At 42.7% G+C, this 137,180-nt stretch overlaps 5 protein-coding genes across 6 annotated transcripts; 1 reads left to right on the top strand and 4 right to left on the bottom strand.

Annotated features, from left to right (window-relative positions):
- Window positions 1-5,684: 5,684 nt before the first annotated feature.
- atp2a3 (ATPase sarcoplasmic/endoplasmic reticulum Ca2+ transporting 3) lies at window positions 5,685-48,997 on the bottom strand. 2 transcript variants are annotated; one of them, XM_076751452.1, is made up of 22 exons: window positions 48,607-48,997; window positions 35,972-35,989; window positions 35,559-35,641; window positions 31,073-31,177; window positions 29,587-29,725; window positions 24,648-24,728; window positions 24,291-24,376; window positions 23,518-23,982; window positions 17,065-17,153; window positions 15,896-15,998; window positions 14,794-14,925; window positions 13,379-13,495; window positions 13,048-13,266; window positions 12,118-12,453; window positions 11,070-11,290; window positions 10,767-10,969; window positions 10,247-10,332; window positions 9,745-9,878; window positions 8,887-9,004; window positions 8,037-8,154; window positions 7,852-7,885; window positions 5,685-7,737 (listed from the first exon to the last, which is right to left on the bottom strand). In XM_076751452.1, exons 1-21 carry the CDS (start codon window positions 48,722-48,724, stop codon window positions 7,881-7,883), a joined length of 2,976 nt encoding a protein of 991 aa, XP_076607567.1. In that variant the 5' UTR covers window positions 48,725-48,997; the 3' UTR covers window positions 5,685-7,737; window positions 7,852-7,880. The 2 variants fall into 2 exon arrangements, with proteins under 2 accessions (XP_076607567.1, XP_076607566.1); XM_076751451.1 differs by lacking the exon at window positions 7,852-7,885 and having other exon boundaries at window positions 48,607-48,989.
- A 29,328-nt stretch (window positions 48,998-78,325) lies between these two features.
- Window positions 78,326-111,693, bottom strand: zzef1 (zinc finger, ZZ-type with EF hand domain 1). The gene is made up of 54 exons (XM_076749768.1): window positions 111,160-111,693; window positions 110,322-110,466; window positions 110,024-110,218; window positions 109,651-109,834; window positions 109,308-109,507; window positions 104,612-104,822; window positions 104,388-104,504; window positions 103,111-103,289; window positions 102,834-102,932; window positions 102,612-102,703; window positions 102,371-102,516; window positions 101,988-102,093; window positions 101,563-101,784; window positions 100,807-100,898; window positions 100,418-100,638; window positions 100,133-100,266; window positions 99,988-100,058; window positions 99,786-99,900; window positions 99,468-99,633; window positions 99,186-99,307; window positions 98,962-99,084; window positions 98,639-98,808; window positions 98,472-98,553; window positions 98,177-98,378; window positions 97,767-97,900; window positions 97,406-97,646; window positions 97,186-97,265; window positions 96,988-97,078; window positions 96,400-96,886; window positions 96,150-96,314; window positions 95,759-95,878; window positions 95,424-95,585; window positions 95,043-95,175; window positions 94,498-94,636; window positions 94,203-94,368; window positions 93,850-94,112; window positions 93,247-93,419; window positions 92,814-93,009; window positions 92,554-92,717; window positions 91,120-91,400; window positions 90,781-90,955; window positions 90,561-90,693; window positions 90,251-90,477; window positions 89,792-90,100; window positions 89,602-89,702; window positions 89,363-89,498; window positions 88,833-89,192; window positions 88,562-88,705; window positions 88,206-88,374; window positions 87,976-88,074; window positions 87,647-87,812; window positions 86,167-86,317; window positions 83,576-83,647; window positions 78,326-80,838 (listed from the first exon to the last, which is right to left on the bottom strand). The coding sequence occupies exons 1-54, from the start codon at window positions 111,565-111,567 to the stop codon at window positions 80,758-80,760; spliced, it is 9,120 nt and encodes a 3,039-aa protein (XP_076605883.1). The 5' UTR covers window positions 111,568-111,693; the 3' UTR covers window positions 78,326-80,757.
- Window positions 111,694-111,749: 56 nt separating this feature from the next.
- On the top strand, window positions 111,750-114,015 carry cyb5d2 (cytochrome b5 domain containing 2). The gene is made up of 4 exons (XM_076749770.1): window positions 111,750-112,108; window positions 112,335-112,475; window positions 113,405-113,591; window positions 113,755-114,015. The coding sequence occupies exons 1-4, from the start codon at window positions 111,859-111,861 to the stop codon at window positions 113,927-113,929; spliced, it is 753 nt and encodes a 250-aa protein (XP_076605885.1). The 5' UTR covers window positions 111,750-111,858; the 3' UTR covers window positions 113,930-114,015.
- A 54-nt stretch (window positions 114,016-114,069) lies between these two features.
- ankfy1 (ankyrin repeat and FYVE domain containing 1) lies at window positions 114,070-127,063 on the bottom strand. Its single transcript, XM_076749769.1, has 25 exons — window positions 127,018-127,063; window positions 124,980-125,187; window positions 124,667-124,785; window positions 124,124-124,259; window positions 123,857-123,980; window positions 123,152-123,301; window positions 122,885-123,050; window positions 122,258-122,462; window positions 122,084-122,152; window positions 121,521-121,723; window positions 121,319-121,416; window positions 120,672-120,873; window positions 120,427-120,525; window positions 120,125-120,278; window positions 119,699-119,867; window positions 118,764-118,882; window positions 118,360-118,516; window positions 118,045-118,245; window positions 117,761-117,937; window positions 117,511-117,658; window positions 116,776-116,866; window positions 116,436-116,560; window positions 116,182-116,328; window positions 115,939-116,029; window positions 114,070-115,815 (listed from the first exon to the last, which is right to left on the bottom strand). The coding sequence occupies exons 1-25, from the start codon at window positions 127,025-127,027 to the stop codon at window positions 115,683-115,685; spliced, it is 3,501 nt and encodes a 1,166-aa protein (XP_076605884.1). The 5' UTR covers window positions 127,028-127,063; the 3' UTR covers window positions 114,070-115,682.
- Window positions 127,064-128,463: 1,400 nt separating this feature from the next.
- ube2g1a (ubiquitin-conjugating enzyme E2G 1a (UBC7 homolog, yeast)) lies at window positions 128,464-135,128 on the bottom strand. The gene is made up of 6 exons (XM_076751157.1): window positions 134,925-135,128; window positions 132,949-133,051; window positions 131,870-131,967; window positions 130,632-130,810; window positions 130,202-130,321; window positions 128,464-129,769 (listed from the first exon to the last, which is right to left on the bottom strand). Exons 1-5 carry the CDS (start codon window positions 134,968-134,970, stop codon window positions 130,235-130,237), a joined length of 513 nt encoding a protein of 170 aa, XP_076607272.1. The 5' UTR covers window positions 134,971-135,128; the 3' UTR covers window positions 128,464-129,769; window positions 130,202-130,234.
- Window positions 135,129-137,180: the final 2,052 nt, after the last annotated feature.

The following is a 137,180-nucleotide window of genomic DNA, read 5'->3' as shown; positions in this document are numbered from 1 at the left end:
TCTCCACATGTTGTACTTAAATACAGCTCTAGAGTCAATACACACGTTAGATTTCACTGCACAGTATCTAATCTGTTTATCATCAGCTATCAGACAGTGGTTGTAGCGGGCGCTGCAGCCTTTGAGAGCACTCGACCTACCCGGTCGCAGCCGAGGGGGAAGTTCATTGCAAGTTCATTTAGCTCCTTGGCAACAGCTTCAGGCTCATGGCACAGCATTGGATGACACCACGGGATCAGGGGCAGAATGTCCTCCCTCACGGCACAATTGCCCCCCCAAATTTAAAGTATTTTCCAGCCTTTTCTGTCTGAGGGGAGTTTTCTAGATATGTGTCCTCAGAGAGCTCTCAGCTGTGGGGCTGTTTATTCTAATATGAGTCACAGCGGAAATCAGCCACCACACAGCCTTGTATGTGCATAGTACGAGCAGACCAGTTTAATGTTGGCACGGTGCACAACCAGATCATTATCAAAGATCTGTGACTCCCGCTTGCGTTTGGACCGTGTCCTGGTTTCTCAGTTGTGACATTTAATGATACAGTGTGTGGGAGTCTGTAATGAAACCAACAAAGTTTTTTCGTATCGTCTGCTACAAAGTCAAACAATTCAGAATCAATGGGAGCACAAGTCGCTTTCAGAGAAGTAAAGTCAACCCTAGAGAGAGACAGACAAACAGAACAGTCCTGTAGTTTCAGTCTTCTGTCTGCAGAGGTTTTGTCATCCAACTCAGTTTCCACTTTGTTTGTGCTTGTTGTTTTAAAAGTAAGCTCCCAGGGGTCTTATTATTTAATCTGCACAAGGTCCAGGGCGTCAAGGTTTTTTCCTCTGTTTTATCAGTGTTTCATCATTCATTTTTTTGTGTTTTATGTCGGCAGAAATATAGAAAATAACTGAAGAATCCTTTTCCAGGTGCATTTCATGCTGTGTGCTTTTGGAACACCACTGTCCTGATATGTCACTGCGTCTTTAGCAGAGCACCCATTTCAATCACAGGGAGTTTTGAACCCTGTTAAGACAGGATGTGTTCATGCAGCATGGCATTTGCAACACAAAAGGACATTTCAGCTAACATTTAGACAAAAACAACCTATTCTAATCCAACACCTTCGTCCCCGTGTGTGACCCTTGCATTAGTTCATCATTTCACAGAGCATTTTTCTCAGCTGCTGTCCTTGGCCTGTGTGTTTGTGTGCGTTTCACTGGGACGTTGCCCCTGCTGACTGCCTCTATTCTGCATCCCTCTGAGGCTCTGGGTGGAAATATGGCCTGGTACTAATGAGATCCTCTTCTATTTTCCCTGCAGCCTTTGGGATCCCAGCTTCCCCAGCTTCCCCTGGAGAGGATGTGTGTGTGTCATTCTCACATGTGAGATCTGAGGAAACATGACAAAGAACTCATGGCTGTGTGGTATTTGGTAGTCAGACAGGTACAGATGTGTTCAGGCAGCCAGTTTAGAAATCTGAAGGCTGTCTGTTTGATGGAGAAGTCGAGGATCTGACTGTGTTGGATTTGTGATGTATGAAACCAGTTTTTACTCCTTCTACTTGAGAAAGAGGGGCACATACAAAACAACCTGACATGACCTTAAAGCGTCATACATACAGGCAAGGTGGTGTAACACTGCCCCCTGCTGGTCCCAAAGGCTCAATACACACATGGTGTTAAAGTTTTTCTACGGATTTAAATCACCTTTGCAACTCAGGTTGGTTACCTGGATTAGCATTTAGTAGGAAGGTGTTGAAGCTTGTGAGCTGGTGAGCTGGTCATAAGCTTCATATTAACATGAGAAAAACTTTAGAGATGATGACAGACTTCAGGAGGAACTGCATCCTGAAGTTTCCAGGAAATGAGTTGAGCCTGTGAATGGGGAAGTTGGCTCATCAGAGATAATGTTTTCTGCGGAAGCACGAGACATTTGGTGTTTGAAGGACAGCAGCTCTGGAGCAGTTCCACATCAGCTGTGCTAACTCTGAGAGCAGAAAAGAGGTGTCACACACCGCTCAACATGCATTTCTTTTATTCAGGTGACGTCTGGGCCCTCAGGCTTTCTTTAGGATCTGAGGGCAGACTCTGATCATCCCTTACTTCTAAAAAACAGTCTTCCTTTCAGTCAGTTTTGTAGATTAAATTGTATTTGCCAGAAAACTGATGATTTTGACAGGAACATGAGTGAAATGATACACTATTCTCAACAAAGAGGAAAGAAATCTGCCAAAAATGACGCTATTAAAGTAAAATATAGACCTGGATCTGATCTCTTAAGAATAAAACTACAGTGAAATCAAATGATGGTGGAATATTTACAGCAGAGAATTCTAAAAGTGCAGAACAGATAAAGGGAGTGATAACAAACATTGGCACATACACTTGAGTCTGACTGCCAACTCAATGATGTGTTCAAAGAACGACCTATTTAAAATGTATGCATGTTTAACATTTGGCAAGATACAAAAAATATATATATATATATTTATGATTTAAATCTCTACATGATGTATGAGACATGCTATTTTTGTCACTTTGTTTGAAGTTATGTGATTGGCTGCTGCTCCTGTCACTGTGTTGGCTCTTCCTTTTTACCCTCCAGTTTTACTTCCAGTGATCAGCCCGACACAACTACCCTTGGCATGTGTTACTTCTGTTATAAAGTCTGCTGACTTTGTCCCAGTTTGGTTTGATAGGCTGACAACTGCTAAAGTTGCATTAGAGAAAACAGTCAAGACTGCATCTAAAGTGACTGGCCACTCCCTACTGTCTCTGTGTGCATTTTAGAAAGGCTCAGTGAGGACTCTCACCCAGCAGCTCCTCTCTTTGAAGAAATATCCTCTGGGAGGAAACAGACAGCTCTGTTTTAAATCTGAGAGCTTTAGAAGAAGTACATTCCCTGAGGCTGTTCGCCTCTTGAAGGGTAAACCTCGAACACTGTGAGGTACAGTTTGTTTTTACTTTATGGCTGTCTTTGTGATTATTTATTCTATTTTGCATATTCTGACATGTTTAGGTTATTTGGCTTTTGATGTGTGAATCTCTTCCACTTAAAGGTATATTGTCTTCAGCTTATGTTCTATAGTACTTTGTATGTATGTGGTGGCTTTCTTATCAGTACAAGGTGCTGAATGTTATCCTGTCCAGACAAATTCTTTTATTGTAATGGCAATAAAATTAGCTCAAATCAAACCCAATTCAACTTGGAGGTAGCAGGTAGAATATGGCAGCTGGTGTGCAAAGCTGTGGAGCAGTTAGCAGACTGACTCTGCTATTTCAATTTGATTTTCAGTTCTGTTCATCACCATTAAATATTTGCAAGTCAGAAGTTTAATTGATCATGCCGTCTGGGAAATCAAATTAAGTTTTTCTTTTAAACACCACTATGTGATTGTGTTGATTGCATGCATAATTTTGTATTAGCACAAATGTTAGCTCATTGCTAGTTTACAGTTTTTCATTTAAATTCTTTTGGACAAGTAATCTATTATTTTTTTGTGTGTGATTTTTTCTTATGTGTAGTCTCTGTCATTTGTTTCCTTTTTGCATGGCTCTGAGTCTTTCATGTATTGGATTGAATATGTCCTCATACAGTTCTTTCTTATATGTGAGTATCCCACAGAGTCACTCAGCTTTTCTCTGACTGGCTCAGACTAAGCGTACATGCAGATGACGTCCACCTGACTGATGATGATGTGTTTGCGTTTATACATTGTTTGTACTGCTTTGTGATGTTTATTTGACATCAAGTCATGTGGTTGTCTCTCTTTTGGAGCATACACTTGTTTTGCAAATGGGAATGATTTTAGTGACTGTGTCACCTATTCTGAAAACTAGGCCTGTTTCTAACATTGGATCAAAAATAATAGAGAAAAACTGTACGAAATGACAGAGACTGTGTTTCCGGTCTCTTTTATGCTCTTTCAACTGCTGTGTTCACCCTGAAAAAAGGCTCAGTTTAACATGTTTCCCTTTGTGGTAGCCAGCCATGCAGGTAGTTTTATCTTGTGCCCAGGTTTTGAGATGTCTATAATTTTGTTTGCTTTGTTTAAAATAAAACCTCCCTGTCAACAGTTGTCATTGGGATTATTTCTTTGGTAGAAAGTAGTTCAAAAGAAAACTGTTCATAGATAATCTTGTGTTAAAAATGAAATATGAAAAAGAACACAGCCTCTGAATAAATAACAAGATAAATTATCTTTATTTCCACGTCTTTGTCATTTATAAAATTATGTGACCACAATTAATATTAACAAGGCAATACAGAGAATCCTTTTAATTTCTCAGAGGTGGAACCCGGGCTCTAGAGACTGTTTACTTGCCTGTACAGACAAAGAAAAGGGGGAACCGTTGGTCAGATGTTACTGATATGAACCTGATCACTCCCTCACCGTTAGTAAAGGTGGATATTTTTACAGATGGTAGAGGACTTTGAATTCCATGCTGGAAGAGTTGTCAGACCCAAAAGGATTGTCACGGGTCTCTAGAGCCTGCATCCACACCAAGCCCTTCAATGTACAGTCAGAAACTTCATAACCCAGGATTCATCACTGCTTATCGCTCAGTGTAAACCAGACACAGTTCATTCACAAATTCTTGAACATTCTCACACCGGATAACTATCGCTGAAGTGATCAGCATCATCATCACTAATTAGCGTAAGCATGATTCTTGTCTATCTTAAACGTGATAACATCGTATTCTTTTCCCTACAGTAAAAGACACAAAACCCCAGCAACTGTAAAAACCAAACGGGAACAACGAAGAAACAACCTTTCTATTCTACAAAACACAAAACAAGATCCTTAGATATCATGTGCTCAAAGAAAAATAAAAAAACTGGTTTCTCGCAAGTCTGTCTGTTGTTGGTAAGTAAGTTTCAATGATGTAAGTTATCAAAAAATTAAATATTATATACTGTATAGGTTATTATTACAGTAACAAGGTTCCATGCGATCGTATTCTCATCTTCTGTACAGAGTTGAGGATTCAGTAGTAAATAACAAGGCTATACAGACCTATAGTGCCTGGTGGCCAGAGTGCCAGCATGTTACAGAGCCATGGAGCCGTGGGACAGGGACAGGTGGTCTGGACAGAGGTGCCACATTCTCAGGGTGGTGGAGAAAAAAACTTAATAAAGAACTGATGAAATCAGACAACATAACGGCTGATTTCTGTCTCTGGTGATGTGTTTTAATCAACTTCTTAGTCTACTTTCCCTTGATTTTCTTCCTCAACTGAGTGATTGTCTACTGTACATTTCCAATAGTCACCCCAGAGAGCCTGTAGAGCTGCAAATATCTGGAATCAATGATGTCATGCCATCCGAGTTTGGCTAGTTATCCCCTGGAGTGAGAAAAGAATATCACTAAGCAACAAAATAGACTTTCCGTTAGATTCTGAACTGTGATCTATTGTATGTCACACTGTGGGAATCAGTCCGGCTGTTGAGATCAGGTCTGGAAAAAAAGAAAAGGGGGGAAAGAAGAAAGATCTGCACAGTTTGTCAACAACTCCCAGTTCATTTAATTCAAAGAAAATTGGACAAATATCTTCACCAGGCAACAGTTGCCTTGAAGATCTCGGCAATCAAAACATTGCTTTTAAATTCATTTGAATTCAATAGAAGCAGCTGACAGAGCAGATTCATGTTTCTGATCCAGCATCTTTACTAAGTTTTTTTTTTTTTTTTTTTTTTTTGGTGCACGCTCTCCTCTATCCTATGTGGAAGAAACAAGAGACCAAACACACTGCTGACCCAGTCCACAGAGCACCAGGGCCCAACACAAAACCCATAATTAAGACTTAAAGACACAATCCAAACCCTGTGGGTTCATTCAGTCAAATACATTACTATTTAGTCATTATAAAACAATACCCAAGTGAGTCGCTAAAGCACTGAGAGAGCAGGAGGAGCTGAGGGAGCAGCGCACAAAGCAAAACAGGTTTCCTATCAAACATGCCTCAGTCCAGGTGGACATTCAGAGTCTTCAAGACCTCAGTTTATCAGTATGAATATCACTGATTGGGCACGTCTGAGTGAGAGTGATGGCGGTGGGTAAAAGGCTAATTAAAGGTTAGCAGAAACACATTCATTTCGACCACATATCCAATGTGGAGGTGCAGTGGGCTGTGTAAGGCATGGATGTTCAATGTGCTTAATATATAAATGATTCACGAGCTAGTGAGACTGAGACAATCAAGCAGTTTAGTTGCCATTCCTTAACTTACTTTAACTACATCATCTGTGCGATTCAACGCCTGAAAAGCCTATGGAGACAAATTAGACAAATTAATTCAAGTAAGGCTATACTGTATGCACACACACACACCTTAGCGCTGGTGCAGGGTTAGGAATAACTGAATAAATTAAAGGGAGAGCAACAACATGATGCTCCAAGACAATTATTCTGCACAAAATGTCATGGAGCTTCATCCTGCTGTTCAGATCTGCATTTCATTTAGATATCTAGACAGCTAAAACTCCAATGGCAGCACAGCAGATGGACATTACAGTGAGGCTTAACAGGACCAGCTGGGTGGACTGGCTGGCAACTACTCTACTGATATGCTGGTTCGGTTGATGTTTGACATTTTTATTTATTTTATTTTTTAGTTCTATTTTTATCAAGTCTGTGAGCTGACCTCAGCTCCTCGATTTAAGAGCCGAAGGAAGCGGCCAAGCAGCGTAAAGCTATTCACACCTTTAGGTGGAGTGACATCTCCACAGCCTAACCAGAGAGCCCGATAACATCCCGACCCCCGGGCCCACAGCTGCCTCCTCAACAGAGAGCGAGAAAGAGAGACAGAGAGATGGAGAAAGGAGTCATTCTGCACAGCTGACAGGAGTTACACTTTGTATGTGGTGAGAGACAAAAGGGATGAAGGAGCAGCGCTGTGACAAACTGGCCAGAGATACAATTGTGCTGTGCTGACAAGACCATGTTCTTGCAGAGCTGGCTGGAATTCAGTGCCAGTAGTGTGGGTGGCAGAGGACAGGGCAGTACCTCCAGGTAACGTTTTTGTGGATGCACACAGGTACGATGGCTCTCTACACTGGTCAGGAGCTGTTTTCACCTTCCACATTCTTGCTGATGCTCTTCTTGTACCAGTGTGAACACCAGTCTCTTCTCCATGGCAGACCTCTCAATCTCTCTTTCGGGCTCTGTGCTAATTTCAACCCCCCTCCCCTCCCCTCCCCTCCCCTCCCCTCCCCTTCCACCCAGTATCATCATCCTCCGTTCCCCTGTCCTCCCTCTCCTTCCCTCCCCAAAGTCCAGTTACTGCACCACTATGTTTGTACTGTACAGTCAAAAAACCAATGAGCAGAAATCTTTGAAAAGCGGAGCCCTGGGCAGGTGTATCTTTTTCTGCGGGTGTTTCTCGCTCTCGCATCTATAAAGACAGGCCTGTATGTGCCTGTTGACACACACAAACACACACACACACACACACACACACACACACACACACACGCGCACACCCACTGCTCATTTACTCACACACTCGTACAAAGCCATGCTCGCAGGAACACGCATGCTCAATTTCTTGTACACTCGTTCTCATGCAAGCCACTGCTCATTTCTAGTGGTGGTTTGTTGGACATGCAGGAGTGGGGAATGAGGACAGGGGAGAGAAAAGGTTCCTAGCTCGTACAGGGAAGAGGATAGGCGTGTGTCTAAGTGTGTGAGTGTGTCGAGGGAGAGGTCTTAGTTGAGCTGCCATCTCCTCCGGTATTTCTTCTCTTCATCACCTGCAGGGCATTAAAAAAAAACACATTTAGTAAACATTACTAGTGCCATTAGTCTATAGCTGTGAGTTTCTACTGGAGAGAGGAGAAGGCATGAAGAGGTTGGAAATAGAGTACCTTTTGACAGAAGGTGAGATAATAAGAATTTAGGCTGAATTAGAAATGCAGGAGAGAAAAAAGAGCAGAAGAGACTTGTCAGTAAAATCTGGTTTTCAGCATGAAAAACATTCATTCACACTCATAACTCCTCAATTGTTGAGGGCTGATTCATTGGAAAAGTGGACCTACAGGGCTCAACATACCTTCTAGATGGTTCCTGGATATATATTTCAGTGCCTCATCCAGGAGGATGACTGGGATGGAAATCTTCAGGACCACGATCCACTGGGACCAGTGCAGGGGGGTCACCTGGAAGATCAGCTGCGGGACAGAGGAAACCCAAAAAGTCAGAAACTCTATAATAATGCAGTGGATGGTAGACGGAGATACAGTAGACATTGTGTACTGAAACCTCGTCTACCGCGGCCCTGACAGCTCAATGCACTGCAACTTAAGAAAACAAACATCAGCAGAAACAAGACAAAACATGAGCAATTAAAGGAGACACCTCCACCGACTTGACAGCACATGCACAGCATTCAGACAAAAAGCTGCAAAGTAAGAAAACACAACCAAATACACACAATCAAACCAAATACAGAAAGATGCTGCAGATACAGAAAACACAACTAAATATAGGAATGCTGCAGCTGCACAGAACACAACAAAACAAGTTAACAACACTAAAAAGTGCTGAACATGCCCACCACAGTCAGTGACCTCTGGAAACTTCTGTTTGTAACTCACAGTCTGTGCGACTTGTAGGGGTGTTTCTGTATATTGTGTTTCTGTATGATGCTACATGTGTTGTCAATTGGGTTGAGGTGTTTTGGTCATTTACCTGTGTTTTCAGCTCTCAACGCCACTGTATTTTTCACTCGGGGTATTTCTTTGGCGTTAGAATCAACTCTCATGTTAACATTGTCAATTATGGTCATGAATTTGAACCACGTTACAGTATGTATGAGTATTATCAGTATCAGTTTTTTCTCATAGCTGGCCCAATAGACAGAGTCTACTAAGTGTCTAAGTGTCCTGTAAGTGAGTGCTCACCGGCAGAGGCTCAACGTAGAGGATTAGGAAGTGCAGGGACAGAGAGAGGATGATGGCTCCCAGGAGCCAGATATTGACCCAGGGAGGCATCCTGACCAGGGACTGGTTCTCAGACAAACTGGTGAGGAAAGAATAGATAAATACAGGCTGACAGTGGGGACTTAGATGGAAGTTATCCTATCTTGCTGCAAAGATCGAATGATTCTGGCAAGCTGACAGAAGATTTTATTAGTTTCTTGTATGAAAATTGCATTACAATGAATGAAATAAGCTGATATTTAGTTAGGATGACTTTGCAATTAATCAAATGTAACTCTGAATGCATCATAACAACAAGTCTCCCTCCTTATATGGGTAGTAGCAACCATGTAAACATGTGTCCCCTCTGTCAGTTTCACTGACTGTCTTGGCTCTTTATTTGAACGTTCCCTTCCTCAGATTCTTTCCTAAATGAGACATTAGCATTTGCTTCTATAGGGAGCTACTGACAGGCTTGCTCCATGAGCAATCCTGGCAAAAACACGAGGAATTTTCCCTTCATACCACTGCTCCTTTTATTTTCTGCCTCCTCAAATAAGCATTATTCCATTTGTTATGATGTGCGGCTCAGCTCGATTCCTTTGCCACATTAACCAAATGCAGAATCAAAAGACATTATATTTCTAAACAGGAACTTTGACTCGTTCAGCCGTAAAAAGACTTGATGTTTGTGATGGATGTGTTACCATGCCGTTATCCCTGCCATGCCTGTGTGAGGGAGTGCTTTCTTGTTGGATGACAGTGTCTTCTTTTTAAATATCTGTCAGCGGTGACATTAAAGGAGTGTTTACCCCACCATCACAACAGAAGATGACTGACCTGTTGAGTGCGTTGAACATTTCAATAGTGACCAGCACAGACAGGGCCATGGTGGTGGGGTAGCGGGATTCAAACACCTCACAGTCTATGTTCTGGAACATGGGGTTGTCCTCAGTACACTGCATGAAGTGTCTCTGTAGGGAGAGACAGACAGGAGTTAGTGTGTGAGTACGTGTGACTGCATGTGTGGCAGCAGGATGTCACCAGGACCTCTGCGACCTGTTTTGATGGAGCTCAGATCTGATGGGGGAACAGCTGCGAAACCTTGGCCTCATTCCCACCCTGTGTGCAATCAAACCACATGGGTCTTACTTCCTTGTCTATTTCTGTACTCTGCTGGGATCACCCAACATAACTGTGTCTGACAGCGGGGAATGTAAAGAAGGCTGTAAGGGGGAACGTAATATATAGATAAAATATAATGGAAAAAACATATTCTGAGGATGGGACTGTGCTGCAGGAAATACAAGAAGATTGACTAGAACAATGTTTTGCGACTTACCAGCTGATAGAAAGACACTTGTGGGCCATCTTCATCAAACAGGTACCACCATGTGGCAGCACCGACTGTTCCAAGACCCACATATCCTACAGGAACAACAGGGAGAAACACGCTTACACCAGATCCCATCTGATGCCATTTGTCAGGCATAAAAGAAAGAAGTCTTCAGTAACTATATGGATGGATGGTGTTTAGTTACAGATTTGGTTTCTAAACCACATCATTTTGAAATGCACATGCACATGGGCTAAATAATAGCCACATTATTAGCTATTTGAACATAGCAACCTGGTCAAGGTGGTACATGGTTGGTGCACAGAAACTGTTGAGGAAGAAATGGCTGTTTTAAGGTAAGACAGCTCATATTGTTACTTCAGTGCAAGACTTTATTAGTCTCTGGACAATGCTTGGGTGATTAGATTACCATGTGTTCCGTTTGGGTTCAACCCCATAAGCACGTCTACAATATGACATTGCACACTGATTGTGAGTAGTTTATTCAGGTCAGAGCTAATACTACCTCCAATGGCCAGGTATCTGAAGAAGAGCCAGCCGGAGATGAGAGGCTCCTTGGGGTTGCGGGGAGGTTTGTCCATGATGTCCAGGTCTGGAGGGTTAAAGCCCAGAGCGGTGGCAGGCAGACCATCAGTCACCAGATTTACCCACAGCAGCTGGACTGGGATCAAAGCCTCAGGGAGACCCAGGATGGCTGTCAGGAAGATGCTGGAGACAGACAGTGAGTAGACACACAAATGTCAGCTGAGGACATCAGACTGAAGGTGAATAGTCCCACATGGAGGATGTATCCGTTTCTGTTCCTCACCAGACAACTTCTCCCACGTTAGAGGAGATGAGGTATCTGATGAACTGCTTCATGTTGTTGTAGATGGCTCTGCCCTCCTCCACAGCAGCCACTATGGTGGAGAAGTTATCATCAGACAGCACCATCTCAGATGCTGACTTGGCCACCGCTGTGCCGGAGCCCATGGCAATGCCAATCTCTGCTTTCTTCAGGGCCGGGGCATCATTCACACCATCTCCTGTCTGTGACAACATTATTAAAAAAAAAAATAACAAAGGAATATTTTCAGGAAAGCTGAAAAAACCTCTTTGAACAATAAAAGTTTAAATAACTTCTTTGGCACAAACCAGTGCTAGAGTGTATTAAATGTGACAGAAAACTGTTACTCCTCTTGCTTGGTGTGTTTACTCTTAAAATACGGCGCCCACATTACATTATTAAGGAAGATTATTCTTTAAACTGATGTCTCTAACAAACTAACGCTGATTGAAAATGAACCTCATTATGTAAAGTCTCATTATCGTTTCAGATCCAGACAGGATTAAGCTAAAGCTGAGCAAGTGAGATGCATTAATCTGTCATGGCAGGGCCTAAAGCAGCTTTAGACTGTGGTGAATGGTGGGGTTAGTCTGACAGGCAAATGGTGATATTGTTGTCTCCCTCCCTCCCTCCCATCTTCTACCTCGGATCAACCCCTCTTCTGAGACGCGTGTCAGATAGGAAGCAGCAGAGCGGGCTAGAGATGACAGCTTTTGATAGCAGTGTCTGAGAGAGCAGACTCAGAGAGACCTGAAACATGTCATGCCTCACTGGCCTCTTCTCAAGCAATCTCCACAAGTCATTGGAAAAATGCACAGTTGAAGGAAGGAGAAAAGGCATTTTTTTTGCCATGCAACAGGTCTAAAGAAATATATGACAAAGGAAACATGCAGTGTGTGGATTTGTAAGAAGCAGAGAAGAGTGTAAGGGGTTGTAAGGGTTGAAGGGGGTGGGTGGGTGCCGTAAGAGTACACTAGTAAGACTCATTAGAGCTCTGAGTTGAGCAAGTTGCATCATCACTTCTCCTCACCATGGCAGTGATCTCATCGAATGATTGTAGGTATCCCACGATCTTAGACTTGTGCGCTGGCTCGACGCGGGCGAAGCATCGTGCCCGTTTGACGGCTTCTCTCTGGGCGTCCTGCGGCAGATCATCAAACTCACGGCCTGTGTAGGCCTTTCCTGTCACATCCTCATCCTCACCAAAGATGCCAATTCGTCTGCAGATGGCCACAGCAGTGCCCTTGTTGTCTCCCGTGATCATGATAACACGTATACCTGCCTCGTTACACAGCTTCACTGACCCGATCACTTCCTTCCTGGGCGGGTCAAGCATGCCCACACAGCCAACAAACGTGAGACCCAACTGAATGGAAACAGGAAAAAAAGAGGGGGATTAGATTGCACAGGACTTCACCTTTTTTTATTTGTATTGCTGCTGAATACAACAATAATAATAATAATAGAACTTTATTTCTATCGCACTTCAAAATCAAAGTTACAAAGTGCTTTACAAGACAAAATAAAAATGCCAGTCAAATGATGATGAAACAATTTAAAAGTAATACAACACTGAGCAATAGGAGCTACATATGAGAAAGAATGAAATAGGTTTCAGCTGTGACTTCACAGGTAAAGGTGAATTCAGACCACAGAGCACACTTGGAAAAATATGTTTTTAAGAGAGATTTAAAGGAGGATGAGGAGCCTGCCAGTCTGATCTCCTGAGGGCCCTAACAGACAAGGCCCAGACATCCTTGGTCCTCAGACTAGATAAGTGGCTCCAGGTTGATATTTAGGGGACAGACACTTGGCAAGAAAGCAAAAGAATGTTTCCCAAAATGTCAAACTATCTCTTTAAATTCTAAAAAAGTGAGTCATTATTTTAAAAAGGAAGACTGAAATATGAGCTTGTTTGAACTGCATGGATTTATAAGCTAAACACAATCCTCTGCTGTACCTCATACTGTACAAACTTGCTGGAATTCTCCAAGTCCATGTCTTCTCTGCGCGGCGGGGTGTCATGAGTGGCCAGCGCTAGGCAGCGCAAGGTGTCCCTGCCTGTCCCCCAGTCCCTGATCTTAGACATGAGCTGGTCACGCAGGCCTGGTGTCAGCGTCACCTTGCCTGTACCCACTCGCAGGTACTGACACCGCTCGATCACACTCTCTGGAGCACCCTGTGAGGACGAATGTAGTTGACACGAGAGAAGAATATCAATCAACGGTGACAATGATTAGAAGTGATGAAAAGTCTGTCTGTGCATTTGTGATTGTATTATTCATTCATGCCTTGACGAACATCTTGCTCTGGGAGCCCGGCTTGACGGGGGTGCAGTAGACTGACATGGACTTGCGATCACGAGAGAACTCCAGGGTGAACTCCTTCTTCATCAGCTGTCTGATCACCTGATGGGTGAAAAAGAGGGAAGAAGAAGAAAATGACAAAGAGCCAGAGAGTGAGCTAAGTAGCTGTATTTGTGGGCAGCTGTCATGCTGGCAGCTGGTGGATGACTGAGAGGTTTGGCTGAACTGCTGACAGCTGAAGGATGACACTTTCAACCAAGCACTCAAGCACCTTGTCTGGGTGTCTGGCTGCTGCCTCAGTGATAATGTGGAACTGGCTGAGGACAGTTAGCAATAACAACTGGAAGAATATGGAAAACAACAGCAAAATGCTGACAAGGAGGTAGACCAATTACAAAACTCAGTCTAAAAACAGCCCTGTTCCTTACATACTCCATTACCTGCATTTAGTGTCAAGCCTTGTCCTACCAGTAGGTGTCCCTCTAGTTCAGAGTCTTTGCTAATGCTGATACACATGACAGGCTGTGGATGTCCTGCAATCTGTCAACATGACAAACTTCTCCTCTCTATCAAACAGGGAGAGCGATGGTTTGTCTTGACATGGCATGCTGGGAATTTATCCTCCTCCTCTGTTCTGTTTTCTAGCTGTGTCATCTCATCTAAATTCACTCGTCTAAAGTCGTGGTCGGTCAGACATACCCTCATGCACAGGTCAGGCTCAACACTTTCCATGTTGACATGACATCTTCTCAGTGGAGATCAAGCAGTTAACCTGTGATAAGCTGAAGACACTTAACTCATAACTAAACAATCAGAGGTTCACACCCTGAAGCAAAACACATGTTTCTGCAAACAACCCTGTGCTTTATTAAATAGTCTTTCAGTGAGATACTAAACCCTGGCCTGTTGATTCATTATAAGTCGCCGTGAACAATACTTAAATGTCAGATATTACCTGACATAAATATGGGGCACACAAGGTAATTACATCATCCCCACAGCCAGCCAATGAGCGGAATACTTTACAGTCTCATTGGCAAATTCATGCTGAGTAGCGCAAAGCCCGCAGCAGACATGCCAGTTGTTGAGGCAAACAATATGCTCACCGTCAAGGAACGAATAAATAAAGGTGGGTACTGCAACCCCGAATTCTAAAAACCTGTTATGCTGTGTAAAACATGAATTAAAACACAACGCAATCAGATGCCGAGGGTTGGATGAGAGATTCAGGTGTGTTATGCGAGTAGCAGCTAATGCAGCCTTGAGCAGAGATGAGGACCATCCTCTGCAGGGCTGGCAAGTTCACTTCTGTCTAACTTTGATGTGTAAAATCTGTGGAGCAATGCAGACAAACATCCCACAGCAGGGTCACACGCTGCTCCACATGTACAGTAGCTTACCGAGTTGCAGCAGCCGGCACGTTCCACCTTGCTGAGTCCAGACAGGTCAGTCTTGAAGACGTTCATCTTCTCCACCAAGGTGGTGAGAGCTGTCTCTGTGGCTTCACCCACCTTCTCATAAACCCCTTTGGCCTGGGAGAGAACAGAAATACATCAAAACATGTTGCTGAATAAAACTGAATTCAGAAAATATTTTATAGTATATATATTTGACTTATAAGTTGACTTATAAGTTGACTTATACAGAAAGCATTTCAGAGGTGACTGAGTCATTAATGTCAGATTCCTTTCTAATCTTTTAATTAAAGTCTGCGGAGAAACACGCTTACACTCATACACTGTTTCCACCATTAAATGTGAACGACCCTCTTCAAGATGACAGAAGAATGACTCCTGAGCAAATGTGTAGGTCATTCACCTCTGCCTCCGCAAATGTTGAATCACACGTTGAAAGGTGTTTTCAAGAGTGTGCCCTTGCCAGCTGATATGTGGAGTAGGTGAGATGGCGCAGTAATGGCGTACCACACATCATTTACTTGTGTGTGACCAGGCATAGACAGCAATATAATACCTCTCTCCCCCTCGCACTCGGCTGCTCTGCCCCCTCTCTCTCTTTCCCTTTAGCGGGCTTTGATCTCACACTTGGGCTCTTTATTCAAAAACGCAGAAAACTGGTGGCTAAACAACCATTTACGAGAACAGAGACAGTTAGTCTGGGAGGAAACATGGGAGTTGAGAAGTGCCTTATCCCTCTCTCCTCAGCGTGGTTACTATGATACCATGGTGCTGACAAAGAGGTGAGAAAAGCAATCCAAACCAGAGAAAAAGATAATACATCAGAGTAAAATTAGATCAGCTGAAGAAGAAAAGAAGGCGTATGTGTGCATGTGTGTGTGTGCGAGTGTGTGGGTGTGTGTTGCAGTTCTATCTTTTATGGAATCAATGCAGTGTGTACATACTGTAATTGCAAAAAACACCCAAACCTACACAATACTGTATGTGTTGCAGATGGTTATTCGCATAGAAGCTTATAAAGGATGTCAGGTGTAGAAGCGGGAACAAATTCTAACTGTAAAATGATCAGCATGTGTGTGTTAATGACCTCATTGTAGTCCAGTGAAGAGTCATTGCACATTGAGCATACAGTGGCCAACTCCAAAAGTCCATCATAGTCTCCACACTGGACGGCCCTGTCTCCTTTCAGTCTACAAGGAAAATACACACACATACACACACACACACACACACACAAAATGTCACTCACAACAGCAAAGCACAAGGGAAAAACACTTCACAGTTGACTACTCCTCAGACACAGTAACCTCATCAATATGCATGAGTGGGGAAGACATTCAGTTGTTTAGCATTCCAAAGTTGACTGAAGAAACAGTGGTTGTACAGTAGTAAGCAGTGTGTGCGTGTGCGTGTGTGTGTGTGTGTGTGTGTGTTCGTGACAAGGGGTGCTGATTGCATGACAACCATGGATCCCTTCCCAGTAGAGACTGCAACCGTTGCTAGCGAAGCTCCCACACAATAACCCACACTCTGCTGTTATGAAATGGACAGGTTCATGCAGAGTCACAATGCTGTACTCACCAAACAGCAAAACAAACAACATGCATACACAATGACCCGTGGAAGCTTTCTCATACCTAATGACGAGTCACCCACCTACATTCCTCCACAAACACATATTTACAAAGATTAAAAACAAAAAAAAACAAAAAACATTCTGAATCCAAACGAACACACAACTGATCATCTTTTTTACTTGGTTCATTTGAAGTTATCGCTCCACCTCAACACTATTATAACCAAGAGGGGGTGTCATGCAATAGGAATGAAGCGTAGTGGAGGAGTAAAGGTGTTCTTATTTTAACATGATTGCTACTATGAATGTATTTATCTTCCAGTAATAACAGCACACAGCAATATGCAACAGAAGTGTCCCGGATTACTATTTCCCTGGTTATCGCAGAAATTGCCATAGCAACACATAAAGGACAGCTAGAGACAGATTTTGGGATTCATTAGCAGTGATGTAACAAATCTTGGACCACAGGCTACTTCACAGTTTGCTCAACTTCATCTATTTATATTATATCTTGTTTTGAAATAAAGCAGAATTTCAGGACAAGACATAGAATTGAATAATAAATAATAAGCATTTTAAAATGCTTTGGTAGAACAGACATTGTTTATATAATGAGGTTTTCAGGCCGACAGATTTTCCCCAATAAAAGCAACGCATCTTTAAACTGTGACACTCACATTTGTCCCTCAGGGGCATATGTAGACCCAGTTATTGAGAACTCATGGAGGGCGCAGCTTGAATCTTCCACCTTGTCTGCAATGAACATCTGGAGAGGAGAAGAGGCAAACACAGTCCAAGGCCGTACAGTTAGCCAGCTGGTCAAAGCTGCAGTGACTACAGTGCACAATTATCTTGAAGTAAACTATTCCTTTATTTTCCACAACCCTAACAGACCCTTTTTTTGGATTCACAATTGAAGCATGTTGCTTGAGCACTGAATATTGTTCAGAGTCTAAGTCTGTAATCTGTAATTTACATGGTCTGATAACACTGTAAGTTCAATCAAATTCAGAACAAACACATACATGATTTATATGTATTTCATATTTTGTGATATTTCAAACTGTTGTCTACATAAATTGCCCCTTAAAGTGACTTAGAGTGAGACTATGTCAGACTTTTCCACAGTGGTCACAGAGGCCACAAGTACTTTAACAATTATGGAACAACAGTAAATGCTAAAACACAGTCCAACAGTAGCAAAAGTAGAGGAGATTCATTATGTCAGTATGGCAACACAGTGATGTCAGTGACAAGCATTAGCCACTGCAAGCTGCAGCAGAAAAACTTAGTGTGTCAAACTGAGCAAAAGTGCATATGATTGCTTATGAATCCAGCTTATCATCTGTAAAAGAAAGAATGTGTTATTTGTTCTTTCAAAAGCTAGACATCCACACATTACGCTGAAAATCACGGTTCAAGAAGTTAATCTTCTAATGTTTCACCTTCTGAAAACTGGGCAGCTCTGAGGTGTGGGCGTGTCCTCGAGGTGAACGTGCTCACAGAGGTAATATAGCACCTTTGTTGTCAAAGAATGCCAACATGGAATGTAGTGGTGATGCTAGTATATCTTGAGGACTCAAATTTCCAAAAGTGATTTACTGCCACGGTGGCACCAGCTTGCAATTCACACATCAGCCCATGGTTCAAAACACACTTCAGATAAAGAGTGAAGGCTGTTTTTTTGTGTAAATTCTCTGAGGCAGGATGCTTCTAATTAATTATTCTATTCTTGCCTTGCTCTGGATAAATAAAAGGTTGTAAAGCATCAGGAAAATCGAATAAGGCTGGACAGGAAGTACTCTGCTGGATGGAAAAATGTTCACTGGAGAGGAGTTCAAACTGCGAGCAAGAGTCAAGAACCCAACCCACCAGTTTGAGCAGCAGACGCTGTGCTGCTGCCTCGTTCCCTCATTCTTTACTGTTTCTAAACACACTGGCAAGCTGGGAGCCGCACTGCTCTTATGTCTTAGTGTAAAGCCTCATCAGTCACTCACACCGCCATACATGCTCCAGTCAACTGCTGGGAAACAAAGCGTAAGTCAGGGAAAGTAGTGAAAGAGCTGGAGTCCCAGAGCTGTCCAAAGATTTGCTTTGTTGGCTGCTTTGTTGGCAAATCTTCCTCCTGAAATTCCCCCAGGAAGGGTGGTCCACGATGCACTGGTAATACTAATGCATGGATAAAAATACGGAGGGAGTGTTGTGGCTGGAGGTTTATAAGAATGAGCTACACCACCATTCACAGTCCAAGGCCTCTCTGTGAATCTTAACACCTTTTCTGAGTGACAAACAAATTTACAGTCAGTTAAAATATTACTCTTGACCTCCATTGCTTTATTAACATTCAGCTTTGTTAAATAATTTGGCACTTAAGTTAACCAAACAGTAAACACACACACACACACACACACACACACACACACACACACACACACAGGGGAAAACTCCTCTACGACCTAGCTTAACTCTGTTTGAGGCTTCATCAAATCTGACTGATTGAAGAATTAATGAAGCAGCTATTTGGCTAAACTCAATTCATCAGTGTTTGTGTGTGTGTGTGTGTGTGTGTGTGTGTGTGTGTGTGTGTGTGTCTCACTTACCAGTGCCCATTATTTTAAAACGGAACAAAAAAATCGATGGCAGAAGCCAGATGAGAGGCAGCTGATGTCCCTCTGACACATGAGCCTAAAAGGTACGTTTTAGCGCTTTAATGGAGTAATTATTCCTTCACAACTCTGCGGCAACAGGATGACTACATTTAGTCTATTGATGTAGTCTAGTTTGGACGAGATCAAAGTGAGTCATAAATAATTGTCATACTGAATCATGATTATAGCCTCTGTGAGATTATAGCTTTTGTGAAAACATGCAATTTTGCATTTGTAATTTCTGACATCAGCAGTGTTGACATTTTACCATCTTTTACTCCAATAAACAGCGGCACTATTGGGAGGGAGATTTGAAGCTGCAGCTTTCTAAGTTTCATTCGATTGTAAGACCTTTCAAGAATTGTGTTTTTTATCAAAAATATACAATTTTGAGAAAAAATTGCGAGCATGAAAGGTCATTATTTATTTTCATCATTTCAGAGGCAAGTCTGTTTAAAGGGACAGTCCATTCAGATTCAAACTGCCTTCCTATGAACACAGAACTCACAGAAAACGGTGCTCGCATGTGAGCCCGTCCTAATGTTCATGTCATTTAGATGAGTCTCTCTGTTTTGCGTTGGCTCTCTTAACATAGTATAACAGCTGTATGAAGTTACTTAACTGGACCTGGTGAGGCATTTCCTGCATTTGTACCTACAGGAATCTTACGAACCTCTGTCAAAACAAAGTTTTCTTAAATTTGCGCTTAATCAACTTCTAACTGAACTAAATGCACTGACTGCAATTGTTAGTCAAAAATGCACCTACAGAACAGGACATTGTCAGTTTGGGAATTTTTTGACAACAGATCAGTTTTAAATATTGCAGGAGGTAGTGCAACAGTCAGCAGCAGCTACAGAGAGCTGTTCGTTGACAGGCTGCACGCCTCCATCTTCTCAGCAAAGTAATCGACTTTACTGTAACCAGCTGTTGTGTAGAAAATGTCTCACACTCATGACATGATGGAAAAATGCCAATTACTGTCTGACTTCTTTATTGGAACAGTGTGCGATTGTTTGGCTGCACTATAAACAGATACACTAGTTCCCCCTGTTGTTTTTCTCATAAGGCAGTTGCTCAAAGAGTGTTTGCAGTGGTATCAAAGCGCAATTACTGTTACCAGCAGTAAACCCAGGGTGTCACCAAATCAACCAGGACTGAACATGAGCAACTTTAAATTTAAAACAGCACAGTAGATACAATAGTTTAGCTATGACGAAGATTATGATTAGATTAGATTAGACAGATTCCAAAGCAGGTTTTTGACTGCTTTACTCTGTCTTTGCCTTCTCATTAGTGAAGGAAGCCTGGGCACAAGATATCCTGAAATTACCATCAAATTTCTCACTGAAATATGGGCTCCAACAGCACAGGTATAATCCATTATTTCCTCTATTTTGTTAACTGATTTTTCATTGTATTTTGGGCCCATGCCAACAGGCTTAGTACTCTACAAAAGCACACACAGTACACAAAAACCAGGGCCGAAGGAATGAAATAAGGTTGTTCTTTCATCTGTGATCAGTTTTCCCTCACTATCTAATCTGCTGTGGTCTCCAAGGAAACAAGGCCCAGTGTGATCCATGTGACTCAGTGGTAGTGGCACAAATTTGTGTTCTTCTACTTACTTCCTCTGAGCTTGTTTGGGGATGAATGATGAGTAACCCTTTAGATGTGTGCGTGTGTCCGCGTGTGTGTGACGGCAAAAGGGAAGTGCGTTGTCAGGATACAAAGGGGAATCCCTGGAAATCCTGCGGAAATGGGGATACCCCCACTGGAAGGGAGACACATGGAGCTATCAGAGCCACTGGCTGGAGACCAGGCCAAGAAAAAGCACAAATGGATAAGCCTGGGCAAACATTCATGTGGGCATTCAAACGCTGACGCACAAAAAACTATAAAAACAGAGCTGTTGGAGCGCACAGCGAACATGACGAGTTAAGCAACCATGAAAATGAATATCTCCAGGAAACACCGTGGTGAAAAAAACTGTAAAGCGGAAGTTTGACTTGTCTTTGTGAGAGTGTTTATGTGCTCCCTTATCTCCCACCAGAGAGCAGAGCGCAGCAGGCTAGGGAGCATAGGCGGAGGCAGAGGGTCAATATTTACCAGCCTGCCTCGCTCTTTTTCTGTGCGGGAGGGTTTCAGGGTTGTGGTGAGATCACTCCTCCGTGTCCTTCCTGCTAGAGGGAACTCCCTGCTGCTACACATTAATCACGCAGACGCTCCACGTCATCTCGGGAGGCAGCGCGAGGGAGGGGCACAAATACGGCAAGAGCACGAGCTCCTGTTGTACTGGAGATGCACAGTCCTCTGATGCCAACTCCAGTTTGAACCAGCGAGAAAATGCTAAAATATATTATGTATTTTTCCCTGCTTCTCCTGACGGCAGTGAGTCACGCCTAACAGCCGACGGACTGCATGCAGTCTGCAGGAGAATCAACTTCGACAGTCATTACCGTTAGTGTATCCCGCAGTCCCTTGTGGCCACATTGGACACTGTTCAGCAGAAGTTGCATGCTGCAGGCCTGCTTTAAATATTGGTATGGTTGGGGGTGTGCCTTTCAATTGACTGACAGGTGTCTCTGGCTATCACCTTCAGCCATGCCACTCAGCCCACTGAAGCTCCACCCAGGCTCCATCCCACTGCTTAAATGTGCTTTTCATCCAGCTTCAGGTGAAATCAACTCGACTAGAGGTATTTACAGATTCTGAGGAACCGAATTCCGACCTGGAAAATTAAATTATACTCAGTCTACCGTTCAGGTTTGGTTCAGGTTGGGTCTCAGGTTTGTGTGTTAATGTCTAATCCCTGCATGGATGCAAATGGATCCACGTGTTCACAGCATCAGCCCTGATGTGTGTCACCACAGAGGAAAAGACTTAAGGAAATCAGTAGCCTGTGTAAAAGATTTATGCTTATGAATGATATTTCTGCTTTGGACTTTTATTCACAGATGTTAAATTGGTTAGAAAACTTCTTCTTCTGTCATTTCCAGAGTTTAAGAGAATGTTTTCATTGTTGGTGCAGGAGGAGAAAACTGGACTTTCTTTCAATAATTTCTAGAAATGAGTCTTTGAAGCAAATAAACAAATTATTTTGGGAATTCATTTTCCATGACTTCACATTCATTGTTTACATTATGACTGTATTGCTGCTCTTTTCAACCACTTGTTGCTGCTTGTTAACTGATAACACATCAGGAAGCTGCCAGCGGTGGTGTTCTCTCCCTGATGGGGGCTGTTCAGTTCAACTGTAACTTTGGATCCGGTTTCATCACCATCAGATCTGTTTGGATCCCAATTTTTGGAATACTAATATAAGGACGTCAGGTTCGGGAAGGTTTTCCTGCAGGACAGTTTCTGATGGGGTCCAAGATTTTAGACCCATTAAGATCTTGAACTGTAGACTTCAAAATGTTTTTAAGAAATCTATTTATGATGTGACACACTATCAATTCTTATCTTTCTTACAAACTATATAAAAGTCTAACACCTTCTACATTAATAGAAATAATAAGGATTGTCCAGATTCTAACAGCAATACTGTAACTGTACTTTTGTAATCACTAGACTAATGCATGACATTCAGCTTGCCAACACTGTCTGGTGGTATCAGCTTTGCCTGAAGATAAGTTTCGTGCTGCCCCACTCATACTGGCCTTTACCTATGAGGTCATTAGCTGAGGTGAGAGGTGAGGTGGTAGATGGGAGGACAAGAGGTGTTAAGAGATTATATGTGTGCGTGTGCGTGCGTGCGTGCGTGTGTGTGTGTGTGTGTGTGTGTGTGTGTGTGTGTGTGTGTGTGTGTGTGTGTGTATTTTTATAGAGCTAGAATAGCCCTTAACAGGAGCCAAGACAAACAGCAGTGCTGGCATTTACTCAGTGCTTGGAGCAAAGACGGCAAGCAAGCAACACGCACGCACATACAAAACAGACAAAGGGAAGGGTGAGGCTATGTGCCTAAGAACTACTTGTGAATAGTTGTGGATAAGATCTTTTTGTACTTGTTGTCTAATGTAATTTATATATAGACCATTTATATGCGGACACCTACAGAATAGTTCAGGATATGGATCACTGTATTGTGTTTACTCAGGCGATGTGACATTTTGGAACCCTTCAGTGTACGTTTGAGCTGATCTGGTGATATACTGGGTGCTGCTGGGTCATGCCAGCCTGTGATATTCCACCAGCAGCTATCTCAAACCTGCCAAACTGAGGTAAACATTTCAACACCACAAGGATTTTCCATCCCTCTTAAAGCCCCATGAAAAGAAAAAAAGATTCATCTTTGTCGAATTCGACTCCATAACACCTCTTCAAAGGAAATTCCCAGAGGCTTTTTATGAAGTGTAATCAATCAGCAAGATGTGGAAATTAAATACTTAGGACTTAGGAATACAGTAATGTGCTGCTCCATGGGCTAAACTGTATGCCCAGCAGTCAAAAGCATTTTTTAGTTCCCTGAATGCCACTTACTCTGCAGACGGACATCTGGTTGGTGGTGAGGGTGCCGGTCTTGTCAGAGCAGATGACAGAGGTACACCCCAAGGTTTCTACTGAGGGCAGACTGCGGACGATGGCATTCTTCTTGGCCATGCGACGTGTGCCGAGGGCCAAGCAGGTGGTGATGACAGCAGGCAGGCCTTCGGGGATGGCAGCCACAGCCAGGGCCACAGCGATCTTGAAGTAATAGATAGCCCCTCTGACCCAAGAGCCACCGTGGACGGGGTCCCCGAAGTGGCCAATGTTGATGACCCACACAGCGACACAGATCAGGGAGATGACCTTTGAGAGCTGCTGGCCAAATTCATCCAACTTCTGCTGCAGCGGCGTCTTCTCTTGTTCTGTAGATGCCATCTGATTACGGATCTTACCTATCTCTGTGGCAACGCCGGTAGCAACAACAACACCTATGGCACGGCCTGCTGCAATGTTTGTGCCCTGAGGACAAAAGAGAGACGGAAATGAGTGCGGGGAAGTGAAGCAAAAAAAATCTGTCAAATTGAATACCGGTGAAACCTGATTTTCATCTCTCTGACCAAATGGGTCATGAAATCATTTTAAGACATGAGAGAAGAGTTTCTATCAAATCGAACAACGAATCATAAACAGCGATAACCCCTCTGAGGATTGCAGTGACTACGTGACTTAAAGTAAGGGTTGCATAGTTTTATCTATAATTACGTCAAATCCTGATATGGAGGTAGAAGATAAATATGAGTCAGAGAGCTCCAGGGGGATGTGCTTACAGAAAACAGCATGTTCTTTTTGTCTTGGTTGACGGCTCTGGGGTCAGGGACAGGGTCAGTGTGTTTGATGACGGACACAGACTCCCCTAAAGAAAAGATTGTACCAGACAATTGTACAGGATTAGATCATAAATGCAACAGTTGACTATTAGACCAACCATGAGGTGTTTGAGCAGTGATGGAGCCAAACAAAGTTACACTGAGAGCCTAAAGGGGAAATGAAAGTACACAGACAACATCACAGAGCCCAAAATTGCACAATGCTTATAACTGAATGTCTTCTTCACGCAATAAAGGTCCACAGGAGCATAGCCTTGAATCAGGATTGTTTGGTGTCTGATGAGAGATGACAAATACCTGTGAGGATGGACTGGTCCACTCGCAGCGTGGTGGACTTGATAGAGGTCAGTCTGATGTCAGCAGGTACCTTGTCACCAACTAACAAAACAAAACAAAAACAGACACAAAGACTCAACAAGACTGGAATTACCTACAAAGAATGTTAATATGCTAAAAGAAAGCAAGCTCATGACTATGAGCCTATAGCTATGCTAACGGCTCTGTGAGACTGTCCCGAGGGACAGTGATGCTTTGAGCTAACATTAGTACTGTATGCCAACATGCTCACAATGACAGTGCTAACATGCTGACGTTTAGCAGATATCATGTTTACCATGTTCACCATGCTGATTTAACCTGTTTGCAAGCTTTACTAATAAGCTCAAAGTACAGTTGAGGATGTGGGAATGTCAATAGTTTGCAGGTTTTTGGTCATAAACCAAGGTACAAGACAAACTGAAAATATGACCTGATGATAATGGATGATGAGCAAGTTATTACAATTCCTCTGGGGATCTTAAATACATGTAGCAAATTTTACAGCAATCCATCCAGTAGTTTCACTCAAAGGCTCATAAAAACCATTGTTATGCATCCTCTGGGAACCATGAATGTCTCTAATATTTTGTGCCAATCCATCAAGTAGATATATGCGAAGCTAGTACAAGCTACAAATGTCAACCTGCTTGCAGGTAGGGAGCATAAGTCAGGGGATCACAAAAGTAAACCTAATTAAATTGGGGACCATGAATTTCTACACAGAATTTCACAGCAATCCATCCAATAGGTGTTGAGTTTCAGTCTGGACCAAAGTGGTGGGCTGACCGACCAGCTGATAGATCAACACTGTAAGTCCGAGAGCCATGCTCAAAAATGACCACAAGACCAACCTAGAGGAGCCAACAGTAACATGGAGGAAACAGAGCAGAGATGTCCTTCTGATCAGTTGGCCCTCTGAAGGTTTGGTTTGAGTTGAAACCTTCAGGAAAGCCTACTTGGGTTTGTAAGTGTAGCTGCAGGTGAACACTCAGTTACGCCCCATCGAGCGTCCATGTTCAAAAAATAAATCCTAGAGCAAAGAAGCAAGCAGGTTTAGTCCAAGCTTAGGCTGCAGCCGCAGGTAAACAACAGCTCGATGTAACCTTGATGGAGTCACCGTTTTCAAATCATTGATTCTTCCCTTCCCTTTTGTTCTCTCCTCACTCTCTGCAGCGCTCTCTGTGCCTCGGGTACACCACTTCCTTACATATGTCTGACATAAACTACAAATGAAGCTGCATTGAATCTACAAAATGCATTTCATCTTATCCGCTAGTCTTACAGTCTGCTTATTAAGCCTGCATATTAAACTCATATTTCAAAGCCACAGCATTCTAAGTATCTAATGCCCCAAAACAAAATGGTTATTGCTTCCTCTTTGTCAGAGCCTGACAATGAACATTTAATGGAAATATTTTCATAATAGTAGGACAGAGCAAGCTAGTGAAAAATGGATCGTTTGATGTAGTCAAAGACGATGATCTCAGAGCAGAGGAGTGGGAAATTGCTCCAAATGCTCCAGACAGATGTAATATTCTTCACGTGTTTCTTTCCAGCATGACGGACGAGGAAAAAGACCTGATCATTACTTTGTGTGTAATAAGCTTCTCATTAATGCCAACTCAGAGTCATCAGTCATCAGTGCTTCTCAAAGTTAATCACAACAAAAACAAGGGCTCCCAGTGAATCGATCATGGCTTTGGTTTGGACGTCCTGTTGAATTTCTGCTTTTCCTCACTCATGTGCTGAAAGACTCTCAACAGGCAGTATGTCTGCTGTAGCGCACTTCACAGAGAAAACTTTTCAAAGTGGTTTCATGATAAGTTTCTCAGTGTTCATTTCTTGATCTTCCTTCATTTCTCTCAGAGCTCCATCATCTCCTCTTGACATTTGCTCAATGCTCTGAGACTCGAGGGGAATTTTTTACAGTTTCTTACCTGATGGGACAGAGACGGTGCGAGAGAGACGGATGAAGAGGCCGCACTGTGTGTAGCTGAATAGCCTGTACTTCCATGTCCATATTTCTCTACATTTTTCTGTCTGACACCCATGGGTTGTGAGAGAACAGGAGTGGGAGAGGCGGAGGGGGAGAGAAGTGTGTGATGTGTTTGTGTGGGAGATGGCTGGGGGCTCCAGGTTCACGGTAGCAGGACTGGCCGAGGGCAGAAAAGAGAGGCTTTTCAAACGCCTACCCACAGACTCCTGCTCCCCTATCGAACCTCCACTTTCTGCCACGGCCTCCCACAGACACTCTCCATCTGCTATAAGAGAAATTTAAATCCTAGCACAGCCACGTAGAGTTCAGAGAGGCCGTCTTTTAAATATCTGAAAGAACAGAAATTTGTCTGACTATTATCCGTAGTGCTTTGCGCATCAAAAAGCAATAAAAAGTTACTAAAAAAAAAAAGCATCAGCCTGAGAATTCTGGTGATCAAAACAAATGAGGTCAGCTGGTTTGGCCAGCCGGAGTGCTCCTTCCATTTGGTAAAACTGGACTCCTGACAAAATCCGAATGTCTTGCATAATATACTGGCAAAGAGGTCTTCATTCACGTGCAGGATAATCGTGACTCGTTAATGGGAATGGCTCAGTGCAGGTTTCCATCTCTTCAGGTCCTGTGTAAACCCTTGAGGAGTTCCTGACAACCTGACCGCTGCAGTCACTCCATTTAAAAAACCCAGGAAAGTTCCAGTGGAGGCGAAAATCACAACTGTGTCGTAACCGTGGCTGGCATCACGGGCACTGTACCTACAAGAAGGCAGGCGGGCAGCGGTGGTGGAAACTTGAGTAAATATATTTATGTTCTTTTCTCTCCTCAAAAGCACTTGTGGTCAACAGTCTCCTTTTCCGATACCTCCATACAGTTTATTTTACCCCCTAGCATCAAGTTCTCATAGTACAGCCACCGGTTAATCAGAAGTACAGGAAAGCCTGGGAAATCAATGGAGGAAAGGAAAACATTTATTTGTTTTCTTTGTCACCATACCCCTACATGTTTTAGTCAGAAGTGTGTGCTTGAAGATTCCTGACACACATTTTCTAAGTGAGAAGAGTGTGTGGTGCAGCACCTACCTCAGCTGTTTACCCCTGTTTAAAACTGCTTAGCAACAAGATTATGTCAGGCAGACAGGAGTGCTTAATATATGATGGTGTATATTTTACAAAAATGCAGCAGGGTGCACACCACTTTTAGACCTCTTCTGAAAGTAATCCAGTTAATGCATTCTGTGCTTAAAACAAGCTGGACTTCCAGCTTTGACTTGTGCATTGTCTTCAACAGAGTTTCCCATTTACATCTAGATCAAGCTGTAAAGGACAATGTCCGCATCTTCTAAGCACAATACCAACAACAAAGACAACCATTAAAAAATTCCCCAGAAACTTTATATAAATGCAGTAATTCCTACTATAAAGGAGACCATTTATCAACAGTGAACGAGTTGGCCTTGTAATCTAATTTTCATCTATTGTCCATGTCCAGTTGTTTAAAAGGCATCATAAAAAAGGAGTTGTTGCCTCATCTCCTTTCCCCACAATGGGACAACCACCATGGACCCACCAGCAGCTGCTGACAGCCACCAATAACATCATATCACTTATTCAAACAGCAGATGGTTCATTTTAAGCCCTATCGGTCTCTGCTCCACACTGTCATCACAGGTGTCGATAAAACCTCAACTCCCTATGAACTTCAGCGTCACAGAGATGAGCCTAATGGAGCACGGAGCGTCGTCATGGTGACCCTGTTGGTGTTGACAGTGATGAGGATGGTAGTGGTGGCAGGTGGGGGTTGAAGAAGAGAAGAGTCATTTTAGTGCATGCAACCTGTGTGGGCTTGCCTGCGTCTGGCTGTGTGTGCGCATACATGTGTGATCGAGGACACCCGCTGTAACAAGCTCGAATTCCAAGGAACTGCTAGCTAGTTCCTAGTCACATGAGCATGCGCGCACGTACACACACACACACACACACACAAAGTGTATTTCATATTTTTCCACGCAAGTGATGCAATTAGACTCTCTGTAAAAGAGATGGGAAACAATTTAGTGAATCTAAGGGGGGCCGGTCTTTGCAGCCCTCAGAGATAGTTCCTTGGATGGATGATTTCATTTTCATTTTTGAAACCTTGCTGAAATTGAATAGCACCAAAGCTTCACTGTAACCAGCGCAGCATGTAGCTCTGCTTGCCTTTCCGTGCTGTGATTATGAATGAACGCTGTGATCTCTCATACACATCCTGAGCTCTCCCTCCTTTCCCACAAATCACTCCTGGCCGTCCGAGATGAATCACTAGCCAAAGCCGAGGATTACACCCTCAAAACCGGTCATGTTGATGGTGAAGTCGCTGCCGCATGTGTGCGCTCTCACACATTAACTCTGGCATACACAGATGTTCTGGAACCAGAGTGACAACAAGACTATTTTTAGACGAGACTGCCCACACATGGGCGAGTTTACAGCAGGGGAACTGTGTGTATGTGCATGTAACGTGGGGGAGTGTGAGTGAGGAGCTGACAAACATCCAGCAGTGTCCAGGTGGTGAGTCTGAGAGCATGGAAAGCAAAGGGAAAAGGGGGGAAAGCTGTGGAAAATTAAACTGGGCCTTAAATACAAGGGGTGACCACAGCCACTTACACAGAACCTCACATACACACATACAGACACAACTGGGTAGCAGCCCTGGCACCTGCATATCCAGAGAAAAGACTGTTATGTAATCAAGATATTCCAATAGTGTTTCCAGACTCATGAATGGGTGGCGAAGGCCGTGTGAGTTTGTGTTTCTGTGCATGTCGGTGGCAGCAGTAGCATACAGGCAGCTAGGTAACAGCTGCGAGATTCCTCAGGAGGAAGACAAAGCATAAATTAGTGTTGGTGAGTGGCAGTAAGAGTTACGCTGGGTGCAGCCGCAGCTTACCTGCCACCTCCACTATGTCTCCTGGGACGATGTCTCTGGCTTTGATCCTCTGGACAGCCTTGCGGTTCATGCGGTACACCTTTCCCATCTCTGGTTCATACTCTTTCAGAGCCTCAATGGCATTCTCAGCATTCCGCTCCTGTGCAAAGAGATGTGCAATATTATGTATGTACCTATATATCTATATATCTATATCTATATATATATATGTGTGTGTGTGTGTGTATATATACACACTCATATACATATACACATACACATACACAGACACACACACACACGCGCGTGTGTGTGTGTGTGTGTGTGTGTGTGACGCCTCTGCTGCAGGGGAATACAAACATGTTAACTTGAGTTTACTTGATGTAAATATGGCAGAGGATGAGGATGAAGAGGAACTGATGCAGAGAGAATTGGGATCTTTATTCTTTTGTTTCTGTGGTTTTACTTGAGCTATTACATTTTTAGGTAACTCACTGTTTGTCCTGCAGTTGTGAGCATCTAAATTGAGCATACCAAAGCAAGCACATGTTTCCATCACTTTTACATAGACTTGCATTCATTTCCTGGAGACTTACCCCAACCATAACACTACATGCCTACACCCTTACCCCAACTTAAACCTAAACCTGACCTTATCCTAACATTAACCCAAGTCTTCACCCTAAAATGTAATGACTTACATTATGGGGAGTTGTCCCCATAAGGGAGGCAAGTCCCCACAATATGACTGTCTAAACAGATTTATGTTCCCACAATGTGATACACATCCACACAGACACGAACATAGATATAGATGAACATACACACATGCTCGACACCTACTTATTACTACGTGAACACTTTTTTTTTCTTTCATTTTGCCTCTTTTTTTCTGCCTGTCTATCTGTTTCATAGCATCAACTTGGACTGAAGTTGGTACAGTGTGAAAAAAAAAAGTTTGGATCCAAATTATTACTTTTCCCATGCTGCTGTAGCTTAGCCTGCTACATTTCTTCAGTGTAATGAAACTTCATTTAATGTAGAGTAATTGGTAGTTTAGCTCACTACATTTTCCAAGTAGCTTGCCCACTGGAAGACTTATCCACTTGTTACACTGTGTCCTAACAGAGTATTACAACATGCAGTCTTTCCCAAAGTGCTGATGGTCATCCCGTCTCTATTTTTGACGCTTGCATCAAAAATTCCTGCTTCCTCTTCAACACAAATGAACCAAAAGGGCATTTTGCATGAGCTCCATGGTTTGGTTATGTTTTGATCTGAAGCACAGAGTCAAGTTCTCCAGTGCTGACAGCCTCACCCAATTACTATTGGGTGAGGCTGTCAGCACACTGTGCTATTTGGACATACAGATGTTTTGACAGCACTGTCTTCTTAGGCATCCTTAGTCTTTGTAATCATGTCAACATTTTATGGAAAGACACAACATTACTCATGTCATGTGTATATACACTTTACACAGAGACGCGGGACGAAGAGTGTATCTCACCTGCCAGACCCCGATAACAGCATTGGCGATGAGGATAAGAAGAATGACAAGAGGCTCGACGAAGGCGGTGGTTGTCTCCTCTCCCTCCTCAAACAAAGCCAACACCTATATGAACATACAGGACACATAATCTTAGCAAAGACATTTTATAGCACAGCTCCTTGAAGTTGTAGCTCAAGTATATACATATACTACAGAGTAGCTTGCTTTGAAATGTGTGGGAGGAAAAACGCTTGAATGTTGTTGCAGGAAATGTGGAGAAAGAAAACCAAACTCGAATGGTAACTATTTTAACTTGTTATTCATTACATTTAGTTTGTTATTTCAACCGTTTATCCATTAGCTTCCCTGATGAGAGAAAGGTATAAACAGAAAATCCTAACATACGTTGGATGTGACCGTTACGTTATGAGCTGAAAACTGTTAACGCTAATTTAACAAGTGTTTGTCGTAGTGCTTGTAGCTATTACTTTAAATCTATTACCATAGATTTAAAACAACAGCTAATGTTACACCATTTCCTCCATTAGCCGACTCGGCTCCTCCTGACCACAGGCAGGCCATTTTTTCCAGCTATTTTGGTAAATTTCTTCCATTTTTCATCCTTGTGAAAAACAACATTTGGTACTCAATAAAAGCTCCTTGTGGTTTCTCGGTTTGATTGATCTGAGCAACTGTAAATGACGCAATACATAGGCATTTTGAGTGTGTGTTATAGTGCTTCATATGCAGAAAATCACTTCTGGCCCTCTTAATTGCAACACCAAGTGTTAAGGTGTTTAAGATGACTCAATATGTAGGTACATTTAAAAAAAAAAAAAATCAAATTATAATTTCTATTTTCATTAGTTAAGCTGCTCTATAATCTTTCCATGTACTCTGTGGAAACTGCAGAAGTACTGCACTCCCTTGAATACAAGTACCTCTGTGTATGAATGGCTGGTCTGTAGACTGCAGTAAACCTCTGACCTCCGCAGTCAACAGCAGGTGATAAAGTGTGGCTGAAATCAAGAGAGATCCACACCTGACCTGCTTTTTCAGGTCTGGGAAATGGCCAGAGGGTCCAGACCCATCCCTCTGCAATAAGTACAGTCAGAGGCTCAAACATTTTAAGGTGGAATTGACTGCAAGAGCAAGATACTTTGCTTTTTAAGTGGCTATGACATTCAAAACAAATATAATTAAATGATGGAGTTCTAATTAGTCTAATATGCCTTTCTCTGTCACTCAGTGGACTCTCATTCATTTTTGTTAATAAGTTACATTTTTTGAAGGTTCATAATCTAATAAAAATGATGAGACTAAATTAAAGTAAATGAAAGGTGTGATTTAAAGAAATCAGTATAGATTAATAAATTTAATAGAATAGAGTCTATACACAGAAAAAAAGTAATGACAAAACTCATATTTTGGGTAGCCTGGAGTTAAGATGATGCCTAAAATGACAAGAGCAATAAAAATAAATTAAATCCTGCAGGAAATTAGATCATTGGGGAAATAAAATCATTGGGATTACACTGGATGAACCGGGCTAATTTTAAACACTGTCTTTCCTGTGAAGCCCAATTTTGCAGGGGTGTATTTTGTAGCACGCTTTAGATCCAGCACACCAAAGCTCTTGGATTGCAGGAAAATCACACACAAATGAACATTTACACAAGGATTTTGTGTGATCTACTTCTTTCTACGGTGCGGTGTCATTTCAAAAGGACTGTGTACCGGAACATGAGGCTTGAGTGGGTTGAATGACAAGACAGTCAGCAGCTAAAGTGAGACTGTGCATTTAAAAAAATATATATATATAATAATAATAATGTGCCCATTTACCTGCATCTTAAAAGACAGAGAGAAGAATGTCGGATGTTTCACAATCACCGAATTAATTTCTTGCTTTAAAATGGCACGGCAATTATCCCTTTCTAGTACCAGTGTGATGTTAGCAACTTTTTTTTTCTGAAAATAGCTGCTTACTGTGGCCAAAGTGTTGCTACCAGTGACCCTTTCTGTCCTGTAGTCATGTGATCCATTGTTAATATAAAAATATGATTATAGCTTTAAAGTCAGGCTAGGAATTCCCAAAGCCCCTCAGAGTTAGCTGTCAGGTCAAAATATCATACAGAATACAAATACTTCTACTTTATTAAATTAATAGGACCGGCTCCAATAACATCTTCATTGAGACGGTAAATATACTATACACTTAATCTCATGTTACTCTGCTTTTGCCCCTTCTCTATAGCCAGATTTAGTATGATGACAGCTGAATACTAATGATTCTGCAAGTGTCAGAGATGTCACTTAGTCACTGCGAGCTGTTATAATAAGCATTGAAGTCTGAAGATCATAACAGAAGAAGCTCCACAGTGCAACGCTGAAATGACTTGATATTTATGTTTCCATTATTCTATCAACGGCAGGTATAGAAACTAAAATTACTGCACAACAAAAGCAGCAGAGACAGAGAAGGTGAGATAAAGTGGATGTGCTTTTCCATGATCTGATAGGGCTTATCAAATGATAAAAGAGTATAGTCTCCGCAGAGTATTGAGCAGCAGAGCGTACGTCACAGCAGCCTGAGCCTGGTCGATAGCTCATCATTCCACATCATTTGGGACGGTAAATCTCCCTCCTGACCGAGCTGAGATTGGAGGGCAACAATGGCAGTCCTCTCAGTGAGGACGATTCAAAAGACACTTCACACAATCAGCACGCATTCAGAGAGGGGTTTGAATAACTAACTCCCACTTTCACGCTGAATGGGAGTTCAAATGGAGAGAATGTGGGGGAAATTGCCTTCGGCAATTTGAGACAAAATTAAGCTCAGCTTCAACATTGGGTTTTGAAATCAAAGCTTCATCACCAAAACAAACCTCTCCTTACAGCATTAAACATTGCACTCCTCACACCCCACATGCATAACTGAACGCTGAGACACATGCCGACAGATGGCCCATTATATCTGAATGTCTCCAGAGTTTTGGAACGTCACACAGTGTTCGGCCAAAATGGAAAAACACATTTTATTCATATCAAATTTATCCGAAAAAACACTCAGGTCAGCTACTGAAAAATGTGCTGTAAACAAAGGAGGCTTGAAATCCAAGTCATCTGTCACTTGGCTTCTTTAAGTCCCTTTATGTACTCTCTTGACCTCCTCAACATTAGCACAACTTCATGTAGTGATGTCGAAAGCCAAATTAAAGATCAGCCATCTCTCTTCCTGCAACTCAAAGGGAAGAAGTGCACTGACTGCTTCAGGTGGTGAGACTGGCTTTCTGTGCCTGTGGCTCTGCTGCATTAAACACCTACCAGAGAGTTGGCTGACTATCAGCTTGTAGCTTCAGCAGAACAGATAAACTGTATAAAGAAATAATAAAGCGGTGTGACACACTGGGGTACAGCTCAGGCTTTTATGAATTAAATTCCCCACTTCTTGCTGTAAATGTGTTGTCATATACTGTAAATATAAAATATGTGTTTGGTCTGATAATAAGCATCACTTTTTTGTCAAAGAAGGCAGGAGAGTCTAATCATCTGAGTTTGAATATATTCAAAATAACAGCCAAATGAGTTCCAGGCTAAGGCTTAACTTTCACTGCAGCCACTCCCTGATGATAGCGGTGACATATAAGACAGTGAGCAAACACAAAAGGAACATAATTCATCAAAAAATATATGTGAATAAGTTGCTCTGAAGTGTAATATATTGGTCATTTTGAGTCTGATCAGCTCACAAGGAACCTCACTTCAGTGACTGAGCAGAAACCACTCCAGGCAACGATGACATTGTGAAGCAATAGGGTCTGTGCGGCAGTGGAACGGGGGCTGCGTTCCACTATAAACAACCTTTTAAAAGTAAGGAAAGGCTGATTTGCAGGAAAAGTGAGCCCACACTCCAGAGTCCTGCAGTTCCAGCCCACGCCTGCTTCAAGAGCCTCTCTCTAACACGACAACAGCCAGAGAAGATATATTGTGTCACATACGTTTTTAGAGCATTTTCCTACTTTCAGAAATAGCAACAGCAATTCCATCCCGAGACACTGGGGATGTGCTGTAATAGATGGAAAAACATTATTATGCAGTCAGGTTTCCCCCACTCCACCCCTCTCTGACCTTCACCACCCTTGAACTGCAACCAGGGTCACAGTTTGAGGTGCCGCAGCAGAGGGAGATTTGATTGATAGTTTTGTTTCCAGTTGGGCAGAAGTGCTCTGCCTGTTCCCCTCTCTGAAACCATATCAACAGTGGGTGGAAAAGCCCATAATACAAATGTTTCCACATGAAAAGAGACCACTAACTAGGCTGAGCAGTGTTCCAACAGGGGAATAAAGCTGCATAAAGCTAATGGAGCAGTCTGTTAGGTGGCAATTTCCTGGCCAGTTCCCAATTTGGGTCTCAGATACCCAGAGGGGTACAGTTGAGAATCAAGATCAAGAACAAATAAGATGAAGGCCACTGGCATTTTAATTAGCTGGGTCGTACTTACAAAGGAGACACAGGCAGCTAGCAGCAGGATCCTGACCAGGAGGTCTTCAAACTGCTCCACCACCAGCTCCCACAGGGACTTCCCTGAAATAGACAAATACACATCAGACACCTTTACACATCCCACTAAATTTAATGTCTGAGCTTCCACAGTGAGGACTCAAAGTCTACCATTATACTTAAGAGTAGAAAGGATCTGTAAGATGTATTGACATTAGCTTCATAAGCTGCTGGGAGGAAAGACAACCCCTGTATTTACAGAGTATGGTTGTGTGTCCATGGGTGGAAAGCTGCAGCAGTGTACTCCCAAAGTCTAGCCTTCATACTACAGAGACAAAAAGATCCTGGCTCAAGACACTTAATCAGGTAGTAAAGGGAGGAGGATCGCAGCTCGCTGGAAAAATCAATATTTACCTTCTTCAGCTGGGAGCTCTGTGGATGTCACACCACGGCGGTTGTAAAGGAATCGAATTGGCAGGGCCAGAGAGAGTGGAGAGGGTGGAGGGTGGAGGAGAAAGACAAACAGCAGTTAACACATTTGATTAACTCAGCCTGACTTTGAGATGCATGGACAAGTACAAATTGCTCTGCAGAATCGTTTTGCTTGGTTGATTATGGATTCATATATTGTCTAAACCGGGAACAGAAGCACAGTATCCCTGGAACCCCTGCAGCTGCGCTTGTTTTTAAGGTAGAACTTCAGCTACAGTCAAAACACACTGGTCATAATCCAAACAGCCCTGAATGCAACAAGGAGAAATATGCATGAACCTATACACTCCCAATCTGACTGCTTTCGTGGATTATTTGGTGGTTTTGGTGGTATTAAGGCAAAAGAACAAAAGTAGAGTGAAGATAACAGAAACTTTACTTTAGAAGCTTGAACTTTGCTTCAGCTGCAAAGAATATGAAAAGAAATTGATCTGTGCTGAGAACAGCCTCATGGAAGCAATATTTGACAAGCCTTCATTGTATAAACAAAATTTGTTAAAGCAAGTAATTTGGTGTTTTCAAAGTCATTCTATTAAGGGGAGACGAGACAGGCTCATATTCTGTTAGTGTTCAGAGCTTCTTCTGTAATGGCCAAGCAACGTTAGATATACTGTATAAAAGGCAATGATCAGTCACAACTAAAAGGCAAAGCTCTCAAAAAGCTCTGACTCACTTGCCGTGAGATTTCAGATTGATTCTTTGGGAGATTATGGCCTTCTTTCTTTCGTCAGTGCTGCTGTGAGAGAAGCGCTGCCGTTGCACATGTCTACGCAAACAGCAGGTTTACTTATTTTCTAAATATATTCCAATATGTTCTCAGTGTTTGGGTTTTTTTTTATTCCACCAGAAACAGGGGATGGTTTGGGTGGGTATTTGGGAATTGCATTTCCTGGGGTTAAACCCCAGTTATGATGATATAATGGTCAATGCAGGAAGGTTTTAAAGTTTACTTTTATCTGCTGTTGAATTATTATTGACTGGAATAACAACCAATGCTAGAAAGTGATGTTGAGACAAATGATCTTTTAAGGACCATCAGCTCTGGATGTTTTAAATTCCACCTTCAGCGCCTTTTGTGTAGCTTCAAGCCAACAGTATCAATTTAACTGCATAACTGACTCTCAAACATTGTCAACACCAATTCTAAAACAACAAACAGCTTCATAAGACCAGACCAAGGCCTTTGATACCAGTACGATTGCTCATCTTCTGCTCTTGGAAAGGTGAGCTGAAATCACTGATGGTCTGTTAGCCCACAAATGGATTCAGATCATCTGTAAGATGGGACTCGATATGTCTTTGATATAGTGGATCAAGTGTGTCCTCTCGTGATGACTATCTGAATATCTCAGTTGTGTGAGATCTTCGCAATAAAACTTCTATTTTCTATGCATGTTCAGCCTTAATCTTATAGGCTTTTGTAAATCTTCTGGGCTGCAACCGATCATTTTCATTATTGTTTTGTCTGTCCATTTTTTCACGATTAAATTGTTTGCTTCATAAAATGTCAGAAAATCAATTAAAAAATGCCCGTCATATATTCCAAAAGGCCATGCTGGCATACTCAAATTGCTTGTTTTGACTGTCCAAACAACAAAGATATTTTCTTTATTAGAACAGAAGATTAAGAGACGGATAATATTCATATTTGATATACTGGAAGCAACTAGTTTTTGGCCTTTTTTACATGACTGAAACACAAACTGATTATTGATTAATAGTTAATGACTTTTTTTGTTGAACGTCTAAGTGACTAATTGACTAATTATTTAGCTCTAAATCTTCTAGGGTCCCATGTTATACAGTTCAGCTTTTTACAGAAATCATTATTATTGTAGCCACAGATACTGTTTTAAAATGCCTACAAACAAACCATGAAGTAACCCTGGAATGACTGATCAGCCAATAAGTTGCTAATTATCCAAAGCAGTATCAGCAACAACTTTTGAGCAATTTGTGAAGCAAAAAAAATGCTGACTATTCACTGGTTCCAGCTTCTCATGTGAGGATCTGATGGTTTTTTTTAGTTTTATATCAGTTTAAAATGAATGTTAGTTTGACAAAACAAGCTGTTTTAGGGTGTGACTTGAGGCTATGGGATGGTCGCTTCATTTGTAAAGAACTGTATAATTACTGAAAGAAAGAGCTGTGTTGATGTCATTGACATTCATCCTGCAGCTTCAGTCTCAAACTTTATTTCCCAGTCTGAGCAGTCGGTGCACTAAACCCCCCCCCCTTTTTGTGCATCAGTATGTGGGTAAGCTCCCGCAAAACCAAAGCCAAAAATCAACACGTTGCTCATTTCTTCTGCATCATCTTGTCATTTTGCATCTGTCATTTCAATAAAAAAGCTGGATCTTTTGGCATTTTGAGACAAGCTGAGCATCTTATCCACTCTGATTTGATTACCAGAACACAACACCCACCACATATATGAGTCACTGGTGTGAATAGAAAACACATCAGTCATATTCTAAAAAAAAGCCAATTGACAAGTACTGTTGATTAGTGTCACCACAATGAGACGCGCATGCTTAGTCACTGCATTTGTCAGGTCCTCATCAAGTCCAACGCAAAGCCGCAGCCAAGCAGGTCCAATGTAACGAAACACATGCATCACATCTGAAGAGCTTGATGAGAAATGATAATGTACATCTGATTGGCAAATAATCTGCTCGATTTGGTGCAGTAGCCTGCCATCAAAGTCTTCAGCGTGCTACATGAGTATGAAATCCTGTGGAGAGAGGAGCTGAATAGAGGAAGGGCCATGACGTGAGCCTGCAGCCTCCGTCCAAAAACAAAAACCTTGCAGCCACTCACTTTACACGTGCCACTGGTGGAAATAGAAATTATTTCACATTAGGACTTCTGGAATTGTTCCATGGCTTCACAATGAGCTTCTATCAGGATCAAAGACAGATAACTTTGCCTAAGGAGATAAAGCTGCTTGATGACTTCAGGTTAATTTGGTTTGTAATAAAACCAGGAGAAGAGAAACGGATTGCTGCGGTACAAACAAGCTATTAAAGAACACTCTTAGTTCTTAAATAGGCATTAAAGCCCAGCACTTTGACTTGATAACACGTCCAGTCCAACCTGCACATGATCTGCCATGTATAGTTTTTGCATAGTCTATTAGAAAACAGCCTTCTTGGGAAGACTGACCCTTGTGCATGGATCGTCTCTCAGCTCAACAAATGACCATCCTCAGCCTGTGTTATAATAGCTGATGAGTCATTGTGAATAGCTTTTCAAACTTGCTGTCTGGAGGGTTTTCAGAGTTCAGGTTGGACACGGTTGAACTCACGGGGGACTTCTGGCTGCACTCTGCCAGCAGCAGCAGAAATGTGGAGAAGTGGGTTCTACTGTTTTCCATGCTCCACCAGTCTGACATAAGCCCGTTTCCCCATTACTGTGCCTCCTGGTTGTATAATGTTTTTATGGCAGACAGACTGGCTGCGAGTCCAGTGCTGGAGACAAAGATGGACTGACTGAGAGGACAAGGCACACAAAAGGGGAAATGGAGAGGGCGGAGGGAGGAAAAAAGAGAGAGAGAGAGAGAGAGAGAGAGAGAGAGAGAGAGAGAGAGGGCTGGAGGTGCTGAGCGGGTTTCCCCGGCTTCCCTCTGCCAAGGATTCCCTCGCAGTCATCTGGGCTGTGTCAACCCGAGGCTTGCCCAGGCACATTCCTGAATACTGACTTCACCTCTCTCTCCGTGTCCCCACAGCACCTCCTCCCCGCCTCCTCCCTCCTGGCCCAGACAATGAATAAAAGAGCTTGTTTACACGCAGCAGAAAAGCAGGCAGCGCGGAGCAGAGGGGAGACACTTCCTGGAGACCGTTGCCAACAACAGCGGGGAGCTACTTTCTGTGTCCAAAGAGTCAGGAAGAAAAGCAGGAAACTGGCCATCTATCTATCTGCACTGCAGACGCTCTGCTGATAAAGGACCTTTTGCTGCAAGCTCCTCTCACGCTTCTCTTTCTAGTCTGACTGAGTCCATTACCAAATTACAGCACAGGTTATTGGGATCCCCATTAAACATCCCATCTGAACGTGTTTAAGCAGTATTAATAAGCCAGAGTTCAGGCCCTCCTGAGTAAACTACAAACATGAGAAAGTTTTCAGTAGTTACCATAGCAACTTGGCTCTTGAAAGCTCCTTGAAAACAAGCATTTCACAACATAATGTGCCAGTGTCTGTCAAAAATTACCAAGAATAACTGTTATGCAATCAGCAGGGCCTTGACACAGCATGCTCTGACTGCAGGCATCAAAAACCCCACACATTCTGATATGAACAGTCCCATTTCTAGCCTCTGCAGGACGCTAATACACAGTTAGCATGCAGGTAAGCAGACACACCTCCAAATAAACAGCTAGCAGCCGGCTAGCAGAGGTAGAGTCGGTGCACGGAGGTACAGTAGTAAGACTTGTGCTGCCTCAGTAAGTGGCTCCAGCTCCAGGATCCCACTTCATCCACTCGCCATGAGAATGTGAAAGAGGCCTATAAATACCATGATGAGGTAACCCCTAATGACATGGTCTACTATAGCTTCCTATATCCACTCACTCTCCTAATGTATTCTCCCACCGGAAAAGGTCTGAAAGCATTAACCATATCAAATGTGAATTATAAATGTTCCCCATTCTTCTCCCTAACCTTGTTATCTCTGCTACACAGAAGGCATTGGAGGTAGCTGCAGAGGAGACGTCTGACAAAGTCAATGTTTCATTAATTTACATAAATGTCAGTGGAGGGCTTCCCTTCTCTGAGGAAGTCATACGCAGCCGTGTCAAGTGAGTGTCAGCAGCTATCTTTGGGAGCCCCGCCGACCTCTGAACAGCCACCCTGAGAGTCAGAGCGGGAGCAGAGGAGGAAGTGGTACCAAGTCACTCATCGCTCCTTGGCAGCATAATGAAACAAGGACATATAGGCCTGACACGCAACTCCTCTTCAGTCACTGCAGGCCTGGAAACCTCTCGTACTGGATTAAATCTGTTGTGCTCCAACACAAGGATCAAACAAAACAAGACAAACAGTTAAACAGCATGCAAGTGGCTCTGTGAGGCTGACAGTGGTGTTTGATGACAATGCTAACATGCTGCTGTTTAGCAGATATACTGTTTAGCTGGTTCATTAAAATGCTAATGAGTATTGGGCAGATGGGAAGTCAGTCATTAGTTTTACAGTTATTTGGTCACAAACCAAAGCATAGAACAAACATAATCGTCTGAACCAAATTTCATGGCACTGCAACCTCATGCTGGCAACTAGAGGAAAACTCAGGGGATCGTCACAGTCAGCAGGATATATCCTCTGGGGACCATGAATGTCTGTGCAAAACTTGTCCAAGAGCTGCTGCTGTTACTTTAAGCTATTGTACTGTTTTGACAGCACTTCTGCTGATAGCTTTGAAAATGGCTGAAAGTAGTTTACATGTTTTTAGCACCAGTTTTTATGTTTGGGTTGTATTAATCATCACATTTAAATGCTCTACGTATATTTATTTGGGAAATGTTCCTACAATGTCATGAAAGGTTTGAGGTTTTATTGTCACTGTTGAAGTTTTTTTTTTAAAGCATTCCACTAGAAAGTGTCAAATGGGATTTCACTGGTTAATAAATTGTTTTTAACCACAGTAGATTTTCTCAATTCAATACAACAGGATAAGCCTAAAGCTTTAGTAACATTTTCCCAACTAACACTAAGCAAACGCTTAAAAACCTGCTGACACATCCAGACTCCCAAGCTGTAATGAGTTTGACTTCAGTGCTGTATACTCGAGACAATGAAAAGAAGTAATGGCTTAATTTCAGCGAGAGATGAGAGACGACACTGGTGGAGAGGCATGATGAGATTTCCTGCTCGTTACAATTCCGATTATTTTAGCTGCTCTGTTTGATTAACTGATCAACCTGTGATTCTCTCCATGCTGGGGGCACAGAGAGGAAGCGCCATCAACTGTCAAAGCTGCACTGAGATAAAGTTCTTTTGTGAGGTTGTCGTGTCAGAAAGGGAGAATTAGTTTCAATGTGGAGATTTTATCTTTTCAAACCAGCCAAGTCAGAAAATGACATGAGATTCAGCTCAATGGCTGCTGCGGCTGCTCATTGGCTGGACTGTTTGCGACGTCATCAAGCTGTGGTCAGGGAAAAAGAGACAGGATTTTTCCTCAGGGTGTATCACAGGGTAGTGCATGCTGAAATTAGACTGCAGCATCACTCTCATATTCATCCTTCAAGAATATTTAAGACATCTCTAACTACCAAACAGCACCAAACCGTATCTTACTGAACAGCCTGTTCTTAACTACTTAATCTTGAACACATTTAGGTCGGTCTAATTACAAAATTTCATTTGCTAAACATTTGCACAGCGTAGATTATCTGAGCCGCAACAGAAAGGAACTGCTGGTGATGCATTTACCTTGAATAGCTGGTCTCAAACTGCACACATATACTGCTTGATGCACATTAGATTCATTCTCAAACAGCTCTGAAACACCAAATAAGAGCCTTGCTCTACATTTTACCACTCGCAGTATAATGCGTCCTATCGGCGACTTACAGAGGAAAAGGAAAAGGGCCTGTCAGCTGGGCAGGACGTGCACAAGGTGATTAGCACTGAGTCGATATCTTGTAAGGGCTTGCTTCCTCTTTAAGGTCACATCTGTGCGAAGAACCATTTTTTGAACATCCCGACAGGCTAGCGCGGAGGATGGCGCCTGGCCACCCAGTAGCCAATTGGAGGAGCTGAATGCTGTGAAAAATAGTCAGCAATCCCCCTAACGGCAGACAGAAATATCTGTGTTACTGCCATGCTATTTATAGGGTGTATTCTAGGTTTAGAAACCAGAGCGACACTTCTATCCAATCAAATGTTTGGTACAGTACAACTTCACTGATCTGAGCCCTGCAGTAATGGAGGCCGTTCAAACTAGTGAAAATTTCAAACGGTCGACTCCTTTTTGAAATGGTTAAAAGAAACTACAGATACGCCCACTAACACTAGACATACGTGTCACTGTGAAATATGGTGTCTTTCATTTGCAGCATGCACAGACAGGATTGAATTCCTCTTGATGTGCCAAAATGATATTAATGGATATAATATTCTATATCCTCTCATCAAAAGACCAAAACCAACAATGAACTGATCCTACTAACAAGTGCTGTCTGTGTATCAGGATGCCTGATGTACTGTATCCTCTGTGCTAGAGCTCCATTGCTGTCCTGAAGCTATTAAAAACACATCAGCGAGCTGCACTGTTGCACTGGGTGACATGTTCCATTATTACGACAAGCCTGAACTGTAGATGTTTTTCTTTTCTTTTTAAGCCAGCACATACTGCATACACTGTCCTGCAACTGTTAATGCTCACTAGAGTGTTGCTGAAAATAGTCCCCAATAAATGCACCATTTACTCCAGTCTGTGTAACATTTGCTAAAATCCACAGTGCCCAGCTGTTAAATTAATTAATTTAATGAAATGATTCAACTTTTTTAGAAAGTTTATTTTATTACCTGTTTCTGTAGGAACAAATGGGCTTGGGGCGACAGACTGTCAGGAAAGTTGGAAAGCAGTAAGAGACAGACTAACGCAGTTTTCCTTTTGGTCTTTTCCTAGGGTTTGTTGACAATAATAATAATAATAAAAAAAAGGACAGAGTATCTCCTGCCTTGTCTTTTAAATCCTCAGAAGCTTGAACTTTTCCACCTTATCTTAAAATGTGAAATTCTAAATTAATCTACATGGTTACCAGACATTAATTATTTAAAAGTTAAAGTCACAACTTCATTTTCTCTTTATTCAACATTTTAATTGTGTTTTTGTGAAGAACAATGGGGGACTGGTCAAACATTATCTCGAGGTGTCACAAATATTTTTATGATGATTAAAATGCACCATGAGGGGTCTGGAAAGGTGGAAACAGTTCAAAAATGTGAGATTGGTTTGAAAAACATCATGAGGTACACATTCAAATTAGAAAAGTAAAAGAATTTGGGTATAAAACTACAATGAAAAAAACAATATTTTTAGTTGAAGTCATTATGAAAGATAGTTAAAAAGGAAATAAAAATAATTTTCACATGTCATTCTCTGTTTTGACAGGGTGGTGTCTTCACCGTTGCTTGTTTTTGAACAGGTTTACCCATCAGATCCACACATGACTTTTCTAGTGTTTACTTCCAAACACTGAGCTTCACAAGTTACTTGTAACATATGATACTACACACACAGCTTATCTCTCTCTGAATGCTTTTAGATGACCTCATGTTCATTTTACACCCTTAAGGCAGACATACAGTGTACAGGATACGCTCTGTACACACACACAGGCCCCTCTAAGAAACACTTTGAGCACACATCTCCTCGGTGGACCAGTCCACGTTGTAGCAGAGCACCCGGACAGCAGGCGGCAGAGAGAGTTAGAGCCCGGTGACTCAACAGCATCTTACCATAAGGGCATGATGGTGAGTGACAGATGCAGAGGTGGGAGGGAAGAAGGCAACACAAGTGACAAGCTAGAACAGGATCACAGCTCCTTTGAAGGCAGCTGGGCAGGCACACACAGAGCCCACTAGAAGAGGGAAGTGACTCAACACCCCAAGGACTTCAAATTACTTTTCTACAACTTAACTCTCCTTTTTCAGCCCACACAACGCCAACACTGTTACCACAATTTAACTCTCAACTGGACAATTCTCAGAACAAGTGACAGTACAGTGGAAGCTGGCGACCACTGATTGAGGAGTGCACTGCAATGAGCAGTCTTGAGTGTGTCGGTGTAAAGGAAGAGGAGGAGGAAACAGCACAACGTCTCTCGTATTTCAAACACAAGAGCGAGTAAGTCAGGCTGCTTTTATGTCAAGTTGCAGAACAGGAAGAGAAACAACACTGAGTGAGGTTCCACTAGAGGAAGTTGTAATCATTATCTGCGGCAGAAACCAGACTGAGGAGAGTTCGCTAACCCTGCATATATACCAGGAATGGTATCACCAAATAATCACAAGCAGCAATGTCGCACACTCTCAGGACTGCACCACCGACTGCAAAGAAAACACCTTGTGGGTGCCAGAGAGTTACTGCTTTTCCACTTTTGGAAAACAAGCCCACATCTCAAATTCTGAAATCAATAAAATAATTAAACTGACTCAAAGTCAATAAGATCAACAGAAGCTCAGAGGAGCTTGTGTGCAGAGTGCTGATAGGTTTGTCTTTATTGCCAACAGTCCATGCTGGGCAGATCGTCTCTGGCACTGCTGAGACCTTCTGTATCATATTGTGGCTGAAAGTCAACATAAGCATCTAACATTAGACACTGTATCACAATGCTGCAATGAAATGCATTGCTAGGTTGTTTAACCTGAATATGTTGCGCAATTGTACTCTCGCAGAGGGAGTGCCAAGAGACACAACAGAGACTCATTTCGAAGGCTCTCAAGCCCAAACAGTAATTTATTTAGCATTCTAACTTTGATTAATAATGCCCATTACATAAAACTAGACTTTAAAATCCAAACATCCGAAACTTTGACAGAGTCATTTGAGAGATTATGAAGCACAAATTTCACTTAAATGTTAAAAAAAAGAAGAGGAATCAATAAATTCTCAACTCCTGTGACAGCCCTTCACCTGTGCGTCAGCTCTTTTGGAAAAATTGCTGTCTAGGTCGCGCCCACCAACAAAAATAGTTGATTGCTCATGAGAACAATATGGCCTTTTCCTGACACTTTCTAAAACTGAACAGACTGCGTCTTTGAAATTGGGGTTGTGAGTGCATAGGACACAATCATCAAGCACCGCAAGCTGTAACAGCACAAACATTCTTGGTGCACCCACACACACAGAGAGCGTGTGTGTGTGTGTGTGTGTGTGTGTGTGTGTGTGTGTGAGAGAGAGAGAGAGGGAGAGACAGAGAGAGAGAGAGAGAGAGAGAGAGAGGCCTGTGACTTCCTCTACTATATCAGAACCAGCTATTTCACAATGAGAGTGATAAACTGTCTTTTCAATTGAGGTGCTTGTCGTTCTCAACCATAACTCAGCCATATTTCTTTACTGTGTGAGTGAACGTTTCAAATAAAGGAGCTGCTGCTGGACCATGAATGAAAGGTGTGAATAAAAGGTCAGCCGCCTCTGGTTTGCAGCTCTGTAGAAAAGACTCTCCAGATGTGGCGGCTAAGCTCATTTTCCAGCATCTCAGAAAGAAACTCTGACGCTGCTCGCCAGGGTTTTACTGTTACAGCACATGAAAGTGCCGACATAAAGCCAGGAAAGCCTAGACACGGCTTACCTGCTTTACTTACAGTGTAGCATTGAAAAACAGCATTTCACGTGCTCGGCTGCAACTATAAGCACAGAAAAAAAGCAAGAATCTATACTCTACAGAACAAGGTCAAATCAACAAGTTGAATCTGTGTTCCAAAGTGCAAAAACTATTAAAGACTAATTCATGAAACAGCTCAGTTTTAAGTTTGATTGGACACTACCAGTAAAAGCCCATAACCAGGCCATAACATGTGACCTCAAAGTGGCTTCATCACATCTTCAACTTCCAGGTTATCTATAGCAGTAATGTGGCAAGACTGTCATCATGTTTTAATTGTGGGGTTCTTGATCAGCTAGCAGCTAACAAACAGCTCTTGGATGTTTCTAGAAACCAGCAGTGATTAAACTCCAGAGGCCGATCAAGTGTGCAAAAGCTCCCCGGTCCCGCTGAGGAGTGCGATGTCTGACTCAAACATGTCACATCACCCCCCCCACCCCCGGCATGTCAGCACCTCCTCCTGCGGACACTTGGAGCAGTGCGTTGGCGGTGAACTGACAGCGGATCAAGTCAGTTTCGCCTCCTTTTTGCCTTCTCTTGTCCAAACTCAGACATACACCGACTGTGCGAGCGCAGTCGCACAGTGGAGATCTTGTTTGTGGCTATGTTGATTTAGGTTAATGATCCTGCTGATAATGAGATCCTGCTAACTATGCCTCAGAGTGAAACACTGTGCATGCAAGTCAGTGGGAGTGGGGTGAGCAGAGCACCCGCAAACAGCTTTGAACGGACGCTCCCTGGAACAAAACACTAAGGCTCACACAGAGTCCCTGCAGTCAAGTACAGAGTCTGCGGTTTGTGAGCAGAGGGGAAGGAGCCGTTTAGCAGCCGTACATCACTCTGCAATGACACGTACTAAAATAGTAAACAAACCCAAGCCAATTTCATGCTGTTTTTTCCCCTTTTTTGGTTTGTGGAGGCTCGGGTGGACGACCCCTATACATTCAGCCCCAAAAGGGAAAAAGGGTATTCCCTCCCTCCAGCGCTGATCTGTAATGCACTCGCACAAGGCAGGAAGTTCACAGCTAAGAGCGAAAGAGATGTTATCTGTGGCAAGACGTTGCTTTTTTTCCATGAAGTCATCACAAGCCCCTGGGTAAAGTGGCTGGCTGCAACAAAAGGGCCACTGTTTGTCTGGCACAATATGCTGCTCTCCTCCACAGCTTGGCCACACATGCAAATGACGGGCCAGGAGGGAAAGGTGTGGTGATGTCAGGTCCGAGCTCAACACGGAAACACTCATCGAACACCAGCTGGGTGTAAGAGAGTTCAGGGGGCGCCTCGTGTGTGAGAGCTGCTGCGTGGGCCACATTGCTCAAGAGAAGTTAGATGTTCACCTGAGAGACACCTGATGAACAGCAACTCGCACTGATCCTGTTCTGACAGGAGAGGTTAGCACTTTGTGAACTTCGTGGTGGTAAACTGATCTATTTCGAATGACTTTGCGTAAAGACTTCCCTCTGTTATCTTGTAATTTGAACAGAAAAGTATAAGCCACGTGGAGAACAACTGTTGAAAGTGAAAACAGGTTGTTCAAGATTTTCTCTTTCATTATCTTCACCAGCTCATCTTCTTCCACTCCAGTAGCCTGAGCCTGCCCGCTCTGCACTTCCTGATCCCTGCATGTTAGCCAGGGATGTCTGTCTTCACTCACACACACACACACACGCACGCGCGCACACACACACACACACACACACACACACACACACACACACACACACACACAGCAGCAGCAGCAGCACATTGCTGTGTCAATACTAAGTGAGGGCAGGCTGCAGGTTTGTTTTCCATGAGAATAAAGCATTCTTTAGTTAACTTGACATACCAGACGTGACATGAGGCGTTCTCAGGGGCTGAATTAAGACAATATTAATAAGAATAAAAAAATAGAAAAAGGTCGCTCTGGATGAATTATTCCAACCGACCCAGGGTTGAATTAATTGAGTTTATTTGCACTGATCTCTCGTGTGTCAACTTTAACGAGAGTGATATGCAATGGATGATTCCAAAAGACGCATGTGCATCATGAATGTGCCATTCACATTTCCACTGACTGTGCGCCAGAGGGAATATGATTGTTTTTTTACGCGCACGATTTGTAACAGCCTGACATATAACGGCAGCAGTTGGATTTCCTGGCGAATGAATCGATGCAGGATGTAATACGTACCAGCTCTGAACTGAAATGAGGATGCAAATACATACATGTTGTATATAACTACTCACCGTTCGGTCCATATCTCTCAAAATGGACTTTGACTTGTTCCAGAGTCAGCCCAGTGTTCTCGTTCACCCCGAAGTTGTCTAAAACTTCAGTCGCAGGTTTAGTGTGCGCATTTTCCATCTTGCTGGACTGGGCTTAGATGATCAGATCGAAATGCATGTAGTTGAGAAACATCTATTGTGGCAAATCGGGAGGGTGCGCGGGGGGGGAGGGGGGTGAACCAGCAGTAATTTCCACCGATGGACGTTGAGGCGGGTGAGTGTCGCTCGCGCTGCTCTGTCACCTGTCCCCCCTGAAGAAAAACCTCCGGATCCGCGGTACAGACGCTGCTGTTGCTCTGTTGATCTGCTGCCGCTGTTACTTCATCTCCATCTGAAGGTGTGCTGTGTCTGTGCCGGGGCGGACCGCCTCTTCGCTGTTGAGCACTCCCTCCTGCGCTCCCATTGGCTGCGCGTACCTGAGCGCAGGGTTCAGCCGCCCCGTGCAACCACTTCAAACATCTTCCTTTGAAACAGGATACACAAAAGTCCGTCACTCCTCATGTTTCGCATAGTGCGGCTTGTTCATTTCACGTTATTAATGCTGTCACGTGACGTCATTACATTGCTCCTCATGGGGAAGCTGTCTTCTCGCTTCAAGACGTCGACACAGTCAGCTGCACGTCAGCGCCCCTGCAGCTGAAGGAGGAGGTGTGCCTTGCTCAAGGACATCATCACAGCAGTGGTTTGAAGCCCATCAGCACCCAGACAACTTCTGCTTATCTGAGATCAGTGTAGAGCTACACTAATAGTTGCATGTACTGCACAAAAGTGTGAGCTGAGTAAACAGAGCAGCACTGGGGCCAGTTGAACAAGATCAAGTTAATCTAGTCATTTGAGCCAGTCTTAGTTTTGATCTGGATGTAAATCAGACAGAAGTAAGACTGATTAATTTCTGAAGATAGCAACTCCAAGATGTTTTTTCAGTGTGAAGTTGTCCTCACAAGTGAAAAAAGGAGGAAAACATGACTTGTAGAGTCTAGTGTGTAGTATGTTTTTAGTTTGAAAATCATTTACACACACTGAAGCATGCCGAAAGTCAGGAATTAGTAAGGAACTTGACTGAAGAAGGGGATACAGAGAGGACACAACAGATACACTGTGTTCTAATTTCAAATAACTGGTGTATTTGTGCACTGACTGAAAAGAAAGGGAAGCCATGAGCAGCTGACAGTAAATGCTGAATTTCTGCATATTTTCTACATGTTTGAGGTAATTGAAGGGAGGGCTTAACAATTAGTGAAGGCTTGTAGCCAGTGGTAGCTGTGATGCTCACTGTTCAGTATAACAAGAGTAACACAAGGACTGTTTCTGTTCTGTTTTATAGTCAGGATTTGTCTGATTTCTTCCAGAGCAGTGGCATAAAACATTTACAATTAACAATTAAGAAGTCACATTTTAACTATGGTTTGACTATATTCATTTAAGGAAAATGCCAATAAAACAATGAAATCAGCAGACTCTGCAATGTAAAACTACAGAAAGAAATGTAATACAAACACAATCAATCATGATGATGGTGCCGTCCGGTCGCTGGTGAAATGAGCTGAGAATTCAGAGCTGCACAATAGCAACAAAACAGAATGTCTCAAATTTTAACAGCTGTGTTCTCCATCCTTGTAATGTTGACAGACTGTTCTCTCAAGGAGACTTGGCAAGAACATCCTCTTCAAGTCCACTCTTGGCTGCCCTGGTATCGAAAAATCGCCTCTGAGTCCTTAGGACCAAGGTTGAATACCACTGCTTCAAAGGGTGTTTGCCAGTTGCAGGGTCTGAACCCAGCAACTTCATTTTCAGACAAAATGGAAAATAACACGACTTTCCACACTGTATAATATAAACACCAAGTCTCAGGAAGTAATGCTTATCTATAGGAATTACAGGTACGCTCACATATGTACAGAATATGTCCCTGTGACTGATATAATATCATACATTGCGCCATTTGATTATCAATATTAATACATCCGTGCATAAATAGCATTGAGCTGTTGTAGGTGCTCGAGGTGGTGTGAGTTTGAACTACTTTATGCTACTACTTTATCTCCTCTCAGTTAGTCCATAAAAAATTCACAACTTTCAAAGTGACAATATAGTGCCCAGAGCAATCTGACAACCAATTTTAACCCCCAAATAAATGTTCCCTTTCCTGAGACGTTATGATTACATCCAGGTGACTGAAATTATTCATTTTTATGAATCCAATGTTTGACAGCTCATTTATGCACTTTCCTTGTTTATTGTGGTCCAACAGTCTCACTTTGGTCCATTCTAAAAACCTGCTTCAGCCAAAAATACATGAAAGTACAGCAGCAACACAACAAAATGCTCTTTCCTTGTGACTTTCAGCATCCTGCTTGTTCATGTCCTGGTTAAACTGGTGCCTCAGAGCATCAGAAACAAGTGCAGGTCTATACTCAGTGTACAGAAAAATGCTATTTTACATATCATTTACTCAAGACCCCACTGAGACTTCAACTTCCTGGATAACTGTCACTTCCTGGAAATCAGTAAAGGTGACTTCATGCGACATGTGCAGTAGGCGTTACCTAAACTGTCAACCAATGAAACATAGATTTGTGAACAATCCCACCCTTCTGAGCCTATGATCCAATGAAACTCCTTTTCTCCCTCAATGTAATGTCTTACTGGTTCAAACGTTTGAATGATACCTCTCTGTTTTGTGTGCCTTGGCTGCTTGTGTGAGTGCACCTTCACCTTGTGGTTACATGATGTAGCATTGTTTATTAAAGAAACATCATCATTTAAAATGCTTTACATCTTATGACTGTAGAGCCCCATGTAGGGTTGGCCTTTGGGGGAGGGGGAATCAGCAGTTTTTTCACATTGTGGTAAATGTTTAGTGAATTCACCCATTCATCACTGACTTTGCCAACTAAATGCAAGTAGGGAAACAAGTGTTCCAGATTTCCCTTCCATCACTTTATCCTCAGTGTAAGGTTACTGCAGCACGATCTCCCCACAGTATGCAGACACTGAAATGGGTCCACTGTTGGAGATCATAGGCACTGGACTGGGACCTCGTTGGGCACAAAGTATAAAAGGAACAAGGTGCTCCAATTCTGTCCTCACTCACAGCTGGCCTCTTCTCTCACAGCGAAAAAAGTGTATTTATATCTGGAGCTTACGTAACTTCCAGAACTGCTGTCTGGAGGATGGTAGCAGGCTACATGAAGTTCTTGGATGCTAAGTGCCTACAAGTGCTCTCTCACTGGCTTTGGAGGTACTGTCTTTGCCTCTGTGTCAATATTCAGATCCAAAGATTTCTATTTTCAAAACCAGACCTCACTACAGCTCTGCACAGATCCCCAGAAGACACTCTGGCTACAACCACAGGCTCCATACTCTGCTCGCTGCCCACTCACACGCAGTCAGTGAGATTACTGTTAGTCATCATCAGTATTGACATCTGGTTTGAAGTTTTAACGTGTGTGTTTCTATGTACCTTTATATCAGCCCTCAAGGTGACATAAATTTGGAGAGAACCCCTTCAATGCCAAAGCTCTCATGAAAAGGAAATCCCCACCCCGGACCCCCTCTATGGCTCACTCCCTCTTTCCCTTCAGTGGCACACACTGGGGGACTGTGCTAGCCTCAGCACCAGTCACACAACATTTTCCACACAGCACTGTCAGCCTTCCAATAGCATTTGCCTTCCCCTGTTGCTTGCTGCTTTCATTTGCATGAGGGAAATGAGCTGTGGCCTCCCGAGCATATAAAAAAAAGGATATTTCCCTCCACCTTGCACGTGATGCATCACAAACCTACTGTGCCTCCATCTAATACAAGGCATGACATTCTCTGTGAACCTCTGGTTTTTGGATTTAATATGACAATAAGATCATTTTCAATTTGACTCTGAAACAGTTTTCCTTAGAGCTCAGAGCATTTGAAACCTCTCCACAGCCTGCACAAAAGGCCGGAGTGTTGGGGACAAACAGCTGCTCCTGCCATTGACTTTGAATCAAGGAGATGTGATTCGAGTAAAAAAAAAAAAAAAAAAACAGTCTGGAGCAGCTGTACCTGACAAGCAGCCCAAGTGGCAAGTCAACCCCACACAGCCCCCTCGCCATTAATAACCCTCTCCCTTCTTTTCTCCTCTCTCCCTCCCCTCTTCACCATTCAGGGGCTCTGCACATCTGTGAGAAAGTCATCATTTCACAGTCTGGCGCAGCAGGATGCCACGCAGCCTGTCAGCCCCAGGAAGAGAGGGGAAATGTTTAATGTCAGGGGAGATCTGTCTGCTTTTATGCTGCCTTAATACCAACTCAATATTTTAAATACAGCTCTTGAGTGATGTTTGAAACAGCACTACAAACCATCAATATTCAACATTTAAGAGGCCGTTGGGTACCTTTTTAAGCATCAGAAATAATTTGTGATATCCGATATAGCTGTGTAATTTTCCCATTCGAGATAGATGGATCAGACTAACCTGTTATTCATTCTTCGTACCATCTGCCCTTGCAGGAAACTGGAGAAATAGCACCCATTCCCTGTTTTGTGTTGTAAAGAAATCAAACACGTCTCCCAGAATCTGACCTTGTGACCATCAGTGTGCTGTAGAGGCCGACAAAGGGAGTTTGAGCAGCCGGGGAGTTGCTTTAATCCTCTTAATGTCACAGAGAGGCAATGGTTTCGATGTGAAGGATTTTGATGCAATTTAACACCTTTAATTAGATGTAATTTAAAGAGACAACTTTTCTCATTACTTCCAGTGGCGTCATTTTTGAAAAGAAATGTCAATAGCAGACAGAGGCTTTGGTCTTTTAGAAGTTCTAAAATACAGAGTTACAGTTCCTAACTTTTCCATTTTCTTTTGTGGGTGTCAGTTTTCCACCGTTATGAGTGCCAGTCAATAATTTTAAGGCTCCATTTTGAGGTTGGTTTCCTATAAGGGTGGGTGCTCCCTATTTGCAATTTGTGTTGAAGATACTACAGCCTTGCTGGTCCAGTCTTGACTTTGTGGTCTCCTACAACAAGAGTGGCAGGTAATGATTTTTGTATCTGGCTGGAACTAAAGTTGGTTGAAAGGGCAACTTCACTGATTTTCCACCTCAAATCTGTTTACAGGTCTTACAGAGTACTTCTGCATCTGTAAAAAGAAAGTTGCATAAAGCCTCTGTGGCTTTTAAGCACTCCTAGCATAGCAAGCTGTCCCAACTGTTGGTGGTCGAGATGTATTGTGGGTAATTTAGGCACCACATTAAACAAAGAAGAAGAATGAAATGAATGAATGAAAATCTCTTGCTCTGCTGCAACAATTTTGATCTGTCCATCGTGAGTCTGAAGTGTTACAGGGCTGCAGTACATTGTACCATTTTCACTTTGCTCTTTAAATGTGATTGATTGATGACCCATTGAAGTTTTCCTAAGCCATTATGTGAGTCAATATTTTCATTTGAATTTCCACGTCCAGAGTATATAAAAGATCTTTTCTTCACTGAGGCCAGATTTTAGAAAATATTTTGATTTGATATGATTTCATCAGTCTATAAACACACTGATTTGCTGAAACACTGTCACCTCATTCTGCTGTTAATAACAAGACAAGAAATGCACTGAAGATATATTTCACTCTGAAAATGATTGTATAAGATTGTTTTCTACAAAGTCTCCCAGTATGTGATGGAAGATCTAAACAGGCTTATTTTGCAAGTCAAACCAAAAGAAATCCAAAATTAAGATGCTAAAGTAGTTAGTAAGTAAAGTAGTTTTTTGATTGCTGAACAGTGGCCACTGTGGCTACAAGGGTAATGACTAACACAAAGTATCACAGCATCACACAATATGCATCTAAAGTTTGCTAGCATTAGCCAAGATTAGCCACCACTAATAGTCCTACCAGACCAAGTGAGGCTGTAACAGCACAACCCCTGATTGTGTGAATATGCAGTATCACAGGTGTGTTTTATTCTTTATGACTTAAAGCATTTCTTTTCGATGGATGTGTTATTTCTTATCTTTAAAAGGTAAACTATTCTCCCTGTAACTGCCCCAGCAAGGGTAATGTGGACAACATCCCTCTTACAAACAAAGTTATATTATATCTTATATACAGTATATTCCATTTTTTGGTGTTGGAAAACCAATGCAGTAACAGAGCATTCAAGTCAAAGTGTATGTTAACATCAGGGATTTAAATAGAGCTGTTTAGACTGTTTAAGTGAACCTTTGATTAGTGCGTCTGTCATTCCTGCTCCCTCCAACACTGCTCAAAGAAACCATTTGAATTAATCAGAGCTATTCTATTGGTCTTGATTCATGTTGATATTTGTGTGTGATGTGATTAAACTGCACAACTTTTGACAGCCCACTTTTTACACTTGTCACTGTTAATTGTCCATTATCCCCAAAGCCAACGCTTTCATTCTGAACACACATACGTACACACACAGTCATCTTTCCATCACTTGTGGGGACATTGCATAGACTTAAATTCATTTCCTGGAAACTTAGATTAAAAAAAAACAAAAACTAAAATTAATCATTTTGTCCCTATTAGGAAGATGAGACCCCACAATGTGACCCCCCCACACACACACACATTGTCATCATCACCACATCCAGGCACTCTGGTTGCCACTCAATCATTTTGGGCAGGATGAGTCAGTGTGTGATGACGCGGCTCACTCTGTCAATCAGTCTGTAATGGAATCAAATGCTGCATATGAAGCAATTACCCAAGTAACTGATGATGTGTGTTTAATAGGCAGCCCAGTGCAGGCCTGTGCTGAACAAAACACACACACACACACACACACACACACACACACACACACACACACACACACACATAACCAGATCACATCCTGGAGGGAAAGGACAAGATGAAAACTATGCTCATGACTTCTTAGCAGTATCAATAGAACAGATTACATGTTTGTCCCACCTGGTGCCAGAGGACATTGTTGATTATCAAACAGCAAATCAACAGCAAATGATGACATGACAATGTTGATAATTACTGTAATTAAGTAATTTCTCGCAAAAAACAGCAAACATAGGTTACTCAGGTATTAGCTTCTCAAAAAGGTGTTGTCGTTTGCGTTTGATATCACTGTTCACAGAAAATTTCTCAGTCCACTGACCACTTTCTTCATGAGTGGATCTTTATTTACTATGAATCAGGCACCGGGCAGCACAAAAGTGTGTTGAGTATTTATATATTTACAGAACATCTCAATGTCTAGCAAGAGAATAGACTAAAAAGAAAGTGGAATTTGTTGAGAAACTTAAAAAAAAAAAAATCAAACGAAATAGTTATTAAATGAAAGGGCAACAGACTGCAGGTTGTTATATTGGATTTTATCCTCACAGACACAATAACAACAATTCTCCTAATAGTTTTGTGCTGGGCGCCGATGGCCACAACAGTTGACTGGGGTCCAACCACAGCAGGAGAAAGGGGCAGAAAAAAAGGGCAAACTTTAGCAAACACAGAAATACAGCTTCATCCCAGTACTGCATCAGCCTGCTGAACAGATAATTATGACAGTTAGCATCATTTAAATTCGCAGAGGGTGGCGTGTGTTGGTGTTAGTGAAATGTTATGTGAGTGATAATTTGATCATTCGTAGGTTAATGCATCATTATTTTGAAAACATACAGCATGCACGTGTTCACAGTCTTCTTTTATACCTGATAAAGCACGCTTTGCCTTTGCAGGCATTTCAAAAATGCTTTAATGCCTTGGCAGTATTTTCATGTCTTATACCACTGCAAGTGGTGGGACAGACATCTATATCATATTGTCATAATTCCTGTTTCTGTGCCTCAGATTTCAACCTACAGTCCAGTGAGCCCACAATCAATTCAGTGGTCTCTGAAGCAGCCATGCTAAATCACTGGCAACATATTCTCACCTTGTCGAAACTCTCACTGAGTACTGAAGACATTACAGAAATGATTAACTTGGACCAAACAGTTCAATCAATAACTATAAATCCAAGAAGTTTTTGCCCTTAGTAAGAAGCCCAAATCCACAAAAATCAAATTTTCATATGTCACAAAGACATAAAGCTTTGTACTGATCCTGATAGTGACAGTGATAAATGGGAGAATGACTTTGAGCATGCAAAGTACATTAACATTGAAATGCACTTGATTTTTATGGCAATAATTACCAGTCTGAAAGTGAAAGATATGTACCCATACTGTATCACTGCAAAATCTCCAAGTCACCCTTTCAGGCAGTTTTAATTCCTTGTCAGAATTATAGAGAGAGCTGTAAATCAGCATTAGATGAAGAAGCAGGACAAACGGACTGCTGGAGACACGGTTCACAAATACAAAATGCTGCACTGTCCGAGGGCAAAGGAAAGACAACGCTGAATAATAAATGCTGGTGTTATTCCCCTGTCCAGGTGACGGATTGAATTTTGCTTTCAGAATTTGCTCTTCTAGCTTGTCTTAGGCTCCAGCCCGCTAATGCTATTAATAGCAGTGATGATCAACCTCTGAAGGCTCCTTCTATCTGCTCCTGTGCTCCTCAGTGCTGGTTTGACAGGTCATCCACACCAATTAACTCCAGCATGAAATGTACAAGAGCAGAGGTTTCAGAACTTTGGGCTCTGACATGACATTACAGCTGCTGGTATAGATACTCCGACAGGGCAGCGATGAATACATTCACAAGTTGGCCTTTGTGCTTTAAAGGGTGTCATCATTTCTGTATCGATAATATTCAAAGACAAAAATGGAGAGGATTCCCGCCTCTGATTTTGGCCATAAAAAGAGAGAAAGATTGTACTACAAATTGAAGAGGGGGCGGTCTAAAGTATTACACCTCTCTTCATGCAATAATAATTGTTTCTCAAATCACTCTCAATCTCAATCTCAGTCATTTCCGCTCTGGTGTGTGTGTCCCCTGCCCTTCCTAATCATGTCTCCGTACTGATCATCACCAAGGACAGACTGGGCCATTAAAGAGGATCAAGTGCCGGGTCGCCCATTCCCCAAGGGCTTTTATGTAAATTACCAATGAACACGCTTCTCCACATCACAACAGACAGAGCACAACAACAACGGAGGCTGTCACTTTCTGTCAGACAGCTCCAATTACCAATCAGTGACCTGGGAAATAGACAGTGTGGCTGAGGGCGGGGGGAGACAGAGAGGAGCAGGTGATGCACAAAGCAATAAAGTTAGATCCAAATGAAGGAGAGCGCTGGGAGCTGCAGACAATATTTTCACATCAGATCCTTTGAAGGTGGATAAGAGGAGTTTGGGTTGGTTTTGCTGTCCCCTTTGTCCCTGCACGTGACACCCTGCACTCGACTTAACCTTCTCCCTCTGGTTAACTGTCATTCATAATATTAGCTTCGACTGGCATTCACATTCAAGGTAATTGTGGCTAAAGCCTCCACCAGCTGGTTGCTAGCATTTGTTGATTGGTGCTGAACAGGTGGCATGCAATGAGTTTCTTGAGCTTTCTTGCTGAAAATGATGCTACGAGAGCAGAGAGTGAATCAAAACGGTAGAGTTGGAGGCCGAAAAACGAGTAAAAAAGTAATGTGCCTCTGCAGTCACATTAGACATAGTCTTTTGATCTATTTTTATTATAAAAAATGTCAATAGGTGCTTTAAATACAGAAAAAAATGTGCTTGTTTTACTGTATCTGGCTGAGTTACTTTTAGCCCCAGAATGTACAATAAAAGCAACTGGCATTCACAAGTCTGTCCTTTGAATAAAAACCTGCAGATTCACCGTACAGGCTCAGACAAAGCCTATAGCCAATGCAGAATACAAATCACACGCACACACAATCTTGCACTCCTGTAAGACAGAACCCAGGGCCCCCCACACACAGCCTGACATGCACTATTCAAGCTCCTAACAAGGAGGCATCTCTTATTAGTCTTTGCGATCTCAAAGTTGCCATGGCAGACAGGGAGACATCCTTGAGCCGGCATCCCAGGGGAGATCTGTCTCTCGCACCGTGTGTGTATGTGTGTGTGTGTGTGTGTGTGTGTGTGTGTGTGTGTGTGTGTGTGTGTTTGTGCGTGCGTGCGCGCATGCCTGCATGTATGCCTGTCTGAATTAGGACTGCTGTGTCCAGCGGTGGCTCGGCTCTCCCTCCCTCCGATTGTTTTTAATGAGGGACAGATGGCTCCTCACTGTCAGCACGTCTGCTGCTCATCATCCCCTCATCAGTCTACAGTATAACAATGCAAAGTGGAGCCATGACGAAAGCTGCAAAGTGCATGGCCATCCGTATAGGGTCCCCAGTGAAAGTCCAGGGGTGTTGTTTAGTTTGTTGTCAGAGATGAGTCAGGTTTGCAACATGACAAACACTGGACCAGATGGGCGAGGATAGTAACTGTTCAGTTTGAATATCAACACTTCCCCTTTTAGAATAAATGTGTGACCTTATTCAAACGAGCTGAGAGAGACACACTTCCTCTCTGTCAACAGAGTGGGGCTGCCGAAGCAGTACCACTGCAGGACAGGTTTCATTCCAGTCGAACACCAGCAACACCACATTTCATGACTGAGTTCCCCTGGTCTGATTACATTTGTAACAGTGAGTTTCTCCTGTCAGTTTACCCCACTGACCTCCATGAAATGCCACACAGAGGATGTGCTGTGCACACACGGAGGAGGGAAAGTGAGCATTTAGTTATTTCTTTAAACCCTTAGAAATGTGACTAATGACGTTAACTAAGAGAGAAGTGAAGAGTATTCATTTGTTAGCAAAAAAGGAATAATCATTGCATGGTTCAAAATTCTGAAGAAAAATCATGATGCACTATTGATAAGAGATCATTTGATTAGAGTGATGTAAAGATAAAAAATGGACAAAGACATAAATCTTTAACCAACAGTTTTTCTATTTCAGCGCCACACCTTTCAGCATGTCCTTTCCATCCTTCATTGTAAATAATAATTTATCTCACCCATTGAAAAATTCTTAAAATGACATTTATTCCTTTTCCCTCATTGAAAAATCCTAGAGTCTATAAATGTGCAAATATTGTTCATTTCAAAGGTTTTAACTCTGACTCCAGTCAGTCCCCTCTCAGTGTATAACTAGTTGTGATGTCACAAACTGATGCTCGCACTTGATTGTGTTAATTTTAGGGTGAGCACAGGGAAACTTTGCTCCTCCAACAGAGGAACATGGCCTTTTACAGTCAGACTCTGCACATGCATCAATCTGCTGAATGTGGAACATCCAAGTCCAGTAACAATAAGCAAAAACATTTTTGAGTGAAGGGGGACTTGAAACCTGCAATAACTCGTCAGTGGAAAAAAACTGAGAGCAACACTGACACAACCTTTTACGTTGATAAGGCAAACCTGTTCACAAAACCAACAGGCTCGGAGCAACATTAGAATTCATCTGACGTCATGTGTCTGGCTTCCTGATGACTCGAAATCTTTTTTAGTTCTGTTTGTGCTCTCTACCAACTTCTGAGGGAGTCTGTCCATTTGGCGTGGAGCAGGTAGTGTTCAGAGTTTTAGAGCTTTTTTTGTTGAAAAGAGCTGCCTGCTGAGCAATTAGAGTGAACCAAAACATTGAAGTTGAGGTCTGCAAAACTAAAACACTTCATAGAGGTGAGAGGAAGTGCAGATTCAGGTTATAATTCTCTGTGGGTTCATCACCACAAGCTTCCCCTGTCACATTACAGTGTTATGCACAACAAAGACTGGAGGTCCTCACTAACAATTAAGTAAACATGTAATCTATTCAGTTAATCTATTAGCTCAACATAGCAAACGATGATGTGTGAGGTCAGCAGAATGTGTCTCCACATGCATCTTGAGTGACCGCTTGTGACTGGATCTCATTTCCCTGCTTCATATGCAAATAATCACGTACATCATTTCAGCTTGCAAAGACACTGTACTGACTCTTGACCCAAATGGAAATCAGACCATGTGCTCCATGTGTGCTCCATCCATGAGAATCCATTTTGCCTGTTGTTCCTCTTGTTGTTTTCACACTTTGTGTGGTCAGAGCAATTGCATGACAAGGCACCATCAATGTGTCTTGGGTGCATTCACACTTGTACTCAGAGCCGTTCACTTGTGATCTGCGAGGTGTAAACAGGGCCTAAGACTACCTATGGCATCAGCAGAGGGTAAACTTAACACAGTCAACCCTCACAAAACCAAGCTGGGTGCCAGCCAATGTTTGCTAGTAAAAATATTGATTATGGGCGCTTTAAATACAGACAAGGATACTCATGTTAGTGTAAACTGCCGAGTTACCATTCAGCCAAGAATGTATGTAATGTATGTAATGACGAATCTGATATATACAGCAAACACGAGTGAATGTCCAAACTTCTCTAGTGGACTGCTAGCAAATACAGCTATGCCAAGACATTGTTTCAGCCACTGCATTCACAACAGTTGTGAGTTTGAACCACACTTGTGAGGTTCGTGTGCTGCCAGTCATGGCTGGAGAGTTTTACAGTAAAGGAAAGAATAACAGGAAGGGGAGGAGCGAGACTCGAAGGCAGGAGGGTCCACGATGCTGTAAAAACCTGTTGGTGTTCCTCTCACACAATGCAGATGAAAATAGCTCCACTGTGGACAGTACAGAGCAGTGTACTGTGCACAGGCACAGTACACTGCTCTGTGGAGAAATGCTGTGAAGTGAGGGTCCCCCTCAGAACAGTCAGAAAAAAAAAAACAAATTATGATATATTCAAAATACAGTTTAGGCAACCAATACCAAGCTTAAATGGTGCCACATGTAAATGCAGCGTGCCTTTAATGCACATAAAACAACCACATAAACCAAAATAAGCCTTCCAATATGAATACAGGGCAACCATGCAAATCAGACAGGCAACAGGCAGCGCAACAACAACAACAACAACAACAACAACAACAACAACAACAACAACAACAACAGTGCACAAGTGAGATGAAATGATTTTTAACAAAACATTAATATGAAAAGAGAAGTGAAGAAAAGAGACGTCTGAATGTGTATATATGAGAGAACATTTTAATTAAATGTGATAGAGCTGAACCATAAGGGACATTGCAACCTTGAGACTACTTATGAATGAATGTAAATTAACAGACTACAGGACAATATAATGGATTGCTGAAAAAAATACTCCTTAATACTGAAAGTGTTCCTAAAAGTGTCATATTTTATCTAAGAACCCCAGTTTCCACTTGCCTGGGGGTGGAAAATGTTTTTTCTGCTTGTCATAGATACAACCACTTACGAAAATCACTATGAGGATATTGATGGTGAAGCTCCACTGAATGATTGACAGACAGGAAACCTTTTTACTTAAGGCAAGTGTAAGCCGTGAGCCATTCACGCTGAAAATGATAGAATAAGGAAAATGGATTTTAGGAGACATTCGTGTTTCAGTTATTATCCAGAGTGAATCACTTTGAGAATCGGCTGCTTCATGAAACTACGTGCTCCTTGCATTGTTGACACAAATTAAGTTTTGTCTCATTTCTTAAGCAGCATCTTGAATGCATTGTTCCTGCTTGCCTCAAACTTGTTTGGATGCTATTTTGCTCTCATTCGGATCATTTGTGCTCTTGTCCGTCTATCTAATATAAATAAACGGCTTCCTCTGCAGATGTTTTTCTTTCCTATTAAGCTGCTTCTCTCATTGTTTCTTCTCTGAAACTGCAGTTTACTTCATCTGCAACATTCACAGTCCAAGCTCTTCTGTGGAAAGAAAGTTTTCATCACACTGATATGTCCCTTTGTTGCTGTTGTATATTACACACTGGTGTAGCACACTCTGGAGCTGCTCCATTCACAATGACAAAGTCATTAGCTTTATAAACACTTTGCCAGAATAATTCAGCTGTAAATCAAAAAGTCATTATCTTACAGCTAAGTGAAATCACAGCTCAGTGGTGGAAAAAGCCTCCCTCTCTTGCCTTGCTTTGGCTATAGAGCCACCAGTGCATGCTCAGTCTTGAATGTGCGTTTGTACCTGCTCCACTTCTTGATCGTGCGTGTCTGGTCATGCTCGGCTCATCATGGCAGGGATGTTTCCCCTCATCAGAGGCCTCGCTACACAGTCTGAATTTCAACAGAGAAAAGGGGGACAGTGCAGATTATGCACCCTTGTAGTGCTTTAATGAGCTGTCATGCCGTCAGACTCAGACAGATAATTAACCTTGATCATTTGTCATGTCATGATATCATTGGGAGGTTCTTTTGTGGGCCTCGCTGTGGGCTGTGGGGTAGTTGAGGTGCTCATGCGCCTCTCTCCAGCTGACATCCTCATGTAACCTGCATGTCTCCTGGCTGCAGGTACGAGGAGATGGAGGAGAGGAAAGAGAGGAACAGAGGAGTGATTGTGATCGAGGTCAGAGATTAGGCCGGCGGATGTTGATTCCTCAGGGAGTAGTGCTGGTCCTCTGGGAAGTCTCATTCTTTTTATAGTCTCAGCGGTCAGGCTGGAGGAGCCGCTGGGATCCCATGCAATCCAGCTGACACCTCATTTCTCTTTTCATTTCATTTCTCTTCATCTGTCTTTCTCCATCTAAACAAAGGCCATAATTCATAATGTTTGTGTTTGAAGGACTACGCTTTCCCCATGACTTTGCCTTCTAGCGGCAGGACGGTTGCTCAAATAAACACTACACATGTACTGGCTCTCACTCACTGTTTGACTCCCTGGAGGAGGCAGCTTGGGAGAGTCACTGTTTATTTTACTGTTATCAGACATAAATGGCATTCATGACGCACCACTTGAGATTCATGCGGCAGAATATATCAAGAGAAAGTCTACAAGGGGAGGAAGACGCAGTCACCGGTTATGTAAAGAAATTCACAAAAGGAATGTGAGAAAAAGCAGCGAGCACACACAGAAGCACCCATGTGAACTGTGTGTGTGTGTGTGTGTGTGTGCATACTGTACAAACACACACAAGCATAGCACCGCACAAGCTACGAGAACAGTGAGAGGCTGCATCTTGTCTGTGGGTGGGACAAGATGAGCAGACAGTCCAGCTTAACAAGCTGTGAGCTGAGCTGGAGCTTCTAAACTCCGGACGGGCTCTGAGGAGGAGGAGGAGGAGGAGGAGGAGGAGGAAGACAGCACAGAGACACACACACAGCTCACCTCGTGCCTCTCTATCTATCTCATTCTCTGTCACACACAAACATATCTATAAACACTGTAGTTTTCCACCAAATCCAATGACATCTTCCACTTATTTGTCCCAACACTTTGCTTAGCTACACCTCCCGAATTCACAGTCCCAAGAGGCATGTACAGTATGAACTGCACAGACTGTTGGCGGCCTGTCATTCTTCTTTAGTTTCATGTCCTCCATTCTATGAGCTCCTCTAGTCTGCTCCTCCTTATCAGTGGTGGAAAGTAACTGATTACATTTCTACTACGTTTATCTGACAGCTATGGTAAAAGCTGATTTTGCAGAAAAACCTTTCCCCCCTGGGTTCCAAGATAGCTTGGATATCATTTGATTAAATGCTAAATGATTTAAGATGCAGCATGTATGCATAGTATCAGCTGAAATATGATTAAAACTAAAATTAGACTCCTCAAGGTGGCCCTCGGTATTAAGCAATATACCGGAGCCACTTTAAAGCCCTCATTTTAGTTTCGATTGTACATTCATGGTGTAACGAAATGTAGAGCTGGTAGTCAGAACTACCTGCCTTAGGGGCTCAATGTGTAATATAATATATAAGACTTACATTGTGATCTTGCTACTCTTAGTAATTAAAGGGTCCGAATACATCTTCCACCAGTTCTCCCTATTAAAGCCTTATTGACTAGTGTAAATGTCCACTGTGACCGCAGTCTGGTTGGCCACCACAGGTCACTCACCATCATCTGGTCATAAAATTGGTGGGTAATGTTGACAAAATGGGTTGAGCAGCAGAATTTCAAAAAGATTCAATAAACACGTCCTGCTTTCTGTGTGTTAACAGTGCTGACAGACAAAGGTCAGGAGGAGGAACCGAAGAGTTCACAAAGCTGGCTTTGAGAGTATTGTTCCTGTCAAATGTAAATTCTTTGTTTGTTAGTTTCCCAAAGATCCTCTTCAGACGCTTTAATACAAAATAAGACTCATATAGCTTGTCCACAAAAAATTCCTTAAAATTACATTGACTCCCTCTGCCTCACTGGCATTTCTTGAATCTACGAATTTTCAAAAGTTCATGTTGTGTCCAGCTCTATTAGTCTAGTCCATTCTTAGTGAATGTGCACTGGAGGTTTCAAATTTCCACATCACGCTTGTTTACATTACATACTGGACTGCTCATATGTCCAGGTGTTAAACTCAGATTTAAAGAGAACACAGAGAAACTTTACTCCTTCAGTAGGAAAATGTGAAAACAGCCGTCTAATGTCAAACTGCACAGAGAAGCTCAAACATCCAAGTGAAGTAAGAATAAGCAAAACACTTTTTGGACTGGAGGGGCGACTTAAAGTGGGACACAACGTTTCCGGTCATCTTTACTGGAGGAACTGAAGTTCTTGAGGCTCTGATACCAAGATAAAGCTACTTGAAACTTGGTACACACACACACACACACACACACACACACACACACACACACTCACACATACAGATATACACACTTGGAAAAGGTCTCCTGTGAGAAAAATGTCAGCCCTGTATTTTTGTTGATCTCCACTGGAACAATCCGACTGGACAGACAGAAAGAAATTAAGGAAATTGTCCAGATCAGCTTTCCTTAACGTGGCGCCTCCTTGCTTCAGTCAGTGATTTACCCGAGCACCCGGGAGTTTTGCATTTGTTTTTGTACCTTTTCTCTCTGAAGCAAGGTTTAAAGCAAAATGACTGCAGTAGAGAGGGGAATGTGCAGAACAAGGAAAGTTCAAGGAAGGTTCAGTTTACCAAACGTGAAAAGAAATGGCACTGAGGACGTCATGGAAAGAAATAAAGGCTTAATAGGCATGCTAATGATAAACTAACTAAAACCATGTCCAGCAGCACAAACAGGCAATCAAAATGGGAAGTGCACATTTCCTTCTATTGCTTTGTGGTGCACAGATGCATCAACAGCCCACTGAACTCAAACCTTTTACAGTCATCAGAGGAGCCCAGCACAAGAAAGGATATCGCAAATAAAACCGGACTGCAGAGGAGTCTGATGATTGAAGCAATGATTATTGCTATGGGATCACTATTATATTTATTATCATCAACAGGTGAAGAACAATATTGTGTCAGACCCCTCTTTTATCAGACAAGCTACAAGCTTGTAGTGGTTGCCAAATAGCAATTTCAAATAGCAAATGTAGAGAGCAAACAAAATGCCACTTGAGCTTTTGGAACATGATATCAGCTACTCACACCAGAATGATGTCATTTTGGCATGAAACCAGTTATTAGGTCGATCAGAAGATGCAGAGAAAAATCCTTTTCTAATTCACCCAGAGGAGATGTGATGGACACTGTTCTTCAGCTAAGTGGAAAACCTCAGCTCCAAAAAATCAGTGCAGACGTAGTGTGGAAGACAGCCTGGTACGGCAAGGCCAGCGTGTCCCGATGACAGCGTTAATGTGCAGAACACCAGCAGGTTTATTCCTCCAGATGGGAAGTAGCTCAGGAAGCAGTGGTGTGTCTGAGTAGGGGAGAAATTACTCATCAGCGGACCTGACAGTCATCTGGTGTTGCAGGCAGGTTCAGTCCACTCCACTTGCTCTAGAATTGCTGAAAAGGCAAACCAATGAGCTGTGAGCAAGTTTACACTCCATCAGACAGAAAAATATTCTTTGGAAAATGTTGTGTAATCCCATTGCAAAGGGGTTTTTAAGAACTTCCTCATGTTCTTTCACAGGTGACCTTTCAACATCAATCTCTTACATCAATCTCTCCCGCTTCCCAAAAAGTTGGGACACTGTGTAAAATGTAAATTAGAAACAGAATGTGACGATTTGCAAAACACTGGAATCCTGTATTTAATTGAAAATAGCACAAAGACAACATATGAAATGTTGAAACTGAAAAATTTCATTGTTTTTGAAAATGATATCTTCATTTCAAATTTGATGCCAGCAACTCGTTTCAAAGACAGTTGGGTCAGGGTCACGTTCACCACTCTGTTGCATCACCTCCTCTTTTAACGCTCTGTAAGAGCAACTGCTGTCATTTTCAAAGTGGAATGTTTTTTCCATTCATGGCTCAGCTGCTCAACAGTTCAGGGTCTCCTTTGTCGTATTTTACGTTTCATAATGCACCTAACATTTTCAATGGGTGACAAGTCATGCTGTTGGAACATGTGCAGAATGTGGTTTGGTATTGACTTGCTGAAATAATCAAAGCCTTCCCTGAAAAAGACGTTGTCTACTTGGCATCATATGTTGCTTCATAAAGTGTATATATGGTTCAGCATTGATGGGGCCTTCACAAATGTGCAGGTTAGCCATGCCATGTGCACTAATGCACCCCCATACCATCACGGATGTTGACTTTTGAACTATGCACTGATAACAAGCTAGATGGTTCCTTTCCTCTCCAGCCTGGAGGACGGGTTAGGGTCCATTAATCCAAAAAGAATTGAAAAATTTGGCTTGTCAGACCACAGGACATTTTTCTACTTTACCTCAGTCCATCTTAAATGAGCTCCGGACCAGAGAAGGCAGCGCTGTTTCTGGATCTGGTTTTGTATACAGTTTCCTCTTTGCATAGCAGAGTTTCAGCTCACATTAGCGGATGCAGCAATGAACTGAGTTCACAGACGATGGTTTCTGAAGGGGTTCCTGAGCCCATGCAGTGATGTCCACGACAGAATTGTGCCTGTTGTCAATGCAGTGCCACCTGAGGGCCTGAAGATCACAGGCACCCAATATTCGGCCTTGTCCCTTACGTATATTTATTTCTTCAGATTCTCTGAATATTTTAATTACATTTTGCACTGTGGACTATGAAGTCCCAAATTCTTTTTAAATTTTCCATTAAGAAACATTATTGTTAAATTGCTCTATTTTCCAGTGCAGTCTGTCACAGAGTGACATCTTCACTTCAGAAAGACTCAAGATGTTCCACAAGCATTTTTCTTTTAGCATTTCACAACTTTTCCAGTCTTTTGTTGCCACTGTCTCAACTTATTTGAAACATGTTGCTGGCATCAAATTCTAATTCCAAAGACGGACATTTCTCAGTTTCAACATTTGATATGTTTTCTTTGTGCTATTTTCAATTAAATACAGGGCTTCGGTGTTTTGCAAATCATCACATTCTGTTGGAAAAGGGGTTGTATAAACACCATTGTGAATGCAGCTTTTCCATTTGTCATATAACATAATTTAGACCTCTCACCTTTCCCAGAATCCCTCTGTCTGCCCCTCTGTTTATACCTCTGTGGTCAACAGCTCTGTGCCTGTGTGATGCTGCAAACTGGAGGCTCTGCAAAGTCTTCCAACACCTTTTCGAATATGGCACACAGGCAAGAGAGCTATTTGTGTATGTGTCTTCCATATATGAGGAACTGCACACCATATGGACACTTTAAACGATCTGAAAACCTATTGTCTCAATCACCCTCTTACTCTGAGTGATGTGATCCAACATGTACACACTGTTTTCTTCTACAGTTTAATCAGGCTGTCTCATGACGGTGTAATCCCAGTTTATCCTCCCTATTGGTGGATGAACAATCCAAAGCTTTGTGAATTCATTAACTATATAAAACATGGATGTAGTCTCAGTGACAGTGGCTCCAGATGTCACCGTCCTGGCAGTGATGACTCCATTAAACTCTCAGCTGATCCAAAAATAGGCAAACACATGGAGTGTGGGTGGAGCTGAGCTGAAGCCCGGTTGCTGAAACCTTGCAACTAGCTGTCACTCAAAGTGGTCATGCCCATAATTAGGCATAACTGCAAACCATATGATTTAAACAAGCAAGCTAAAAATTCACTCTCCTGTACAGTTGTCATGAACAGTGACATTAGCTTTTCTGTACCAGGCTGCAAGTTTAGCCAAGTTGAGCATTTTAATATGGGAGTCTATGGGGATTGGCTTTTTTTTGGAGCCAGCCTTAAATGGTCATTTGAGGAACTGCTGTTTTTGGCACTTTGCGTTGGCTTCATTTGCCACCTGGATGAATTCTGCTTCTCCGTGACAGGGAGGGACAACGTCACCAGATTTCTATCTCTGTTTTTCTTGTGCTCTTTGTTTCTCACTTGATGTCATGTGCACCAATCAGGACTTAGCATTATTTGAGACAAAATCTGATGACAGTTGTGTTACCTTATGTTGTCAGTCAGATCTTTCAGATAAGTACTACTGCATATATGAAAAAGCTGTATAAAGCTGTTTGTGGCTCCAGAGGGAGCTGTGTGTAGTCTGATCAATTACCTCAAGTGATGTCACTTGAGTCAGCATCAGTTGGATCAGAAGAAAAAAAAAAAAGTGGAGTGGAGTAAGAAAGTGATTTTACCAGACCTCAGCTCACTCAATTTGTTAGTGTCACACTCTTAATAGATAATATTAATAGGTAATATCTTCAGCAAATTTTCCAACTTTAACTTTAATTATTGCTTTTTTCAGTCATGAATGTGAACAGTTACAGAGAAATTTGAATTGAAGTTTTCAGGGATCATAAGACTGATACATGAAAGTACACTGTTCACTGTTCCGCCTTTTGGAAGTGCTGTATCCATACTGAGCTACATTTTGCATCTGCATCTACGTCCTTGGTAAAAGGCTTCAGTTCTAGGTCTTGTGGAAGCTGTGTGGTTTGTGCGAGGACAGAAGACAACTTTCTTGGCTCCACACTAAAGATGAAGCCACTTGCCCTTACATACTCGTCTTCCTCCGTGAGCTTCCATAGCTGTTTGTTCTTTCTGGTGTTGCAGCCGTTCCCGATATAGTGATAGCTGTTATTATTGTTGTTGATGCTGGTCCTCCATTACCTACTAAACACACAAACAGCTCGATGACAGACAGAACCCCATAAAGGGTAACACTCACAGAAAAAAGCTACTCACACATGATAAACAAATCCTCTTGTCATGATTTCACAGGCACATCAGCACGACATACATTTGTCCACCCACATGTTTACAGTACTAATGAAACATACAAAGTCATTGACCTTGTGCATACAAACACGTGACAAATTGATAAAACAGATGTCCACCCTCTTTTGCTTGCCTATCTCAATCTCTTCCCTATCACTCATAATGTTTTACAGAACCATCAGGCACTCTGGAGAAAGCGGCTGTCCAGCCACAGATTGCACCAGATTCGAAGTTGGGGGAGAAAAGGGCTGAGGTGTTAAAAGTTAGTAGGAGGTCTGATCACCTCTATGAGAGCTGTGCTGCGAAGCATCGAAGCCCCAGAGAAATGCTGCTGCCCACGTTACAGTCTTTAAATAAAACGCTGCCCTGATTATACTGCTCTCTTCCCAGCACAGAGCTCAGTTTCAGACACATGCAGCAGAAGGCAGCTTGCCTACATGGCCTAGATGCAAAGCCCAGCTCAGTGCAGTATGGTGCAGTACAACACGACGCAAACGCCAAAACTCAAACAAGAGCGAGAGTCGTCAGATTATGATATTGTGAGCCTTGTGTTGTCAAAGACAGCACCTGAGCGATCCACTTCATTTGTTTTGGCTAAAAGAGGCAAATCTGCATTAAAATTAGGTAAAACCTTGATTATACTCTTTACATTTTCACTCTTGAAGCTCAGTCTCCTCAGACATGTGTCTGTGAGTTTATTTCTGAAAACAAAGACAATAAAACATTATTCAGTGCACCAATGGGAAGCAAGAATATACCTGTTTACCGTTGTGGGCCCTCTGACAGTCTGTAGGACATTAAGTGAAGGTTTGCCAACCTGAAGCACATTTGCCTAACAAATGATGGCAAGCAGGAATGGACACTGGATGCAAACGAGGCTGAGATAATAGAGACTGGGGCTGGTTTCCCTCCTTCACACACACACTGTTAGAGTGTGTACTATGGCTATTACATACATAGATCTTTTGAAAGGGCATATATTATCATCCAGGTTAAGTAAAATATCTGCTAAGGACTAAATCTAAGCAGTATTTCAGATAATAAAACACAAAGGATTTTTTTATTTTTTTTTGAAAGATAATAATGACACCTGTGGGCGATTTGGCCTTTTAGCCAAATTCTGATCCACTTCCAGAAATGTGTGTATAAGCTCCTTGTTTATGCAAAAAAAAAAAAAAAAAAAAAATTCCTCTGTTTCTCTGCTGTGCTTCTGGTTGTTTATCTTTACCCAGCTCTTGATGATGAGATAAGAAGAGTCTTATACAGAGAAGTAGAGAGACTTAGGGGCTTTAATTTAGCTTTGTAGTTATCAGACTCTAATTTGGATGGTAATGAGCAAGCGCAGTGGTTTCATGATATGATTAGTGCTCAGATGAGGCATAGCTATCGAAGTGAAGTTTTCTCAGAAGCAGCATTCTTGGCACAAGGCCACTTTTGCAATCAGGCATAAATTCTCCATCCCCTAATTCTCTGAAAACAGGCTGAGGCTCATTTGATGCGATAGTGATACATTACAGTATGTCTAGTGGAAATAGATCATTTGAAAGCTGTGTTAAAGGATGCTGTATATAAGGATGTGTTGAAAGGAAGTTCCCCATCTGCACTACTCATTCCTGGACTCCATTACAGCATGTGTAATGGAAAATTTTTCAGTTTATGTGCGGGCTTCCACACAGGTGGCTGAGACACCCAACTCTTAAATGCAGTGACAAACCAGCTGCGTCTGACAGATAGTCAGAAAGCTGCTTGCAACAGTGTGAACACATTTACTCCATGACTGTCTCTCTTTGCACTCTCAGCAGTAAAAGGTGACACTCTGGAGAAGGGAAATCCCAAAGAAATCATCATCCAGTGTTATTTTTCCTCTCAGTATTTTCACCATTTATTTTCCAGAGTCATTCCTGCTGACTTTAAAATTTCCAATCATTTTCAGCCATTAACATAGCAATAATTTAAGATCTTTTCCTTTGGTCACCTGTCAACAAAAAGGTTTCCTTAATAGAAAAAAAGCATACCATGTTTTTCTCACACACACACATAACCTAGCATAAAAAACATGCATGCGCACAGGCTCTGCTGCTCCCAAGTCCAAGTAATAATAGAGATGGCCATTAACTATTAACCAGCTCCTATTCATTTATGCTGAGGCTTCTTTGACTGTCAAGGTCACCTGGAGAGAAAGAATACCAGGCCAGGGGGGCTCTACAAAAATGAGGGAATTAAAATATCATCTTTCGCAGCCATGACTCCACTGGACCGTTCCACATTCTACCTGAATGAGTTCTAGTACAGTGAACACTTAAGAAGATCAAATTGTGCAGCAGGGCTGTGAGTTAATGATAGAGTTACAAGTAGACTGCTGCAGCACATTGCTGTGCATCAGTGTGTGACCTGAATCCAGGGCGAGTGGATATAGAACAAGTCAGGCACGAGTTGCAGCACCCTGTAACATTTTGTCAGGTTTCATGAGTTTAAATTCTATATAAATCTTTACATTCAATGTTAATCAGACACAATAGATGAACTGATATGTATACAGATTGTAGGTTCTGTGTGTATGCACTTGCACGCATGTCTGACTTTTCCATTTAAACCAAGAGCGCCTGAGCTAAAATAAGTCGATGCAGGCAGAGAGTGACACACCTCTCACTCTGGCGTGGGCGCCGACTTGTGCCCGTGTGGTGCACAATGAAACACACGTTTAAGAAATTAAGGCAAGGTCACTGATGATGTGCTTATTAACTTCTGATCAAGTCAAGTCAGTTTTATTTAAATAGTCCAGAATCACAAATCACAGTTTACCTCGAGGGGCTTTACAATCTGTACTGAGCTGAGTTTAAGTTTTCCGTTTTATGTACGTGTGCATGAATGACGGTTTATCCTGATAAATCCTAGTGGTATAAAAGTGCAGAGCAGAGGCTGGCTCCTGGATTCTCTGCTGCATAATGCCCTCTCTGTTCTTTATTACCCACCATCCTTTCTTCTCCCTGTCTCTCTGTCTTATCTATCATCTTAATAGAGCCCAGTGTGTGCTGTGGGGTAAGGAGTATCCTGCCAATCCCCTGGGCTCAACTGAACAAGCTTTATCCCTGCAGGAGGCAGATCATTAAAAGAACACCCAATATTTTCCTAAAAGCAGCTGTTTTGGAGTCATGAAAGTACACAGTGAGCATGTGTGCAGAGTCTGGTAAAGGCTGCTCTGCTGCAGTGGTGGAGGAACAGTAAAATGTACTAAAAGAATCAAAATTAAAGGCACTTGTTTTGCCAAATGACCCCTTTCATAGTGTCACTGTTATTACTGATGCTTGAATGTGTAGCTAGCTGAGGCAGAGCTGATTTAAACTACTCTAAAGCCTGCAAAAACTTTGATTTGACCATATAAAGACAGAGTAGAAGTATAAAGTAGCATAAAATGGAGATGTGAAGTTCAAGTTCAACTGAACTTAAGAATAGTTTTGAGGAAATATACTTAGTTACTTTTCACCTCGGTGTACTGTCACAGATGCCATGCCCCTTCTTCCACATGCATTTCTTAGCAGGGAAGCATGTTTTTAACCTAATAAGATCCTTTAGTCTGTGAATGATGGGAGACGATGCATTAAGCTCAGTGAAGTAATAGCACCCAAGCAGTGAAGTGTTCTTATTCACTCCAACAGCAAAGTTACAGCATGAATGTTTCCCCATGGCTTAATGTATAAAACCCTGATGGTCGCAACCAGGCTTGTCTGTCACAGAAGAGCTGGCGAGAAGGACAGAATGATGATGCAAGAAGCGGCGAGGAGGACAAAGGGAGAGAAAAGAGAGAGGGCGGCATGACAAAAAAAACAAAGGAGCAGAGGAGAGAGAGAGATGAGGGAGAGACACTGCCGTCCTCCAGGCGTACAGGTGGGTAGGTTCACCTGGCGTGGGCAGGCGGCTGTGAAGCGCCGAGACACACAACAGGGACTAATGGAGGGTTTATGATTCTCTACCAGCTTTCGGCTGTCTCTCAGCACCTGACAGCCTCCTACAAGAAATGGCATCATAACAAGCTGGCCTCCTGTGTCACAGATGAGCAGTGAAGAGAGAAGCAGGGAGAGACTGCACAGCTGATGGCAATGCATCCCGAGGATATTTCTCACTTGATCTTTGCTACGCTTGTTACAAGCCTTGAGATGTTTTCCACCAGAAAGGAGGAAGCATAATACACAAACTCAACTCTGACTGACATTTGTTTGGAAAACAAAAGGCGAAGCCAGTGACGGCCCACTTGAGGTTTAAAGAGTCAGCGATTTCTTCTGGAACCGTGTTTATCCTGTAGCTGGAGAAAGAATCAACACCCTGTAGGAGTAAAGCCGGCTAAGTAACATTTGGCCTGGCGGCTCAAATTTGAATTAAAAAGAAAAAGAAAAAAAAAAAAAAAAACGGATCGCTCACGAAGGAATAGTTCAACATTTTGGGAAATAGGCAACTTTTCTGTCTTGCTTGAGTTAGATGAGAAGATGGGTACCACTCTCAAGGCTATGGTTAGCTTAGCTTAGCACAAAGACTGGAAACAGGGGGAAACAGCTAGCCTGGCTGTGCCCAAAGGTAACTAAATCTGCCTGTCAGCATGCCTAAAGATCACTGCTTAACACCTTATGTTGAGACTTATGTGGTTGAATTGTAGGTAATGTGCAGAACTCTTTGTGGCTATGCCATGTGTCTATTATAAGAAGCTCTCTTAATTCATCTGTGGTCCTGGTGCAGTGACTTCCTGAAGCCTCTGCTGGTTGTCGGACAATCTTACAGTGATGACAAGCCTACAGGGAGTCACTGCTCCTGGGCAAAGCTAGGTGGACGCTAACCCCAGCTAAAAACTTTCTTGTTTTTACACTTTGGTTTTCGTAAAGTTTTAACGAGCAGGATATAACGTTGTAATTAGTAAGATTTGTAAGTACTGGTTGGTGGATTTGTCTCAATTTTTTTTTTTTTTGGACAGTCAGGCTATCTGTTTCCCCTTGTTGCCGGGCTTTATGATAAGCTAATGAAATTTCAATTCAAAATTGTTTCAAGAGACATGATGAATACAAGGTTATTGGGACATAAACAGATAACAGAAGCAGCACAGTTTGTGTGTGTGTGTGTGTGTGTGTGTGTGTGTGTGTGTGTGTGTGTGTCCATGTATTACTCAAGTTGTGGGGACATATATCTGTTTACACAGTCACACTGTGCGGACTTGCTGTCCCTATGAGGACACAGCGCAAGCCCCCATAATGTAAATCATTAGGTTTTAGAGTGAAGACTTGGGTTAAGGTTCAGGTTAGTCAAGTCGGGGTTCTGGTTTTGGTTAGGGTAAGGCTCCAGGAAATGAATGGAAGTCTATGTAATGTCCCAAAAAATGATAGAAACATGACTGTGTGTGTGTGTGTGTGTGTGTGTGTGTGTGTGTGTGTGTACGTGTCTGAATCTTTCAGTCATACCAGCTGCTCTACTGAGGCAATCATATTCCTCCTCCAGGGACAAAATGCCAAAAGGATTCGAGGACATCTTGTGTAACTCTCGAAAGGCCTCGTCATGTTTACCTGTGACATCCTCTCCCATAAGACAGCTTATTCAGAGGAGGACTGCTGGTCCACACACAATGGATTTTATTAGCATTTGCTTTGTTATTGGTAATCAGTGCACTATTTCAGTTTGGGTACTATTATGGATCATTGCCTTCAACAGGTTTTCAGCACATGTATGAAAAAATCTTCAATGCTGAATCGTCAAACTTCAAACATTGTCACCAACCGAAACAGTGGAGCTCCCCTCCCTGGTGACTGAGAGCACCATTGTTAGTTCAGCCTTGATGCTACTTCCTGTCTGAAAGATTATCAAACAGTATGTCAGCCACATAAACAGTGATGATGTTATAACTCTGTGTGCTGGAACGTGTGATAGCTTAGCATAGAAAAAAACAAACGACACAGAAACTACGAGTCTTTGAATTGAACTAAATTAAACAACTCAAATTAGCAATCAGTGATTCGGAATGGGCCTGCATTAGCTGATTGGCATCAGCTGTTTCATTCATGATTCACAGTCAATGGCTCATTCACAGCTGTGTGGCTGTCAGCTGACTCGTAGCATCCAGTCATATTCATACGGCCATTACAACCTGACCCCTCTGACTATTTTTGTGCTGAGACGTTTGTGCCAACGCTGTTTGCTGCTGCAGCTCCCTCCACCTCCCCCACCTCCTCCTTATGTGATATGTTTCAGTTTTGTCGCTTTAACTAAGGTTTAACGGTCATGTGTGTTTACTGAAGGGACCTAAATCTCAAACAGTAGCCAAACCTACCTGAAAAACATTTGCTAAAAATGGCCAATTCCATGACGTACAGTGTTGTCTGACAGAACTGTGCCTGCCAGCTGGCTTACAAGAATGACTGAGTAAAGATGCTCTGCTTTGGCGTCATTGTATGCAAAATAGATTTCTTTAAAGATGTCCCATAAGGAGTCAAAGCTGGGGTCGGGTGAGTTAGGCAGCCATCTAAAGTCTCAACTGTTCTATCTCTTACACACTGGCCCTGACCCAGTCAGTCTGTCTGTCCTTAAGCTAATTTGGCTGTCAGTGACCAGTTGTTGGTCAAGGTCAGGAATAAACATACCAGCTTCCATTTGACACAGGCTCAGGGCACAGCGGGGCAGTCCATCTCCTCTCATTTTCATCACATTAGAGCCACTATCTCCTTTTAGTCATACACGGCCCTCATCCTAATGATCCAGATTAGTTAACAGCCTTGACACTGCGGCTGTCATGTTGGAACCCCCAGCCATCCATTATAGTCCACCTTCTCCTGGTGCCACAGGTGGTCGTTCCAATAACAGCCCACCTCTAACCCAAATAGGAGACAGGCGAGAAATTAGATCAAAAACGGCACGCTTCTTTCTCCCAGTGCAATCAGACAATAGCATGTGCGGAGCTGCTAAATATGGCTGTCAGCCTTCGGTGTGCCTTATTCTCACTGGATTGTTTAAACTACCCAATTATCCCCGAGCCTCATGAGAGGTGACCCACACTGGCCCCCCTGTCCCAGGAGGGCGAGAGGAAGTAGGTCTCATTATGACAAGGTGGAGTTCCCTCCAGCGTGGCAGCAGTTTTCATCAGCAGGGTTGTGGGTTCAGATGGGGTCAAAGGTGCACGAGGAATCAACCAGGAAACGTTGGTAATGGACCAGAGAGGAGCGCGGAACACACTGAGAACACTCCAACACTTCTAAGACCTATAGCATGGATCTTCTTTGACTCAATGATGTAAAACAGTAAAACATGAAAACTTCCAGAGGGAGGTGAATACTTTTTATAGGCACTGCATTTATATTGGCTGAACTGTTGAAAGCGTGCGTCATTTAAACAAAAAAAAAAAAATGTTGAAGTGACAGCAGACATGAACACACAGAACAGAGAACACTGCCACCCCAGAGTGGAGCTCTGAGGACACGTTTCTGCACTGACAGCATCACCACAGACACAATCTGCAATCGAAACAAGTGACCACACGTGAGGAGGCATCTGTGCCTCCGAAATGACGCAAATGACATACTTAGCATATGTCTGGTGATAGCAAAGATCCCCCGACGGAAGGAAGCAGGGAACATCCACAGCAGGAGACAGAAAAGATGCAGAGGCTTCAAATGGGCAACTTGTCCCCTAGCTGACCTCAATAATTGGAGTCATACCGTAGTTTCCTAATTTATCTGACTGATCTAACAGGGGGATGATGTGAGACGAGGGGGGCAGCATAGAAACGCATGGATACGGGCAGGAGGGTGCTGAGTTTGAGCTACGGACAACATACTGGAAAACATTAAGAATCTGATTCATGTCATGCTCGTGGTGGTTTGTGATTCATAGGTGTCAACAACTGAGGGAGATGATCATGAAAAGCAAACGAGGTCTGAGACAAAACGTTGCTGCCCTGCTCAGTGCATATGAGAATTTCCTCTTTTTGTTTTATAACAGCAAGCATCACCCTGCTGTACCAGGACCCCCCCCCCCCCCCATATCATGACACTGCAGTTACTGTAAGCCTTTCGGTTTTCTGCCTTCACGGCTGCTTCCTTTCACCTTGGGTAAATGAGAGCTTGGGGACTCTGGGTGAAAAAGAAGCAGATAGAGCAGGAGGAGAGGAGACGGAGGGGGGGCAGGAGAACTGACTCACTCCGGTGTGGGGGCTTTGGTGGCGCAGAGGGGCACTGAATCATCTGGAACCTTATTGAATATTTCCTCCATTTGATGTCATTATCGCCCCAGTGATCATCACTCCCATCATCAGCGCTGTCCCTGTGACTCCAGATTACAGGCAAGGGAGAGATAGAGGAGGCAGGCAGGCAGACCAGGGGCTGGAGGGGCTTTGAGGTAAAGCCCAGCATGTTAGAAGAGACTGAATAAACAGAAGGAATAGCAACGCTCTTGCTTGGACAAATAGCAGCCATTTGGCTGAGATGTCTGTAATAAAGTGCAAGAAGATGTACTTGTTTTCTTAGAGGTAAAAGGAATAGCAGCAGTGAGAAAGAGAACTATTGATGGTGCTGAATCACTGAGTACAGTATCTGCTGGGAGTGAGTGTGTGGGCTCTAATCAATGACAAAATGATCAATACGTTATTTGTTGCTGCACAGAAATTCTCTGTTGAGGCTAAACGTAAAAAAAAAAAAAAAAAAAGATGACAGCAGAAGTGGCATAAGTCATTTCTATTTTTATTAGAAATGGATCACATTTCAACCCAAGCAGTATTTTTTTTTTAAACCATCGATGTGCCATGCATACAAAATCAGAATCAAACTGTCCCTCTGTTAGTGCCCAGTAAAGTTTAGAATTGTAAGGGGCTGATATCAAAGTCTTTCTCCTGTGCAATTAATATTCACAGATATGTACATTCAAATTAGTCAGCCTCAAGCATCCTTGCAAAAAGAAACCAACATTAAAAGTAAAAAGTTACAAAAAACCTTCAAATTAAACAATATATTTCTCTTTTAAAATAGAATTAATAACTATTCGGCTAACATGAGTTAAATTATGATTGCTTCATTTTTAACCATAGGCACGTCGTAGATAGGTGAGGCGTCGTAGAAGCCAAATGGAGGCCATGTATCTCTTCCTCTCTCCTCACTGCAGCTGATGTTTGTGTAAACAAAACCACCGAGCTATTCTGCGGTCCTCGTAGGGACCGCTTCAAAAAATAAGAGTAAAAAAAAAGAAAAGAAAAAACAATAAAAAAAAACAAAAACGAAAAACGGAACAATGTCTAAAGGTTTCCTCTGCTCCAGCGTCTCACAGGGTAGCTATCTGATATGTGATACACAGGGAAGGAGCTCTACCAGGAGCTCTTTCAGAGATGCTTCATGGCTCACAATGATTGGTTTCTTTGGTATAAACCACCATGACTTCCTCCAACTAAAAGAATCTTCTACGTCTCACACGAGTACAATAATGAATGGAAACCAATCCGCATCTGATGTTGTGATTCGTCAACGTACAAAAGTCTCTGTGGATGTGGCTGCACGTGGATGTCAGCTTTAATAAAATGTGGGGTTAGCGTGATGTGATTGAAAGCCACATTAAACATTTAAGGAAGAGTCACACCAGTTACCTGTTCAATTACAAAGGATGAGGTAATTAAGTATCAAAGAATCCAACTTTCTCATGTCCCTAGTGAATAAGGTGGACAATGTGCCTATTTTACAGTATGTTTATCAGTGTATCAACTTCAACACTTACAATGAGAGTCAATTAAGACTTAATAAATGATGTGAGGGACACTCGGCCCATCTGTGTGTTAGTGGGAATCATCAGCCTTCGCTCAGTTATAGATATTTGTGTAACGACAGCACTGTTCTCACATTCAGTACGGCACACGGGTATGGGGACATGATAGTGTGATTAATTATGATTCAGCTTTTCTTTCACTGCTTGGAAAAATGGACCAGGTGCCTCGTAAAGTGTTGAACTTAATCATACATTAGATAAAAAAAAAAAATAACAGTTAATAATAAATAAATCGGTGGATAAAACCGAAGGCCTTTAAGAGATTCATCGTTTTTTTTTTGTTTTTTTTTGCTGTTATTCATTTTCATGAACATCGTTTGACATCATAATGGTCTTTCATTCATTCACTAGTAATGGAGTGAAAATTCTTCAACATCTTGATAGAATTACATGGAGGAATGCATTGCAATAGTATATCATCACAGTTTTCCCTCTGCTGTAAAGTTAATTCTCATCCTATGCAAAGACTATGGCTATTGTGTGTATCATCTTCATCCCGTTCAGCACGATCAAACTGTCATCAGTTCTTAAGTGGGTCTTAGTGTGTGTCATCATGACAAGCTGCAGATCAGATACATGTTTACGATGTCTGATGATATATTGATCCTTCCCTTCAATGAGAGCCCTAAAAAATACCGTCATCCACTTCTACTTTCTGAAAAGGAAAGAAGTAAACAGGAAAGGAAGAGTGGGAGAAGGGGAGCAGGAAGGAAGGAAGTGTAGATAAAACAAAAGAAGGAGGGAAGGAAGGAAGGAAGGAATGAGCTAGTAGGTCAGTACTTTCTCCCCATGGTGACTAATGAGACTCCACTGTCCTGGACAGTATTTTTAGGATGCTCTACATGTCCACTGAGACATGCAAGTCGCCAAGGTGACCTGTTTTCACCATGATCAACTATGTAACCCAGAGTGGCTGCTGTTTAGGAGGAAGAAAGGCAGGACAAAAAGGAATCTATTTCCCCTTGAAAGTTGTGAATTTGGCACACTTCATGTCCTTTAGCACAGCATCTTCAAGTAAAAACTTAATTAAAAAAAGAAAACAAAACAAAAACAACAGACCCCGCAACTGTTCCTGTTCAAGTGAATGCACATGCTGATATAATTGATTCACCTAAGGCAAAAAGGATTGTGAGTAAGTGTGGAAAGTGCTCTTTGAGTACCCCTCCACAGCTCGTGTCCACAGCGCTGCGGAGAGTTACCGGGGTGGAGGGGATCCTGTTGGAGGGGAAGCACGGGATGGTCGGGGAGCTTTTTCTCCCTCACATCTCTGCTCCTCGTTCAAAGCAAACCAGCTGAGTCAGGCTGTGTCCCCCTCAGGTTGCCTCCTCCTTTCTCTCTGTGGATCTCTCAAGGGGACATGTTGAGGAGCTTGGTAGATTTATTGGGGTAATTGATGGCCAGGCTGATGGCAGCGATGTTCTTCAGAGCCTACACAATAAAAAAAAAAGTGTGTGAGTGAAATACAGAAGAAAAGCTCCGGGGAGAGAAAATTGGGCAGAGTGAACTGAGTGAATGAGACGTGAAAAGCCTTGTTTTTCACCTGTGCTGTGCACTGCGTGTTCAGCGATGATTAACAGGCGAACTGAGGGTGACTAAACTGATGATGCAAGGCCTCTGTACAGTTTAAATCACCTCACTTGATAACCAACGTGCTCAACAGACTGAACTGCTTTCGATGCTGCTGCATCTGTTGCATTATGATCCTCATGCAAGATTCACATTTTCTTTCTCGTTTTTCTTGCTGAGCCAATTTATGCAGGCAGTGTATTTGTAATTTAGCCAATAAATCCACGTCACAGTGACACTTCAGTACATTTTTTGTCTTGGCTTTTGGCTGTCATCTTGACAGCACCATATGACATGTGAGTCAAACTAAATGACAGCCATAGAAGAAGAAATCAAGGTAAGTACAATGACAGCACAGCCTCGTCACTCATGACAAAACCACACATTCTGAAGTGCTGCTGCTGCTGCTGCTGCTGCTGCTGGAAAGCTGCATTTCAACTATATTTTGGTCATGCTGGAGAGGCTGTCTGAATCTGATCCAAGCCTGCCACAACAGATGAATAGGCCTGCAGACAAATGACGACAGGACACTATACAAAATGTTATAGAAAACCGGCAATAATTAAAACAAAAGATATGGCGGGTGAGCGGGACCAGGACAGCTCCTTGTGAGGGCCATGTGTCTGTGTGGAATCTCCCCAGGACCAGCAGTGTCTGACGTGAATGGCATCAATCAGCCGCGGTCAGTGAAAACCTTCCTCAACACTCACAACTCATTTTAGTGTCATTTTTCTCTTTTTTACTTGAAAATACATTTCTGGAGGTGGAGGGTGCGAGGCGATCCTAGTGTCTTTACTGATCCCCTAATCTTTGCAGTAGTGTCACTGTCAGACCAAAATTGCCACTTCAACACAATTTTGAAATTTTGTGAGCATATTCAAACTCCCAAGAGAGGTTTTCTGTTGACCCACCTCTGGCAAAAATGGCAACTTTGCACAAATTATCTGTTCGCCTGGCAGCCATGAAATTTGCACATGATGTACACACACATCACTGACATATGACATAACACATTTTAAAGCAAACATTTGTCTTTTTACACATTCAGCAGCCACGGAACAACATTAGCATTCACCTGAAGTCACGTTTCTGGCCACCTGATGAATGTTGATGTTTCTAGTTAGCAAGTCGTTAGCTAGTTGTTAATTCTGCTGTTTGGTGCAGGTAGCTTACAGTAGCTTTATCTGCGGCTGTGGCTCAAACAGAGGACGATGAGAGCAGTGAGACTGAACCAAAACAGTGAAGCCGGAGGTTAGAAAACACAACAGTGAGCTGAAAGACACTAAAAAGCTCAGTGATCCAAGTGATCCCTTTCACAATACACAAAGTCATCTGATCTGCTGTCCCTATAAAAATAATGATTATTTCAGCTGCCTCCTGGTCTCACTGGCACTTAAAGTAATTTGTTATTTCCAATAAAAGACCAAATTCATTTATTTTTAGGTCTTTTTATGCTCCCTTCTGCACTTTTGCTCTTGTGGCTGTGGCTCCCTAAAAAGAACCCTTCACCCAGTGATTTCCTTGGAGCTGAGAAGTCCAACACAGCTCTGGGTAAAGCCCCCACACACACTGGTACTTACTGATCTGGCTGTTATCATGCTCAGGTGGTTTGGTGGGCAATTCCTGTGCATCGAAAACATGGGTATCTTACACTGTTATCAGTGTTTAATTGAGTGAACAACCAGATGAATAAAAGCTGAGGAGCAGTGGAGTGAATGTGATTCTCTGAACACTGTCCAACTCGTGTTGTGGTGTAATAAACCCATCAGAAAATAACGGGCCACTAGAGGAGATAAAGCCCTCAACAGGCCTTGGAGAAAATGTAGTCCCCAGTGAGTGCACCTGTTTTTTTAAGGGCTTTGGAGCATTTTTTCAGCCCTTTAAAATCTTTTATCTTGGACTTTCATTACTGCTATCATAACAGTTAGAACTACCGCCAAGTCACCTATGGTTTTGTTTTCAAGCTGACAGGTATTAGGTAACTGCTCAACAGAACCACCCACAATGTTTTTTCACCACCCCGCATCCTCTGCTCCTCTTAACTGCCTTCAGGCTCCTCTGTTGTATTACGGGGTCCACAGTACAGAGAATGCTGTGGCTCGCTCTGCCGCAAATGCTAATGGACGGTAATTACCAAATACATTAGTCCTGAGTGAGGCCCACACATATTCAAAACAAGGAGAGGGGGGTGCCGAGGGATCTGCTGGGTGTCAACAGCTTGGTGATTCATTAGCAAAAGAGACTCTAGCCGCGAGCTGACTCACAGCGGCTGAAGATCGTTCAGTCAACGGAACTGCGTGTTTAAGAAAAAGAGTTGCATAATGTTACAACACTTGAGGGTGCACGGACAACTTCTTCGAGCCACTAGCATCCATGTCAGGCAGCAATTCACAACTGGAAACATCAAAGATGACCTGAGAGAGCTTGGCAGAATGCAAGACTTTGAATTTAGAAAGGCTGAGATGTGATTCACAAGTGCAAACATCAAAGATGACCTGAGAGAGCCGGGCTGAAGGCAAGACTTTGAATTTAGAAGGGCTGAGATGTGAAAAGTCATCAATGGTTATATGCAAAAACAGAGAAGGGGTTTAAGTCTTACCATCGCAGTGTGATTGAGGAGCTGCTCGTCAGTGGTCATGGCTAACAAGTACTCCTGGAGGATGCCCTGTGCCTGGAAAACACATCAAAGGCTGGTAAGAAGGGTGCACTCTGCCACGTTTCCAAGTGCAGCATGCAAAGAAACACAGATAGCCTCGCAGGCCAGATAAGTGTCACGAATGAAAGGAACTTCCCGAGACAGACTACCCTAAGAGGTTGCATTAGGGATGAATTCAGTTATAAATGAGGCTTGGTTCCCTGAAAGCTCTTCACCTCCATTTCTGCATCAAACTGAACGGTGGAATGTTGGAACAGCCATTTAAAATTATAAACAAACCAAAGAGCGCTTCCACAAAAGCCCAATGGGAGAGACATACCTCGTGTTACGTAAGCACGAGGAGTTGGGGAACACAGATAAGACTACATAGCAGCTAAATGGGCTGAGACTGGCCAAATGGCATCTTTACAGTGCTGGAGACGCAGTCCAGAGCTCCGGTCTGCCATTCATCTCGCAGCACCCTGAATGTTTATGCTGGGGAACATCCTAGGACGATTTGTACAGTCAGTAGTGCATGACATACCATTTTGATTCCTAATATAACTTTCACTTCCTGCAGTGGAGAGTTCATTGAATCTCAGTGGACCTGTCTGTGAACTCCATGTGCACACAAAGAACAAGGACTGACACTGGAATGTGAACAGCACCAGCCACTAACCCTTTAAAAACAAGCTGCTTCGAGGCTCGGACCTAATATGGGCACAGAGCACTCCATGATGTGACCAGCCGCTCATTAGCTTCCCATGATTTTACAGTAGAGTCGACATGGAGCTCTTGAAGTCAGCTGTATGTCGTCACTGCAGTGAAGCTCATATGTCAACATGGCACGAGGGCTGCCAAGCTCAGTCCACACTAATCCTTACTTTTTAGGAGGGTGGGGACAGATGGTGCAGTGTGTTGGAGGTAGAGCGCTAATCCTTACAGCTGATGAAGGAATTCCAATATTTACATCCTTATCAGGTTAATAGTGTCTTCGCCCCTCTGTGAACGAATGCAGAGGTGAAGAAGTTCTGGAACAGTGTAGCACTTGAGTCCAGTCTTGATGGTGCATAGCCGAGTTGTCGCCTGTGTTACCCAGTTTACAACCACATTTATTGGCTTTTATTCAGGGTCACCTGGCAGCTATTTGCTGAAATTTCTTGTAATACTTTGAACCACATCCTAAACCAACACCACCAGTCACTGTGATGGCTGCCACAAGAGGTGGCAGTGTGGTTTAAAGTGCACTTTCATTTTTAGTAGATGTGCCTGTACCAACTTCACCACAACAAATTCCTTGTATGTGTAAAATCATACCTGGCAATAAAGCAATTTCTGATTCTGAAAAAAACAAACAAGCAAAAAAACCCAAGGCGTTTCACAGTTATATCTGGATATTGCTGAAAAGGCTGCGGGAAGTGAACGGGCCAGAGTATCTTTTTCAGACCAACCGTGCACCTGTGCAACCCACTCCTTACCACAAACAATACCATCTATTCATCTCTCATTTACCGCTGTTAATGCCTTCATCTCATACTACTTCAACCTGTGGATAAAGAGCTGGAGGTGATGAACCACCGCAGCACACACATTTGTGTTGTGTCGATAAAAGACAGGTCATGCTCTGTGATGATGCTCTGCTGGGGGGAGGAAAGATACGTGCCATACACCTAAATGTGTCTATCATAGCTAACACAACACTGGAGTCTCCATGAAGGGCATCCCAGGCAAAACTGCTGCTCAGTACTGCTACTGCCCCCTGGTGTCTGTCATCAGGTACTGCTCCACCTGAGCATCCCGTTCTCCTTCAAGTGAAATAACATTCGGTTGGTGCAGATGGGAGCACACAATCCTGAACGGCAATTCAACTGATGTAATTGTATTGTTAGATCATCAGCCGCGGGCCTCACGGACCAGACCAGAGGGGAACAGGAGAGGTAGTGCTTTTCTGGGACTGTCTGGTTCAATTGCATCTACAGATGGGAAACTCCTGGCTAACGGCATGTTTATAATCCTTGAGACTTCTCTTAATCAATAATTCAAAACAACTGAGAGAGAGAGAGAGAGCCCATACACATCACAAAATGGATAGCATCTCTTCCTCTCCCAAGCAGTCTGCAGGGAGCCAGTGTGGCACTGTGCAGTCTGGCAGATGGCGAGGCCGGCTTTGGCCCCGAGCCCAGCAGAGAACAGGTGGGTGGAGGAAAAACATGCTCATCTCACAGAGAGACAGATATATCCAGAGAGAGGCGAGGAAAGACCAAGGTGAAGAATGAAATGTTAATTTAGTTAATTTTGCTCATAATTTCACTGAAATGGCATAAAAAAAGGCAGACTAAAGCCTTTCAACGCGATCAGCCTTGTTGAATCTATTCTATATTTAACCTGCAAAGTCAATCATGTTGTCATTACAGCAAAAACAACCAACACACCTAAACAAACACTTCAAACACCACACCTCCAGCTTTAACAGCAACACCTGTACAATACTAGAAGTGGTCTGTTTTTTTTTTTTTCTTTTTTGTGGCCTGCATATGTGTGTGTGTCTCACTCACAATGGCACGGGCTTCTGCAATGAAGAAGAGTTCAGTGAGGGCTCTGTGAAGAGGCAGCAGCACAGTAACACTGGTGGGATCCTGGCTCAGGCTGTTTTCCATGGACATAAAGAGCTGCCACAGAGGTCGCAGCAGAGTCAGCTCACAGGCCCTGGAGTGCAAACAAATCCATAGTTAGATGAACAAACACAAGCACACAGGCAGGACAGAACAATGAACAGTTACATTCTGAGAGAAGCTAAATTGTGGCTGAAAAACAAACAGCAAGAGCCACTTCAATGAGTCCAGCTTCGTGCATTTATCATGGCTTAATGGCATGTTTTGTAACCTCCTACAGCCGTAAACGGAGCAAAACTTGATTGTTCAAATGTGGGAATGGCCTTTCACTGTAACTAGATGGGTCCAGAAGAAAGAAAAATTCAAAAAAGAAAAAAGCAATGCTTGTGGGATGTTATGAATGCTAATGAATCACAAATCACTTCTGTATCTATCTGCACGGTGAAGTAACATAACACACATACTGATATACACTTACAATGCTCAGAAAATCACATTCATTTTTCCCATAGACAGCGCTATGTGACTCACTATACAGCTTGGATCAGCATGAAATTCATCAGCTGTAACTTCGTTACACTGACAATATCTGGTAAAAAGTTGAAGGTAAAAGTACCTAAAAACACTGATGTGGATGTGAACTACCAGGAATAAATATCCAATCACTGTGTTTAAAGTTGTGACGTGAACTGCTGATGGCAGGTGGAAGCTAAAGATAATGGTGTTGAGAAAACTGAAAACATAGTTTGCATCAAATAAATCAAATAATTTTTAAATTCTGGTTCAACTGTGGGTGAACTCTGTAACTACTGCACTGTATTTTATTCTCACGTGACTAATCTGATTCGTGCCTCTAACTGGCCAAAGGCAGCTGAAGCTCATGGGTATTGTAGCGTTTAGACACACTGAAACATCAAGGTGAAGTAACAATAAGCGAAACGCATGTTTAAGCTGAGGGGACTCTTTGTTCGGTTAAAAGAATTGTTAATGCCTAGAATTCAGCTTTTACAATGTGTTTTCTGTCTGTGTGAGCACTCCTTTGCATAAATTGTGTGATGTTGTCAATGCAACCTGAGTCAGTCTGCACATATTCAAATTTCTGAACACATCCTTTACCTCATTTCCGTGGTGGTGACATGAGGTATTTATGAAGGCTTGTAGGCAAACTGTGTGTGGAGGTGCAATACTGCATCTCAAGGGGAAACACACAGCTGAGGTTAAAATGAGCACTGGATCTACAAATTAGCATTACGTAAGTCCAGGTGGATGGGCCATATGCTCAAGTGACAATGTTTGTACACATTACTTTAGGTGTCTATACAGGCAACATAAGCCAAGCATTTTACTGACGCTGAGTTGTGAGAAGCATTGAAGAGAATTGCGAGGAAAGAGACAGAAACATAGGAGGAGGCTGGACTCTTACGTCTGGGACTGGCACTGCAGCAGGCGGAGCAACAGGTGAATGGCTTTGAGTCGCTGGCTCCCAGTCTGGCGACAGGCCACACCCACCTGCCACTCCCAGATGTCAGCCAGTGGCAGGTGACAGAGCACTTGGTCATCTGCTAACATTTGCTTCAGTATCTCAAAACCTGATTAGAGACAAAACAGCAGAGAGGGTGACAACCTGACTACCTGTGGATTCATTTTCAGGTTATCTGCATTTTACTGAGTAGTTTGCAGAGTTACTCTCTAACAAAGGAAGCAAATTTGCACAAATTTTAAAGGAGTGTGTATCTGCTGTATCTAAAGTACCTGTCTGGAAACGTCCTCTGTGGCCTCCTGTAATGGTGAACTTGTAGCCCCACTCTGTGTTGCTCATGTCTGACATAAATCTGTAGTACAAGGTATCACCTGAGAGAAACCCACATAGATGACACATGATGATAAACCTGATTTCAATGAAATAGTCAAACTACAGAAATGTGCACAAAGAGACCCAGAGAGCAGAAAAGAAATAAGGGCAATTTTAAAATATTCCTCACCAGGAATCTCAAAGTCGGACCATTTCTGAGGAGAGCCACTGAAGTTGTGGACGTCCTGGAGGAAATCACTGCTGCTGGACATGATGAGCTCATCACAGCCTTCCTCTGTGTAGCAGCGGGAGTCAAATTTCACTGACAGGTAGATGGCCCCTGGAATGTGCACCTTGTCCTTAAAGGAGAAAAGAGGGACACAATAGAGATAGACAGATGGAGTCTTATAGTCTCAGACTGACTTGAAAAAAGCACGACACTGCTGAGATGGCACAACAAATGAGGAAATACTAAACCTCTTTAAAATAGTTACAGCTGTTCATTAAGTAATTCATGGTAAAAAGAATGAAAGGTAGTGCACCCACCTCAAAGTTGGTGTTGTTGTCATACGGGTGTTTGGACTCTCTGACCTGTATGGCCATACCTGGCTCCTCCATGAACTGGCAAGCAGTGAGAGACAGACTACACAGCATGCTCTGGCTGCAACCCTTCAGCACCCTCTGGAGAATCTGATCATTAATGGATGAACACAATCGCATTAATCCACAAAACACATTTAACATCTCATACGTGGAAACCACATTTTGTTCTCTTCATACACAATACAAACTCCATATTCTCCTCCCTTCTGCCCACCTTCTCCCAGAGAGGCTTCTCCTCCAGCTGCATTAACATATCCAGGATGTAGGCCATGTGTGAGGCACCGTTCAGTTCCAGCGCCTCCTCGCTCAACGCCGTCTCTGCAGGCCAGTCAGCCAGCAGTGAGGCCAGCACATGGCGGGCGTACAGTGTGGCGATGGCCTGGTTGACCTTCACTAGGTATTGACGAACTGCCCGATTGCTGCGCACATCCAGTTCCTTGTGCAAGAGAGCCGAACTTTTGGTGCGCCTCTGTTTGGCATAGCTGAGCTGTAATTCGCTCTCTGAATTTGTGATCAGCTTCTGGGCCACTACGTTGATCTCCTCTGTGGCTTTTTCACAGTGACTGGGTTTAGACTGTGGGAGGAAGGTGGTGATGGGGATATCAGAATACTGACATATGAAAAACAGCACTTCCTAACATTTTCTCCAAGTAGCTTCGCTGTTCTTGTCATAGCGAGTAATGTTAATATTGGTAATGTGCAAACAGACATTTCTAAGCAGTGCTTTTTGAATCTCAAACTCACCATGCATGACACCACAATCATATCAGTGTCCACAGCCTTGGTGTTCCTCTCCTCAGAGCGAGGCCGCCGGGTAGGTTGCCATTTCTGAGCCAGCGTACGGATTGTCTCATCTGTTTTTATCTCTTCTCCATCAAATCTGAAAATAACACAACAGAGAGAGGATTGCATTAGATTGTAAAATGTGACCTTTTCCACGGTGGACCACATAAAGAATAGTCTATTTGGAAATTAATGCCGACCTCTTCTGCACCTCCAGGAAGAAGGAATCCGTTCTCTTCATCTGCAGCTCATACATGGCTCTCAGGATGGGCAGAGGGGCGTTTAAGGCATCGTGGGTGATCTGCATTTGTTTTTTAAAAAAGGGACTTCAGATGATTACATCACACTACATTTTGCTGCATGTATTGTACGAATAGTATCTTTCATCACCTGGAAGCAAATCTTGGTCTCCTCATCGAGACCCTCTAAGGGGTCGGCCTTGTTGACATCAGTGTCATCAGTGCAACAGCTGGAGTGGTCAGAGTCATGCTCCTTGTCCTGCTCTCTTTGGTCTCGCTCTGGGTCCTGGGCCATGGAGTGGATCTCCCTCTTGGAGGAGTAGAGCATGATGGAGAGAATCTCCAGATCTCGCAACAACCACAGCTTGCTGAAGCCTGTCCCTTTGCTGCACTTCCTCACCAGCAACTGGGTCAGTCCTGACTCCTGGATGCCCTCCTGAGCTCGCTCTACTCCATGCTTCTGCACAAGAGAAACACAATAATTTCATATCATCGAAGCCAGCTGTACCAAGCATGTCCCAGATACTGCTAACCACGTCTCAAATTATGGAATGGTAATGAATAAAATTACTAGTGCACCACTGTAGATTCCTAAGATCATGGCAGGTACCTTTAGTGTATTGTAGAGGCCTTTGAGGGCCAAGGACAGAACCCAGGATGCCTCCACAGCATCAGGAGAGCCATTGTCTTGGCTAGCCTGCAGCAGGTGGCTGATGATAGAGATGAAATTGCTCAGGTAGCGGCTCAGCAGGGTCTCAGGGCAGCCCTGGCCCTCTGACTGCCCTGGGAGACTGGCGGTAGTGGAATCCTGAGACTGGATGAGTTGGTAGTCCTTCACTAGAAAGAGCAGAATGCGGGTTAATTCTATGCTTATTTCTGCACACAGGCAAAGCTGTCTGTAGTGCTACAACTGCATGAACCTGTTTTCCTCTTGCGTGTCTTAACATCCACCACTGCAGCATGGTTCTTTTCTGTGAAGTGTTTGAGCAAGATCATGTTGTGCTGTTCATTGGCGTTGTCAATAAACACCGTCTGGGTGCCCACACACAGCACCTGACAGACACAGAGGAGTCACGACTGAGCTTGGAAAGTCAGGGAGCACAGTGTACAACAGTACAGAGCAGTATGTGTTCGACCTACCTCAGGGAAGCCCACCAGCACCAGCAGGGTGAAGAGGTTGGTGCGTTTGAGAGTTTGTGGCAGCTGATGAATACAATGGTCAGTGAAGGCAGCGATGACTGTGCTCCACTCAGGACAACCATTCAGACTGTGTAAGATGTCTGCCACTGTGCACGCCCAATCCAGACCAATACGACTGCCAAACACAGGAGAAAGAGCAGAAAAGACTATTCACATCAACATAACAATAACAGCTGATGGGTGGCAAATACTATAACACAGTATACAATATTTCAACTGTGTGATTAAGAGATACCACCAATATCTCCACCAGTTATCATGAGGTTTTCCTTCTTTTACCTGTCTAAACAGACGGCGCCAAGGCTGAAAAGCAGCTGGGTGGTCTTCCAGCCATGGGTGTCTGAATTGGCTGCCTCTCCTTGTGTTAGCAACTCAAATTTGTCAGCCAGGGCCTCTGTGACGGCAGTGTCAGCCTCCATCGGAGGGATTCGGAGCAGCAGCTGACCCAGTAGTCCCAGGGTGAGGTGGAAGGTCTCGTTGAGAGAGCCAGCATTGGAAATGACTGCCCTGAATAGCTGGGGCAGGATGGAGCTCAGACTGGGCAGGGACAGGGTGCTGCCCTAAGGAAACAAGGGAGACGATGTAAATGTTATCTGTAGATAAACGGAACATGTCTATATATCAATACTGTAAACAGTCAAGTGAGTCTTCCCTGGATGCCTGGCAACCTCGAGGTGATGACATGAAGATGTAGGAAATCACTGTTCCCATCCAAGATACAGTCCAGCACTTAACCCCCCCACAGATTAATGGTATAACATGTAAGAATTGGCCATTTGATGACTTGCAATAGTGTGCCAAGGTGAATTACAGCAGCTCCAACCAGGACTGTGACCCCAAGGACAATGAAGACACCTCAGAGGAGCAGGAGGAGGAATATTTTCACATCTAACTCGGAGAACCAGACTAGTATGTTTATTTGCATCAGTGGAGTTTGAATGAAGTGTGTTTACGATGAGTTAACTGCGCAGTTAAGCTTGTCTGAGTTCAGTAAAAGAGAAACTTGAATTCAAAAGGTGTACAGTTGTATTTATCTGTTCAGTAATGAAAATATGTGTAAGAAGTTTAGTTTATTTTCTGACATTGCGTGACTTTATTGTGTTTATTCATTAGACTATAAAAACTTGTTTTTTATAGTTTGTGAAATACAGCAAAGTTGCTGTTTGTATAACATCTCCCAACTACAGAGAGAAAGCCTGAGCTATACTATCAGACTCTCTCCTCGAGGTACAAAGTTGTATTAAGAAACAGGATGGGCCTGTTTCTACTGAACTTCAGTAGATCTCTCTGGAACACAATACATAGCTGCCTTTGACATAATGTCAGAACCATTACTTGTTCACATACTGTTGTTGACGTTAGTTCATTTTTGAACATTTTAAACTAAAATGCTGTCCATATCTTACACATTGCACCTTCAAATAAAGGAGATATGTCATGTTAAGCAGTGAGCTTTAGAGTGATGGTATGCAGATTTTGTTGCCTTTGAAGAGAGCCAAACTAGTTGTTTTCAAGACTTAACGCTGAGCGACGCTAACTTGCAGCTAGCTAAGGCTTCATGCTCAACACACAGCCAATGAGAGTAATTTCAATCTAAGTCACCAAGCTCTAAAAAAAGTGAATCAGCATATTTCCCCAAATATTGAGCAAATCTTTAAATCCTTCAGTATTACACAGAATCTAACCCCTAAAAAGGTCTGTGGTCTCACATACTGGTTTGGCTGGAGGCAACATGGCTGCTAGAAGTCCCAGGATCCTCTCTCTGGAGCACTCTGAAAACACATGCTCCTGAAGGGGGACCTGGGGGAGCCTCTCATCTGTCTCCTTGACAACGTCAGATGCTGGAGAGTTGACTGTTCCTGGTCCAGACTCTGAAGCTGAGAACGGTAAAAAACATACAAGGTTGACAGCTAAGGGACAGTGACCAAAACCAGAGTTGTCAACACCTTGGTGGAGGTAATCTCAGTACTTACTGCGGACAACAGGAGAGAGGGGGTCCTCACTGGACACGGAAGGCGTCTGGCTGAGGCTGGGGGAGTCCAGGGTGTCTTGGGTAACCAGCTTCCTTTTCTCCCCCTCAACAGTGCTTGGGGGTGATGACACCTCTGAAGGAAGAAGGGGAGGAGAGCCCACCTCCTTCACCTTTTTCTCCTTACCTGATGGTTTACTCTAATAGTGAGAGGATAACAACAATTCAGTAGGTTCACAGCCCAACAGTACGTTCCTAAAAACTGTATTACCGACAATACTGACGTAACAAGTACATGTATGTATCTCTAACCATTTTTGCACATTAGCTGCAATATTTCCAGTTTTGCTGTGAATCTATTTGATTTTTCAATCCACTGCCTCGACAGAAACCATTCAGCCTTCCTATTATCTTATAACATGACTTCCATTGCTCACCTTGTCCTTGGGAGAGGACGGGGAGCAGATTGCTGCAGTGCTGCCGGGGATGGAGGAGGTGTCAGTGGCTGTACTGAGCTCCTGAGAGGACTCTGGAGACACTGGACACAGCTCACTATCAGAGGCTGATTCATTGGATGACAGCAGAGCGAGTAAGGCGGAGGAGCGTAGACCTACATGGATGACAGCATAGAGAGGTTTAGCCATGAAAGGATAAAACATAAAAACACAGGTTAGAAGAATCTGAGATACCAGACAGTCAAAACAAATGGATAGAGAAAACATGCAAGTTTTGTTTAAAGGAATCATTCTACAATTTGGGAAATACACTTATTTGTTGATACACTTATTTGTTTTCTTGATGAGAGTTATATGAGATGATACTGGTTTATCTCTACGCTAAACATGAAACTAGAGGTATAATGGGGGATTCTTAGCTTAGCATAAAGACTGAAGGTTGGGACAAATGTGACAAATGAGCCAGGTTAGCTAAGATAAGCTAAGACGAGCAGCTGAGTCTCAGGAAGAAAGCACATAAGCATTTTTCCCAAAATCTCAAACTATTCCAAAAAAAAAAAAAAAAATATTCTGGTTCGGATTTACCTTTGCCAGTTTGCCCCTTGAGCAAGCAGTCAGTGATGAGCTGGGAGCAGTGGGTCTGCAGGGCGGAGGCCTGGCTCAAGGTGGTGCTGTCCAAAGCCTCTCCCTCCATCTGCTTCTCACTGCTCAGCTCTGACGTGTAGAGGGCCAAAGCAGCAAACAGTAGCCAGGAGTAGTTGTGAATGTAGGGCTGGATTAAGCGGTGACGATCGCTGATGCGTATGGTCACCATGGGGTACACTGTGATCCGATGGGTGGGCAGGTGGCTAGAGATGGGACAGAAAATAATTAGAGAGGCAAACCACGACAAAGTCAGTGTCTTTTAACAGAGCAGGATCAAATTTTAAATGTGTCACCTGTCGGGATACTTCTTTGCATGGTAACAACCGAAGCACAGGTCAAAGTCTTCACAGACGTTGCAGTTGATCCTGCTGCCGACAATGAGCCCCTGGCAATGGTCACAAGCATATTCCATGTTCACCATTTCATGGTCATCCTCATGGCCCTCAGGCTTGGCGCCACCTGGTTGAAAACACACACATTCATATTTAGGTATGCTCTGATGCTCTTATCCAACTTACAATTAGTGCAGTCACCCTGTTCCTCTTTCATGTGACTGTATGTGTAGTGTCATGAAGTGTATGAGCTCACTGAGGAAGCAGGTCTTGCAGAGGTCCATATCCATGCACTGCAGGCATCGGTACCGATGCCAAGGTGCCATCCTCTCACAGCCGTCACAGGAGATCACAACATTGAGCAGGTCGCAATAACGTGCAATGAACATGTGCATCTGTATAGGAAATAGATATTACAGTATTTATGCCAGTCTTAACCACTATTGTGTATATGTGTTTTACTGTGATGCTTTCAAACACTTCACACAAAATATTTGAATATAATGCTTTGTGTGATGTGATGCTAACACGCTACACTAAGATAGTGAGGTGATAAACATCATACTTAATCAGCATCACCATATTAGCAAGGTCATCGTGAAGATATTGGCAAGTTTATGTTAGCATGTAGGTCAAACAACAGCTGTGCAGTACGGGTTCACGGAGCCACTAACATGGCTGCACTCTTCGTTTTGTTATAACCTTGTTGACAGATGTTGGACATACTCATTGGTATTACACCAACATTTGTTTGGTGATGATTGCACTTTTACTGCATGTGTTTTATGGACTGTGATGTACCTTTCTCCTGTCCTCCATGGATTCCTCTTCATCGATTTTGTCGTACCACTTCTCAAACATCCCATCCATACACTCATCCATCCACTCCTGGTTCTTCTTGTAGTCTGCGATTTCATCCTCCTCTGTCCATTGACTGAATGAATCAATTTAAACCACAGACATGATCGATTATCTCTGCAAATCTAAGTAGCTGGGACACCATCTAACATATTCTAAGAGGTTTGAAATAGACGCATGAAGCACAAAGCAGTTTTTAGACGGTCGATCTGTGAAAATGCAAAAATGAAAGCTGTGTCTCTTGCTAGCCTTAGGTCATCAATGAGAAAAACATTTTATTTCCACTGCGCCATGCCTTTTTTTCTAAGATGGGTCTGATATTACCTGATGGCAATGTCATGAACACTGATGTTCTCCTGGGCCATGCTGAGCAGGAGGTCAGGAAGCTTGATATTCAAGAAGAGAGGAAGGTCATGTACCTCCCAGCTCATGTCTAGAAGGTGCAACAAGCAGGTCTGTACACATGAGAGGGCTGGTAGCAGGGCTCTGGAGAGCAGAGATGAAGGTCAGTTTACACCACTGCATGCACACACGCACTCACACACACGCTCACAGACACACACACTTGGAATTACACTTATCACTGCTGCAAGCGTTTTGTAATTTCACTACATCTAGTTATGTGTGAACATGGTATCCTTACACAGATAAAAGCTTACTTCTCATTGAGGCTGCTGAAGCCTTGAACTGCCTCCACCAGCATGAGCACCAGCTGATGGTAGGAACGCCTCACCTCCTCTCCCAGCTTCTGTCCACTGTCTGACAGCTGAGAGAAATAACTGAAAAAGACAAAGCAAAAGAAAATCTTGGCTCAAATACTGCTCTGCCATTGTACCATTGTCAGCATACAGGTTTTGAATTGAATCAATATTGGTGAATACTAACAACAATCTCTACTGGCACATCTAATGTTGTCATCCAGGATAGAAGTCAAAGCAATCATTTTTAGTAAAACTACAATCCACCTTTAGCATCTAAGAAACAAATCTAATAAAATACAGGCTAGAAAATGTACTGTTGTTCTACTAGAAACATTTTCTACTGATGTACCTGGTGAAGTCTTTCTGGCATGCCAGCAGCTCCTGCAGGAACAGGATGCATGGTGCTTGGAAGAGGTGTGGCTTTCCCAGGGAATGTAAACATTGCTGCACCATCTCCAGGACCTTGCACACACTCAGAGCCTGGGCTTTGCTCAGGGACAGGGTCTGCAGAATGCTACAGGAGGAAGAATTGGTTGACTTAACCCTGTTTGATGCCATTACACAAAGGAATGCAAAATAGAAGACTTGGGCTCAGTCACCTTGCCGTTGTGAGAGCCTGGTCCCTTATAAAGTTCAGGATGTGTTTAACCATTGGGTAGCGATCCTTGACAGAGGCGGTTGAGCGGGGCTCTTCTACAGATCGGCAGGACAAGAGGCGTAGGCGTGCCCGACTGAATGGGGCTTTACGGGGGAAGGCGGAGGGTGAGGCTGGTTCTCCTGGCTGTGAGGAGAGGCTCTCCGTGGAGCCTTTGTGGCTTTGCCTGCTGTGTACACAAGAAGATGTGCTTTGGGCTTGAGCGTTGGAGGGCGACCTCGGTCCTGCCCTGGCCTCACCTCCCTCCTCAGTCCCTGCAGTCTGAGGTCCCAGAGAGGTGCTAGCCTGGAAGTCCCCTTCTGAGATTGAGTTTGAGCGGATGAGAGGAACACTGTGTCCCTCTGCTGCTTTGGAAGAGTCACTGTCCTGACAAGGTACTCCACAAGGAGAAAATCTGAAGAGCAAGAGGCTCTTCTCAATGCAAGCATCAGCTAGAGAGAGAAAATAACACCAGTCAGCAAATTAGGAAAAGACACAACAGAGATGGTGGAAAAAAAGGTGGAATTCAGCTTTACATTTGTCAGATTCTCACCTAGTGTCTCCATGGTAACCTCATCATGAACCCCTTCCTTCTCATTAGGAACATTAATTTTGCTAACTAGGTATCTCTGCTTCATCTCCAACTGACAGGAAAAAAAGAAACCGTCAGCATAAGAGTTAAATAACACCATCATATATAACTCAGCAGCAGACAGTCAGCAGAGACACGAAGCCTGTCAGCCACACTCACCATCCACGTTCTGATGTTGTCTGCGAATGAATACACCTGCACAAAGTCTTCGCTTAAGCAAGACTTGCAGTCCTGATTAACTACTCATACAAAGACAAAAGAGAGAAATCAATTGAGTGACTCACTCAACCATGTGGAATTATCATGTTAAAACACAGCAAGAAACTTAATACATAGAGCAGCTTTTGCTTTGTGACCATTGATTATATCCAAGCATTACCGTAGGTCCTCAGGGCATGGTTGAGGGCTGGTGTGTGGTATACCATGGCTGCCCAAATGGCATTCACAGCTTGGTCTGTCTTTGACCCTGTGGCAATCTCGTTCCTCATTGGCTGTTTTTTGCAGGACTGCATGAGGGTCTTCATTAGCTCTGTTCTACTGTCTGTCGGCTCCTGGGAAGGGTTCCAACGGGCATAGTCCTCCAGGAAGCTCATTAACTCATCAAGAGTCCACGCATTTGTCTACCACATGGAAAAAGTAGTGTTAGAGCACCATCTAGCTGCTGAGGTCAATAAGCAGTGGAATAATGTAAAGATGAGAATGAAGTTATACATAACTGGATTAAATAGATTTGAAAATACCTGGTTTGTGGGTGTTTTAGTCTGATTCGCCTCCCTTGTTTCCCACAAACCGTGTCGCAGAATGGGTTTCCATAAAGGAGAAGACTGAACATGGGACATTTTCCCTGCTGGAAGCTCCTTTACAGTGCGAATCTCTGGAATAGACAGCAAGCCACAAACATCAGCACAAACATTTATCAAGGGTCTGAAAAATGCTCCAGTATGATAGAGCTCTGAAGCAGTCTGACTTTTTCTCAAACTCAAATTAAGCATGTTTCACAAATCCCTAATTTTGCAAAATCTGTTTATGTAAGTCTCAAATGTACAAGATTAGAAAGATTCTGCAGTAACTATGGGCCAGCAGAGTCACACAGAGACTCACTTTAGATCACAGGTGTTGATTTGATAAAGGTTTTGGAAAACAGGCTGACCGTGAGGGGATTTCAGGGCGAGAGTTCTGGAAGCAAGACGACCCATCAGGCGAGCCACCAGCAGCTGCAGGTCTGACATCCAAGAAATAGTGATATCTGGGAGGCCCAGGGCCGTCACAGTGAACTTGTAACCCCACTCGTTATTACTGCTATCAGAGTGGAAAAGGAACTGAAGTTGAGGGCCCGCGTCAAATGTCACCTTCTGCGGGAGTCAGGAGAAGCAAAAGACATGTAAGGGAATTATGAAATTACAGTCTTTCATTTGGAGACAACTGAGTGCTTTCCCATATCCTACCTTTGGCCACTTCTCAGTTCCAACCTTCATGTCATAGCGGACTTTCCCACCTCTAGAATCTGTGAATTCTAGGTAGTCGTACCTGTGAAAATCAAGAGCCATTGAGGATGGGTTCTAAAAATTCTTGCAAGAAAACATCTGAATATCTAATATATTTCATCGGTCACCTCTTCTCTGTCTCACAGCGTTCGTCAAACTCCACCTCAAAGGAGGTGGCACCAGGGCAGGCATAGATAGAGGTCTCATGGCGGCTGTTTTCATAGTTGTGAGGGGACTCCATGTTCCAGGTCCTCAGCACCACTGGCTGCTGGGGCTGGTGCCAGCTCTCCTGATCCACCTAACAGTGACATAGTATACAATCAATGTTTGCCACTGTCAACGGTGGAATGTAACTAAATACATTTACTCAAGTACTTTACTTAAGTGCAAATTTGAGGTACTTATATTTTAGCTGAAGATCAAAATGAACCTAAAGTTAGAGCGGACTGACCTTAGAAAAGATGTCTCCAGTATCACTGGCTAGGCTTTTCAGTAGCTCGACCAGAGATGAGAAGCTCTTCAGCAGCACACTGTGAGGGATGTCCAGAGAGCACAGCTCCAGGAGTAAAATCATCTGCCAGGAGCACAACAAATATTACAGCCAATGAAAACACTCAACTCTATAATTGTGCAGAAGGGCAACTGAAAATCAATCAGGAGATAAAAGCGCATTACCAGTTGTCTGAAGACTGTGGCCAGGATGGAGGTGCCTAGTTTGTCTGTAATTTCAGCGCCAGTGTACCTCTCCAGCAGGGAACTAAGGGTAGCTTTGACACTTTCCAGGAACTGAACCACATCTATTGAAATAAATAATTTAGTCAGACTGTACATCCTCTTGTCCACTCAACAATAAATTCTACTCAGTGTCAGTACACAAGCACACAAAAAACACAGAATCTAAAATCGGAACCTGTAATCAGGTCATTTGTGTCATGCAACATTGTCGCTGTGTCTCACATTTCAGCAGGATGTCTCTAGCCAGGTCAACAGCAACAGCAGCGGAGGCTCCTCCTTTGAGCTGCAGGTAGCACCAGGAGAGCAGGCTATCCTGCAGAGCCCAGAACAAGGACAGCAACACTGTCCTGCTGGCTCCACCACTGCCATCCACCATCATAACCTCACACTGAGAGATGGGAGATGGTTGAACAGAGACGAACATCAGAAAAGTAGATAAAAACACGAGGTTTCACATTGAAACATGAAGGGACAAAGAGGACTGTTGATAAATAACACAATGAAACAGCTGAGACATTGTGTGTGTGGCAGAGGTCTCACCTCTCTTGTTGCCACCAGCAGCAGTGTCTCCATGACTGACAGAATGGGGCTGATGTCAAAGTCTGAGGGAGCTCCTTTGGGTGGGAGCAGGAGAAGGCCACTTGGATCCTGGTCACTGCGTAGAGAAAACCCAGCAGTTGTTGATCCACTGTGATCTGGATGTGCACCAGCACAAGTGTTTGTATATTTTCAGTATGCTTACCTGAAGTAGTTACAGAGCGATTCAAAAGTCACCTTCACTGACTCTGGCTGATCCTCTTCTGTAATATTCTTCTGCAAAAAGGTATATTATTATTTCATATCCTCGTTATTTGATTTGATTTGATTAACTTTTTCAGTCAACTCACCATCATGTGGAAGAGCTTGTCCCGCCTGACGTGTTTATCAGGGAAGAAAACGGCTGCTCCATTAAGAATGGCCTTAACTGCTTCCTTGTGCAAGGCTTTTTCCACTAATGTCTCACCCTCTGGACCATCCACAACTGAAATTACAAATATTACAAATATTACTGCTGCAGCTTCTGAGAAATCAATCATGACCTGCTGCTACTGTCCAAAACATCTCAACAGAGAACGTTAATCACTTGGCCAAATTTAACCATCCCAGCTGTACGAAAGCCAACAGGTTCTTACTGTGGCAGAGGTGAGTGTAGAGCTCCCAGACAGCCCTAACAGAGTCGGACAGAGGCTCTGCACTGCTGGAGGTGGATGGACAAGCTGCTGCTGTGGCTCCCTCGTGTGGCCCTCTGCTCTCCCCTGAACCCTTGGCCTCCAGTGGGTTGGGCAGCATGGGGAAACAGTTCTGCATCAACTGAAGTAGCAGAACTCTGCTCTTCAACACCTCCTCTCCCTCACTAAGACAAAGACATATGCTCCATTACAGGTGAGATCTTAGTATGTCTGGACATGTCCCACTTACTGACCAATGAGCCTGAACATACCAGATGGTAATTACTGTTGTACTAATGACTGTAGGGAGCGTGTGGATACATAAAAGCAGCAGTGACACTGCTGCTACTCACATCTCCCTGAGTTTACTGTAGAAGGTCCAGAAGAGGTTCAGACTGAGGCCACTGAAGTCCAGAAGATACTTCTGCTTGAAGTGAGAGGCATCCTGTAGGAATGGAGAGAGAGGGAAACTGACCGACAGTATTCAACAACAATAAAAAGAAAACACAGGACACACAGGACATAAATATGAAGTATCCGATCACTCTCAACAGTTTAGCAATAAATGAGATGTTGCAATATCACCTATTGAGGTGATATTAGAGAGGTAAATAAATTAGAGAATTTAGTGAAAAAAAGAGAGCAAAGAAAAAGCACATATAAATAAGTTGATTTAACACATGAAATGTGTCTTTGTCTAAGTCTTAACTGTCAACTGTCAGGTCTCTATCTTGGGCCAGCGGTATGTTACTGGTAATATTTCTCATGGACCTCATTGTTTCCTGCCACAAAGAGGATGTTTCTACTTACGCAGTACAGTTCCATAAAACAAGTGAGAAGTTTTCCTACAAACTGAACATGCTGGCACATGATGCAGTGTTTTGAGAAACTCACAGTGTTATGGTTATGGTATTTGAAGGCAGTCATCCTGCAGTAGTGATTGGTAGTTCTTCCATTTTTTTCTCTGCAACGTTTTTTTTGTGGTGAATTTTTCCATATTTGAGTCAAGGGTCTGAAGATCCTGTCGTTATGCTGTGCAGACTGTGAAGCCCTTTGAGGTAAATTTGTCATGTTGGGCTGTATAAATAAAATCTGACTTGACTAGTTACCATGTCTCTTGTAAGCTGTTGTATGAAGAATAGCGTCTTGTTAAGTAGACAAAGGCCAGACACTGCATCACGGTCAAAGCTCTCTGGCTCTGGACTGAGGCTGTCCAGGTCTCCAAGCCTCTCTGCCCCAGGGCACAGGTAGCCGCTGAAGCTGAGGGACTGCACGCCAAGGCGCTCGGCTATCCAGTCCTGCCTGGTGCAGAGGAATTTTACCATCAGGAACTGGGAAGACAGGAAAACAGAGGAATAAGAGGTGTGATGACTTGATAATGACAACACATTTAGAACGTCTGGCAGCATGAAAACACAATTAAAATCAGACATCACACTGTTAAGGAAGAACTGCTCGAGGGCGCAAATAACGAGGTTCAAATGTGCAGAGAGAATATAAGAAAGTCTTAGTTTTAAATGGATGCAATATCTACCTTTGCAACACGACACTGCTGCAGCTTGATCTCCACGTCGTTCCAGTCGTTCTCAAGCTCGAACCAGCCAATCGGCTCGTCCTCTGACTGTGCTGAAGTCTTCCCACTGCAGGTCAGGTGACAGCATGGTGTGTCAGCCATTCACACAAACTGCTGAGGCAGACCCCAACACTGCTGAGGGGGTTCCATAACTCAGACAAAACTAACAATACTCTATCAGTATTGTAGCGTTAGATTTAATGGTTCGTTGTGTTAACGTGCACTCTTCAACACCAGTGCACCCCACTTCTTTCATTAAATGACTGCCAAGTTGTAAATCGATAAACACAAAGGCACACACATCAGTAATAACGATATTCAGACAGCTATAAAATGCTCCTTACCTGTCTTGTACGAACTCTTTGTAGTCCTTGTAGTCCCACGTGTCATACTTCTTGAACCTCTTGAAATGCTTCTCTGCATCAAAAGGGTCTTCCTCCTTGTACACAAACACCAAGCCACATTTTGCTCCAATCGCTCCTTTTCGCACCTTAATCGCACAAACCAGAGAGCAAGTGTTATCTACAGTAATCCTCTGTCACTGTCTGTGTTCTCACACTTGGTGAAAATCAAACAGAGCCTCACTTTGATCCTCATCTGAGTGACCTGGAAGTTACTCTGGTCCTCTGTCGACAGGATCACGCTGGCTTTCTTCTTGCCACTTTCTGTAAGAAAACCTTCAGAGCAACAAAAACATTCAGTTACCCTTGAGGGCATGTTCAAAGTGAAGCTGAAAGCATCTTAAGCTTGAGTGTGAACTTGATGTTATTGTTATTTCTCAGTGAATAAGGATGGCATCAGTTGTACCGTCTCCGGTGGAGGATTCTGTGAGCATGTTCTCTGGCCCCGATTTCTCCTCTTTACTCTTCACATCACAGGCCTGTAGGTGCAACTGGAGAGGCTTCCCTGTGATGGAGCATAAATCACTGTAAATGCATTTTCTGTGATACCACAGTTAGTCATTTGATCATTTTCCACAGTCCACTAATGCGTCTCCTCCTTGTAGGTCATGCACTTTCTATCATGGTTTATGGTTTCAAATGTTCTCGTGTGAATGAGAGTAAAGAAGGGCTGGCCACGTTACCATTGCGATTAAGCAGCCGCAGCCGGACAGAAGCCATAGACACAATGAGGGAGGTGGCCTTGTACTTGGTCTCTAAATGATCGTTGATGCAGGACAGGGCCTGGAGCACCTTGGCCACACTGCCTCTGGCCAGGGCAAAGGCCAGGAGGGTCAATTCTGCATCAGGACTCACACAGCAGCTACACAGGAGCAGATAAACAAACACAAGTTAGATTTGGGTGCTTTCAGTTATATTACATGATCTTTTGTGTCGCTATTTCTGAGTGTCAAAGGTATTTTGGCTAAATAAGTAGATTTTCATGCATGGTTATGATTTTTAAATGTTCCTTCACACCTTAATATTATACCCGAGTCCATATCTACATTGACAGCATTATTGGTCATTACCAGTACTCCTACTGTACATGCTGTCTGCAGTGCACAATATTTATCAACCTCAGTCTGTTGAAGCCAGATTTTAGCTTCAACTGAACTTTTGAAAGCATTTTCACATGAAACAAGGACGCGTTATAGCAGCCAGTAAGCCTTTCAATGTACATATGGACATGACTTGTGAGACACAATATAGATGACATAAATTTGGTGAATGTGAAAAATGAAAAAAGGTCATGATTTATCAATCTGGCTTTGAAGGTTTTAATTCCTGCTGAGCTCCAAGACTGGCATGGACCACCATAGATTGTGTTCCTCTATCAATTCTCTATTAGGAAATAGATAGGGAAGCAAAAGTTCCACCAGATTTAAAAATATAATAGCCAGACTTCACAATTTAACACTGGGCTAATACTGATTAGTGGCAATTATTATTTCCATGAATATGCAGTTCAACACAGTCAAAATCCATAATCTGCTCTTGAAGAGTCTGCCTTAAACAGACCACCACAGAGCTCCGGGGGCTCATCTAAACACTGTAGTATGAAGTCTCACAAACAAAATGTTTTCTGACTGAGGGTTTGCAAAAAACCAAAAAGACCAGAAGACCTGGCCATAATGTATCTCTCACATCGAATGCATGTGTGAATAGACATAGTCTACAGTAATGTTTTTGATATTCAACTGATAATAACTGATGATATTATTCCAGCCATGTTGTTCTTTGTGACCCTGGCCACATCTGACGGATTTAAAGTACATTAAATGGAATGGAAATGATGTGTCATCGCCCACTGAATCAATACTTCGGTTTTAGTCTGTTTTCACTGTGATGATGTCGGCATCATGAGCTCAGTGTGGCAGTGATGGGTGAGTATGCTGATGTAATCCCAGCAGGTCATTACTCTGCTATCCTGAGGAGAAATCCATCCACCTCCTCCAGGATATTCAAAGAGAAGAACTTGGGGAACTCTGTGGATGATGGCGTTAGGGACAACGGTGGCATGTGTCGTAAGGCTTTTCTAGGAGAAAAAAAAAACACAAAAAGACCCCTCAGAACCCAAACACTGAACAAATGACTAAACTTAAAACAATGCAATGCAATTAGAACAGAAGCATTGTGTCTTACTGTGTGCTCTGAAGGACAGTCTGAGCCAGTGCAGGGTTAGTCTCCATGGATGCGGTGACCAAGGAGGTGAGGAGAGACAGGTACCAGATGGCTGAAGCATCCGAAACAGACACCTCTTTACTCTTGGTAATCTGATAGCCCAGTGTCTTCAAGCCATGAATGCGTGTGTCACATCCGTCACTCAGGCACCGCTTAATGTTGATTTGGATGTCTGGGGTTTGGTGAAGACATGATGTAGTTAGCACACTGATGGAATACATGATTCAAAAATGCCAAAATTGTTCAAAACAAGTGTTTTTATAGCATTCCACAACTTTCCCAGTCTTTTGCTAACCCTGTCCCGACTTGTCTAAAACGTGCTGCTGGTATTGAATATATATGTTAAAAAGGATGAGCAAATGATCACATTCTGTTTTATTTATGTTTTATGTTTGTCACATTTACCAGCACCCCTCCATGGCCATGGGCTCAACTTCCTGCAGGCTTCGTCAGCTAAGTGACACAAATAAAAACAGAACTGCATGTCTGTCTACTGCTAGCAAATCTTCAGACTGCCACCGCATTCAAATTGTTCTAGCAAAATTAAGGGCCAGGAAAGCAAAAAGACTTAAAGAAAAATGTAATTGCTGTTACTGTAGGTTCAAAGTAAGAATGGTCAGACAATGACAGTTTTAACATGTGAATGTTAGAGCACTTAATATCATCTCTGAGCACACTCTTGATTTTGTGTTTTGAAGTGAAACATAGCAAGGAACTGATAGTGCAGCTGTGATGAATGAAACATGTCCTCTTGAGTTCAGTTATTTTTACTCCATCAGGGAAGGAAAGAAAGGGAGCTTCTAGTTATGCAAAAAACATTAGATGCAAAAGTATAGACCTTGGAAAACTTACTGCATGTGAATATCTTGTGATTGAAATATTGTGCAAGACAGCAATTGTGCTGCTGAACATTTATCGCCCACCTAAACATAATACATGCTTTATCCTTAAATTGCTTTCAATCTGTACAGCAAACATATTCTTAGAGCTGGGGACTTCAACTTTCATGTTAACAAAACGACAGACACCAGAGCAGGGGACTTTCTGAAAATGCTGCTTTCTTTTAACTTAGCTCGGCACATTACAGTGCCCAAACTGGTGATTTCTTATTAAGGCCTTAACATAGCCGTGAGTCAAGTTGCTAAAATTGCTAACAGATTTACCTTTCCAAGCATCAAATTCGAAATGTGAGTACTTTGCCCAGTTCTTTGATCAGAAAAACTGAAAAATCAGAGCGGATATACCACACATTGGAATGTCAAACTGTTCATGATGCATGCTGCCAAAGGGCTGCTATGGAAACTTTGAATATTTTGGATGATGCAGAACTGAAGAAAATTGCTACTCTGCTAAAAACAGCCACATGCTCTTCAAATCCTCTCCCCATTTTCTTCTTCGAGGACCTCGTAGACTTCTTCTTCACCAGCAAACTCTAAATACTGAACTTATCACTGCAAACAGGTACCTTTGCCGACCCTATCAAAACAGCAATTGTCAGACCATCACTGAAGAAACATAACCTGGACCCTGCCGGCTAAAGACATTTTAGAGCAATTTCAAAGCTGCCTTTTTTGAGCATAATTCTTAAAAAAAAAAAATCTTCACACAGATCAATCAATTTCTCTGTGGGAACAACATTTCTGGGTCGTACCAGTCTGGTAAGACAGAGCACTGAAACTGCTCTAACCAAAACTGCAGCTTCCGATACCATAGACAACAACATCCTTATCAGTCACCTTGATATTATGTTGGTCTCTCTGGTGCCACCCTAAATTGGTTTAAATCATATTTAACTGGTAGACAGTTCTTTGTTACCACAGGATAGCATACATACATGTAAGGTGTGCCACAAGGCTCTATACTTGCTCCTTTGGTATTTTCATTGTACATGCTGCCACTTAGTGAAATAATCAGAAAACATCGATCAATTTCCATAGTTATGCAGATGACACCTACTTCTATGTTTCCTTAAGCCAGACAACCCTCATTGCCTGAAACTACTCACCAGCTGTCTGACCAACGTTATAACATGAATGAAAATTATTTAAACAGGAGCCAATGAGAAAAGAAAGAAAATTTTCTTAAAACATCGTAATCTTGCAGGTGAAGCAGGTAAAACAACAGGAAATCTTGCCTCAAAAGTCAAGCCAGCAGTTAAAAGTCATGGGGCTACTCTGGACCTTGGTTTCAAAAAACCACACTGACAATCTTACAAAAACTGCCTCTTTCCATCTTAGAAATATCTCAAGACTTAGACCCTATTTGTCATTTCTAATGCAACTAAACTGACCCACGCCTTTGTCTTCTAACGACGAGATTATTGTACCATCCTGTTCACTGATGTGCCAAAGGCAGTAATTTGCAAGCTTCAATTGTACAAAATGCAGCCGCAGTAGCACTAACAAAAACAAGAGGAGAACATATCACTCCATTGCTCATCTCTCTGCACTGGTTGCTATTAGGATCAATATTAACATTCTTTTATTGGTTTTTAAAGCTGTCAATGATAAGGCGCCCCCTATACACAGCAGAATGTGTCTCATACTACACTACAGATCAGCCACTGTGATCAGTAGACTCTAGACCGTTAACAGCTCCAAGGACTGAAAAAAAACTTGCTGAAGTAGCCTTTAGTGCTTATGCCCCCAAACTATGAAACATGCTACCAGTGTAGTGTGAGGCCTTCTTTAAAACCTCGCCTTTTTACCAGTCTATTTGACCAAGCTTATTTATGCTACTTCTTTTTTTTTTTTACTCTTAGCACTCTTTGTGTGCCTGTATATGCTTTTATGTATTTTGTTTCATTGTTGTTTTTGTTTGTGAAGCCCTTTGAGCTGCACTCTATGTTTGAAAGGTGCTATAGAAATACAAATTCTTATTATTACTTTATATAGTGATTCCAAACTTTTTGGAATCAGGGTCGTACAAAACACAGAGCAGAGACTGGTTCAGTCTGTAGCGAGAGCTGCAAAACAGCACAACTGCTCTCAAAATACATTTGAATGTGAATTTGTCACCATTATTTGAGCCAATGCTAATATTTGACTGTTGCTCTTGTTCTTAGTTGCCTGGCACAATCGATTCTCACTTGATGCTGTCCTCATTTATACATACACAAACACACACACACACACACACACACGTGTATATGTATGCATATATGTGTGTGTGTTTATACGTATACACACACACACACACACACACACACACACAGAGTACTCTCAGCACTCTTAGCAAAAAAAAGAAAAAACAAAAAAACACGGTTTCGTAAAAACTGAGCTTGTGGGTTTTAGCCAAGCTTCTGTGTGATTTGGCAACTTTTAATAAAGGTAGATGTGTGGCCTATAGGTTGTTTGCAGAAGCCGTCACGTCACTCTTTTGTTGTGGCGTAAACTGCAGTTGGAGGTCCTGAAGTGATTTTTCTGCATATCAAGCACTATAACACACACTCAAAATGCCTATTTTTTGCACCATTTACGGTTGCTCAGATTGAACAAACCAAGAAACCAGGGGGAGCTTTCATTGAGCACCAAATGCTGTTTTTCATAAGGGTGAAAAATGCAAGAAATTGACCAAAAAACAATGGAAAAAAATGGCTTGTTAACTGTCTGTGGTTGGGAGCAGTCGAATCGGCTAATGGTGGAAATGATGTAACATTAGCTGTTGTTTTAAATCTATGGTGGATTTAACACAATGACTACAAGCAACACGACTAATGCTTGTTAAATCAGAGTTAACAGTTTCACATAAGACAGCTGAACATAAATAATGTACCCTGTCTTGTTTTGCAACAATCCACGTTTAGTAGTAGTGTTTCAGTGGATCTGTGCGAGTGGTAAACCTTGCAAACAACCGTAACATAAACATCAACATTCAGCACTGCAGTACTGAGAGTTTGCTGCTTGGTTAATCGACAGGAAAACAAAACCTACGCACCCTCGAAAAAAACGAGTCATCCCGGAGCACTTTGGTACTGAGGCTGTGGATCCAACTGCTAACTAGAAAGTCGTTTGCCTCCAAACTTTTGTCTGCTTTAATTTGTTTTCTAGAGTAGAACGACATCTGAATGAGCAGATAGTTGGCTATATCCACGGCCTCAGTAGCAGCAAACTTTCAGTTCAGCTGAAAAATTGCTCCTCTTCATAATGTAAGGGTCACATCCAACATATGTTCTGATTTTCTGTTTATACCTTTCTCTCACAGTTTCACATAAATTTGCCCAGTAAGAACTTCCTTCATCGCATCCATTGCAGTTTTCACTTCCTCTGTCTGAATTAATGTCACGTGACTGCAAACAACCTATTAGCTATACAGAAGGTCGTTTAAGACCTGAGGCAGAAGAAGATGGAAATCCCGAGTTTAAGCCCTGCTGAAAACAGACCAATAAGTACCCCCACCAATGCCTGGATTTGACTCCTGCATTCTAGCAACATGCAATCCTAGGCTCGTGGAAGCTTACATGTGGATTCAGAAGTGAGGCACTTAACCATTCAACTATCTATGAACCCTGTGGTGCTCCTCTGTAGCTGACACCATGCCCTATCTTCACAAAAGCAGGAGGAAATGAGAAAGACAGTTTCTCCTTAAGCACCAGTGAAGAAACACACAAGTCCAAGGACAAACCAAAAAGCAGAAAGTCCAACAGGTGGTGACTCACAGGGGTGTGTGATGTTGGCATTCTCCAAGAGAGCTACATAGCCTGTGACATTGCTGGGGATGCGGATATCTCTGATCTCCTGCAGGGAACGCCGGTTTTTCCCTACAGCAACTGAAACAAGCTGTGGCATATAGCTGTGGTCGTTAGAAGCCACGGCAATGGCCAGACGTCTCAAAACCACATCTGGCTTCATTTTCAATCTGGGAACAGAAAAGAGACAAGGTTCAACCTTAAAACTGATCACATACATTTCAACAAAAAAACTCCACAATCCAAGCATTCGGCACACATGACAATCAGCTGTAAAGCCTCGAGTCACATTTTACAGAGTGGATGCCCTTGCCTTATCCAGTGCGAGCGTGCGCTGCCGTCCGACTGCCAGAAAGATGCAGTTTCCCCATTTGTCATTTTGTAAATGTCTGCAGCGTTGGATGAAGCTTCTATTGTGCTGTAGCACTGTGTGACTACTTTGACCTTGTCCACCTCTGGATCGTGGTCCAGCTCTGCTCTGTACTGGATATCCAAATCTTAAACAAATACAGATTATAATGACAGTCTGAATGGTGTGCAGCAATGAGAGACAGATATAATTCTGAATATGTCTTTAGTGTTACTGTATTCTTCGAAATACACAGGAGAACATTCAGAAATGTACAGTTAAACCTCTTATTCAGCACTACATGGCCATTTTATGCTTCAGAAGCTCTGGTGTTCACCTTTCTCCTTCTGCAAGAGGAACTCCAAGTAGTCCTGGACCACACTGGACCTCATGGTGCAGATGCTGTTGTAGCCCTCTAAAACAGGGAAAGTGATGGCACTGCTGGGAATACGATTCCTGTGTAAGAATTTAAGGATCTTAGAGGCATGTGCCCCTAACCGGTCTTTGGTCTTGGAGAATATGTCAACAAAACCTATGGAGAAAAAATACAAGTCAAATCCGCTACATCCTGCTGACAATACCTATGCAAATAAAGCTGACCTTGTTGATCCTGAGAAACAAATCACATCTCCTACCTGGAGTTAGGGAGCATGCCTGTAGCTGTCTTATCACATGACTCAGCTCTCCCTTTAGATTAGCTCCATTGGAGTTCTTCAGAGCAATCAACATGCTCTCTACATCCACCACCCCATCCCCCTCCGCATCGAACTGTCCAAAGGCCTGAAACAGGGACAAAGACAGTTCACATTGTGACACTTAAGGTACTGACACAATCACTCCCATTTGTGCACACCATCACTAATCCATACAGTTATAACTTAAAACACAAATAGGTAACAACTGGTATCCCTTATTAATGCGGCACACAATATGATCCTGCTCTGATGCTCATTATTGAGTTATACACTTTTTATAGCTGTTGAACAAGTCATGTTTGTCATCTCTGGGTCTCATGGGGGTTGGATTTTTACATGACCAAATGCACCCTGTGGTGTTTACAGTATAGCTGTGGCATTCCATGTACCCACACAAAGCCAAATGCAGACTAAAGTACACATTCATTAGTTAACCCATTCATCTGCCACAACAGATGTCAGCCAACAAAGCAGCGAGTTATGCTACAAGAGGCCAAAGCCGAACACCCGGTGACAATAGACCTGACAAGCAAAGGTGACATCAGGATAGCTCATTCGTTTTCATTCACTGACACACCCTTAAGAGTATGGAACGATCACTGGTTTATCCCAGTTCCTGACCTCGCTGGGCAGTCATATTTTCTAATTACTCATTATGACTGGGCATGGCCACAGCAATAAACCTTTCTAATCTCGCTCAAGAGCAGGCATGACATTCCGAATAGTGACATTTACGAAGACTTGTGAGAGGTACGTTTGCTTTCCTATGTTTTTATACCTCTTCACACTCATCTCTCGGGGCATCTCTGCTCTCCAACATCTCACAGAATTGTTCTACATTGACAGATTCTTCTCCTCGGTTTAACCGGTCCTCCAACCACCGCACCAGCACACTCTCATTCCCAGCCAGCACAGACTCCCGAATGGCGATCCCTGAGTCGCTAATGCGAGCCGCTGCTTCTCTCAGTTTGACTTGCTCTAGGAGGACCCCGGGGGTAGGTGGTCCACCTGTGGGCACGGACACGTTATTCGATCCTCTTCCGCTTCTACCAGAACCGGAGCCTCCACCGCCTCCGACGCCAGTGGCCGCAGAGGCCGGACTGTCTTCCGCGAAGCCCGGGCTCTCAGTTTCTATGTCTTCCTCGTCGCCGCTTCCTCCACCGCAGCCGCTCTCGGCGTTCCCCATGTTTGTTTCACCGACCTAGGACTCCCCCGAAAATCTCTGCAGCCCACCGAGTGTCAGTTTTGAAACGGTTATACCGGTCTGTTCACAGACCTCTAACCTACAGCTCGAGCTCTGCTGTTCACTACTACCGCATTGACGTCCTGTACGTGAGCTTCCTTGGAACGAACGTCCTTTGCGTCAATGGTTTACGCACGCGCGGTAGAGTTACCGTACTCGGAAGCACCTGTGTTGTTGTCAGAGGGAGTGTTGATGTGATGTAAGCGTAACAAGCCGAACCGGTGGAGGGACACCATGCTCAGCTATGTATTTGTCGCGTTTTTATCACTGGCTGTGTTGTTCCTTTCTCGCGAGTGGGCCGTTAAATTTGGAAATGAATCAACTCTGTGGCCCTCTGTGCGCCTCCTGAGCAGCCGTGAATTATCTCTGTACGACGGGGAGGAAGGCAGCAAGGGCCTGTACCTGGCCATTCTGGGCCAGGTTTTTGATGTACAAAAGGGACACAAGCACTATGGACCTGGTGGTGCTTATCACTTTATGGCAGGTGATTGCCCTCTTGTCTGCAGTCCCCACAATGTGTCAACTTAACCAGAGATTTTTTTTATGTGTAATTGTAAGACACAGGTTAAACATTGCCTAATGCTGTGTAACACTCCAATCCCTCAACAAACCGAAATCAGGAACATGAATTCTAGTCTAATAATAGCACATAAGCAGCTAGAGTGCATTATTATCCTGGACACTGTACTGTACATATGTTGCATTTTCAGGCAAAGATGCCTCACTGGCTTTCATCACTGGGGACTTCACAGAAACTGGTCTGACAGATGATGTGTCCAGTCTGTCCCCACTGCAGGTGCTGGCTCTTTATGACTGGCTAGCCTTCTATCAGAGGGACTACCAAGCTGTAGGTATGTAATGTTTGTCCCAGCGACTCTCATTAGAATATTTGGTACAGCACTTTCATCTCTTCATTGACAAGATTCAGTCAGTAGTTACTGTTTGAGCATCTTGTAAGATCAGTTTCAGTTCAGCTTTATTCATATGGATTGTTTTTATATGTCCTTTTTCCTCCCCTACATTTGTATGTTACTAGTTACTTTTTTCATCAAAAAAAAAAAAAAAACATTTATGATACGATGCAGAACTATACTACTAATTTACCCAGCTGTAGCACTGAAATGCTTTTAGATGCAGTTGGAACACAGGAATAAAAACAGAATAATATGATATCCGATAATTACATTGTGAAAGGAGCCATTCTGCATAATGAGTACTTTTACTTTTTTTTATTCTTGGGGTACTTTTTCCTGGTACTTCTGTCCTTTTCTATAGTTACATTTTGAATTCAGGACTTGTAATGGAGTACTTTTATAGCATGGTATCTCTACTTCTACTTAAGTAAAGGATTGGAGTACTTCTTCCACCACTGACATTACTTTTTCCTATGCCATTTTTCAAAAAAATCCTCATCTTCCTGTGAAGATCACTTGATTCCTAAACTGTACTACATTAGGGACCTTAATACCAAATATGAAAACTAGAGCTATGAAGGGGTCCTTCAAAAATGAAAAAATAAGCCAGTACTATTGATGTTGGTATAACTGCACAAAGTGCAGTATGAGGTAGTGAAACTCCTGTTTCTCCATATCTTTCACAAGCTGGCTCCACACATGGAAACATCCTGGAGAGCTACAGCTTGTACAGTTTTTTGAACTGCAAAAGCTTTTGACTGATGTGTAGTGCTGCCCACTTAGGTGCTCCACCTCATTTCTCCTCATCGATCGACATCCATCATCATCTTAAGTAAAGTACCAGCCTCTCCTGTGTTGAATTTCAGGTCTGGTAATAGGCAGGTTCTACAGCGAGACCGGGCAGCCCACAGAGGCCCTGTTGCAGGCAGAAGCATTGCTAGCAGAGGGCCAGCAAATCAAGGCCCAGTCTGCGGCTGAGATGCTACGCTTTCCACCCTGCAACTCACAGTGGAGTGCTGCCAGTGGAGGACAAGTCTGGTGCTCCACAAAGAGGTATGGAAATAGTTCTGGCCTAATCAAATATTAAGAAGCTTACAGAGCACATCATGCAATGTTGATGTACTGCTTATCTGTAATGGAGCAGGTCTTATGCCAGCAGGTTTTACTGGTATTCATAAGGATTTGCAGGGCTGATTTAATTTTTTTTTCTCTCCAGTGGTGGAGTGGAAAGAGGCTGGACTGGTGTTCCACGGAAACTCTTCTCTCCAGGATCCAGTGGTGTTCGTTGTGTCTGTGTTGAAGACCCATCTGCAGCAGAGGAAGACCCAAACCTGCAGAAGTACGACGGCTGCCCTCCACATGCCGACTCGTGCTCTGTTGAAGAGTACTAGTCTCTGAGCCAGCCCAGAAAATGGACCTATCCATGGCCTGCTTTTTAGCAACACAAAACTCAGGAAAATAAAGGGACTTTTGCCAGTAAATCACAGCAATGAATGTAATAAAAAGGTAGAATGAAGAAAAGTCAATCCACTGGTTTTTCATAACCTTTATGTAAAGTTGTCCTCCCTTTCTCTAAAAGGATACACCAGGAAGAGACAGGCTAGATATCTGAGCATACAGATACAATATAATGTGCATAAAAGATTAAACAATGTGCATAAAAGATTAACAGAGGCAAGATTTAGGTTTGTCACAATGACAAGCACAAACTGCATTAAAGTACAAAACAGTTGTAGTGGTCAAAAATATCACACATTTATCTGTACAATTTAACAATACTTAAAGAGGCCCCACTACCAGGCCATCCCTCTACTCCACATTCTCCCCAATGATCGGAAATGCCATGTGATCTTGATAAAGTGCACCTGTTAGGCTTAAATCAAGAAGTTAAATGTGATGGGTCAAGACAACAACTTGACTTGAGGCAACATTGTGGGGACGACGATAACACCTTCCAAAGCGGACCTCATGGAAGATCAAAAATGGAATGTAATCATTTGGTGACCGATTTTGAAATATGACATATGATTAAGACAATGACATGTACAGGCTACAAATTAAATGACATGCATAGGCATATTAGGCATTTCTGTAACTTAGGAAGAAGACTGTTTACAGAATTTTGTTTTGGGGACCATGTTTCTATTCCTTTTGTGTTAAAACAGGCGTTCTCAGGTCACATTTTCCCAACTTGCCATGTTAAAAAGTAAACATCCCGTTTAAGTTGGCTGATGCCCACACATGATAGACTATGTACCAGTCAGGGAGGAAAAACAACCCCATTTCATGATGAATTTCATCTTTGTCCAGTTGTGCCATCTTTCACCTCAAACAGTAAAGTAATACAATGTCGATGTTCCGACTCTGAATCTGACTAAATTAGATCTCATTTGAAAATGATGCTGATTTAAAAAATGAGCTGCTTTCCTTTCCTCCTCGTCTGTCCCACTTCACCCAGTCAACACAGAGTTGGGGTGACGAAAGAGTGGAACATAAAAGATTACAGAGAACATGCTGATAGTTCAGTCATTGTAGATCGAGTGATCAAGGGGCATTTTACAGTTTCACTCTGCTCTTGGTTGACAGCAGCCTTGGTGCTCATTTAAATGGAAATATTCATGTTGTAGCATTGATGTTTTGTTTTTTTTTCTTTGGGCAGGTAGCGTAGCATGAAGGCTGCTGATGGTGAAATATCCCCACAGAGAACAGGAAAAACCCCTTCAAAGGTGACTCGATCATTCAAATGTTCGTCACTGAATCGAAATGTCTACTTGCAGAAGCTACCTGCTTGTGATAATAAGAGCTACTCATTACAAACATCACTGAACATGGGAAATTGATAAACAAGCTCAGTCCAGCCATGACCGAGCTGGAGAGCCGCTTATATCCACTTTAAGATACTTTGATCAGAACAGAAACAAAAAGACAATGTCTCACATTCTATTTGAAACACCCCTCTAGAACATTAATAGTTTTTCATAGACTGGAATAGTATAAAGGTGACGGTCCACCATAACTGTCCGGGAATCTCTTGTTAGTATGTCCTGCTACTGATGTCCCTTCTCCTGGTGTGCCTGAATAATTGTGCCAAGTTGGGCCTGGCATGGCCAGTGTCACAGGGTGGAGGATGTCCAGGCTGCTGCATTACGATACCCCACCCAGAGTTAGTACATCAAAGCAGATGTCACACACCCTCACCGGCTTGTTCAAGTCAAACTTGATGATGGGTATCTCCTTTATAGAGCACTTGTGGCACAACAGGCGCCCACAGTGGCGGCTAGAGGAGAGTCAAGGAGGAGACACAGGGTTAATCATGCAGTCTGACGCAAAATCTAAATATCAGTCGAATGAATAAAAAGATCATTTATTGTGCATTTTTATAAAAAGCCACACTACTAACCAGTGATGTTTCCGTGTTGTAACACCAAACTTGGCGACACATTCATAGCAGTTAGACCCATCACACCAAGGGGGCTCTTTGGACAGCATATCTAAACAAATGCAGGGAAGCAATAAAGAAAAAGTGAACCCAGAGGTCACCATGGGGGTCAGATAAATTGTATCAGAGCATATCACTGTAACATGGCGCTGTCATTTTAATATATACTGAATGCCTGACAGATAATGAAATGTGAAACATTACCTAGAAGGCGGAAGAGCAACTGCTTTGTTGCAACTTGGTAGTTGAAAATGTTGATGCCCTGATTATTATTGATGCCCAGTCGAGCCCCAGCCCTTACAATGGCACGACACAGGTTTGCATTTCCTTTCATGTAGGCCAGGAGCAGAACTGGAATAAAATACAGGTCACAGTCATTGCACCACAAGTGTACCACTGGTCATAATGTGCTATTGGTATACTGTAAACAGCAGTAATAATTAAGCTAGCTGTAGTACCTGTGTTCCCTTCATTATCTGGTTTGTCCAAAGGGTATTCAGGCATACACTCCAGGAACAACTCAAAAATGGCAGCAGCATTCTCTTTTCCATAATGGCCAAGCACATGCATTGGTGACTGACCCCTGAGCAGACATATACAATGAAAGGGAGACAGGCAAGTCCACATTATAGATTACAGAAGGTTGTAAGTTATGTCTAAACTACTGACAGTTTCTACATTGTTAATACTCAGTTTCTATCCAATTTTCTACAGTCTATTATATGAATGTACCGCTGCAGTGACCTCAGGCAGGACCCCATTGATCTCAAGGTAACATCTGACTGTGAAAGAGCGTACCTGAGATTGAAGGCCTCGGCATCAATGTTGGACTCTGTGAGAAGGGTTCTGACATTGTTAAGGCGGCCCTGCATCACAGCCAGATGCAGAGCTGGGGAGACAACGAGAAGGACGGACAAAAGAATAAAATGTCACTCAGGGGGATTATGGGTGGTGGGATGATAATGAATAATACAACACACACAAGCTGAAAGAAATGACTCCTTTAAATGAGACGAGGCCAAAACCAATTCTGTGGGGACAACTCTATATTGTAACTAACCCTTTATCTTGACGAACACTCTAGCAAAATAATCTGGATATCAATACATCTGAACAATGAACGCCTTTGAGCAAATTACTGATATTTGATTAACACAGCTGTAGGTCCCTTGTTGAGTCCCTGCACCAAATATGACAGCTGACAGACAGGGTTTTCTGTTATTCTGGTCACTGCTGATAAATTTCCCTAAGCATAAAACGTACAGTTGATGCTTTCATTGAGCCTGTAAAATTGTTGGAGACACATCCTGCACTGCTTATCTGGCAATACTGAATACTGGTATTTAATAACGGCAGGGAATGATAACTCAACTGTTCTGAGATGAATGACAGACAGGCCGGACTCCCAAGTTAATCAGTAATCTGAACATTGTGTACATTGGAAATTTGACAAGGTGGGTGCCATGGATTTAATAGAGGCCTCCCAGACTACAAAGAAACAAAAGCAGAACAATAAAAACAGTGTACAGGTACCATTATTGCCATTCTCATCCTCAGCAGCAAAGTCTACACCATTCTCCAGCAACACAGAACAAATAGTGGCTAAGTCCTGCTGGGCAGCCAAGTGTAGTGCTGTCTGCCTGTGTTTGGTCAACTCGTTTACTTTGGCTCCGGCAAGCAGCTGGAAGTAGAAAAATGCGAAATTAAAACTGCACCGACTTCACCACTCTTTCAATATCACTTAAAGTAAATGCAGGAGACCAAGAGAATCTGAGGTGTCTACCAGGTTGCGGACAATGATCTCAGATCCGGCCTGGACAGCCAGGTGGAGAGGAGTGAGTTTGGCTGCATCCTGAACCCTGGAGTTGACGTTAGCTTGGACGCTGATGAGGAACAGGACACTTTCAATGTCTGAATTTTGCACAGCCACATGGAGAAAATTACGTCCTTTGTTGTCCACCTGGACAGAAATAGAGAGGCAGGGATCAGGAGAGATTAACACTGTAACCGTGCGTCATGTTTGTGGCGCAACAGTGACACAAACTGGTGCATTCATGTCAGTGTTACCTGTTCAGCAGCACCTGGCTCCCTCTTGAGGATAGCCTCTGCTGCCTTATTGTTCTTGTGCGTCATGGCACAGGCAAAGGGGGTCATGCCTTGACGGTCGCGAATGTTGAGACGAATGTCTGGATGGGAAATGAGGAGCTGTATGATGACGTTGTGCTGGCTGCTAATGGCAGCGTGGATGGGAGCTCTGCCCTCTGCATCCTGACAGAAACAGACAGACACATGACTGAACACTGCTGAAAAGAGCATGTTGACAACTCACTTAGTAATCGCTCATTAGCTGTAATGGCAGGAAAAAAGTACAAGCAGACTGACCTGTGCATTAACATTAGCTGCAAACTCTAGAAGGCACTGCACCACCTCCTCCAATCCCCAGCTGCTTGCCAGGTGGAGGGGCGTTTGTCCATCTCGGGCTTCTTCGTCTCCTTCCCCATTAGGGCCTGGCCGTCTGCAGCTGTTCACGTCACAACCACTACACACACGCATTAGGCAGACAGTAAATTAAGACAGCAAGTTACATGCATCTAAATGACACCAAGTAATATCTTCATCTGTTCCATCATTCATTCCATCAAAGTGGGAAACTTTGGTAAAAGCTGTGATGTTTTTTTAGCATAATGTTTTGTCCACAGGGCAAAAGATTCACAGTTTAGGCTAATATGTGCATCCCAGACTGGGATTAGATTTCCCAAACCCTAACGATGAGGAGATTGGCTGACCTGCGGATGAGGAAGCAAGCAGAGACCTCATTATTCTCATCAACAGCTCTGTGCAGGAGGGTCTGCTGGCAGCCAGAGGGCCCTGTGCTCCAACAGGTTGCATCACAGCCATGACGGACCTTGGTGGGACAGACAGAACCCAAACAGTCAGAATGCAAGAAAACATTATTGTTTCCCAGCCAGAAATCTAAAAAACACATACAGTATACAGCCTGTAAGAAGGCTTTAATGCAGACTAAGTGCTCCAGGTGTGAATACAGGTCACTATTAGGGCTGTCCACAAATATTCTATAGGACATCATTTTATTTTGTAATAAGTAGGCATGTACATCTTTTAAAATCTGTTTATGCTGAAATAATATATAAGTAGTATGTTTCGTGCTGGTTTGCCCTCTTATGGACCTAATGTGCAAAAACAGATATTGCAATGGTTCAAACTTATCTGTTTTTGTTTTTTAAGAAGGAATAATCAAACAAATGTTTGCTGCCAATTTTGCCAGCTCTAGTCACTCTGGAGTTTTGTGCAGCTATTTGCCTTCATTACTTCAGTGATTCAAAGTCAGGCTGACATAAACCGGTGTCAAGTGCTGCATGTTATATGGACATACAAACATCAACACTGTTTCAATTTTCCCATTTTGGATTAAGTTTTCCTATAAGTCAAATTTCTTTTTTATCCAAATATAATTGTCATGTGAGAAATTGTTCTCTATCAATAAAGTACTCAAAGAATATAAAAGCACTTCTAAGTGCAGATAATCGAACAGGAAAAACAAGATTGTGGATGTTTGTTGCAAACCTGACAACCACATGCATCTATCCCTGAGGCATTGTCTCATTCAGGTTTCATCTTGAATTAATAGCTGACAGTGTCTCAATGTGCAACTAAGGTGTTACCATCATCTCTAAATTGGTTGCATATGCATTTCTCTCACCAGCGTGGACGCAATATCTTCCAGGCCGTTCTCCAGAGCCAGCCACAATGGGGGGTCTCCTTTGTCATTCACCACCGACATATCAGCTCCTCTTGTGCAAATGGCATCCACTACCAGTGGCAGCTGGTTACTGATGGCCAACTGTAGTGCTGTTTGTCCCTCCTGGGTCCTGATAGCAGAGGTGAAAAATACAGACATTCAACATGAACAATTTACACACAAACTATTTCAAAACGCTCCCCTAACAAGGAATTAAGGCGGTGACCATTAACAGAAATGAGCACAGTTCACATCTGGCCAGGAACCCTCATCACATCTGTGTCACCCCTCATTTCCTGTCATCTCGACTGTCAGCTAACTAAGAAAAGACATAAAATGCTCAAAACAATTACAAATGCTTTCCAGGTGCAGCAACCCAGGCGTTACCTAACATTGATGTCTGCCTGATGCTCAAGAAGGAAGAGGGCACTCTTGCTGTCCTGTCTTTGGATGGCCATGTGAAGCAGGGTTTGTCCATTGGACATAGTGTCATTGATAGAAGCCCCTGAGCCCAGCAGCTGAGCTGCTATGGTGTGCATACCTGACAGGGACAGATTTTACATGTTCACACATCACATACACAGATCATTACGCAGTTTTGCAACAAGGTCATGCACTGCAAAACATAATTTATACAATGCAGATCCAACTGTATTACAGTTTCCCCATGGAGGTGTAGTGCTGTATACCTGTCCAGAGGGCCAAGCCCAGTACCGTCTGGTCCACAGAGTCTTTGAGGCTGAAGTCTGGAATGATCTGGAAGTTGTTGGTGGCATGAAGCGCATTGGCTGCAACAGAGCCATCAAGGCAGAAATAAGTGGATCCATTTCAGGAGGTTTGAGGACATTAATGATGATGTGTACTGATGTAAATCACTTAACACACAAGACATATTTGCAGTCAGATGTAATAAAACTCTGAAACACATCCTGACCTTTTTGCTCGAGGATGACAGACACCACATCAGGGTGGTTATGAGCTATGGCCATGTGGAGGGGGGTCTGCAAGGCCACACCAAGGGTGTCATCAGGCTGAGCCTTCTGGGTCTGCAGGTTGGGGTTGGCCCCCTGCTGGAGCAGCTCTGCTGTCAGGCTCGCCAGACCACAGCGACATGCTGTATGAAGTGGGCTTTCACCCTGAAGGAGGTAAAGGGATTAATAATGTCTTCATTAGTAAAAATATACAGTGATCAGTGACTGCACACTGTATGTAACACAGCATGTAACTGGTGCACAGGTGCCACACCTGTGATGCCTGATACATGAACTAAGAGACCTCCTCAGCGGCACGGGGAGTATAGTATTATGTATTTTACATTCTTTTTTACCCATGAATAAAATGTGGAATGAGAACAAAGCTGCATCTGTCATTTTCTCTAGCTATCTGTAAAATACTACACTGAGTTCACAAAAACTTTGGCAGCAGGTTCAGACCTTACACTGGCCTAGAGACACTGTAAAAAATGTTTGAAACTGTTAAAAGGACACGCAGTACTATTTGCCCACCAAGTCTGATTATCAAAACTCTGTAATTGTGTGGCTGTTCTGTGGCCTACTGCTGTGGCCTAATGTTCATACACACCCATTTGTTGACATGGTTGACCTTTGCTCCATGAGTGGCGAGGAAAAGAGCAGCTGGCTCATTGCCTGTCCGAGCTGCTCTCTGCATGAGACAGTTTCCTACAGGGGATAAAACACAGGCAGAAGAAGATGAAAATGTGTTCAAAGGCTTAAGCATCACTCCATGGAAGATATTACTGTGGAGTGAGGTTATGAAAGAGCACCTGTGGTAGTGTCAGGCGCATCAGGGTTGCTTCCTCTCTGGATAAGCAGGGCTGCAAAGCTGTTCTCATCAAACGAAGTGCCGTTCAATACTGGTGCATCATCCTCAAATGGGTTTACCGAGGTGTCTGAAGACACGGTGATATACTGCAGAGCCAGCCACAGAGCTGTGCTGCCCTCATGGTCCTTGAGTTCCAGGTCAAGTCTGACGAGATGGACAGATTTCATCAGGTTCAACGCAGGATTATTTTAGTTAAATAAGTTAAATAATGACCACGGGCACATGGTCTTCAATTTTTTCAAAAATTCATTAGCTGAAATGTACAGTGATGTTTTTAAAGATAACAGCTCATGAAAAGTAGGTTACATTTGCTGTCTGCTCTTTCTATTTGTCAGCATGGCCCATAAAAAGAAAAAGAATCTTATGTTATCCATTTTAGTCAATTAGCTTGCTGTGGTGATGATCTCATGATTCAACTTACTGAACACTAAGCATGCTGTGTTTGGGACTTCCCATGTCAGAAACAAACTCAGTCATTCAATTTGAAGGCAGACTGTAACTCACTGTTTGCACTGTAGTAGCTGGTTGAACACTGGCTCATTCCCTGACGCCACAGCTTCATGCAGCGGAGTTCTAAAAACAGCAGAATACAAAACAGAAGCACCATCACACTCCGCAAGGTCATTGGCCACCTCTGCAATCCAATAAAGTTCACAAGCCAAGAGCCGCATGACTTACCGGCCCTTGCTGTTCTGCATGTTAGGGTTGGCTCCGGTCTTGAGCAGAGCCTCTGCAATCCGTGCCATGCCGCTCATCACTTCCACAGAGTGTTTCTTGGGGCTGAAAGAGCAGACCAGGTGAAGTGGGGTTTCCACCGCCCCCACTGTGGCTGCATTCACCTGAGCTGAGTGGCGTATCAGGAAGATGGAGGCAAATTCATCACCTGGAAGAAGAAAGAAGATGAACAGTCGTGATAAAAAAAAATGTTCTGCTTTCATGTGTTAACTTCAACGTCTAGTGCTCACACAACAACCCAGTCTGTACAAAAAAAAACCTGATAGTGGGTGAGTGACATTTCACTTGAGTGTTTATTGAATAATTTGATAAAGTGGGTATCGTGGCAGGTATATTTCTAACCCTATGAAAACAGAGTGGGTGGCCCCAAACTGGCTGCAGTAAGCTGTTGTTTGCACAATCCTCTTTAAATTGTTCATTCTGTTTGCAGCTGAAAGCTAAGCCTTCTGTCGGTGACATCAAGTGGTGCCAGAGGAGCACAGAAGCACCTTACTGCTATGCTAAATGTTTATTTTGGACACCAAAAGTGAGACAACTGACAAAAATGTAGTGACAATTACACCCCCACACCTCTTTGGATGGCCTTGTGCAGGAGGCTCCAGCCACTCTGGTCCACCATGTCCACATCGGCTTTGTTGTTAACCAGAGTGGTAGCAATACTTTCCAATTTACGAGAGAGTGCCAGGTCTAGTGCCAGGTCACCGTTGTTGTCCAGTTCATTCAGCTTGCCAGGCAGCTGAGAGCAAGAGATAACAACATGAACAACAAAACACACGTCGTGTTTCGAGCATCATGGGAAAAGCAGTAGTTAATAATGGGTATCTGTGGGGAGCTGACCTGTGAGTCCATCTCGATGAGATAGAGAAAGACGACATCTTCTCGCTCAACTTTGATGGCTTTGTGGAGAGGATACTCTGTTTTAGACTTGATCATCTTGTACAGAAGTTGGGCACTCATGGTGCTGAAATCTTCTTTCCTCAGATCATCCTAATAGAAGGCAATCCATGAAACACAACAAAGAGTCATTGCTGAATATTGAAAGACATAAACCTCAAAATAATGTTAGCAGACTCTTAAGTAGGCTCTTTGTGAAGAGCAGTTATCAGAGGTGGAGCCAATAAAAACACAAAAAAAAGGTGACTGAGGTGTGAGGAAATAGTGACAGTCAGTCATTCTCTACAGCAAAGTCACAAAAATTGTCTTGAAAACTGCCGAGCTGCGGCCTCTATGAATTTATTGCATCGTAAATGAGAAGATTCACACCAGTGACCACATAACTCTGATCTGTCAAACAGGAATAAATGTGAGGGTTGCAGAGTTTGACGCCTAAGACTGATGAGAGCTATAAAGTACGTAGAAGATCACATAATGCAGAAAGCTAATAGCAGATAGTAAACTAATGTGATTTGATAATGCATTATTTTCCAGTGGCAACAGCTGTCAGCCAAAATCATCCATTCCACACATGTATGCCAACACATGTACACAGGAACACCCCCCAAATTGCCTAGTTGGCCTCGTGCAAACACTGAGGGTACTCACCCAGTGACTGGCTATGATCTCCCCACAGTAGTTCATCAGGGTGCTGGCATTTAGCTCCTCAGCTGTTTGGTAGAAGCGAATGCAGTTTCGGACATTCACTGACGACATCACGCCTTTTTCACACCTGTCCCACCACAGAAACATTTATTTTCAGACCGTTCAGTCACACATGTTGCTTTACAAGATGTTACGCAACAGTAACGCTGCCACTTACAACAATCAAAGTTTAACTGTAACCTGCAAAGCAAAAGTGGGTATTGAGCTGACCTCTCTCTGAGCAGCTGAAGCTGGAAGCGATTGGCCAGCTTCATCAAGTCAATAAGAAAGGCATCATCCTCACTGAGTTCCAACTCATCGGTGTATGCCCAGCGCAGCATTGCCATGGCAACCTCAGGTTTGCAATCTGGAAATCAGAAATGGACACAGCGATCAATCGCTAATCTGCTGTAATTCTAACACGATAATCAGTTTGGACAAACAATGAAAATTAAATAATAACTTCAATTGGATGCCCTCTACAAAAACATTCACCTTTCTCAGGCAGTCATCTGCTGACATGTATGTGAATTCAAACCTTATTGATTAGTTCACTGACAAACAGGCATGAGGGCCAAAACCCAGCTACAGCTAATCTGTGTCAAATATTGGACTTTGACAGTCTGCATAATCTATTCCAAAATAAATAGTCAGTCAACATCTATTGACCCATAAGAATGCTAACCGACAGAGGGGTTAGTAGGTAACAACTACATGTTCATTATGATTTAAGTTACTCCTCTAAGATGGTGACATCACAGCAGGGTTGCTCACCGGATAGGTCCAGTTCAGAGGTGGAGGCCAGGTTGGCCAAACTCCAGACATCACTGCGAGCAGCCAACACAAACTTATGGGCACTGAGCTTCTCTCCTGCGACTTTCACTTTCAGATCACTGCAAAACCAACACATTCACTTCTGAGAAAGCACACACACATCGCAAATTTTCTAGGCCTTCATAATGAAAATCAAAACACACACAAGGGGAGGCAATAACTACTGTGCATGATAGATAGCATTTGCAGGACTGAAGGATTAGCAAAATGTCAAACAAAACTTGATCCCCTCCATTCCTATCCTAATCCTCACCTGTACTGGTCCTGCTGATAGAGGTCGGCCACAATGTCCAGCAGGCGGCTAATGAAGGTGTCTGCTGCTGCCGGGCTGGAGGAACCCTGGCCAGAGGTCTGAGCGGCGAGCACGGCACATTGTCTCTCCGTGTCAGCCAGCTTCTGCTGCATCTTCACATACTCCTGCCTGAGCAGGGCCAGGTGCTTCTGCAGCTTGGCCACCTCCTCTGTGGCACATCAAGGTGAAGGAGACAGACAGAGGACAAAGCAAGGGACACAGAAAGCAGGTTAGGAAGACCCATTTCTGGACACAGGTTGGAAGTGGACCCTTTGAAGCACCTTACCCCTTTGGTCCAAAGCACAATGGTTCCAATATACAGTAGCTAGTATTTGTGATTTATTTACGCAATTTGTTTTCTACATTTTTTACAAACATATCTGTTGTTTAAAGCTTATTCTTATGGTGGTGACAATGTGGCAGGAGAGAAGCATACCATAAAGGTTGAGCTTGATAAATATGATTTTTACTTTTCATAATATTTTTCTTGTTCAGCACACTTTCTCGTGTCTCCAATGTTGCACAGTAAAACATTTTCATTTCAGAAAAAACAGACTAAGGCAGAATCTAAAGACATGAAGGAGCATTTTTGTTGTAGCTCTTCCGTTCAAGTATTTCTACAGATCATTGTGTTACAACACAAATTCATGCCTCAGCAGAGATTCCACAGAGTTTCACTGAGGCCCATTTCCTTCCTTTAAACCAGTAAAGTTTTACTGAGGGCAGAATGCTGAGACGGCACGTTACTCTGGCCTCTCTTGTAAACCGTTACTGGCACAGCTTCTGGTCATGAGGAGCTGAAGGGGGTGTTTCTGAAAACCACCTGATCAGCTCAACACAGGAAGGGCGGTGTGGTGGAGCAGCAGCTTAGGACCTAACTACCAGCTACTGGACACATTCTTCGCGTAGACTCAAATCCATCTTGATTTTGCAGGATTCAGCAGGCATTACTAATGCATTTACAAAGCAAACACACGTCCTGTAACGACTGTATATGCAACAAACCTTCAGGATTTAAAAACAGTGCAGGTGAAAGAAAACTTGCGTGAAATGCTAATCTACTGTCAGGACGGAAACATGGTCTTGTCTCTTCCAGACTTTGCAATAACTACAATTAAAGTGCTATCAAGCTATCACACCAGAACACGGGCATTGGAAAGGTCATTTTAAAGAAAAAATAACAGCCTTTTTTTTCCTGTAGCTGTTATTTATTTAAGTGAAGGCTCAATCACCAAACATGTTCAGAAAGACAAAGATGATTTGTGGTCAGTAGTGATGAAGCAGCTTCATATACAACCCTAAAACCACAGACTGGAGAGTTAAGTAGATTTCCCTTAAGGAGGCGCACACAGCAGACGTTCCCTTATGTCCAGGCCAAATATAGGTGGTGCTCTTGGCTATGCCACTTCTGCCAGGTGGTGCAGACGATACCTTACAGGGAGTGACACCTGCCCTGTCCTGTGAGGTCTCCTCCTTCGTATTTTCCATCCATTTAACAGACCGTATCGAATTAGGTTTAAATAAGAGTATACCCTAATGAACAAAGCGGAGCGTTGACTGTTATTAAAATCAGAGCTAGTGTCGATAATGTAGACAGTCTGACGCGATGCATGTCGTTGACATTTAGCTACACATTAATACCAACATTACATGCTAATTCCGTGAGTTAACATAAGGGTTGTTTTTCCCTAAGTAGCAAACCTGCAATCTACCAAACAAAAATGTTCTCCGCAGTCCAACCCACCAACATCTCTTGCCCGGTTCGGCTAACTCGTAGCTGTAAAATTCTGCTAGCAACATCAACGAGCGCTAACGACACAGCTTGCTCACTCGCAAGCCGAGTGTGACAAGACAAGTGTCGCAGTTCTTCGTGTTTTGAACCACAGACAATGTACGGCTTGTCAAAATGCCAAGACACTAGTTGATTCAGTCGAGCGGATCAACAAGCACACAAGGAAAACAGGGAGTGTACCAAATAGTCAAAACCCCAATCTCATACCTTCCGCCATGTTGCTCAGCGTTAGCTCCGTGGCCTGATGGTCTCTATCGCGATATGACGAAGAGGCGGCTAGTAGGCAGTGGTGCTGCGTTTATGTGCTTACTCAAAACACGTTAATTGAACAATTGTCACATGACCAGCACTATAACTCTTACACTGAATTAGTCATTAAAGTTTTAATCTTACACGCGTGGCTTAATTCACAATAGATGAATATCAGGGCTGAAGCTGGTAGTTTTCTGTGCTAGAGGGTAAAATGTGTTAACTTGAGAAATTTGTTGCACAAAAACAGAAGTCCTCGGTGATAACTCGTACAGTTATTATTTCATTGTGAGCGTGAGATTTGGACTTTCCCACCCGAAGCAGTAAGCTATGGCAGCTATGTTCACATTCATGAACCGTTGTCAAATTCGTGGTGCCTTCAGGTACTCCTGCTAAACTCGTTCGTCTGAATGAAGAGTCGGACTCAAGTACCAGGCGGGTTCATTTCAAGTCCACCTATCCATGATGCTGTGATTACAACAGCAACAACAAACCTGGCCAATTTTTGACCGAAATAGAACCTTACTTATCTTACACCACTATTAGGATCCATGACAACTGAATATCGTCATGGTCTGCTCTGGTGGGGCCACATATGGTGCATCTCTTTCCTTGAAATAAATCGAATGGAAGGTCTACTGCGCATACATTTAGTGTCAGACCAAGATAAAGACAGAAAACGACCAAGATAACAGGCGATCAAGTTAATTGTCTGCTCACTGAATTCTTTAAAAGGTTGCATATTTTCAGGATACAGTATATATGATACATGACGCTGTATATGAATGAAAACCTCAGAATGATAGTTTCCTCTGCTGATAAATCTGTCACTGAGGATTCTGTTTACCAAATCACTGAAGACACAGAGTGTATCACAGCACTGTGTGGTGAAATAAGACTCCTGTTGTACTTGCTGTGTGACAGTCACGGCCTTGCTTTACATGGGTGAAGCTCATTTTGTATTAGCACTAAATATGATATTCTTGATCAGTTAGTGAATGAAAAACACAAAAATCATATGGGATTCAATTTGTGCAACAATTTCAATTCCACAACTTTCTAAGCTGAGAGTCGTGTGCTTGTGCAGAGCCAAGCCTGAACAAGAGAAACTGTTTGCACACCTACAGGTGTCTGTGAACCCCAACTAAAAATACGTTTTCTATACAGTGAACATGGCGTTAAACTTTTAACTCATGAAATGCTTTCGTAGTAGCTGTCTACATATCGGCGACATTTAGTGGACATTTCCTTTGAAATACTGGGAAATAAAAAAGCCATTCTATAAATGTTCATCCGTACAATGAAAACATTTTGTGTACATGAAAGTTTCCCGTTGTCTTTGTTGTGAGCAACACGTAATTAATGTTGTATCCAAAACACGGCTGAATTAAATACACAAGTAAATATTGAAAAAAAGTCATATTTTAGAAGAACTCACTACAGGTGACAGGTTTCATAACATGAAAAATATACATCAGTATTTTGTCTTTGTACATTAGGCAAAACTGCAACAGTTCAGTGAGCAGAATAATGATGAGATTGTGGATCATGGGAAAGAACGGCAAACAAAAAGGGCACACATACTGTATCACAAACACTCAAACATTCGCAAACAAAATCCCAGAAACATTCAGCAGAAAACAAACAAAACAAAGAATACGATAAAGCATGCATAACAATTCCTACTGAGGACAACACAGACAAGGAAAAGAGAGGCTGCTGAAATGATGAAATATTGGAGAAGAGGGCCTCAACCTGTATCAGGATATCAAAAACTGACGAGTACACTTCATATTATGGGAGTTATTGCTACACCAAATTGTTTCCAATACCCTATTTATACAGATGCCCTGTGTAGTGGACATTTAGCAGAATCATACATAGGTGGTACACAATTTTTCTGTCTTTTTTCAACATTTTTAACACTTGTTCAATGCGGGGTGAAGTGGCCAAGCATTTTATTAGGAGGCACTTTTGAAAAAAGATAGACAAAACTTAGCATGCACAAAAATTAAGGGGTACGTTGCCTTTCTTAAGTCAACTGAGCAGGATGGTAAGACTTTGAACTGATAAGGAAAAACTGAATCATTCAGGTGCACATATGCTGTTGAGTTCTGAGAGTGTCAAAGCACCCACAGGAACAGGTGTGTATTCTAATATGGCGGTATTCCTCGAAAAAAAAAAAAAAAAAAACCCTTCATCAGTCACATCATTCATGCCTCGCTTGAATCAATCGAGTTCTTCACAGGTGACATTCCTCCAACAGCATCACAATCCTCTTTCTATTTACGATCTCCTGTTAAAACAATCTAAAGAGAACTAATGCATGCTGGACTTGAGAAAGGGAAAATGGAAAAAAAAAAAAAAATCTATCTGAACCAGCGCTACTCATTTGGTCTAAGTGTCTTGATGGATGGAAAGGGAGCTTATATATTATCCGGTTTAGTCTGTGCTATATACATGTCTTTACAATATCTTCCTGAATGTTGAAGCAGTTCATAGACTTGAAAAATGCATTATCATCTTCTGGGTTTTTTGTTTTTCGAGTTGGCACTTGCTTGGCGGTTTTCTGTCAGCCTTGGTAGTCACTGTTATGTTCTATTGCAGCCTACAGTAGCCAGTCTCTTCCTGCCAAAATAAAGGAGGAGAAGCCTGACGACAGGGTGGAAGAGTGCAGGAAACAGTGCCATGTTGATTTTCAATTGGAGACCTGTGGGAAAGCACACACGAAATAACAGGAAAATATTGTTAGGAAGCAGCCAGGGCTATCACGCAAGTCAGACTAGCTGGATGTGTCTGCAAGTAAAGGTTAAGGTGTAAAGTCTGCACTCCTTGTCGCTCTTACACTAGTCAGTTTGACACTTGTTGAGTTGCATCACTGGGTCAGATGACAGAGTGAAATGACTGCTTCAACAGACCTCAAACAAAAACTGAACCTTCGAACCTTCATGAAAGGATTTATTGCAGGATTAAGGTATCAGACTGCATTAGTTTTAGCTAAGTGTACCAAATAAAACCAGCAACTCTGTGTGGTTTACCTTTGAACGACTAGACAAATTAAATTTACTGACAGCTGTTTCTGAACAGTTGAACCTGGTTTTGATTAATGAATCAAAGGCTTTAAAAAGTGAAAAATACTTGCCCTGAAAACATGAAGCTAGATCCTTGCTAAACATCACTCAAACGCAGTCTCTTGGCTTTTTCGTACACAACGGGCGACTTTCCTTTTGAATGCGCCGTGTCTGTCCTCCCTCCACTCTTTCTGTAGAGGGAAAAAAAGTTAAAGCAGTTCAGTTGTATATCTTTCTAGTGTAGTGCAGATCTCAAAATCATTTATAGTTTTGTTTATACATCACAATCAATTAACAATGAATTGATTAATTGATTCAGATTCATTTAATATCTAATGCCATCCAAAACAGAAACCTGCAAATTCTTGGATTTTCACTGAAAATTGTGATTTAAAAAGGACAAACGTTTATGCATCCAATGTTGTTGTGAATAGAAAAGCACATCCGCTTTATTCATCATAGCGTTTGTCATCAACTTTTGTAATCAACAAGCACACTTACTGCAGCATCCACATTTGCTGGTGAGTCACCGTTTGGATCTGCCAGCATAGAGATAACACTAATCATGATGGTTTCCACTGTGTGGATAGGCAGCCAGCGCTCCTCTGGTTTCTCATAGCCGTACTTGTCCTCCCCGGGCTCGTGCAAAATAGAAATACATACATCTCCATTCTTGTCAACTGGAAAAAACAAACAAACAAACTTATGAAGCAGAAAATACTTTCTCTATTTCCACATATTATCTGTTAATGTTTGCTTATAACACTTATTTACATGACATTTAGCCACTCAGCTACCAAACTGATTAATGACGTTATATTTTGTGATGTTTATAGACAGTGGCTAAAAATATCTGCCTCCACTTTGTGTCAGTATTTAGAGGAGGCACCTTTGCTAGCAGTTACAGCCTTGAGTTTACAGGATGTGGATAGGTGTATCAGCTTTGCACATCGAGACAATTCAGTTCCTCCCCATTCTTCCTTGCCAAGCTATTCAAGTTCTATTAGATTAGAACACTGACTGAACAGCAATTATCCTGACCTACTGCATACAGTGCACTGGATTGACATATTGATCGTGACCTGGCCACTCCAGGAAATTAACAATCTTATTTTAAATTCATTCCTGCCTCGTGTCGCCTTATCAATAATTCACAGAATTATTTATCATTCTGTTCAATTGTGTTACTACTAGTTTTAAAAATAGTATAACAATATGAAACAAACTCAGACACTTCTATTTTTATCATCATGGGCAAAAACTCAAAGGGTGTACTTCCATTTCCAGAGCACTGTTAATACTACTGCTGCTACTACTAAAACATTAACATACTATAACACAGAACTTGTAACACATTAGCATGTCATAAGGAATAGTGACTAAAATATCATTTATATCCAATGTATCCATCAACTGCATTTGTCAGCAGTACTTCAGTTACTGTGGAAAAGTATTCCTCTGATTGTTCCATTAACCTAAAAAAAGGCCACTGAAGTTGATGAACTAATGAAGTCAAGCACATGGAATGAGCTTTAAGTTATACTCTTACTTAATGAATTGCATGTAAATATTCCATGGTATTAACACATATCACAAAAGGTCAAATTCTCAACATTTCTAAAATGGAACATTAAGGCTGTATGTATTTAAATCTTTGAGAGAAACATAATACCCACTTTCTCAAACAGGTATACAAACAAGGGCAAATATCATTCACGGTGTGCTGCACCTGTACCTACCATTAGGGTGCCAAATATCTGTGATAAATTTCATTTTAGGTGGCCTGAGAGGGTAGTCTTTGGGAAATGTCAGATGAGCTTTAAACACGCCACCTTCACTGTGAACAAAAAAAAAAAAAGAAATCAAAGAGAAAGATCATTATAATGAGGAAACATTATACAAGTATCAAAAAATCCAGAGCAATGGAGTCAATACATCACATCTCACAAAACATCTCTCTGACTACACCCATCGTTTAGCCACGTTTCCATCAAACATTTAAGGTAAAGTCCCCTCAAAAACAGTACCTAACCCATACCTTCAAGTGCATTTCCACAACAGACAGTATTGTTAAATGTAGGTGGTGTTGGGGCTAACACCTTTCACTTTTCCACCAGGTGGGAACAACAGATGACGCTTTCTTTGTCTTGAAAAGCTGCAGCATGTATTAACTGACACACTGTAACCTACATGCACTGTACATTCACTGCCAGACTGACAATGTACTGCAAACCTTTTCCTCGGCTCCACTCGCATTCACCGTCACATTTTTTCCACTTGCTCTCTCTCACTCCCTCAATCACACACTCACTATACACACACATTACACACAGAGCTATGCTACTCTCATGACAACAAGAACACAATGGAGGGCATTGAATGCTTTGTGTTCTTTCTTCTCAGTATGGGGCTGTTTATTACAAGGAGGCAAGCTTTGTTAAAAAAAGACTGTAAGCATAAAGACAAAACACTGACAAAAAAGGAGTGTGGGAAATCTACATCAGAGTGCATAAGATGACTCTGGTTGCTCCATTTCTCCCTAACCAATCAAGAGCCTGCAGTGTTTCTAGCTCCACTTGTAAGTATCAGATCAGAGGGACATAATGGAACGGTTCTAACAGTACCATCCACAACTTCTGATAATGGAAAGGCAAAAATAATCATTCTAATGTCAGAACCAAAATCAGACTCCTTTATTGATCCCTGGGGGGATATTGGGTCATTTTCAGTTGCTCCCATTGTGAGTTCCTTAATGTGCAAGGAACTAAACTGAACAAGACTGCCGGAAACGTGGCTTATGAGACAGCGACAGACTTACTACAGTGTGTCTGGAGGCCCGATGATAAGGACTTCCCATCTGTAGAGATCATTATCCTCGATCAGGCCTGCCGAGAATCCCTCCACTGGGTTTTTGTTCAGCTCTAGAAATGCCAAAGTCAAATGGTTATTAGCTCATATCACAGCACCTCCATATTGTTAACGAGACTGATGTTGTGCTTTTCTGAAGACTGCTGAGGAAAACTACACAACAGTCAACAAGGAGGCGTAGCTTTGTGGCTCAGTAAAAAGCAGCATGTATAGCACCCACATAGTCCAGAGTCAGCTCTTACTCACACTGCAATTTACACGATATGTTTTGCACTGTGCAACTCCTAACTTTATACATAATTTCATTTTATATTATTAATAATAAAACAATTGCATACTGAACAACCAAAATGACTTATTCACTGTAGGTAGTATCAGATTACTGATTCTGATCAGAAATTAAGTATCTTGCAGTCTGTGATGCTTTTAGGCAACATACTGAGGGACGAAGTGTGGCAGCCCCATTTGTCTGTTAGTGACCATGAAATCTCAAATATTACGACTAAATTTCTTTGTTATACAATAGGTCATGGATGAACTCACTAATTATGGTGCAGATAATGCAAATATGTGGCCACTGATGAAAACAGAAAGTTACTTTTAAGAAAAGTATGTTTTCTCATTTGTTTAGCCTAGGCAGAAGTACAGTATGTGTTCTTTGAGTGCCGTCTAAACATCTTATGTCTCATTCAGAGGACAAATGAACTGGTATTCTACCTTTCTGCACATTCATTTACAGTCCTGTTTCAAAATAGATGCTTCTGTTTAACAAGTGAAGTCTAACACTGATGCAATTATTTGACGTCTTCCAATCGCCACTGCACGTGATAAAAACATAAGTGGGTTTAAATGGCACCTTAGATTCAAGATTCTATCATAAGTGTCGGTCTACAACAAAAGACTTTATTTTCAACAGCCCATCTCTCACAAAATCAAGTATGTTTAAGAAAGAAATGAAAAACAAACAGTAAATTACATTTCTGACATGAGGTTAGTTACCTCATTTCAATCAAATCCCAATCAAAAAAAAAAATAATGAAGGCCAGGTCAATTGCTCATGACTATGGAGATAATAGCTGGAAAACAACGGATGAGCGCATTATGTTCGTGACAGGTTGCATATGGAATTTACAATCCAAACCTGCATTGTAACATTAATGCTACAAACCCAAAACGTTATACGATGTGTGTTCGGCTTTGGGAAAGTGGGTAATGTATACGTAGCTGCATTTAATTCGCAGCTGACTCTGCTAAAATAACGAAAACCAATAACGTTACTGTTTGATTCAACATTGGTTAGCCTGTTAGCTCGGGGTGTTTAAGCTAACAACAGTGACAGCGGCTAACATTAGCTAACAGATGTAGCGAGTTGGCTAAATATGTTCACAACTCAATATGGTTAGCCAGGGAAAATGGGTCAACTAGTGCAACGTTGCTAAGAGTAATGCATAAATATAGTAACTAGCATAATGGCAACACATAACCAGCAAACACCACGTCTAAAAAAGGAAAACACCACTTGTTATGTCGGTTAAAATATATGTAAACACATCCGAGTCAGTCGAGCCAGCTGGATGCTAACGTTAGGCTAACCGCTTTTAGCTACCCCGACAGCAGAAAGTCGCTGGGACTTATGACAGCGGCTTTCCACTGAAATCACTTGCAATGTCGAAACACATTTCTAAATGAGCTGGTCCTCCAACACACCGAAGGCGTTTATTTTTCAAGGGAGAAATGGGTCTCTCGACTTCCACTGCTCTAATCTCCACGCAATTTGTTTGTCATGGGACATTCACGTTAGTGTGGAAGGTTCAAGAAAACAGTTTGCGCCAGCACCATCGTTTGAATCACAGCTAACGGTACTACTCGCGTAAGTGCCACAGTTAGCTAGCCGTCCAGCATCAGTTATCGCTAACGTTTCATTACCTGCAAGCTGTCTCCTGAGTAACAGCGCTGACTGAGGCTCTGTCATAGTTTAGCGAATGTAATGCAGCTATGTTCAATGGCAATATGTTGAGGTAACGGCGTTAATTTAACGTTCAACAAACAGTACTCCGTCCCCTCTATTTTCCGTTTAGCATTATCGTCATTCTTCTTCGCCGCCTTAGCCTACTCCTGCTGATGCTCTTCTTCGTGGAAATTGTACCGCAGCCGGCATCCTAACTGATGCCTCTCTGCCATCTTCTGGACAATCCCTCGATCGCAATATTCTTTGCTGCAACAACCCAGTCCTTCACATAGAAAGAAATGAAAATAAATAGACTTGGAATCCTTAATCTAGTCAAAATTACTTCCACTTTCAATTTCTTGCCTTATATTTGATATTATTTAACCCTATTCTCAATTGAAAATAGATCAATGGCTGTTTAGTGCAAAGTGATTATCAGTGGGTTATAGTGTTCTCAAATATGAGATTAATTTGTACCAAAATTCTGCACATGCACATTGTCTATTTCGACTTAACATTTGGCAAAACATATTCAGGTCTTTTCAACTTTGAATTTTACTTCAGTTGTGACAAACAGCAATGGGTAATGTAATTATTAAACAGTGTATGTGACTGCATTTGACTTAATTTGTTATGGCAAATTATGTGTTAACAGTATAGCCTCAAGCAGCACTGATCGGGGTCCAAGCACGTTGCGAGCATTTAGATGCTTATTTCTTCTTTAAAATTTGTTGTTTCTCACTTGACTGACAAGATGCACTTAAAAATACACCACATGCACGTAAATGGGCATTCAAAGCATGGACCTGTCATCCCAGAAGAAGGCAGCTTTCTGCCTACACCACTGGGGAGCCTTTTGGCTAGGTAATGCTTACAATAGTCAAAATGTTGGTGATAAAATTCTGGAAGAAATCACACATTATTCTGCTAGTTTTGGGTTTATTGTCAAATACTTTAGTGAATTTTGATCAAACATTTGGCAAAATAGAAAAATGTCAGGTCCAGCTGTCTAGGACCTAGTGAAATGTAATAATTGATAATAATTGATCAAAAATTGACTAAACCTTGGCTGACTGGATAGATGTGGATTCCTCCCTGAACATTAATGGCTTTGGGAACTTTGTCTAACAGATATAGAGGTGTTATCTGTGTAGCGAAAGCCTTTCAATGTCTCAAGGGAATTTCACTGAGCTTCACAATGGCTTGTAAGAAACATATTTGTGTTTTCATGGAAAAGAGTGAATTTAAAGAGCAGAGCCACCACAAAAGTATACACTATACACATTTGGGTATAGTTTTGGTAGCTAAGAAGCTGAAAACCTCATTCAGAAGGAGAATTTGCGGAGTGCCTTGTTGCTGCTGTGGAGCCGCTAACACCAGACAAAGTAAAACTGTCAGTTTGTCTGGAATAATTCACAGAGATGAAGGGAAGCCTGTTGTGGTGATGGCAAGTGTCTGTGTGAGCTGACCTTCATGGTGAACGTGAGCTAAACCTAAAGTTCAAGCAGCTTCTCAGCTCTCTGCTTTCAAATATGAAATCATCTGAAGTGAAATTAAAGCTGTGGTAAGTGCAACTGGAAAGAGGAAACACTGTGCGTTTTCCTACTCTGTAACTTTGACATCTGAATATGGTGCTGAGTGTGAAAGCTCCTTCGGGTATTTGATGAGATGTTTCAGGACATCAAAAGTAAACAAAACCAACTGAACATATTTGCTGACCGTTTAATATGGAACCAGCTGATGTTCCTGACAATTTTTGATCTGAAAAGCAACGACTGACTACTGTGAGCAACTCTTTTCAGAACTGACTCTTACAAAGACTCAGATCTGTTCGAGACTGACTGACCCAAACCTGGAAAACCAGCTGGAAGTAGCATCATCATCATCATCATCATCACTACTATCTGACATCGGATGCTTCACCGAAGAGAAGCAGCTTCAGTCATTGCAGAGGTTAGTGTCATACATGTGTTCTATAATTTAGTATGGCCAGGGGTGCTGCCAAGACAGGGGCCAAGGCCATGCTGATACAATTGCTGGCCCTGGCTGGTTGAATGATTCTCCAATGCATGATTCTGATTTTTGTGGAGAATTGGGCCAGTGGCAATCTTGGACAAAGATAAAGTGTAAGTATGGTGTTGCCTGCATTATTTGCTGTGCTACACCTGTTAATTAGCAATCAAATCACTTAGTCCACCGGATTAGAGACTCACTGCAAACGTTTATAGTCTCAT

The sequence above is a fragment of the Chaetodon auriga genome, chromosome 15 (assembly GCF_051107435.1).
Source record: "Chaetodon auriga isolate fChaAug3 chromosome 15, fChaAug3.hap1, whole genome shotgun sequence".
Taxonomy (NCBI): Eukaryota; Metazoa; Chordata; class Actinopteri; order Chaetodontiformes; family Chaetodontidae; genus Chaetodon; species Chaetodon auriga.
The sequence above is the reverse complement of the archived record's forward strand: the minus strand, read 5'-3'. Positions and strand labels throughout refer to the sequence as shown.

Excerpts from the sequence above, each read along its gene's own strand:
- atp2a3 (XM_076751451.1), bottom strand. The coding sequence starts at position 48,724 with ATGGAAAATGCGCACACTAAACCTGCGACTGAAGTTTTAGACAACTTC. Across the intron at positions 10,970-11,069 it reads AACGTGGGAGAAGTTGTCTG|CATCTTCCTGACAGCCATCC; the intron begins GTGAGGAACAGA and ends GTCTGTCTCCAG. Across the intron at positions 9,879-10,246 it reads AAGTGTCTTTCTATCAGCTG|AGACACTTCATGCAGTGTAC; the intron begins GTAAGTCGCAAA and ends CTCTCCCTACAG.
- zzef1 (XM_076749768.1), bottom strand. The coding sequence starts at position 111,567 with ATGGGGAACGCCGAGAGCGGCTGCGGTGGAGGAAGCGGCGACGAGGAA. Across the intron at positions 98,379-98,471 it reads GAACTGAGAAGTGGCCAAAG|AAGGTGACATTTGACGCGGG; the intron begins GTAGGATATGGG and ends TGACTCCCGCAG. Across the intron at positions 95,879-96,149 it reads TGCCAGAAAGACTTCACCAG|TTATTTCTCTCAGCTGTCAG; the intron begins GTACATCAGTAG and ends TGTCTTTTTCAG.
- cyb5d2 (XM_076749770.1), top strand. The coding sequence starts at position 111,859 with ATGCTCAGCTATGTATTTGTCGCGTTTTTATCACTGGCTGTGTTGTTC. Across the intron at positions 112,109-112,334 it reads TGCTTATCACTTTATGGCAG|GCAAAGATGCCTCACTGGCT; the intron begins GTGATTGCCCTC and ends TTGCATTTTCAG. Across the intron at positions 112,476-113,404 it reads GAGGGACTACCAAGCTGTAG|GTCTGGTAATAGGCAGGTTC; the intron begins GTATGTAATGTT and ends GTTGAATTTCAG.
- ankfy1 (XM_076749769.1), bottom strand. Across the intron at positions 123,981-124,123 it reads CTTCAGCTGCTCAGAGAGAG|GTGTGAAAAAGGCGTGATGT; the intron begins GTCAGCTCAATA and ends GTGGTGGGACAG. Across the intron at positions 119,868-120,124 it reads CAGGCAGACATCAATGTTAG|GACCCAGGAGGGACAAACAG; the intron begins GTAACGCCTGGG and ends CTCTGCTATCAG.
- ube2g1a (XM_076751157.1), bottom strand. The coding sequence starts at position 134,970 with ATGACAGAGCCTCAGTCAGCGCTGTTACTCAGGAGACAGCTTGCAG. Across the intron at positions 130,811-131,869 it reads AGATATTTGGCACCCTAATG|TTGACAAGAATGGAGATGTA; the intron begins GTAGGTACAGGT and ends TGTTTTTTCCAG. Across the intron at positions 130,322-130,631 it reads CAGCAAATGTGGATGCTGCA|AAAGAGTGGAGGGAGGACAG; the intron begins GTAAGTGTGCTT and ends TTCCCTCTACAG.